Source organism: Oryza glaberrima, chromosome 2, assembly GCF_000147395.1.
Source record: "Oryza glaberrima chromosome 2, OglaRS2, whole genome shotgun sequence".
Taxonomy (NCBI): domain Eukaryota; kingdom Viridiplantae; phylum Streptophyta; class Magnoliopsida; order Poales; family Poaceae; genus Oryza; species Oryza glaberrima.
Genome location: NC_068327.1, coordinates 27246171 through 27387305, shown reverse-complemented (window position 1 = coordinate 27387305; position 141135 = coordinate 27246171). Strand labels below are relative to the sequence as shown.

Below are 141135 nucleotides of genomic sequence, written 5' to 3'. Positions count from 1 at the left end.
CATAGGGAAGTGGAAGGCAAGTAGTAGTAGGTTTTAACTTTAACTGATATTTGGACCCACGTGACAGCACTTGGTCAATAGGGTTGAAATGGATTGAGTGCTTTTACACCACTAATAGACCACAAGAAACATGAGCCTAGAAATTTCAAGACATCAACTATTTCTAATTTATAAGGTCTACTGAACACTTCTACTTTCAAGTTAATATCCTTAAATACTTAAAACCAGCTGTACAAACAATCTATAGTAAACTTCTTTTTTTAGAACTTAATTTGAGCTGCAGCAAATTTTAAAACTTAATTTGAATCAATTTAGGGGGCTTGTTTAGTTGTTTTTTATTTTCCAGACTTGGCTTTTAGAGCTAAGGATATAAGTATAAAGGTCTTACCTAAAAACACCTCTACTGCCTCATGTGTAATTTGGGTGGTTCTTCAATACCTGATTTAGTATCTGAAGTAGATGGAGTGCAATCCTTAATAAAGTGAGGTAGATATTTTTCTTTCCAAATCAAAATTACCAAGAATGGTTGGATGTATTATTAATTGTTAGAAAAAAACGATGAATGACTTGAATCAATTGCCAATATGAAGAAATGATAGATTGGTCCAATCACCAATCAACCATCACTCCATCAGCAAGCAAGCGATATAAGGCCTTGTTTAGTTCCTAATTTTTTTCCCAAAAACGTCACATCAAATTTTTAGACACATGCATGGAGTATTAAATATAGATAAAATAAAAACTAATTGCACGGTTTGCATGGAAATCGCGAGACGAATCTTTTGAGCCTAATTAGTCCATGATTAGCCATAAGTGCTACAGTAACCCACATGTGCTAATGACGGATTAATTAGGCTCAAAAGATTCGTCTCGCGGTTTCCAGACGAGTTATGAAATTAGTTTTTTCATTCATGTCCGAAAACCCCTTCCGACATCCGGTCAAACATCTGATGTGACACCCAAATATTTTCTTTTCGCGAACTAAACATGCCCTAAACAAACAATCCTTGATTGCGCCTACGATAAGGTACCTTTTTTTTTACCTCGAAGAAAAGGAATACTTTCACATATTACTCCCTCGGAAAGAGAAATATATATATAGTTGAATTAAAATGATGGGTTGCAAACAAAGATTGTGAATTAGCATGTCAGCCATATTGAACTATCGATGTTTTTTTTTGACTAACTATCGATGTTAGTGACATTTTTTTCGGAGTGACGATTATGTGGTAATTTTACCTCTGGGTCTCAATTTAATTGGCAAGAGATCTTGTGAAGAAAGTTGTTTTGAAGAAAATTAAGGTGTCAAGTGGGAACCTGCTTTAGTTTGTCCGCTTCCCACCAAAAGGTCCACTCAACTGGGACCATCCATCCGTGAAAAAGGAATCTTGGACTTGATTAGTCTCCCTGCATTAAGATAACCATAGATTAAAGTAGAATAAAACAACATGGGAGTAGGGCTAAAAGTTTGCAACACTAATATATTTCCTCAAGTCCAACACAGGTAAATAGAATAAGGTAAGGGTATGCCAGGTCTATCGCTGGACTGGGGTACCGATGGACTAAAAGATTGAAAATGTTTAGAAATATGGGCCTTTTGGAGAACTACAACATTGTTAAAGAAGGTAAAGAAGTCTCGTACACCTTTTGCAGCATAGAAAAGAAACTATTCACAATTGACCTATTGCTTCAGAACAAAGATTAAAGAAATGTACCATCAAGCTAGCCCTCTTGGGTCTTGAAGGGCAAAAGCCAGCAGATCTATTGTGGTACGATCAGCAAAGCTGCAGGAACCAAGAAATCAAATCCATATTTCCGGGAAATAATTGATTCCCAGAGGTGGCAAAAGGTATAGTTCGAAGGATGAACCCCACCAACAAAAAAGTTCTATAAGAGTTGGACTTACTTCAGTAATACTCCGAGTCTCTGACTTGCAACTTTTGCAGTTTTGTAAAATCTTTTATCAGCAAACTGTGCTCTTATGCAACCTACATGGAGGAAACATAAATTGCATTAATTTATCAATAGTACACCAACTATTTCTTTGCAAATTGTCCTTTGTCTCGAACAATAATATGAAGTGATAGGCCAAAACATCAAATTAATTGTGAAATAGCATAGCAGGGATCTACCCATAATAAGACCGTACAGGTACAACAAGGTATGAGTACTCTGGATGTCCCAGATATAGAATTAGAAAACCATAAGAAGTATTTGGCATTGGAACATCCAAGAAAAGATTTGGATAAAATAACATGGTATAAATACCAAAATAGTATACCATAGAACAATAAACTGTCAGCTAGTCAACTTTCCATTGGAAAAAGATTGGCGGCAAGAGAACTCCACTTAGAAATAGCCACTCAAGAAATGTTATGGATTCATGCCCATAACAACAAAGATAGGACACGAAGGAAACCAAACAGTTTTTTTTAAAAAAACTCAAGCTAGTATCATATTCATTTCTAAGACATTCTAGCTCAGGTGCAGGAATAGCAGATGATATTGGTCCATCCTAAGTCCTAACAGCATGGCAGAATAACAGAAGATAGATAGAGATTAATAAGTGAGTTCTCTATGTATTTTAATCATTCCAGTTGATAAGTGTTACGTCGGGAACTTCATAATCTAGAAGTCCAGATTTAATGCGAACTCCCTCTATCCCAAAATATAGCAACCTAATCCTGGATTAGACACAACCTAGTAGTACGAAAGATGGACAGACCCATAAGTACCATGCAATTTTGTTTACTCACAATAGCTGAACTGACTGAATTGTAATGATTGTTGTTGTTGCTGACTCTCTAGCTATGTCTAGAACTTCAGGAAATTGATGTCTAGCCTGGAAAATTCTTTCATACTGTATGTGATAAGTCAAATTATATGCTATCAAACCATCTGATGGTAAAGGTTAAGAATAAAGCAGCTGAGGAGTTAGCAATTGTTCCTGCACCACAATGCTCTGTTCTTATTTCCTCCCATCAAAATTGTTATATTATGATCATTTACCAGACATTCTTTCAAGGATTTAACCAGGAGGCCTCATAGAGAAACCCCATTAATGCATTTACAACTTCCATGACCACCACTGTTGCACGCAATTGCAGGTTGATGTGTTAACATAGCTTCCATACGAACAATCACGAAGTGCTCGTTCTGCATATAATATAATACGCACTTGTTGGAATTCAACATGATGTACCACGAAAAACCTAAATGCAAACCAGACAAGTATCTTTTTAGCATAAGACACAAGCAATTAGAAAGTTCATTTCTTAAGAACAAATGTAACTCTGGAAGAGTAAAGGACACCTTTCAGTCACTGCCAATACTTGCTTTCTGAGTCTTATCCTACCTGCCCTAAGCCCCAAGTTGCAGGAAAACGATATCACAGAACTGATAATATCAAAAACCAAGGCAACTAATAGAGGAAAAAGGAACATACGCATAATCACCTGTAAGCATCGAAGTTACTTCATGCAGATAACCACTGGATGAAGGAAAGCAAATGCAACATGGCGAGATCAAGGCTCTTCTTTTCCCTAAACAGTGGAAGGCAAATGGATGGGCGAAAATAAGCTATACAGTGATGGAAACAATAATGGTTATGACTTCTTCCAGTATGTCAATTACGGTTGCAAAATATCTTCCAACAAATACTAATGTGTTTTGCATGCAATAATCAGGCAGATGGCTAGAAAATATGACTCTGAAAATATGCACAATAATAATGAATGTAGAACTGAGGTTAAACATAACAAAGAGGTTTTAGAAATTGGAAATACTACCTTGGCCGTGGCCAAGTCTTTGATTTAAGTAATGGAATCAGAACAAAACTTGGTCTGCTACTATGATGTCAAATGCAGGAAAGTTGCAAATTAAAGGACAAGAATATGGAAGCTGTATGCAATATTCATGGTTAGTAACTAAAGATTAACCAGGAGATCAATTAGAGAAGGCATTTGCAGAAATTTGGCCGTAGAAGACATATGTTTGTTTAGTATTTATATGCATCATTCACCTGAAACCATCTAACAACCATCAGAGTAGGATGGGAAAGGATAAATATTTTCTTGGAAATTTATGCCCAAACTTTCCAAAGAAAATGAAACCACATTTCAAATTTAAAAATGGCAAGAGCTACTAGAAGTTTGACAAACAAAAAGTACAAAAAGGACATTGGAAAAACTGCATGCACAATGCAAAACATGGAATCTTATAGCAATAACCAATAGAAAAGCGGGGACAGAGTTTTCTGTGAAATCAAATTGTAGCATTTCTCTGCACAAGAACTCTACATCTAAAGTGATGTCTGCATACATCAAACACAATTAAAATTTTCAGTTAACATTAAATATATTTGGTATGAATAGAATTCACTCACTACAAATTCAAATATATTTGGTGTGTATAGAATTCACTCCATTCTATATCTGCTTGGATGCATATATGAATTCAGAAGTGAAAGTAGATATATGGAATAATTCAACACGGAGTCCAAGCATATATCTTCGTATATACTACTGAGTACAAGCTCTGGCTTGTGAAAAAAAAAACGTGAATATTAGGGAAGTACCTAATATCAAATAATTAGAAGGGATGAGGCTTCAAACCCAGGTCGTCTAGCCCACCACCTTGTGGAGCTAGCCAGAAGACCCCTGGGCATTTCTCTAGCTCGTGAAAACCAAACCTCTTTTAGTTTTTCTTTTCCTTGAGGAAGAAAAACTCCATAATAAACCTACGATTTATCAATTCAGTAACCTCCCAAACATAAAATTCTAAATCAAAGGATAAAGAAAAAACAGAAGAACGAAATCCTAAAGAAGAAAATTGATTTAACAAGTGTATTGTTCATGGGGGTTTTCCCCTTCTTTCACACTTCACACTTTTAGACCGAGCTATGCACTATGCAGCCAATCGCATAGCTACATCGTTATTTTTCAGAGCAATCGCGCAAACTGGGGTAGTTGTCCCAGTACACCTGCGCACTCACGCGCTAACTCTGCCTCAGCATTCAGCAGCCATAAGCGACAGCACTTCGCCCTAATTCCCCTGTAGACTACGAATCCTCTCGGTACAAAAGGACTCAAGGAGACACTCTTCTACTCCAAGTAAGCCACACGGTAGAATCTCCCTTCAAGGAAGACGACGACTCCCGGAGCCAATCGGACCTACAGGCTACAGTTCCCTCAGCACGATCACCGACGGGAAGCCCCCCCCCCCCCCCCCCCCCCCCAATGCGGATGGAACCGAATTCAAATGCAAAAATGCGCGAAAGGAGAGGTGCGGAGAGATGCTACCGATTCCGAGACCGAGGTGGATGGTGGCGACCAGCAGCTGCCCGCGCCGATGCTCGCCTTCGGCTCCGACGAGTCCCCCGCCGCGGCCGCCATCCTCCGCCGATCGGCCGGCCGCCGGTTCACCGTGAGTGGCGTGAATGCATGATCGGTTGGGCCTTGGATCGCCAGGAGGTTGGACTTCACTTCCCCACCGTTTGATGGGCTGGTTGGGCTTCTTATGAGTTGGGCCTTTGAATTAACCGAGCCTTCGCCTCCCTTTTCTTCAGAAAAGTTTACAAATCTCGAAACAAAAATTGTTCAGACGTTCTGTATTTCTGAACAAAGTTGAACTAAATCAGAAAGAATACTAGTAGATGGATAAGGCAAGAGGTTAGTCGTTGTGCTTGATACTCTTCCAATGACCAAGAATGGCGCATGGAAGAGACCAACAAGGTTAGCAATTGGACTGCGTGCCAGTGTTCGTTTCATAGCAGGTCGTTCATAACCGCAAGAGATTTTTATTTTCACTCTGAAAGAGGGCAAAATGTAGCACTTCGAATAACCATACATTATAAGGAAACAACTAAGCTTATGCAACAACAAAATAACATGCAAGGATTAAGCAAGCCTGTTCCTGGTAAATAGTTCTTCGTCACAAAGTCATCTGTACAACTATCTGTTCTTTTTTTTCCCCTGAATGTTTCTTAGGGTTAGAAACATAAGCACCCAAAAGTATTCCATTTCCATCTTTCCAGCTAAAAGTGAGGTATAACACTGATATACTGTGCCACACACGAACGAGTAGGAGCATCGTCACAGTTAAGTGAGGACATTCTTGGGAGGGCACGGCGTCGGTTGGGCATCCGGAGAAAGGTAGGAGATTGAGATCAGCTTTGATCTGTATTTCTCTGCTCCATCTTCATGATCTTCGTTTGCTGCACGTGGGCTCGGTGACTTCACCTCCAGGTTCTGGGCTGAAGGTTTCTCCGGGAGGGACTGAGAGATCTCAATGAGAGACTGACGAGCAGCTTCCTGAGTGAACTCCGTTGCTGTTGGCGCTGCAGGCGATGCCATCGGTCAAAGGCTACATTTGATGTGAAAAAGGAAGGATGTCAGAACTCTTGATCTTTGTCGGGGTCATCCTAACTCTCAAGACTTGAAACATCAACAGTAAGGAAATAGATAATATGTACTGAACATAGTAATGAATGAGATAACCAAGAAACACGAGCAAGTTTTGACTAGTGATTCTCCCAGAGCTCTAGTGCCAAGCTAACACATCAATTGCTGATTTGGCAGATCAAAGAATGAAGATGCACAGTGCACCTTTATCAAACATTTTAAGTCTTTGATGAAATTATCAGTACGCATTTACTTAATACAGCACCAACAACCAAGAGATCAGTCCCAAGGCATCATATTCATACATTGTGTCTTTTTTTGGATAATGGAATTCATACATAGTGACTGATCGCGTAAATAGAACTTAAGAAGACCCACAGGTAGTTGTCAGATTCTCAGTGAGATCATGCATATGACTTGATAGAATTTGACCTTCTGATTTTATTTCATACATATATGACCCAGTTGCTCCAACTTTTGTTGCCATCTATGGTCAATTGAGGTAAATATAGGTTTCGGGAATAACAAAGATTCCTTTAGAAATTTGAGAGAACTGAGCCTGCCACAATAGCCCAAACTGTAGTCATGCATGCATCGCCCAGGCATGGTTCGTTCTTGCGCCGCTTTTTGAAAACACATAAAAGCTTTGCACATTACTGTACTAAGGAGAAAATGCTTTGTTTTTGTACTGTGTTAAGGAGAACATACAGAAACTCTGCATTATGATGCAAGAATACGTAGGCAACACAACAAAGCTTTTTAAACTGCTGTTGAAGAATGAACACATGAAACTTTCTAGCTCTATATTTCATTTCACCTCTACCACTGAAAAGGACTGTAGAAGCGAGAATGGCGAAAACATCTAAATATGCATTAGTTGTGCTGATTATTTTAGCAGTAAGCACAAAATTAAATTAATACGCCTTGACAACTGATATTAGCTTTACTGAGCAAATCTCTGTCTAAGCTATATATTCAGAATCAAATGTTCCTTTATTGAGGATTTGAGGTCCGTCAAACAAACCACCTTCTTAACACTGGACATTAGTAAAAGAACTTACCTGGAAAGCGGTCCAAACTGTAGAAAAGACTGTGATGGAAGGACAAGAATGAACAAAGGATTCTATATTTTACTAGTACCAACCTATCACCTTACAAGAAACAACCTCTAGCCTCATTAGAGTTAGCTCCTTGAAGGAACTCTAACGAAGGTAGGGGCTGGCTCTTCCACCAACCTCCAATGTAAGGAAGTCAGTTTAGCTTTATAGATGCCAGCAAATGATCAAAACTTGGTTTGATAACCTATTCGCAAAAAAAGATTGTACAATTCTGCGTTTCAACGCTAACCATTCGCAGAAACAGCGGTAGGAAAGCCTAAGAATAGTACCCGTTGACCAAACTTAGACCAACAGTAAAGCTATGACTATGAATAGCCTTCTACAGCTAGTCAATACTAGTACATGAGATTCACACCCTGAAAGAATCGAGGTATAAATTGATTCACCAAACAAGAGGCGGACCTAACGTTACAGCATGGGGATTCAGTTCAACCCCTGATGATTCTGATGAATAAACTGCTAGTACTACTCGAGAACTTTAGCATACAAGATCCGCACGAAGATGGATGTTACAGAGTATCGATTATACTACTGCTCAAGAAGACCAGGAAAAGAAAAACTCCGAACAATATATTCAAGCGAGTTATTAGGGTTCGTCACCAGTAGATCAGTCGAGGTTCGGGGGAGATCGCCGGTCGCGCGGATCCTGTAGATGGAGCGGAGGAGGAGCAGGACGATTTTGGGCGTGTTTGGCGGAGAGGCGGAGAGCGTAAGGAAAAATAATGGGGAAGTGAATCGTTTGTTGCCGTCGCGAGAGGAGGAAGAAGAGGAGGAAGGCTACTTGGATTGTGACGGGAAGAAATAATAACGGTAGCTTGTCGGAATGACTTTCTAAACTATTTTTCTCAAGTCCACATGGTATGTACGAGTGTTTGATTGTTTCTTGTTGAGGCCCTCGTTACCCATATTTTCTAATAAAACTAAAATAATTTATTATAAAATAAAAATTAATTTATATCTTTTCTTAGTGATTTAAAAGTCAATATAAAAAAAAACCAAGTTAATATATTTTAAGATCAACTTAAAATTATGTCTGAAAATTCAAATTTTGGTTTTTAGTTTAGCTTATTAAGTATCCAATGGGCCTCTCAGATTTCCATCGAGGTGAATGATTTTTGGCCGGTGTGTTACCAATAGGTATTGATAGGAGTAGATAATATATGTAATGATACTGAGATGATAACAATTATTCGAGGATAAACGGAATACTCTCTCCGTTTCTCATATTATAAGTGACTTTGATTTTTTTTTTCTTGGTTAAACTTTTAAATTTGATTAAATTTTAAAAATGACATTATTTTCAATACAAAACAAACATATTATATAAAGATATTTAATGTTAGATTTAATGAAGCTAATTTAATGTTATAATTATTATTAAGTTTTAATAAATTTGATCAAACCTAAAAAACAAAGTGACTGAGAAAAAAAATTAAAACGGCTTATAATATGATAATATGATATAGAGTGAGTCTAACCTCCACGTCGTCCCGCCGGGCGGGCGGCTCGGGGTGGAAACCCTAGCCACCAAAGTACCTCCCCCAGCCCCCCACCTTCACCTCACTGCCGTCGGAGTGAGCCACCGACCAACCGCACGGCGAGCCATGATGGTAGCGTCGTTTTCTCGCATAGGAGATGCGGTCGGCATAGCAGCAAGCCGCAAGCAGTGGATGGCGTAGAGCAAGGCAAAGTGAGCGAGACTGCTATGGCGGAGCAATGATCGGTCAACGGCCACGACACGAGGTGGTTGGGTGACCGGTAATTGTACAGGCCAGATCCAGTTGTCATGATCGAAATTGTCACCCCTACGTGCGGATCCATTACCCCATGGGTAGATCTGACCCTAGGCACCCCGCCGGTGGCCTCTGATGGGTAGGGGAGGTGGCTTCCAGCAGAGCAAGGGAGGGGGCACTCATAAAAATAGGTCGTGTGTGTATGTGTGTAAGTGTGCATTTAAATTGTACATATGAGCATAAGCATTTTGTATCGTGTTTTTTTCTGTAAAGATAGATTTTATTACTACACGACCATAGCCAAGCTAAAGCACTGTCTAAATCCACCCTGGGCTCAACCAGCCAAAACTCCATTTCCAAGTCAAAATGGTAGATGATTCAGACAAACATTATGACATTAGCCATGTTGCCCTGTTGCCTGTTGCCTGTTGCTTTCACGAAAGGCTCATGTTCCGCTCATACTTATGGTGATGCACACTTTTTATTAAAAAAACTTTAGTTTATAAATGGTTTAACACAGACATGGCTTAGCTCTAAGGTACGGATGTGACTCTTCCACATCTCACTTACAATTTAATTATTTCTTTTCATAAAAGGGATAACCCAAAATATAAATATTTGAAAAGGTGTGCTTTCAATGTAAATCTATTGAAATTACTACGAATTAAGGGGCACAAACCGTGGGGGAACGTATGTGGTCATTTGGGAAAGAAAAAGGAAGAAATGCTTCCAAGAGAGAACCCATTATAGACACATGCGATTTGCTATTGACTTTATACTTTGGACAAAAATTCCAAGATATCATATTATAAACATCCAAAATTTGGTCAAAAACTTAAAATTTGATATTTCAGAATTTGTATCCAAATTTTGTAACTTTTTGTCTTAGGGGTGTTTTGGTAATTTGGATAAAATTGTACATTAGTAATGGAGGCTCACCAGACGACGATGTTAAATTGTCGAAGTTAAACAAAAGCCGATAGCATATTGTAGGATATGACTCAATGATGAATCATAAACATGTGACAAACTTAGTGGCATATCCACTCTTTAATTTATGTGTTGGCTTTAACTTAGGCCCTGATTGATTCAGCTTAGTATTATTATAATCTGGATTATTATGAGTAAACTGAAACAAACAAGTAGATTATTTTGATAGATTATTATAATCTATAAGCCAGATTATTATAATCTAATAATCTCCTTTGGAGGAGCATTTTCCAGATTATTAAGTGACTAAAGACTCATTACCCTTACATGCATGTAATAATCTATAGAAACAAACAACTCACAGCTTATTTTATGTCAGCTTATTATAATTCAGCTTAAAGTAATCTGATTTAATAACTTAGATTACAATAATCTTAAGCTAAAACAAACATGGCCTTAAACGACACTCTTCACATGGGCCACTTCCATTGGGCCAAGATATTCTGTAGATACTGGTGCAGGCTTCCGGGCTCAAACTTTGAAATGTCATAGAAGTTCCTTCTGCAGATTTCAGCGTACAGGGTGAATTTCTCCGTAATTGGCTAACTAGTCACTAGGGAAGACTTTTTCTGTAAGGATCACTAGGGATGACTTAAGAAATAAGTCCAATTTAACTCCCTCAATTGTAGGGCCAATCTGATTTATATCCCTCAAACGCAATATTGCATATGTTGAAACCCCCCCCCCAAAAAAAATAATAAAACCAGTGCAATTTGATTCCCTTGATATTTTTTAGGGTGGTTTCGCTGACGTGGCATGTTGACTTGATCTACCTATGTTGATGTAACAACCTAGTTACAAATTGAGGCCCCCTTTGATTCAAAGGAAATTCATAGGAATTTTAAAGGATTTAATTCCTATAGGAATTTTTCCTATATAGCCCTTTGAATCAAAGGAATGAATCCTATGGAATCCTATAAAATTCCTATGGAATGCCTCTTCCCATGCAAATTTTGAAGGAAATTTAACATGAGGTTCTACCTCATGTTAAGAATCCTTTGAGTCTTTCTCTCTCCTCAAATTCCTGTGTTTTTCCTGCGGCTCAATCAAACGGTCATTCCTATGTTTTTCCTGTGTTTTGCAATCCTCTGTTTTATACTTGTATTCCTATCAGAATCCTATGTTTTTCCTATTCCCCCGTTTTTTCATTCCTGTGATTCAAAGGGGGCCTGAAGTGGGACCACATGTAAATGACTAAGGTTTTAAAAAAAACTGTGGGACCCACTTATCAGCTCCTCCTCTTCTTCCTCCTCTCTTAACCCCACACTTATCTTTCCCAAGCTCGTCAGACCATCCTGCTCGGCGTGCCGTGCCGTTGTGTGGAGGCATGGCTTAGTGTAGCTAGCTCACCTGGACAAAACAGTCGTGGAAGTGGAAGCGGGTGAGGCTGGCGAAGCTAGATGCGGGGGGCGTCTTGGCAGCGCCCTCTTCAATCATTACGCGTCGCATGGCCCGGAGCCCCGGACGTGCGTGTACTTGTTGCACACCTGCGCCAACGCGCTAGCCACGACCACAACCAGGACGGCGCCACGAGTCAATCTCACTTTTTGCTACGTACACGGCTCACTCTGACGCACAAATGACTTGAGTGTGTTGCACTGTAATACAACATATTACAATCAACTATGTTTTTTTAGGGAAGTCATTTAGCGTGCTTTATTAATCTACAAACATAGTTACATCGTTCACTGGAATGTTCCACAAGAAAATTGGGGCCTCATCAACCCAATTACAAGAATTCTTAAACTTAAAAGCATGATTAGCTAGAACATGTGCTAAACAATTGGCTTCCCTATTACAACACTCGACAGAGACTTTAACAAAATCATACATCAAAAATCTGGCATTCATAGAAAATTACCACAACCGTTGTTGCCGAAAAACCCCCATCTTGCATCATCTCCACCACCTACAAACAATCTGATTGGGTAACAATAAGTCGTTGTTACTTCAACTATGTTAGCCTCGTAAGGACTTTTTTTCTTTCTTCCTTATTAATTTAAAAAAAAAAGTTCATTTTACTCCCTGAACTATTTCACTGGAGCACTTAGCCCCTTTAAACTTTTTTTTTTCTCATTTTACACCCCGCACTATTGAAAATGGTTCACTTCACATCCCCCCCAACCAACGCTACCTCTCTTCTTTAGTTCTCACTGTATAAGTCATATTTTGCACTGAAATTTTAGTAGAATATAGATGCATCCACAGCTTACGTCAATATTCTTTTGTGATTTTTTTCCTCACTGTTTACATAGGTTAAAAGCACTTCAAACTGATTTAAACATCAAAATTCTAAAGTTCGAGCAAACACCATGAAAAATTTTAAAATATTTTTGAACTTTGGTAATGGTGTCATCTATGGCTCTAACAATATTAGCTTAAAATACAGCTTGTATAATGAGTAAAAAAATGTTATTAAGGAGTAAAATGAATCATTTTTAATAGTTTAGGGGATATATAAAATGAGCCAAAAAAATAATTGAGAGGATACATGGTCTATTGAATTAGTTTGGGCGAGTAAAATGGACTTTTTTTTCTAATTTACATGCTCATTTTATTCACCTGTTACTTGTAATGTACTACCGTTGCTTTTATGTTTGTGTACTCCGCTGCCATGGAGACATGGAGTGTCTACAGGACAATACCATTTACAGAATCACCGTATGATATTTCTGTATCATTTTCACATCTATTTCCTTACGATAGCTATTCAGCCTATTCTAATACTAGTATATGCTCTGCATAGAAAATGTGAAATGAAAAACATTCGGGATATGGTCCACTAAACAGCATAGGACCATGAACAACATTTTTTTTCTTTATGGGCACGAGAACAAGTGATCAACAGTTGACACTGCACAATCATGACTAATCTGAAGGGGCGAGTTGGCAAGTTGCTTCAGACCACGTTTTGTTGAGGAGTGAACCAGATAATTTTTAGGTCATACACTGTACGACCTATCCAAAAGGTTTTTTGTGGAGCTTGTGCACCCACGATACTGAAAGTCTTCAGATCATGCACTATTTTCTATAGTCCCCACACACTCAAATCAAAAGCCCCATTTTTATTCTAGTAGCATGTTTTGTCAAAAGCAATCATGGTATTTAATCGTTGAAAATTGATTCGAGGTAACAAACTTGGACAGTTCACTGCCCCAGTTTAATTGTAGCTCTGTTTATCTACCCCAATTCGATCATTTTCTGAATTCTGATAATCGAAAAAGGCTATCAGGAAGAGGCAGGGAACACACCTAACCTTAAAATTTGGCCACGATATTACTGGATTCTGTTTCTCTCCCCCCGGGACATTTCAGACCAAGGAATTTGCTTCCAGGTAGTCACCACTGTTGACTTATCTCAAGTTGTTCAATTCTACATGACCCCAAATTAAAGTTGAATTGGTGGCAAGGTACAGTGAATTCGAGACAAGTGGTGGGGGGAAAAAACGAGCCGCTACAGTTGTTTCTCCACGACGCATGAACGCATTTTTAACCGTCAAAATCCTTCAGATGTTCACTGCTCATGCTCAGTATACATAACAACAAACGACCATGTCATTTTCCGGGCACAGGAGGAAGCCATTAATTAGATCAGGGGGAGAAAAATAAAGTAGCAAGCAGACCTACCACAGCACATATACATGAGTCACTCTCAACTCCCTACTTATCTCGAGAAGGCTTATCTCACTCTCTCTGCATCGCATGGAAGCCACTAAAGCCAGGCTTCATCCAAAGATCATGGCCATAGGCCGGGGAGGCAGTGTTAGTTGGCTGTAGCCATCAGAATTTCAGAGGTTTATGCATGCCAGTGTGGCACTTTAGCCCCGTCTGCAACCTGCAAGACGTGCATTTCTCAGCCAGCAAGCAAGCTACCCGCCGGACAGCAGCGGTGGTCAGTTCACGGCCGTGCTGGCTGAAAATTCGGTGGCTTCGTAGCATCGCATCTCTTCTTCGTCGGACTCGCTGCAGCGACAGCTCGGGGAGCTGCCACACAGTCCCCTGCAGTCGTTTCGCCGTCGTCGACTCTTCGTCGTCATCCCCGCGCGAACGCGTGGTGGACAAAGGCGACGGGGATCGAGAGGGTAGCTAGCTGCGCTAGTGGGGGCGCAATCGGAGCGCGACGTCCTGCTAAAGGAGGCCCTCTGCAAATGCAATGATAGGAACGTCACGTTGGTTTTTCAGAGCATATATGAGAATGAGACCGAGAGGTAAACTCTGTAATATAGCCAACCACGTAAAGTGGCGGGAGTATGAGAAGAATTAGGTATGTCGGTGTCATACCGTTTACATCAAGAATCAGGTATGCCTAGCTGAGCTAGCCGTGTAGCTGATCATAATTAGAAGATCGAAGGGGAATTCTATGGTTAGTTTCAGTGACAGACTGGAGTAGGTCTAGAAGATTTTTTTAGCGTTGTTTATTTCATTAATCACGAAAGTATGGTAAAGCGAAAGTCGATTTGAAATAAATCAGTCGTCGTTTCGAATTATAAAGTAGGCTGCAGCCGCTGTCAGGCGATCCATCTAGAATGCACTTAACCAGCGTGAGCTTGGTTACCTGAAAAACGTAGCTGCGTGTCACGCATGCCTTTATGCTAAAATATGGAGGCGTGCAGTGATTGCAGTTCATCAACGAAAGGGAAATCGGAAGGAAAGCAATGATTGGAAAGTCCTAATCCCCATTAGTTAAACCGATCTGTAATCACTGTCGAGCAATTTTATTCACCCACTGCTTGCTACTCATCTGGTCGCAACGCACAGGAAGATTGATTGGATTAGCTTACCTGAAAAATTTGCACGCCTAGAGTCCTGGACGTATGCCTGGTAAGGCTTCTACGTCCAGCCCTCCTAGTGCACGCATCTATATGTCTTTTTAAAAAGACAAAAAAAAAGAGAGAGAGAGATAACATTTCTGCATTTTTCTTAAAAGGAAAAAAGTGCGCAAATGCATTGGAAAGCACAATGCAATTGCTTTCTTTAGCAAATATCATAGTCACTCGTACTACTACGTTTTAATCTGGATACACAGTATATGGACCTGTCGACACACTTTCATGGTAGTCATGCAAAATGCAGCTCATGTAGCGCTGCAGACACGTAGGAGTAAATCACTAGTACAGTGCAGACAAAAGTGATAACGACTCACAATATACACACACCTGACAATATGTCGTCGTATGGATGGCCTATATTCCCCCGATCATCATATCTGGCTTACCGACAAGAACATTTGGGTACATTCAACTGTAACCCCCCCCCCCCCCCCCCCCCCACACACACACACAAGAAAAGCTCGGGCATATGACAGGGAACACACTGTCACACACTAAACTCTGCTAAAAGGTAGCTAGCCTAAAGGGACGACCTGTGCAGAGGAAATGGTAGGTCAGGATCGCTTGAACTATGCGAGCGTCTACCCGTGCAGGACCAGAAAGGGGATGCGCCGATAGATCGATCTCGCTGCTCGCCACCATTGTACACCGCGAGTACAGTACACCCTGCTCCCGAATTGCGGCTCCCTAGTCCCTCCATCGCCCGTTGCCCGCGCGTGCAATGAACACATATGCGCGGAAGTCGAACCAACTAATCGATTCGCCTGCACCAACAGGAACAGGGGAACAGCCAGCTCTGTACGCTCGCCGCGCCGGCGGAGTGTGTGCATGCTGCGTGCGCGCGATCTGGTCACACATGGGGGTCGTGACCAGGAAACCTGAAAACAGTTGGCCCAACTTCTTCGTGTCTCTCGCGGTCTCGCGTGGCCCGCGGCTTTAGCGCGCAGCGTGCGAGCATGGCAGCATCACAGTCGTCGCGGATCCGTCCATGAGCAGAAGCGCGTACCACGTCCCAGGGAGCAGTAGCTATAGCTAGGACCCCTACCAAAGTAGTAGCTGTCGTGCTGCTGCACAAGGGGGTGGATGGATGGATGCGTGACCGCCCCGGTCGTGGGCATTGGATGGTCGACGGCGATGTGCCCCTCGGAACGGTCACGATCGGGTAGGCCCAGCCCTTGCGATAGCCGATCGGGGGGGTTGAGTGGAGCGTGACAGGGCGGATGCATGGCGGCCAAAGCCCACGCGTGCGCGCGAGCGATATGACAACCACAGGAGAGAGAGAGAGGCGTAGTAGTACGGGCGTACACCTACGTGCGCGTTGATATTCTCCTCCGCTTATACGGCCGCGAGAAAAGCGGGGGAAAACCGGAAAAAGGAAGCCCAAAGCCTAGCCTCCCCGCGCGCGCGACCGTCCTGGCCGGGAGATCGCGTGGGATTCGGCTGTCGACGTACGTGGGCCGCGCGCGGGCCAGTGCTCGCGAGCCGCGCGTTGCTGTGCATGTATGCGCGCGTGCCGTTTCGCGCACGGTTTCGGAGAGGGAGGATCGATTGGATCAGGGGTTGTCTCTTTTGGCCTAACCACATGTCACGAAGGGTTAGTTGATGTATTATCATCGGCACGGCAGTGAATATAGTGATTCTGGCATGCATGCAGCATGCATGTGGTTAGTAGCAGTAAGCTAGCGTGCGTGCACTTACGTTGCATTGGTTGATCGTTCATAGTATAGCTATAAGAACAGGCACGTTTTGGTTTTTATATTTTTTTAAGCGCGATAAAGGCAGTGACGGGTAGGATTGTTCAGCTAGTAACCTTTGGTTATCTTGAGCCGTCGACCATGCATGCCCTTTAGGATTCCAAACGGTCGCTGGGTTTAATCGATCTGCCGTACTGCCAATGCGCTGCAAAGCTTGGACCATAGCTATCTCAGCTCAGATGTTAGTAGTATCGATCTATCAGGACGTACGTGGAATTCGTCAGAGGCGTCTGCCTGATTCAGCCTGAAGACATATATATGTAGCTTTCTGGGGGGAAATAATTAGCGGAGGTTTATTTTTCTCGAAATATCATTACAAAGGACGGTTTGTGTAATTGTATTCATTCCAGAACCAGTGAACCAGGACACTAGAAAATACAGAGTCCAAACGTATGGCGCCCATCTGATTGACAGCATGTCCAATGTGATATCTCTCCATGTTTTTGCATTTAGATTAACGGTCAAAGACGGGCAATCTGAATTAAGCAGCATGCAATGATATTTTGAGAGCAGGACTGTCAGGAAAATGTTATTATCAGCATGAAGGTACACGAGTTCATTGCCTCACCCGCACAGCGGCGTGCCGTCAGGTTAATCACCACGCGAACGGCGCCCATCAGCTGCCTGAGAGTCATTATCAGCAGCGATAATTAGTCCCATCTACAATGATCGATCGATTGGTCATCTCACCGAACCCTGCAACCGTGGATGTGATCAATTCTTACTTCTCAGGCACAGACCTAAGTTAGGACTGGCCTTGGACAATGATCGCATGACATTAGTTACCAGTAGTCCGAATCGAGCACCAGCTAGCACATCTTGCATCTACTGTTACGAGTGTACAGTAGAACCGATTAGGCCATGTGCAATGCGAGGGCGGAAGACCTCTTTTCTTTCTCACACTACAGTCTACCCATTGCATGCGTCAAATTTACTCTGTACCAGGTCCAGGTTTGGACCTTGAAACAAATGAAGATCATTACTATTGTTTTCCAAGCGTTGGCTCAAGACTAGTGAGGATGACATGATTTTTTAAGTATATATATTGTTCCACATTCAGTGTTAACCACTGTGTTAGGGATAAACCCCACTCTTAGGGTTAGAGCAAGTTTAATAGGATAGCCAACTACTAGCTACAAATCATCTATAACTAATGTAATAGGCAATTCATACAATAGTTGCTTACTATACTATTAATACCTAGTCCTACAGCTGGCTACAGCTAGCTACAAATCTATAGCCCGCTGCTCTTCTCTCTCTTCCATTATCTCTTTAAAATATGTTTATAGCTGGCTTATAGTCTACTATTGTACCTGCTCTTATCGTGTTAACTAATAACATAACTACACTATTGATGGCCCATGCAGATTGCGCGAAAAGTATCTTTTTTTTCTTATATAATAGTATATATATATATAATTTGTTTGGTGCTCCATGGTGCCTGGGCACCATGATTGAAATTTACTATATACCCAATTCAAATGAGTATGAAACTTTTTCAAATATTTAGGTATTAACGTTAACTACTTTACTAACTAGTTCAAAGCAAGTTTGAACTGAATTCAAACTTGCTTTTGTTAGATTTTGATTCTAGGTATATAGCATCCAAACATATAATTAGTTAGGTATGTAATAATGGATTGTGAAATAAAGTTAAATTTGAGTTGTTTTGTTGCTAGGTATAGGTATGAATCGAATACTTATAACTAGGTATATACTCACAATTTGAAAATTTTGAAAAATTTGGACGAATTTGTGTATTTCATACCATGGTGCCCGGGCACCATGGTGCCCCATATGAGTGTCATATATATATGTATGTATATATATATATATATATATGTATGTATATATATATGTATACATGTATATATATATATATGTACATATATATGTTATATGTATATATATATATATATATATGTATATGTATGTATGTATATATATATATGTACATATATATGTTATATATATGTATACATATATACATATATATATACATATATATTTCACATTTTATTATTAAAATAGCAACATAGTTTTACATTATGTACTAAATTGATCATACGTGATAGTTATTAATTACTTTCAATTTTGATTTTAGTTATTTCTAAATTGTATTACTACATGTACTCTAACCTCTACTTCCACTTGTCGACGTTTGATGTCGCGACTACGGTATTTGGACAGTATGGGGATCGTTGGTGCTAGGATATATGCGAGACTGAGGTAAAAGAGATGGAGACATGGATTTTTATACAGGTTCGGGCCCCTGAGTAGTCAGGTAATAACCCTACATCCTGTTAGCTGAAGCCGGTATTGCTCTTATTCACCATAATCACACCAGTACAATATGTGGGTAGCCTATCTAACTGTTGTCGACATGTCGGTCTGAAGGTCTGACTCGTAGTCGACAACAAGGTAGTCTCCCTCCTCGAATCCGTGCCCGGCGAGATCAGAGATAGCGCTTTCGTATCTCCTGACGGTATCCGGAGACACCGTAGGGGAATAGCCATGCCTATCCCTGAAGTCGATATCCGGCGGCGTGTCTTGGCGTATGTAGGCTTGTATGTTGATTGTGTTGGGTGTTGATGAGGTGGTCGTCCCGATCGTGGTGATCGTGTTGATCGTCTCATGGTGGTTGTCGATCGTGTTGATCATCTCATGGTGAGTGTCTGTCCCCCTGTCCTCCTAGGGGGGCTTGTATTTATACCCATATGTGTCCCCTTGTCCAAGTAGAACTAGGGAAACCAATATGGATACAATCCGAGTAGTCCTTGTCGTTTCCATGTAGAACTCTGGTTGTCTTTCTTTATCCGGAACTCCCTCCATATCTGAAATCGGTTTCCGTATAGGACATGGTATGTGGTGGGTCCTGCCGAGATTTAGTCAACTACTATTAGGTATGTGGTATCCATAACCATGACACCACTATTCTTTATTTTTTTTAATTCCGCATGATCATTATTTATAAATTTTATTTTATATGGATTCTAAACACTAAACACTTGTTTCAATATTTTTTATTTTTAAATTTTGAATTTCAATTATTTCTAAATAGTACTCCTATATATGGACTCTAAATTCCTCTTTCAATATTCCTTATTTATTAATTCTAAACTCCTATTATTTCTAATTGTATTTTTTATGAACCCTGAACTCATATTTTAATACTTTTTTATTTTTAATTCCGAATTTTAGTTATTTCTAAATTATATTCATATATAGACTTTAGGTCCTTCTTCCAATATTTATTTTTTTTATTTTAAATTTTAGTTATTTCTAAATTACATTTCTATAGGGACTTTAAACTCTACAATTTTAGTATTTTTTATTTTAGATCCAAATTTATTTTAAATTCCTATGTAGACTTTAGACACTTCTTATAATATTTCTTATTTTTAAATTCCGAATTTTCATTATTACTAAATTGTATTTTTTATATGGACTCTAAATTCATCTTTCAATATTCCTTATTTTTTTAATTCCTAATTTTAGTTATTTCTAAATTATGGCCGAGTTTAGTTCCAAACTTTTTCTTCAAACTTCCAACTTTTCCATCACATCAAAACTTTCCTACACACACAAACTTCCAACTTTTCCGTCACATTGTTCCAATTTGAATCAAACTTCCAATTTTGGCGTGAGCTAAATACACTCTATATTTCTATATGAACTCTAGACTTGTTTTCCAATATTTTTTAAAATTTTTGAAATTTTGTTATTTCTAAATTGTATTTCTATATGGACTCTAACCTTTACTTTTACTTTTTTTTATTTTTAATTCTAAATTTCACTTGGTTCTAAATTGAATACCAATGTGGACTCTAGTTTCCTTTTCCAATATTACTTATTTTTAATTTCAAATTTCAGCTATTTTTAAATTGTACTTTATTATGGACTCCCTTTTTTTCTTATTCTTGATTAATATGAGAATTTCTTTATCGTGAGAGAAAGTGTGGAGCCTTTTTTTCTATTATTTAATAAGTTAGTAGATAGAGGATAGAACACCCCTAGAGCAATGTCACTCTCATGTAACGAGTCAAGGGCAATGATGTAATTTTCCGTTGTCAATGAATAGAAAGGGCCCTCAAGAGATAAGGGGGATCCCAATCCATCCCATGAATATATGGTTACTCTAACTCTCATCCTCTCCTCTCCTCCTATCTGACTATCTCCTGTATCCAACCTTAGGCTCCCTCCAATTAGGGGTGGGAGCCCTTGCCATGATTGTTCGGCCAATTTGTTTCAACAATTGCATGTTTTATCAGGAAACTCTTTTAACCCATAGAGGGATGTTCCATCGTATCGTTCTTGTCAAATAAATAGTTTTGAAGAATTAAGATAATTATATTTGGCAAGATATATTAATATATCACTCCATAAATATACAAGTTTAAATTTGACTTCTATAAGTTAAAATAAATAGATATGCTTGTGTGTACTAGTTTAAGTTAAATTGGTTATTTTTGTTACAACTTATGGGGATCAAATTTAAACTTACAGATTTATAAAGTGATATATCACATATTAATCTATCATAATTTTACTATTTAGATGACATATAAGAGCGACAGGAGAAAACATCTTCTCAAAGAATTATAATCCATTTCGGCCCTGTTTGACACAGCTCCAGCTCTACCTTTTCTGGAGCTTAGCCAAACAATTTCAACTCCACCTAAAATGGGAGTGGAGCTGGGTAGAGTGCTCTCACAAAATGAACTAGAGATGTGGAGCTAGGTTTTGGCTGCTCTAGAACTCCACTCTGAACACAACTCCTGAAACTAAATTTTAAAGTTAGAGGTTTACCAAACAGAGCCTTCCATTCTTTACCATACTTATTTAATTGGCATCTATGAAACTCTTATATGCCCTGACGTCCTATTGTCTATCCACATTGCTGATGGCCTTAGGTCATGTGAAATGAGAAAAACAATTCTAATATTACATGATGTAAGACCGTATGCAATGTAGGAGTAAACGTCCTGGGGTAGTACTCTCTCCATTTCACAATGTAAGTCATTCTAGTATTTTTCATATTCATATGGATGTTAATGAATCTAGACATATATATCTATCTAGATTCATTAGCATCAATATAAATGTGAAAAATCTATCTAGATTCATTAACATCAATATGAATATGAAAAATATTAGAATGACTTACATTGTGAAAAGGAGGAAATAGTTCACTAGTGTTTTCTTTCTCACTTTGACTATACCGATTGCAATGCATCAGATTTAGAAGTTGTTTTGTAACAATTGCGTGTTTTACCGCAATTTACAGGGTAGACCTAATGGCCGGATGCTTGTGCGCGGTCGTGTGAAGTGTCTGGACACTGAACCAAGTGTATATTTATAGTCCACTGTGAAACATTTTCCTAGGTACTTTTGATATGGTTGTGTTTAGTTCCCAGGGAAAAATTTTATACCATATCACATCGAACGTTTGGACACATATACGTTAGTATTAAACATAGATAAAAAAAATAATTAATTGCACAGTTTACGACTAATTTACGAGACGAATCTTTTAAGCCTAATTACGCCATGATTTGATAATATATTGCTACATTTGCTAATGACAGATTAGTTAGGTTTAATAAATTCGTCTCGTAGTTTACAGATAAAATATATAATTTGTTTCGTTATTAGTCTACGTTTGATATTTTAAATGTATATCCATATATCCGATATGACACGCCAAAACTTTACACCCCGATCTAAACACACCCATAAAAACATTCTACGTAAAACCATTTTAAATAAGGAAGAAAACTATGGCAATTTGCAGATTAGCCCTTTCGCACTTTACCTCGGCACACGGTAGGCTCTCGAAAATGCTTCCTCTCAGACATTCGATAGAAAACAAAATGCCGGACGGCTGCGTATGGTGGGACCCAGTCATTTAACTATTCAACCAATCCATTTACCATTCGCCATTCCCCATCCTTATCTCTTATGTCTTATCTTCTTCTCCCCATTTTCTTCTCGCCATCCCGGTGACCGGAGGGCACCGCAGGGGTTCGTCGCGGCCGCGTGGCTCGGGGGACGGCGTGTACTCCGCCGCGGCGACCACGCTGCCCTACGAGGACGCGGATGGGCTCATCAAGTACTTCGCCGTCGACGACTCCCGCGGCCGCGTGTTCGTGCTCTGTCGCCGTGGACGCGCTGCTCGAGCTGGAGCCTAGGGTGTGCGACGAGCCGCCGATCACTGCCCTGCTCGTGTACCTCTCTCCGCGCCACACCTCTTCTTCCTCTTCACCGGCCATGCCGACGGCTCCATCGCTGCCCACCGCCTCGTCGAGTCGTCTCATTATTTGTTTTCGTTGCACCTTTGTCGTGAAATGATGTTTCATTGTATTTTTATTGGATGTTGCATATATTATTGTCTTTTTGTTGCAATCAGTAGTTTTCAACTGTTGCATTCACCCACCGCCTGATCGAGTCGTCCCATTATTTGCTTTTTGTTGCATCTTGTCGTGGAATGATGTTTCATTGTGTTTTTAATCGATGTTGCACATATTGTTGTCTTTATGTTGCAGGTAGTAGTTTTCAAGTGTTGCATCTAGTTACAACTTTTTAACCCGGTGATAAAATATTTTCTCAAGACTGATGAAACATTTCTCTCCAAAATACAAACAACTGAAACATTTATATTAAAACAATTTTTTATTGTCAATGACACATTTCTCTGCGGCACTGAAACATTCCTCTTGAAACAATTTTTGTTGGTCAGGGAAACATTTCTCCGTATGCGCTGCAACACCGTCCGATATTTTAAAAAATATCATACGTTCCATTTGTAGCACTCTCCGTAAACTCTATAGGTCCCGACCACATCGCACATGACCTTAGGAATGACACCTTGGCATGCATATTGATTCAGTTCAATATATATAGCGACACATACAGTGACCGAGATACGTGGGATCTCTCTTAGCCTCCTCCTCTAGTTGCAAGTTGCAACCACCAGTGGCTAGAGAAAAACAGAAGCAAAGATTTGACAACGCTTGACGACAGTAATACCACAGCGAACTAGGCGCCACCACACGCCCACCCCTCAACCGGCGTGATGACGCCCGTGCGTGCGTGTGATATATGATCCGATCGATGGCAACCGGCCGATGATGTATCGTCACACTACCCTGCATGCCATCAGTGGAAGAGAGCCCACGTTGAGCTGTAAAGCACAGCGGCCACTGTGAAGAACCCTGGACGTCAATCCGCGCACTGTTAACTGTTCCCTGAAACCGGCGAGAGCCAGCCGGCGGCAGGCGGCAGCCCGAAACAACGGCTTTCCGATCGATCGATCGATCGCTGCTGCGCAAACCCGCGAAAATGACAAATACATGCACGAGATAAGGGAGTGTGGCAACTGGTGGCGCATTGGCAGCCACTGGCGCCAGTCCACTGGTGTCGACGCAACCTCCGATACCGAGCGGCGGAGCATGCAGCGACGATAGCTCGCGCTAGCTAGCTCGATCCATTCCGCGCAGCTTAAACTCATGGATGGCAGTAAATATGCTATCCCTATCTCTAAGGGACTAACACAGTAGTAACACTCACCTGCCACTTGTGCAAGCCTATCTAGGCTCGTGCATTGTACTCCCTCCGTTGTAGGTAACGCTGTAACTATTTTATATATATGTTTAACTATTTATCTTATTTGACAATTTTGTGTAAATAGATAAGATACAGATTATGCTTAAAACAACTTACAACAAAATAAATAATACTATATATTATGTAAATCTTTTAATAAGACAAATCGTTAAACATATATATATATCCACAAATCAATGACGTCATCTAGTTTATATTTTTATTCCCGTTCAATCTACGGATATCCAATACATAAGGTCAGTAGGCTGCCGCTGCATGTAACCTAAATCAATACCAGTTCTTACATGTGACTATTTTAGGTTATGACCAGAATATGTGACTATTTTTAAGAGACAGAAGAATTAGCGGAAATCAGAACAAATTTTTTGGCATCACTTTCCCCTCTTTGAGGACATGTTTAACTTATCAATTAAACATCACAAGATAATAGTAGCAAACATCATATAACGTATCAATTCATCGAGATAGCATTAATTATAGCAATTACAACCTTCAACATAAAATTTTGGCTAGTGAAACAACATGACAATAATCTGATCTTAGTTCAGTTCAGTTTTTTTTTTGGGCCTCGGTCTTTTTTGCCATTTCTACCTGACGAAGTGACGATGCACTAGCCAGCTACTAGTAGAGACGAGGCTCGTGTTCCGTACAGCCTCGTAGAATAATCATCATGCGGTTGTGTTCACACAGGCAAGTGGCAACATATTCAGGGGCAAACAATCCAGAGTTCCAGTCTCGGCCTTCATTTACTCAAGCAGATGTGATTATATGAAGGAATGGTTGGTTGACCACGACTAAGCGTAGCAGTCTAATGTAGAATGCCACTCCATTTCTGGATTTCCAAGAGAAAGCGTGAGGGGCATCTTTGGCGTGCACCCATTTCCAGGGTCGACTAGCAGCTTGCAATTACCCTGCATAAATAGACTGGCGAGTGAAAAAGATGCGGCGGGCTATATATGCTGTCATGTAGTATTCCTGTGCAGATAAACCCTGATTAAAACCAGACAAATTGCTGGACTCGGCACTAAGTTTTTCGTCGTTTGCCAATTATCTAACCAGGTAAAGTCACATAAGTTACTGAAACAGAACACGAGCAGCCACACCAACCGACCACAAATAAGAGTAAAAGGCACACTTGAGATTGCCAGGAACGATCTGAATTTTTCTTGGGAAAAGGTTGCTCTTGCGTGCTACGATGGCCGGGCTATGAGAACGGGCTAAAAAAAACAAGAGAGGTGGAAAAACGGCGACAGTCATCGTCGAGCGCGACGTCTCGGTGTGATGCACATACCTAAGAATACCTGTTTGTGACATCATGCGAGCAAGACACGCACGCTCCTCCACCTCCCTTTTGTGATCTGCACATCCTACTCACAGTCGCAGAGCCAGCTAGCCAGCTGCAGCTGAGCTCTATAAATCCCAGACCTCTCTGCTCAGACACAACCACTTCCATAGATCCCCTCCTCTTCTTCCTCCTGCTCGGCTTCCTCACACAGAGCTTCTCGTTGCATTAGCCGACGGAGGCCACCGGTGAGGAGAGCCCGAGGAGGAGCAAGAAATGGTTAGTACGTGCTCATGATTTGATCGTTCTTGGCATATATGTTAGCAAAGCTACACGGTTTCAGCTTGTATCTGTAGCTTGTTGGTCTGTAGCCAAGATTCAGTTTTGTCTCCATGTTCAGTGATGAAACACCATGCGTATACATGGCAGCACATGAAACTGGAAACTAACTGACAGCATGTAACTTGATGGTTGCAGTCTGGCAACGACGGAGACATGAAGATGAGGGTGATCGTCGTGGAAGGCGATGAGACGAGTAACGCCCCGAAGGATGTATGCTGCGAGTACACCCTCGATGGCTCCGTGGATATCAAGGGCTCACCGGCGGTGAAGGGCAAGTCCGGCGGATGGCTCGCCGGCGGCCTTATTCTTCGTAAGTACTTTGTGCTGAACTCTGCTGATTTCACCATCTCCTTCCCGGCTGAGACGGGCCAGCAAAAAAAGGAGACAAAGTCGATGACTGGTCTTTCCAGTGAAGTGTTTTCGCAACAGTGCAAGTCGGTCTGAGGTGACTCGACGTTGAGGCTTAAAGTGGCGGTAGGCGCCGGGTCTTTACGCGGAATGCTGCATGACGAGGTGACATCGGCCATGCAACGCCCACAACTGGAGGGTTCCTCGCCACGGGGGATTCGGGCGCACGCATTACTAGCGCCACATTAGGGTCTCCCTAGGAGACATCGGACATGGTATCCACGATGTAGCAACCATGCATAGCGATCAAATGATCGATCGATCTGTAGGGTATGTGGAGTACGATATCGCCCTACCACAGTTTGGCTTTATTGCTGCTTTCATGGGGGAGTTAAGCGGCGCACTGTTTGCATGTGTGCATCGTTTTATGTTTGTTTAGAATTATTCTTGAAGGCCTTGACACCTTTTTATTTTGTGTGTGTTGTGCAGTGAACCAGGGTCTGGCAACCCTGGCGTTCTTCGGGGTAAACGTGAACCTGGTGTTGTTCCTGACGAGGGTGCTGCAGCAGAGCAACGGCGACGCCGCCAACAACGTGAGCAAATGGACCGGCACGGTTTACATGTTCTCCCTCATCGGCGCCTTCCTCAGCGACTCCTACTGGGGCCGCTACAAGACCTGCGCCATATTCCAGGCCATCTTTGTCCTTGTAAGCACCACCACACGGCACATCCCTCTCTCTTCGCAGTTCGATCTGAAAACCACGCGCCTTTCTCGGTGCGATCGATTGATCTCATGTTTCTAGCTACTTCGGTCTGATCTGTTGGTCGGTCGGGCAATCATCAGTGACCAGTTTTTTCCGTTCTGATTGCCCATTTCACGGGAAATGATGGTCTATAGATGCGTAGGAACGTACGTACAAAGTAACAGCGATTGGTGCGGGAGAATCTGTCCAGAGTGGAGTTAATTCGGCCTGTACTCTGTACTGGGTGGATTGTATCTGCACGTATGCTGGTGTCGAAAGTGGATGGTCCATATAGTAGAGGCATAGAGTAGTACGTGGTGGCGCCGACCGGTCGGTCGATCGGCCCAAGGCACATCGCGGTCGCGTTGCGCGTACGCCCAGGAGATGTGGATCACGCGGCTGACTCGTTCGCGTCACGGTGTTTTGCCTGCAGGGCCTCGCGCTGCTGTCCCTGTCGTCGCGGCTGTACCTGATCAGGCCGGTCGGCTGCGGCACGGAGCACGTGCCCTGCGAGCCGCACTCCGGCGCGGAGCTGGGGATCTTCTACATCGCGCTGTACATGATCGCGTTCGGCAACGGCGGGTACCAGCCCAACGTCGCCACCTTCGGCGCCGACCAGTTCGACGGCGAGGACCCGGCCGAGTCGCACTCCAAGGTCTCCTTCTTCAGCTACTTCTACCTGGCGCTCAACCTCGGCTCGCTCTTCTCCAACACCTTCCTCAGCTTCCTCGAGGACGAGGGCAACTGGGCGCTCGGCTTCTGGGTCTCCACCGCCGCCGCGGCCACCGCGCTGCTGCTGTTCCTCGGCGGCACGCTCCGCTACCGGTACATCCGCCCCAGCGGCAACCCGGTTGGCAGGATCTTCCAGGTCGCGTTCGCCGCGTGCAGGAACTGGAAGGCCGGCGAGTCGCCGGGCGCCGTGACACTCTACGAGAGCGACGAGAAGGCGGATTCCGGTGGGAGGAAGCTCCTGCACACGGAAGGTTTCAGGTAAAGTGTTGTGTGGTTTTGTGAGCTGTGAACTGATCACGCATGCACGCACTGAACTCGCCATGTATTGCAGGTTCTTGGACCGTGCGGCGGTGGTGGGCGCTAACCCGAAGCTTGGCACGTGCACCCAACCGCGTGACCCCTGGAAGCTGTGCACGGTGACGCAGGTGGAGGAGGTGAAGAGCATCCTGCGGCTCCTCCCCATCTGGCTCTGCACCATCCTCTATTCGGTCGTGTTCACGCAGATGGCGTCGCTGTTCGTCGTGCAGGGCGCCGCGATGCGCCGCACCACCCGGTTCCCGGGCTTCTCCGTCCCGCCCTCCAGCATGTCGGCCTTCGACATCCTCACCGTCGCCACCACCATCTTCCTGTACCGCCGGGCCGTCTGCCCGCTCGTGTCGCGGCTTACGGGCCGCCGCACCGGCCCAACCGAGCTGCAGAGGATGGGCCTCGGCCTGGTTCTCGGCGCGATGGCCATGGCCACCGCCGGCACGGTCGAGCACTTCAGGAAGGCCGGCGCCACCACGGCGATGAGCAGCGACCTGCACATCATGTGGCAGGTGCCGCAGTACGCGCTGATCGGCGTGTCGGAGGTGATGATGTACGTCGGCCAGCTCGAGTTCTTCAACGGGGAGATGCCCGACGCGCTCAAGAGCTTCGGGAGCGCGCTCTGCATGATGTCCATGTCGCTCGGCAACTACTTCAGCGACGTCATCGTGAGCGCGGTGACCAAGGCCACCGCCGTGCGCGGCCGCCCCGGCTGGATCCCCGCCGACCTTAACGAGGGCCACCTCGACAAGTTCTTCTTCCTGCTCGCCGTGCTGGCCGTCGCGGACTTCGCCGTGTACCTCGTGTGCGCGAGCCGGTACAGGAGTGGCACGGTGGACGTCGACCGGAGCGACGGGGAGGAGGAGGATGGCGTGGCCGGCAGGCAGATGGCGGCAACGGTGTAAGCGTCAGGATGAATCGGCCGTCTGCTCGCGCTCGATAGATGCATGGCAGGCTGTCGTGGTTCTTGAGACGGAGACTGCAGACTCTTCGAGGGGATGAGTTGCATTGGGACGAGTTGGTTTAGCACGACAAGTCTCCGTTGATGATAGGACATGCACGGGGGGATAGTGACACGATACTAAAGAATAAGAGGTCGCCTACAGATGCAGTATTGTTCTATCATGTACGCCTGTGTTTCATCGTTTCACATTTTTCTGGCCAATGTAACAAGAGAACGCGACTGTTACTGACCACTCATATGTTTTTTCTTCTGCAAGAGTGACTGATCAATGCTTCTGTGCATTGCCGACTGTTGATTGATACGCATACTAGTGCTAATAATACTTCATTTTCCCTGCCTAGTACTGTTTTGTTTCTACTATTTACAATTCACTGTTGTTCCTTCACGGTGGCACTGTTACTTTGGGCCTATTTGGCACAGCTCCAGCTCTAACTCCACCCCTCCTAGAGCTGGAGTTCAGCCAAACAGTTTTAGCTTCACTAAAACTGAGAGTGGAGTTGGGTGGAGCTCTCTCACAAAATGTACTAGAGTTGTGGAGCTGGGTTTAGGCCCCGTTTGGCACAGCTCTAGCTTCCACTCCAACTTATCTGGAGCCGGAGTTGTGCCAAATGATCCAGATCCACCTTTTTTTGGAGTGGAGTTGGCAGAGCTACTCCTAAAAAATGAACTACGGGGTGGAGCTGGGTTTTTGCTGCTCCATAGCTCCACTCTACCCCAAAAAACCCACTACCCTCTAATTTTTTAGAGTATTTGCACGAAAATGCTACTCAACTACCCCTACAATCCTCCTTTCCTCAGGTTCTCTCTCCTCCCCTCCCAATCCCGAGCGGGCGCCGGCGACGGCGGGCGCCGGCGGCGGTGGCGGGCTGCGGCAGTGGCGGGATGACGACAGGCGGCGACAGGCGGCGCGGCATGACGATGACGAGCGGGCGGAGGCCGGCGGCGGCGGGCTGCGGCAGCGTCGGCGGTGGGGGGCCGCGGCGACGGGGCGTGACGACGACGCGCGGGCGGAGGCCGGCGGCAGCGAAGGGCTGCGGCGGCCGGGGGCTGTGGGACGAGGACGGGCGGCGCGGCGGCCGGGACGACGACGGGCGGCGCGCGCGGCCGGGACGACGACGGGCGGCGCGTGGCCGGCGGTGCGGCTGGGGCCGATTGGTTTCGTTTTTTTTTTCATTTTTTCATTTTTTTTCAGATCTAGAACTGAAAGTATAGCCAAACACTTTTAACGAGTTTTCAACTCCAACCGGAGCTAGCTCTCACTGGAGTTGGAGTTTAGAGTTAGGAGTTGGAGTTTGGAGCCCTACCAAACGGGGCCTTAGGCAGCTACACAACTCCACTCTAGACTCAACTCCTGGAGTTATATTTAGGAGTTGGAACTGTACAAAATAGGCCCTTTGTTAGCAGCAAGGCGGTGAACAGCTGAAATAAAGTTAAGTGGTAGAAAAACAAGGTGTGTGCGCCCACTTGGGTTTGTGGGGGTGTAAATGTGGTATGTGGATTCACATCCAACTTGTAGCCGAAAACCATGAATTCGTTATTTTTCAGTAGCAGACGAGTTATCTATTTGGCTGCCTAGCACTCACCATATTTGAATTGCTGGGCCAAATTTGAGTTGGAAGTTTATTATTTCTGTGGAAGAGTACACTTTAAGGGTGTGTTCGGCACCCCTTTTCCCAACCCATCTCCCTCGTATTTTGCGCGCATGCTTTTCAAACTATTAAACGGTGTATTTTTTGCAAAAAGTTTCTATACAAAAGTTGCTTAAAAAGTCATATTAATCCATTTTTGAAAAAAACAAATACTTAATTAATCACGTGCTAATTGACTGCTCAGTTTTCCGTGTTACTGTTCTGGGTTAGAAACCAGCCTATGCAAACACACCCTAAGTATCTCGGCTATGCATTGAGCTTCATTCGTGTCCATTAGCGCAAAACCGGCTATAGAGCGTTCCCGATTATCAAAACTAATGTAAATCAAGTCCCTCGGTAGTTTACACGGCACTTTCATCCTACGGCTACATGACAGATTAACTTAGTCCTTATCCGACATAATGCTTACATGTAATTACAGCCAAGGAAAAAATATATAATAGGACTCGCATCCACATGTAAGTGGTAATTGTATAGATGTTTTTTTTATTTTGAGTAAATTATCACAATACTGCAGGTTTAACATGATATATCATAAAACTATAGATTTAGCACTAAATTTATCACATAACTACATGTTTAAGACTAAGTCTCACAAAACAATAGATTTGATATCAATTTAATAACAGAAGTTGGACTTATTTAACTCAAACATAGCATTAGTGCTGAGGATTTAAACCCCAAAATCTGTAGTTTACGATAATTTCATCAGCAAATCTATATTTTTTTTATACTTAGCCTTAAACCAGTAGTTTTGTCATAAATTTATTGTTAGATCTGTAGTTTTGTGATATATCGCTTTAAATATGTAGTTTTATGATAGTTTAGTCAAAGTATTTATAGCTTTGTGAAATTTACTCTTATATTTTTTTTCCATGTGAAACATATGAGTCCTACATCTTTCATTAGAAAAATTATGGCACAACTGCGACTCACATTGGGTCTCCTTATTTTTTAAATTTTTTTTCTAGTTTTCGTGATTACCACAAGTGCCATGTTAGATTAAGACTATGCCAACGTGCCAAGTAGAGGCTACATAGGTCAAAAACCACTTTCAAATTAGTCAAGGGACTCGATTTGCAGTGATTTTAAAAGTTAGAGGATACTCTTACCTGATTTTATAGTTGAGTGATGCAAACTCAAATTAGGGATGCGAAATGGACCGTTTCCTTCATTAGTTGGGTTTGATGATTGAAGGTCCGATCTAATTTGTATCTCTTAACTACTATATCAGATATCTTGACCCATAACTATTAAAACCAATGCAAGATGACTCCCTTAGTGGTTTTGAGAGTGTTTTTTTGTTGACGTGACTCGTTGACCTACTCTAGCAGGCTGAGTTACTATGCGGACCCCACATGCCAAATCCCTTCTCTCCTTCTCCACCCCCTCTTCTCCACCCTTATCTTCTGGATTCGGCGCGACTCTAGGAGTAGGCAACACGGCGCCCGAGGCGATGGGAGGTTGAGGAGAAGGCAATGGGTGGCAACAGTGTGACGATGGCAAAGGAGCTCAAGGGAGCTGCGGTCCCCATGTCTCTCGACGGGAGGCAAGGCGGTGGGAGGTAAAGGGGAGGGCAGAGGCTGGCGGCAACAGCGCAACGACGATGCAGTAGCTCAAGGGGGTTGGGAGGCAGTGGCCATCACCGACGTCCCTGTGTAAGCACCGGTGGAGAGAAGCATCGTGAAGGCGGACACAATCTTCGTTGCGTGGTGTCGCGCGCATGAGGGGATGAACGTCGTGCCGTGGGAGATGTGACGGGTAGGGGGCGACGGGGTGACAGAGGAGGGATGAGAGAGAGAGAAGAGGGAAGGAGAAAGAGATTGGGGATGAAAAAGCGGGCGGCATTAGAGCCCACCGCCGCGAGCCTTGATGAGAAGGAGATCAAGGATGGGTGGGTCTTCCTCACCGACTAGCGGGTCAAGGGTGAAGAGGCCACCGTCTTCATCCATGGTAAGGACTATGGTGTTCAACGATGACAAGAGGGGGGAAGAAGCAGGCGGCATCAGAGCCCGTTGTCGCGAGCCTCCATGAGGAGGAGACTGAGGTCACCGCCGCGACCTATTGTGGACAACCTCGCTCTGGGTCTTACCCACCATCGAGTCCAATCTCGGGTGGGCGCTTAGGCATACCCTATTCACTAGACCCGAATCCATAAATGCATAACTGATGGCAGCTTCAATAACTGTCATTGGCATACCACATACCTATATGTCCAGTCAGGGTTCAGGATCGAGGGAAAGACACATGTGCATGACATGACAAAACGGGAGGCCAGCGTCGACCTCCTCGAGGCTAGTAGTGACGTGATGTCCTTCTTTTCGGCCACACCGTCGCCATCCTCCTTGGCTCTGTCGTCCAAGCTGCTGACTGCTGTCCTCGATTCCATTGTGCCCGAAGCTAGGAGAGAGAGTGAGGAGAAGAGTGCTCGCCTCTAGCCCCCCGGTCTCGTGCACGCAGCTGTGGAGAAGAAGGCGAGAGGGGCTGTCTAGGAAAGGAAGGCGAGAGGGGCTGTCTAGGAAAGGAAGGGACGGAGAGGAAAGAGGAAGGGGGCAGAGAGAGGGAGAGATAAGGGGGAGGGGGGTGGGGTGGGAGGGAGGGGATGTGACATGTGGGACCCATTTGTTGACTTTGCTGGAACCACGTCAACGAAAACCACCCTCAAAACCACCGAGAGACATTTTACCCCGGTTTTAATACTTGGAGGGTCAAGATCCGGCATTACGGTTGAGATATACGAATTAGATTTGACCTATATTTGAGGGGGTTAAAGTGGAGCTATTCCAATTTGATGGTCTTGGCAAATTTAATTGGGTAGAAGGGTAATTGAGAGCCCATTAGAAAGCCCATCAAAACTACCCATATTGTTCCCTCCAGGCCATTTACAACACAGCCCCCAAAAGATGGCACAACCGCACAACTGATAGAGAGTGATAGTGATAGGTTTCTGCGATCCTGTGTAGGAGTACTCCTAGAAAAACCGACGTACCTCTCTCACTGCAACAGGGCCCCACGGAGACGACCCCAACAACTTGGGTCGATAGCGGCGGACCGATTTCGCATCCTTCCTCCGGCTCAGCGAACTCGTCCCGCAATCAAAAGCGGGGCAAAACGATAAAAGAAACCTCCTCCTCGTCAAAGCCAAGCCTGCGTGACACCCCGCAGCTGCGAAAATAATCCCAAAAGCGCCCGAATCCACTAAAGCCCACGCGAAATCCCCAGACTGCCTCCACGCGCGCCGCCCGCACCTCGCAACCCCCAGGGGCGTTTCCGTCCATTCGCAGCCGCGCGAGTTTTAGCTCCCGAGGCGTCGAGGCGGAGGGGGAGGAGTCCCCCAACCCCCGCAACCCCCGTGCCCTAGACTCCCCCGATCTCGCCGCCGCCCCGCCTCCGGCGCCGCTCGCCGGTGACGACCTGCTCCGCCGGCGCCCGAGGCCCTCGCCCGAGATCCCCTCCGACGGCGGGCCCTGACGGGGCCATTCGCCGCCGCGAGGCCGCACCGCCGGTCGCCGCCGGTGGGGCGCTTGGGGTGGGTGGGCCCCTCTCTGATTTGAACCCCGGGGCCACGCTTGGGTGCCTCTCTGGTTCAGAGGGTTTGTGCCGAGGTGAGGAAACTATCGAGTCGATTCGACTCTATGTCGCTGTAGTTTAGGGCTCCTACTTGTGCTTTGGGTCTGGGCTGCACTTTTGTGGGGTTTAGCATTTCTGCAGGGGTTTGCGTCGATGGCATGGGCGCCTGCCTTTCAGCTTGCGGTATTCAGGTTTTGAAGTTTTGGTGCATAAGATTGGTGATATTTTATTCTTTTATTGGGAGTAAGGTAATGCGGCATAAGTATCAGTTAGGATGGTGATAATGTGGCTAGGCTGAGCGTTTATGTGATGCCTTTGTGCTCATTTCTCCGATCGACCAATCAGTTTGACCAAAGAGTGATGGGACTTAACATGAGTTCAGTGCATTTGACTAGTGTTGCTCTGAGGTGCAATTTGCCTTCTGCTACATATTGTTTTTGCAGGTAACTCCAACATGTACTGTTAGGAATTTCATGTTGTCACATGCTGTATAAGCTCAGATACTGTCAATTAGCTCTGTTGGTTATTAGGGGTTATTAATGTTGCATTGTGACTATGATGATCATGGTTGGTTTTGGGTACTCGTTGAAACGTGTGAATAGATGTTTTGGACAATTCGTAGGGAGTTCAAAACATGTCATACCATTCACGGATGACTTAATGACCTAGTTTCACTGTTTTATTTCTCTTCTTTCTGTAATACTTTTTTTTTTTGGAAAAAAGTTTAGACCTTTTATCTCATGCACTAAATGTATTTTACAGTTTGTATACGATTTTTCTGAATATGCCCCAAGACATGAGATAGTTCTCTACAAAATATCGGAAAGATGGCATCAAAAGGTCCTCGATCAAAGTTAGATCATGAGACAAGAGCCAGACGCCAGAAGGTTAGCTTTTAGCATTGGTATTTATGTTTAGTAGCTGCAAATCATTGTTATACTATTTCTCTTATCTTCACACACATTTTTCTTTCTATTCCACGCTTGCATAATACTGTTTTTGATTTTGTCAGGCCTAGTTAGAGAAGGAAAATTAAGTCATGTTCTTTTGTATATATGTAAATCCATTTTCACTTTCTTTGTATTGCACTGACTGTAAAGTTTTGTCCTATCTTGTGCAGGCTCTTGAAGCCCCAAGGGGGGAGCCTCGAAGGACGAAAACTCACTGGGACCATCTTCTTGGAGAAATGGCTTGGCTGGCAAAGGTTACTTGCTATTAGTACATTTGACAGATCATGATCCTTCTTTCACTGAGTGAATTTGCATGGTTTTATAATGAAGATATACTAATCCTATTCCCTTGGCTTGGTTAATATTAAATGTTGTGTAGGAGTTTGATGCTGAGAGAAAATGGAAGCTGTCCATGGCTAAAAGGATTGCTCAAAGAGCTAATAAGGGTGTAGTTGACCAAGCAACAAAGGACGAGAGAAAACAGAAGGTTTGCTTGTCTTTTTTTTATTAATTAGGCAGATTAACATGACTCCATGAGAGTTGTCTTATTACAATTCTGTCCCATATTGAAGGCTATCAGCAGCTTTATCATTTATATACATAGAATAATAAACTGTAGTAATGGGAAAGGTTGGAGGCTGGGAAGGCGACAAGGAAGCTGGACTGTAATTTATTGCTGGCAATGACCCACATGGCCACATCTGCATGCTTGCCATTTGCTGAACTGAGTGATGTGCATCTTAGTTTATCCTCACTGCAGTACACAGGGACCTTAACTGAGTACCCTTTATTTATTACCATGATCTGACTTTAACCTGCCGAGAATAAAGAATGAAGAACCATAGCTAACTGATTGCTTAACTGCTTGCTAAACCTAAATTTGGTGGAGACTTTGATCAATAAGATCAGGTTAACAAATAAAGCCTAGAATAGGTTAAATTCACAAGTACTGCATGTTTTGGCATAAACTATGGTCAGTCTAGGAAATATATTTCATTAGTACATAAGACATTATTTATAACAGCACATTGAATTGAACTTTGATGAAGATAAGTTGAGAACCAAGCAGTGTTCCTTCCCCTAATTTGTTCTTTCAACTGCAAGTAAATATATAACCAGCACATTGAGCGACATACTCAATAACCGTAGATTATGTGGATAGCAAATCAGTATTCATGGGTTTTATCTTAATGTTGGCTGCGATTTTCATAGGAGGAAGAAGTTCGCCTAAGAAAAGTTGCCCTAAATATTTCTAAGGACGTGAAGAAGTTCTGGACCAAAATAGAGAAGCTGGCAAGTTCATTGTGGCTCAGTGTATCATTTAGAACACCACATTTTCCAATATACTAAACCTTATGCTATTTATATTTGGGTTTGATGCAGGTTTTTTATAAGAACCAACTGGAGCTTGAGGAAAGGAAAAAAAAGGCCCTAGACAAGCAACTTGATTTCCTCTTAGGACAGACTGAAAGGTACTACCATCTATTATCAGTTGGTTTTGTTTTGGAACTATCTTACTTTTTAGTAAGTTCATCGCTGCATGCTCACTCTCTGTTGTTTTGTGCAAACTTTTTCTAGATATTCAACAATGCTGGCAGAAAATCTTGTTGATGTGCGCCTTCAAAATCAAGAAAATGACTCTTTACAGACTAATCAAAGATCCCAGCAGGAACTAGCACAAGAGAACATAAATGCATCAAGTCCTACTGATGTTGGTGTGTAGCTTTATGAAATGTTCTGTATATCTCTGAAATTTTAAATGTCCTTTTTCTTTAGCTTTTAACAGTATGCTTTTACAGATAATGTGGAAATCGATGATGATTACAACAGTTCCTTGGGTGAAGAGCCAGTAAGCTACTATTGTGATTTTTTTGATTCTTTTTTTATTTTTCGTGGGTAGCATTAAAACTTGTTAGATTTCTACAGATACTGGTACTGGCACCAACCATTATTACTTTTTTTGTAAGTTGTGTACCAGGGCAAGGAATACATATTTTCCTGTCCAAAAAAGATAATAAGGACACCTTTCCTTTTCCTTTTTGGTTTGTTTTTCATTTCTCAGGACATTGAATTACTCTTGTGTGTTTGTGCTGCAGGAAGATGATGAACACACAATCGATGAGGATGAAGCTCAAATTACGGAGGCTGAGCGCAACGAGGAATTGGCTGCTTTGCAGGCAGAAGCTGATCTACCACTGGATGATATTCTCAAGTTGTACACTAAAAATAAAGGTGATCTCCGAAAAACAGTTCTCTTTTGCCATGTTTCACATATTTTAGGAATCAATTCTGTGTTCCACTTTGCTCTCAATTGATAATTTGATCAGTTCAAGCTTTCTCAGTTAGCAGGGAAAGCAGTCCAGATGGCAGAGACGTTTTTAGTGACTCAGATTCAAAGGATTTGATTAAAGGTTATATATTCAGAGTTTCAGACACCTTTATGGTATTTGGAATCTGAAATACTTGACACATTGTGGCCTTTCATTTGATTTGTGTTGTGTATGGTTTCTTCCAGATCCTTTGAACCAGGCTAATGGATGCAACGATGAATCTGATCATACTTCAAGTGATGAAGGCATTTCTTCTGAGGAAGCAGATGATTACCAGTCTTACTCTGAGTTTGTGAAAAAGAACACTGTATGCTTGATTTCTTTGTGTCATTTGGCTTATGCTTATGTAGTATATAGTAAAGACAGGGGACTCAGGATTTCGAGCTTTTGAATGTTCTCTGAACGTGCCATCAAACTTTCTTGACTTTTCAGGTGAAATGCAATGGCAATATCTCATCTGTTGATGCAAAGGTACATTTTTGTTATCATTATTTTTGGAGGGGAACATTTTTATTATCATTGTATTTGTTTTGGATTTTGTCTTCTCCGTTCCAATACCATTTGGTCTATTTCACTCATATCTCTTAGAAAGACCAGCTGTTAGGGGTGGGCATTCTGTCTAGACCGAAAATTCGGTCCGGGTAGTTCAGTTTTTCTGAAGATCGTTTTTTACAAATAGAAAACAGAAGTAGCGAACAAGAAATCGTTAATGATGATTTAGTTAACTGAACTATCGGTCCGATCCTTGGTCTCCACCGAAATGACCGAAGGTACATGGACTCTGGGAGAGCTAGGCCCAAGCGGTGGCGCGGAGGTAGGGTGGATGCAGGCCGTAGGTGGTGGTGCGACAATCAGTCGGGACCTGGGTGGTGCGGAGTTTGGGTGCTGGCCATGGTGCAATGAGCAGCAGGGGCCACGGAGAGGCTGCGCGCGGGCGGCGGTGCAACGAGCAGCTGAGCGTCAAGCGGTGCGGAGGCTAGGCGCGGGCGGCGTTGCAACGATCAGCCGGGGGCTCGGAGGCTTAGCATGGGTGGCGTTGCGAATTTAGAAGGCTGGCGCAGATGGGTTAGTTTGCCTTTGCGTGATGGAAGAAAGGGATAAGGTTGTGGCTGATGTGTTCATGCGAATGAGCTTGTGGACTTGTGGGCCTTGTACAGGAGGGATACAGGGAGGTAGTTGGCTGCTTCAGTCCATCGGTTCTTTCGGTTAATCCAAAGTAACGACCGAACTCACCGAATTAAGTTCGGTCTTTCTGGTTGTACACCCGAATTAGCGACCAATGACCGAGCTTTCGGTCTTTTTGGGTTCGTTTTTTTGGGTCCGGTCTTCCGTCCTCGGTTTTTATGCCCACCGCTACCAGCTGTCCACTGCCTAGTAACAAGATAATGAAATCTTTCAAATATTGGAAAGTACGAACAGACAATTGTTGTTGGACCAAGTTTTCTGAATGGTATTGGGGTGGGGAAGAAAGGATTTTATTGGCAACTTACTGCCGATCCCTTAGTTTTGTTGCATACTCCAACTAATGTTTGCAAATAAGTTAATAAATAGGATTGGACCTTGCTACCCCTATTAAATGGAATATTTTAACTTCTCTAGTCTCTCCTGTAGCTTCAAGAGAAAAGGAAAATGCAGAGTGGGGGGACGTTGCATTATGACTTGATTTCTTGTGAGACTACATTACCCAATAAAATGGATGGAAATATAGTTATATGGGGGTGAATTAGCCAAACTGGCAATTTTTGTCAAGTACAAAGCTTTTTAGGGAAATGAAGTTTGTTAAAGTTGACGTGGATTAGAATTTTCAAACAAATTCCTGTGATTCCTGTTATAGTTTTCTTTGGATTCTGACTGCCAAGTAAAAAAGCTTTTCTCCCCTCCTATTTGTTATCTGAGCAACATGTGGTAACACTCTAATGTAGACAACTGTTATGTACCTACCATTTTCAGGACGACGAAGATTATGTTGCTAATGATGAAGGAAAGGTACCATGAACATCTTCATCTGTTTTTCCCACTGCCTTCATATTTCCCATATATTCTGCATCCTATGACTGTGTGGCGGTCCTTCAAAACTAGAAACATCCATTCATGGATTAGTTATCATTTGCATCGATTTAGTCTATCTCACTCTTTTTGCGTTTTTTTCTTATACAGCTATAAACTCATCTTTTTTGACAGGATGATGAAGCTACTTTGTCTGAAGAGGAAGAGTTGGCGAAGAAAGAAGACTGTGATCCTCTAGATGAGGTGAATATAAGCATTGAACAACATTATTATTCAAAATTTCACACTGTGAAGTTTAGCCACTCTAGTTCCTGATTTGTTGCCAGTAGAATAAACTTGTCAATAAAATACAATCGATTTATTATCTGTGCTATCACAACTACTTAAGGTTAATATTTTAATACGAAATATCTTGGTATAACAACTAGATAGTAATTTTGTGGATTCCGATTTAAACTATACCACTTTTTGTGATACAATAAACTTGCTCTAGGATGGCAACACATTCAAAGTATCCAGTTGAATATTCGAGTGTATACAACCTAATTTGGCCTAGATTGATGCAAAACTATTTTCTTGTCTAAACTAGGACTGATACAAAAGACATACTACTATGGTGTACTAGAGGCACCCTTGTGCAATACATATTTCTTGTGACAGTTCTGGATCATTGGTATTATTATTTTTTAATCTGTAGGTTAAGTTACTGCAGAAAGAGAGTGAGATCCCACTTGAAGAACTTCTTGCAAGATACCAAAAGGTATCTGCTGAATTTCTATTTCTTTCTTCAGTTATGCTTTACTGTGGTCCATTTGTAATGCCTTTTTTATGTTTAGGATGGCTATGCAGATGATGACACAACAGAATTGGAAAATTCACCTGCACTATCAGTTGAGGATGTCAATGCCAACATGCCTGTGGATGATGAGTCTGCAGACACCGTGGAGGTAAACAGGGATCTTTCTGCAGATACCATGAAACTGACCAGAGATCAGTCTGCAGAGACCGTAAAAGTGAATAATGACCAGTCTGCAGAGATTGTGGAGGGCAACAATGACACATTTGAAGATCATGAATCTGCAGGCATGCTGGGACCTGAGCATGTCAGTGGTAGTGTTCTACAACTAGAAACATCAGAGCCTATTGTACAGGAAAATACTGTTAAAGAGGGTGATGTAACTGATACTAAAGCGATGGCCAATGGAGATAATAGTGATGTGATTGCTGATGCTGCAGCTGCTGCAAGATCAGCACAACCGACTGGTAACACGTTCTCAACAACAAATGTGCGGACAAAATTCCCTTTCCTTCTTAAGCATTCTCTACGAGAATATCAGCACATTGGACTGGACTGGCTTGTTGCTATGTATGAAAAGAGGCTGAATGGAATTCTAGCAGATGAAATGGGTTTGGGGAAGACGATTATGACCATCTCCTTGCTAGCACACCTTGCATGTGAGAAGGGAATATGGGGTCCACATCTTATTGTAGTGCCAACTAGTGTTATGCTAAATTGGGAGACTGAATTTCTCAAATGGTGTCCTGCGTTTAAAATACTGACATATTTTGGAAGTGCAAAAGAGAGAAAACAGAAACGTCAGGGTTGGATGAAACCAAATTACTTCCATGTATGCATCACTACATACAGGCTTGTTATTCAGGACTCCAAAGTGTTTAAGCGAAAAAAATGGAAGTATCTTATTCTTGATGAGGCTCATTTGATAAAGAACTGGAAATCACAAAGATGGCAGACTTTACTAAATTTTAATTCGAAGCGACGCATTCTTTTAACTGGAACTCCTCTACAAAATGACCTCATGGAACTTTGGTCTCTCATGCACTTTTTGATGCCTCATGTATTTCAGTCACATCAAGAGTTCAAGGACTGGTTCTGCAATCCAATTTCAGGCATGGTAGAGGGCCAAGACAAGGTAAACAAAGAAGTGATAGATCGGTTGCACAACGTCCTTCGTCCGTTTATACTTCGTCGATTGAAACGGGATGTGGAGAAACAGTTGCCACAGAAGCATGAGCATGTCATATATTGCCGACTTTCCAGAAGGCAAAGGAACTTGTATGAAGATTTCATTGCAAGCTCAGAGACACAGGCAACATTGGCAAGTGGAAATTATTTTGGCATGATTAGCATCATTATGCAGCTTAGAAAGGTTTGTAACCATCCAGATCTTTTTGAAGGCCGTCCAATTATCAGCTCTTTTGACATGGCAGGGATCAACATGCAAATCAGCTCTTCTGTTGGCATGGTCCTTGATAAAGGCCCATTTTCTCAGGTTGACCTGTCAGATATGAATTTTGTATTTACTCAAAATGAATATAATATGACTTCTTGGGAGGAAGATGAGGTTGCTGCCATTTTTTCTCCAAGCATAACCCTCAGGGGTTCTGGCATTTCTCGCTCTACTAATGATGGTCAGAGAAGCAATGGGACAAATATTTTTGAAGAGATTCACAATTCTTTGTGGGAGGAGAGAATAAAAGAAGCTAATGAAAGAGCAGCTTCCATTGCATGGTGGAATAGGGTAAGATGCCAGAAGAGGCCTGTTTATGGCACAAATATTCGGGAGGTTTTGACCATAAAGCATCCTGTGTCTGATATTCTCGAGAAGAAGAAGAACCCTTTATGCCACATGGAATTTTCATCAAGCCTAGCAGATCTTGTTCTATCATCGGTGGATCGCTTCAAGACAATGCTTGATTTTATTGAGTCATTTACTTTTGCAATTCCTGCTGCACGAGCGCCTGCACCATTATTCTGGTGCAACAAAGGGAAATCTCCTGTTCTTATTGAACCAGCATACAGAGAGAAATGCATGAATGAGTTTTCTCCTGTTTTCTCTCCTATAAGGCCTGCGATTGTTCGCCGTCAAGTGTACTTTCCTGACAGGCGTTTGATCCAGTTTGACTGTGGAAAGTTGCAGGAACTTGCTATTTTGTTGAGGCGTTTGAAGTCAGAAGGACACAGGGCCTTGATATTTACTCAGATGACTAAGATGCTTGATATACTGGAGGAGTTCATTAATCTATATGGGTATACGTATTTGCGGTTAGATGGATCAACCCAGCCAGAAGAGAGGCAGACACTGATGCAGAGGTTTAATACTAACCCAAAGTTTTTTCTTTTTATCTTATCCACTCGTAGTGGTGGTGTGGGAATCAACCTAGTAGGTGCAGACACTGTCATTTTCTATGATAGTGACTGGAATCCTGCAATGGACCAACAGGCCCAAGACAGATGCCACAGGATAGGTCAAACTCGTGAAGTTCACATCTATAGACTGATCAGTGAGAGCACTATAGAGGAGAATATACTCAAGAAAGCCAATCAGAAGCGAGCTCTTGATGATCTAGTGATACAACGCGGTAGCTACAATACAGAGTTCTTCAAGAAGCTTGATCCTATGGAATTCTTTTCTGGGCACTCATCACTTCATGCAGAGAATCAGCAGAAGGATTGCTCTCTGTCTGCTGGACCCTCAAACGGAACTAATCTGGCGCTGTCAAATGTTGATGTTGAAGCAGCTATTAGACAGGCAGAAGATGAAGCTGACTATATGGCTCTCAAGAGGCTGGAGCAGGAAGAGGCCGTGGACAATCAAGAGTTCAGCGAGGAGGCTGCTGGAAGACTTGAGGAGGATGATCTTGTAAACGAGGATGACACTAAACCTGATGAACACACCAATGAAGAGCATAAATATCAGTGTTCTGATTTGGTCAAGGACAAGCATGTTGCTTTATCTATAAATCAATTAGATGAAGAAAAGGCTATAACTTTGGCTGGAGGAGATGGAGATATTGACATGCTTGCTGATGTTAAGCAGATGGCTGCTGCAGCTGCTGCAGCAGGTCAAGCAAGTTCGTCTTTTGAAAATCAGCTCCGGCCAATTGATAGATATGCCATGCGGTTTTTGGAACTCTGGGATCCAATAATTGATAAAGCTGCTATAAACTATCAGGTCAATGTTGAAGAGGAAGAATGGGAACTTGAACGCATTGAAAAACTCAAAGAAGATTTAGAAGCAGAAATTGATGAAGACCAGGAACCACTTTCTTATGAGTGTAAGTGTTTTTATGTTTATGTTGACCCAACAGCCCATAGCACTTACGAAAAAAGTTTCATCTCATATTTGATTTATGCAACTTAGTTTTAGGTAGTTGTCTCTGCTATACTCACCCTTCCTTGTATTATGCTTTGTTGTGTTGACACATCATCTTAACTGCAGCATGGGATGTTGATTTTGCTACTACAGCATATCGGCAACATGTTGAGGCTCTAGCTCAAAAACAGGTCAGTTCATACTTCTATTCTTGTGTTTTCCTCTTGGGGCTAGTGGCTAATTATGTCACCTGATGTGATACCCACAGTTGTTGGAGGAACAAGAAAGACAAGCCCGTGAAGCAGCAAAAGAGTTGGAGGAAAAGAATGATAATAGGTATAGACTGAGAAATTGTGCTCTCACTTTGGTGTTCATTGTTTTTGGCTCTTAGGCCCTGTTCGATAGTGGGGATAACCTGAGCTTATTAGCTCCACGCAAAATGATGCAGATGATTAGGGTATGATTAATTGAGTATTAACTACCATAAACTTAAAAATAGATTTATTTGTTTTTTAAGAAACTTTGATATAGAAAGTTTTTGCAAAAACACACCGTTTAGCAGTTCGGGAAGCGTGCTCATGATAAACGAGGGAGTAGCTCCCCCTAGAAGCACATTAGAATGGGGCCTTAGTGGGCAGATGTATATACTCCCTCTGCTTTTTTATTATCTAACAGCGGGCACTATTCATTTTCACACTGTGATCACTCATCTTTTTTCAATAATTTTACAAATGAAAAGATGTGATGTTATTAAAGTGTACTGTATCGTAAGCATAAACAAGAAAGTTCAATTCACCATTAATTCTTTAATCCTAAACTTCAACAAGAAACTTTAATCCTAAACTATTAATCATTTTAATAATTTTGACCATTAATAGTTCCTCGCAAAAAAAAAAGGTCAAAGTAGAAACAGTAGTAGTCAATGTTGACAGTCATGAAAACAGAGGGAGCTTTTGTGCTGTTTTGCACTTCACTTTGGTGCTCATCTGTAGGGTTACATGGTATGCCTGCATTTTCTTTCCAATTGGTTTTAGATGTGTCCATATGCTTTCATCTATTTACTGTATCCTAAAAGAATAACTTTTGTCAATCTTTGACAGCACTCAACGAAAAAAGTCAAAAAAGAACAAGAAGAAGGCAGCGAAGTTCAAATCTTTGAAGAAAGGACGTTTATCATCTGAGTCAGAGGTTATGGTTGAGGAAACATCAGTAGATACTATGAGCATTGATGACAATGCACCCTCACCAGAGCTAATGAGCGATGAATCAGCACACCATTATTGTAACAAGCATAAGAGGATAATGTCAACCAATGAGGAAGAGAACAGCAATAGCAGAAGCCTGAAGAAGCTCAAGAAAGCCCCTAAATCGAGTTTCAGTTCCGAGGCCTTATCACCTAAGCATTTTCTTGAAGGCAAGCAGCTTAAGTTGAAAGATGAACTTAATGATTCTGATCCCAAATCGGGGGCAAGAATTAAGAGTGATGGCCGAATTTCTGTCCAATGCATGCCAGTAAAGCGTGTCATGGTAATCAAGCCTGAGAGATTGAAGAAGAAGAGCCTATGGTCTCGCGATTGTGCTTCAGACTCATGGACAACTGAGGAAGATGCTGTTCTTTGTGCAACTGTAAATGAGTACGGCCCTCTTTGGGAACTGGCTAGTGATTCTCTTCATTCTGTACCAGGTGGTGCATTTTATAGAGGAAGATACCGTCACCCTGTGCATTGCTGTGAGAGATTCCGGGAATTAGTCTGCAAGCACATCTTATCAGCAACAGACAATTCAAACAGTGAGAAGGTTCCTTCTGGGACTGGGAAGGCTATCTTGAAAGTATCTGAGGTCAGTTTACTCATGTCATCTACTCCCTCCATCCCTAAATAAGTCTAGTTTTTAGCATAAGAATTCGTCCCTAAAAGAGTGTAGTTTTAGAGTGGTCCACTAGCATTAGACCTTTTTAATACCACCTACATCCTTTTCTTCTCATTTTTAGTCATCGAACCAATAGTACTCCCTCATCCTACTCACTTTCTCTCCATATTAATGAAGGGCTTAGTAGTCTTTTGACCCCTTAATATGTCTTTGACTAGCTAAAACTACACTTATTTAGGGACGAAGGGAGTAGTTAGTGGGCTAGTTCTCAATATGCTGACAACTTTAAATTTTTACAAATTTTACATTTTTACCATGGTTCTCGCTGTTCTCATTTCTCACTCACTAAAATAAGTCTGAAATGACTCAAATTCGAAACATGCCACATGATCAATATGTCTGAAATGACTCAAATTCGGAAAGTCCGACAGACTAGACAACACATAAAAACGCTAAATTAAGGGGATTTTGAGTAAAATACCATATTCTTAATTCCTGGAGGGCCGTTTTTAGAAGCTCAAGTCATTGAATATCTTTGACAGTGATTACAAGTGTTAAATGGTTGTCGTGCTGGGGTTGGTCCTCTATCTGACTAATAAGCAAGTCATACCTCTGCCAATTGCCAAGTTGCAATCTGCAATCTTGTGCTTTAATCCAGTTAAGAGGCCAGGCATGTGAATATATCTGTACTGTGCCCGTTTTTTTTTGTATATGTGTGCTTTAAACAAATCTACTATTTATATTCAACTTATTGTGTGCACAACTTGATTTTCTATGACTTATTTTCCAGGATCAAACTCAGATGTTGCTCAATGTAATCAGCGAGCTTCCTAACAATGAATTGCTTCTCCAGAAACATTTCATGGCTGTTCTTTCATCTGTTTGGAGATCGAAGTCTGCCCGTGAGTCCCACTGTGTTTTGAGTTACTCTAACACACTCCAGAAACCTGGCAGACTCAGCGAGAACTGGTCCATGACAAACTTCAGACCAAACTTTAATCTAGTAAGGACAGCCCTCGCAGATGCTCAGGTTCAATGTCCAAGAATGGTAGTTCCAACAAGCAATCATGAGTCCCGCCGTAACTTTTTGGAATTGGAATTGGATTTCTTGACAGATCGAGATGATTATGAGGCGGACTTTCCATCTGTTGTTAACGTGTCCATACTAGAACCGGAACCATTAAAACATGCTGTGGAGCCAGTGGAGCACTCACTACTGTCCACACTTTCTTATAGACATGCTGAGAACAGATTCAGGTAATTGTTGACACAGATATTGTGTATTTATTGGAGCTAGTGGTTATTAGCACCGGAAAAATCCTCTTCATGATGATACAGTTCTGCTTTGCATTTTTTATTTATTTTTGCTTCTGATCTTCCTAACGTGTCATTGCATTCATTTACACAGGATGGTATCAGAAACTTGTTTTGAAGGGGAAGGTTCTCACTGGGCCTCATCTGCTTTCCACACATACGATGCCGGTCGGCATAAATCTGGTCCTAAGTCCATAGGAAAGCACAAAGCATCATCAGAATCTGGAAGGCCTCCCAAATCCAAAATTCAAAGGACCACTGAACCACAGGAAGTGCCGGTTACAAATAATTTTCATAGGATTCCAGGGCAACTTCTGCATAACTCAGCAGAGTTCCACATTACCCAGTCCCTATCTGACCTTGGCATCAGTGATTCTGAATTCACCTACTTTGATAATCTTCCTCAAGAGGCTGAAACAGAGTTTGTTCCGTACCAGTATGACTCTGATGTCCTTTCTGGCATTGAGGAGTTGGATCCTCTTACAGATTTCACAGACATCGGATGAGAACAAATGAACATATTGCTCTGGATGTCATGCCCTTTCTTTTAAAGAGGACATTAGATTGTCAACGGTAGGAGCCCAAGGATACACAGATTGAGTCGCTCGCCACACAGAATTGATGCAAGCTTGATGGCGATTGGTGGGAGCGAAGCTATTTGCTTGATGTGGTCACATTGACCTTACAAGCTTGGAGGGTTTGGTTAGCACTAATGGAGGCATTGGGTACTTTCTATACATGTATGTATATTGGTAGCGTAGGCTCTTTAGATGTAGAATTGTATTCCCTCATTTATGTTGAGGGAAGACTTTGTAACTTGGAAATTTTGTTTAGCAGATGCCAACAGAGAAGGGAAAAGAGGAAGGCCCTCGGCACCACCCAAATCATTATTTCTCGTGTCTTGCTCATTGGCCCGTTCAATCCAGCCTTTTTGGCTACCAGTTGCCTGTTTGGCACTGAATTTTTTTCAGATGTTTACCTTCGTGGTGGTTGTCCCCACTTGGTCATCAAAATCAGGAGTTTAGAAATGACATTCGCGGTTAAATCCCTCGTGAAATTCGATATTCTAATTTCACTGGAGGAAAAATTATTTTGTTTGTGTAATCCTGAAGTCTTGACTCCATGGTATCCAAGAGAGGTAAGACCACATATAGGTACATCTGTACATGCATGCTACGCGCTGTATAAAATGTTTTGGTGAGTCGTGTTATGGATTTTGTGCATCGGTGTTCTTTTGTATTGTGGGCAACTGGGTGGGGTGAACTGGAGTGTATCAGTAAGAGCGAGTACAATAATGGGCTACAAGTCAGCTGTAAGCACGCACATGTGGAGTAAGAACGAGTACAATAGCAGGCTACAAGTCACCTGTAAGCACATGTGGAGAAAAGAGAGAGGAAGTAAAGCGAGCTATAGATTTCTAGAAGAGAGAAGAAAAGAGAGAAGAAAAGCGAAGAAGAGTGGGCTACAGAGCTATAAATTTATAGCCAACTAAAGGAGAGAAGAACAGCAGATTTATAGCCAGCTGGAGGAGAGAAGAATAGCGGGAGCCAGCTGGAGGAGAGAAGAATAGCGGGAGGAGAGAAGAAAGATTTATAGCCAGATGGAGGAGAGAAGAACAGCGGGAGGAGAGAAGAAAAGAGAGAGAAGGAAAGCGGGGAGGAGAGAAGAAAAGAGAGTGGAGAGAAGAAAAGCGGGAGGAGAGAAGAAAAGAGAGAGAAGGAAAGCGGGCTACAAATTTATAGTCAGCTGCAGCATGGACTTAAATACGTTGTGTATCTCTAGCTGGAGGAGAGAAGAGAAGAGCCAGCTGCAGCACAGACTTCAATATGTTGTGTGTCTAGCTGGAGGAGAGAAGAGAAGAGAAGAGAGAAGGAAAGCGAGCTACAGATTTATAGTCAGCTACAGCACAGACTTCAATACATTGTGTATGTATGAGGGGTGAGACCATATATTGGTGTATTATATGCTTATAGAGAGAAGGAAAGCGCAATACATTGTGTGTATGAGGGGTGAGACCATATATTGGTGTATTATATGCTTATAGGTAACTATTGTATGAATGATAGTAGAGCAAGTTTAATAGTATAGCCCACTACTAGCTCCAAATCATCTATAGCCAATGTAATAGCCAATTCATACAATAGTTGCTTACTATACTATTAATACCTGGTCCCACATGTCATACACATATTACGTCTTAGAGTCTGTGCTGCAGCTGGCTACAGATCTGTAGTCCGCTGCTCTTTTCTCTCTTTCTTTATCTCTTTAAAAATGTTTATAGCTGGCTTATAGCTTGCTATTGTACCTGCTATTAGATTGACTATAAATGATTTAGAGCTAATAGTTCGCTATACTATTAAACTTGTTCTAAGGATGTAAAATACTCCACAATAAAAGCACCCATTACGTCAGTTAATATAAGGGATAATGCTACACATATGGCTCTGCATTTACAATGTACGCTATTATAATCTGCGGCAGGATAATGATAAATTTGGTAAAAGCATTTCATAACATGTACCTTTGATCTATATTTTTTTAATGAAAATTTGTAAAACTGCATGTTGTCACTCTGACACTCTTGACAAATTTGAATATCTCAACTGCCATCGCTTCGCCATAGTTATGATGCTTTTTCTGCAATTAAAAAAAGAGTTAATTGTAATTTGGACATGATTTCTTTACCAAAGTTGTATAATGAACTAGATCTCATCTCATATTTTCACTTTGAACCGGATGGACTTACAATTTATTGCAAATTGAAACTAATTGATACATTAGCCACTTGATGAGCTCCTCTCCATGTCCTCAAACGTACTGAAACTCACTTCTTCCAGATCCACGCTTACGCTTCCACACTCATCACCACTAATGAGCTCGTGAGCAAGCTATGTCCCTCCTAATGCTATTAACCTATAATGAACGAAGGATGGACCTAGGCCTGCTCATCGTCGACCATAAACCGTCGAGATGGCCGCCTCCAATCGACGCAAGCGCAGAGCTGCTCTAGCTTGGGGACTATGTGGTGTAGGAGCAAATTGACGAGATGCGAGCAGTGCGACGGAGGGCGGTACTCCATAGTGCTCTATGTTACTGTCTGTTTGAGCTTTCACACCAACCCAACAAGCTCAAGAAGACAGAGAGCAAGGAAGAGAGGGAAAGATAGGGAAGAAGCAAATTGCCCAAAGTAAAACTTATATGTAATCTTTTTGGGTTCAAATTTAAAGTGTTGGGCTGCTCGGCTGTTCCTACTTCCTAGTCTTTTACTCTTACCACATTGGTAAAAAGAAGTGGCCCTATATGCCATTTACTCTTAAAAGAATTGGTGTAAGTACAGGATAAGGCGACCTCGTCTAAACCCCCACGCTCCCATGGCCGCCGCCGCCGCGTACCCCACCGCCGCCACTCTCCCCCCGCGCCGCGCACCTCCGCCCTCTCTCCGGCCGTCGCCGCCGCTCTCGTGGTCCGCCTCCATCGCCCACCTCGCGCTCTCGCCGCCGCCCGTGCCCAGCAACCGCGCGTCCCTGGTGGTGCGCGCGGCGTGGACGCGGCGGTCGCGGAAGGAGGCGGAGGAGAGGCCCAACCGCAAGTCGTGGAAGCAGCGCACGGACATGTACATGCGGCCGTTCCTGCTCAACGTCTTCTTCTCCAAGCGCTTCGTCCACGCCAAGGTCGTGCACAGGGGCACCAGCAAGGTCATCTCCGTCGCCAGCACCAACGCCAAGGACCTCAGGACCACGCTGCCCTCCCTCGTCGACGACAACGCCTGCAGGACCATCGGCCGCCTCATCGCCGAGAGGTCCATGGACGCCGACGTCTTCGCCATGTCCTACGAGCCCAAGAAGAACGAGAGGATCGAGGGGAAGCTTGGCATCGTCGTCGACACTATTAAGGAGCACGGCATTATATTTGTTTAGGCAAGTTCAGCTTACAACGTTGATTAAAATGTAAGTAGGGTTTTTTTTTGTGCTATTGCCTTCTTAATGTCGGTCTTGTGATGTTATTCTGCTTGTAGAATTGCTTGTTTTTCTTACGATTTTGCTCATGGGTTGGTGGTTTACAGCGAATGCAATTGTTTTATCTATTGCTTCCACTAAAAAGTATAGAAATCAGACATACTTATTTCAAAAATATACTTATGTTTCAAATAAATACAGAAACTCTTCCTTTCAAAAATAATTCATGCCTTTTTTAGTTCTGAAGTTGGAAACACACCAAAATTGTCCTGTCAAATGTGTAAAAAGACTGCTGTGATGTTAATGCTAATGGAATATGTGAGAATGGCAGGGGTAGGGCCTTGGAACCCGTCTGATCATCTCAGTTCAGGTTTACTGAGTTGAATTTTGCCAGCTAGCTGTGATCTTAAAATATACATAAATACGTTGAGATGATAATTCAGGGGATGGATATCATCATTCAACCAAACATCTTAGTAATAAACTGCATTTTGGTGGAATAACTATTACTAAGTTCTATTACATTATTATTATTTATTTATTTGGACAAAGGAAGTATAACTTCCGGGATCTGCACCAACTAAGGATACACACAATCATATTTGTGGATGGAGTCATGTGTTCCACCACCACACAAATGGTGCTTCCCATAACATGATGTTGATCATTGGTATTGTTCACGTAAGAAATGTGTGGGTTTGTAAGGAATGTAGAGCATGAGTCCCTACTGATTGTCGAATTTTCATACATCATGTATCAGTAGGATAGCCTTGATCTCTTGTTGATTATCAAGTATCTGATGAATGACTTCCAGGCGCTGTATTGTTCATGTTCTTCAAATAATAACTGTATGTTTCCACCAGATGTTGCGAGGTTTATTACATGGTAGCTATGTTCATCTGTTGGGTAGCTGAAGTCTGTTGTCCCACCATGTTCATCAAAAATTATGTCTGGAAGAAAGTGGGTGATTAAACAATTGGATAAATCAATTTAGCACAGCTGCATATTAAAAGCAAAGGTAAGACCTCAGATTTTCACTGCCTATGGTGAATGGTCCTTGACTTAAGAAAGAGGATAGTAAAATGAGGCTCACATTCTTTACTGGTTCTCAAACTATGCTCCTTTCCTAAGTTCAATATTATCTTGTCATGCTTGCAGTGCACAGAAACCATCCTGATATGGATCTTCCCTGCATGAATACACAAATGAAAGTGTTTTTTTTTTTCGCATTCATCTTGTATCCCTGGAAAATGAAGTAATCTAATTGAATGTGGCATGTCATTGATGAGTTAATTGGGCATATACCATCAGGTGTTCGAATAGGAAGTCGGACATCTTTCTGGTTACTCATGAGATCCTCAAAGGCATAATTGCTTATTGCCCTGTTCCGCATCTTAAAGGCATTAGCTCCTTTTAAGCCTGCAGCAAAAGAACCAAGTTTCATGCAAGTAACTTAGTATACAATATATAGAGAAATATGAGCTGGTTCTATTCTTGGTCTTACAGGTCGCCGCGCTGGTAGTCAGCATGAGCAAATCCCCTAGCGACCTAGTTTCCATGCCCATGTGAATGACTGTCGAAATCTGTTCTCTGCTAGCTCCAGTTAACTTTGCAGCCTCAGAGCATGAGGCTGCCACCAGTGCTGCGGCAGATGCAATTGCAACATGCATTTTTCTATGTTCATCTTTCCCTATGGCAGTCATGATAGTGTTGTTTGCATTGGTAGACTCAGATTGGCAATTACCAACCATTCGTGCAACTGCTGTAGCTAGTCTTGCAACTGAGAGAGCTGCATGCATCTGAGCTGTTTGGAGTCTTATGTCCTCTCTCTTCCTTCCACATCCCCTCTGTACCATGTTTGCTAATTTACTTTTCAAGAATTCTGCCACGCCCCTCACAGTCATCTACACATAATGACATTTGTTAACCCACATGAAAAACTTGGTTTAATGTTGTAGAGTATTCCATTTTCTTACGCAGGTTTTGTGCCTAGTCTTGATTTTCTGATATGTTGTGTGAGGAACCTTTTCACTGGAGAGCAGAGTCTTGAAATTAAAATCATGCAGTAGGGAAAGAATTTCCAGTTAGATCAATTCTGTATTCATATAATCTACATGTAAGCACTGTATTTGTTTTACCCTGATTCCATCCATGGTTTGTTTGATCTCTTGATTGACATTGTGTACGCTGTTCTCCTCATGTTTCCCTTGGGCATCCTTGCCCTGATCGAATGCACTATTCCCGAAGCATGCAGTTGTACTCTACAGAAACCCACATGGATAGCACACTTTGTGCAACTTTTCCCATGGACAGATCGTATGGATGAAGGATGTACATCACATCTAATGAATTAATTCTATTCCAGTCAGACTCTGTTCGGTCCTTTTTTTTATTATTAGTGTGATAGTGCATTAATAGTGCTATTTTGATATATCTATCTATTATATTATTAAAACAGCTTTAAAAGGAGACACCACGTTCGCTGTGGGGGGCTAGAAATTCCCACATTAATCAGAGAAAAAGAAAAAAAGAAAAGGAGAGTTTAAGTAGAAATACAATCTAAAAATAGCTGAAATTCGGAATTAAAAATAAGCTATATTGAAAGAAATTTCCATATAACAACCCAATACGAGATTAATACAAATTCGAAATAAAAATAAAATAAAATCCGAAATTATAAAATAAAAGGAGAGTCCAAGTAAGAATATAATTTAAAAATAGCTGAAATTCGGAATTAAAAATAAAAAATTATTGAGAGAAGAGTACATATAAGAACCCAATACGAGATTAGTTAATATTCGAAATAAAAATAAAAAAAATTCGAAATTAGCAAAAAGAAAAGAAAAGTTAAAGTAGGAATACAACTTAAAATCAACTGAAATTCGGAATTAAAAATAAGCAATAGTGAAAGAAAAATCCATATAAGAAACCAATATGAGATTAATTAATATTCAGAATAAAAAATAAAAGAGAGTTCAACTGAAATTCAAAAGATAAAAAAATAAAAATATTAAAAAAACACTATACGGTATTAATTAAAAAAAATAAATTAGAAAAAGAAAAAAAGATTTTAATTAGGAATAGTGGTGGCAGTTGATACGATATATAAAAACTGTTAGTAAAACATCAAATAGAATCCTAATGATGATTAAAAGGAGGGACGGGCAAGACGGTTGCCGGGACTTCTAGAAAGTAAAAAAAAAACCCATTGATAAACATATTCGATTTTTAAAATCTCAATAAGAATAAAAAGGAGAAGCAGCGTGCGCGGGGTGTATAGGTGTATAGTTACAGAGCCGCCGACGGTTGGCAGGACTTCTAGAAAATAAAAAATAAATTCCAACGATAGTTATATTCGATTTTAGAATCCCAATGAAAATAAAGAATAGGCGGCGGATGGGCCGTAGAGGTGTATAGTGGCATCATTTGACGGGACTTCTAAAAATTATAAAGAATGAAACCCAACAAGACAATAAACTCTAAAAACTACAAGGTCCAATTTTTAAAGGTTCGGAACTTCTAAAAAGTAAAAATAAAACAATGATAATCATGATACATTTTAAAATCTCAATGACAATAAAGAAGGGAGGCAGCGGGCGAGCCATAAAGGAGTACAATGGCAAAGCCACTGACGGTTTGGCGGGACTTATAGAAAGTAAAAAAATGAACCCGAATGATTATTATGTTCGATTTGTAAAATCTCAATGACAATAAAGAGAAAAGACAATGGACGGGTCATAGATGAGTATAATGGCAGCGTTTGACGGGACTTCTAGAAATTATAAAAATGAAACCCAACGAGATAATAAACTCAAAAAACTATAAGATCCAATTTTTAGATGTTTCAAGGAGAATGAATAGAAATAATGGTAGACCGAGGAAACAAAAGAAGGATATGACAGAAGTAAGGGGTAGCAGCTGGTGTGACTTTTTAAAACTATATAATTAGAAATACAAGGATAGCTATTTAATAAATCTTAAGTAAAATCATACTGAAAAATATATGATTTTGTTTGGGTGCTAGCCGCGCAATTGCGCAGTCCGCCCAGCTAGTTACTTTTGAAATAAATGAAACGCACATGTTTCAGCAATATGTATTTTTAAAGGTATGATACAAACTGAAATGTGTACAGTATAATGCACATCATTAGTACTTTAGTGCATAATGTTCTGTTAATTAAAGTACACTGGTATTATGGAGTGTATATTATATCTAATGGATGAAATATATGTCAAAAATTTATTCAGTTTCTGAATCGGTCTAAATCAGCATGAATGATCCCAAACAAATAGTCAGGATGACTATGGCCTGTACTTTAAGTTAAATGATTCTTGAAAAGTTAAATGCATAGTAGAGTAATTAAGTTGTGTTGGTATACATACATCCACAGATAGCAGCTGAAAAATATCGGGGGAAGACAGGTTCTGGGATCCAGATAGAAGCAGTACTGTTTGTTGATTGTCCTCTGGTTCCTCTAGCTTGTGACAATTTGGAAATTCTGGAATTTTGTTGTATGATTCGATGCTTCTTTGCTCGCTCGATTTTCCTTGCCATCGGTCCTGCTGTGAAGCATGATCAATCATTTACATTAAATTAGTAAATTATCTACCTTACGTGCTTATATTTCTTTAAATCTCTCTTATCATCGACCAAAGAACTAATTAAAAGCAGTAACTATTCCAGGAATTTTGATTATGATGTCTCTGTAATTGTATTTCTGTTTGAATGAGTTTATCGTGACATTGAAAAGAACAAAAAGGCTCACCTTTGGGCGGGACTGTGAATGTGAGAAGCCAACCTTGAAAGGAACTCTTCCAAATTTTACCGTTTGCCCCATTTGCTGACGGCTTGAATTATCTTTTGAGGGTTCAAATCTGTGAGCGGCACAAATTCAAATAATTACTCCCTCCGTCTCATAATATAAGGGATTTTGAGTTTTTGTTTGTAACGTTTGACCACTCGTCTTATTTAAATTTTTTTTGCAAATATAAAAAACGAAAAGTTACACTTAAATTACTGTAGATAATAAAGTAAGTCACAGATAAAATAAATAATAATTTCAAAAAATTTTGAATAAGACGAGTGGTCAAACATTGCAAGTAAAATCTTAAAATCCTTTATATTATGGGATGGAGGGAGTAGCTAGTAAGAATAACTAGTTCCTGAGAGTTATCTGTAGAGTATATTCTATGCATCCAATGCACTACGTATTTAAAGAGATGCTCACAATACAAAGGATGGAGTAATTAAGGCTTTTATCATTTGAGCCTTGAACCTTTTCCCATTTGTATCATATGGTTGAACATAAAATAGTCAGAAAACACATCTATGCTGCTAGATGCCAGTCTGAGCATATTCTTTCAGAAAACAAGTAGTCACACAAACTCCACAAGACGGTGTGTGTTTCATAACATAGAAGAAAAGCATACTTTCCAAGATTAACTGAAATGCATCAAAATTTAAAACAAACTATATCAAGGAAATGAAATGTTTTCAAATGAGCCTGACATATAAATGATAAGCAGGTAGTATGCTTACTCGAAAGGGAAGTCGTGGTTGTGATATGGTGGGTTCTGTTTGCTGCTGATCAGTTCTTATGCCCTTATATACGTTCTAAATGTGGAAGTTGTTATTAAAAGAACCGAGATGAGGTGGTACATACGAATGGTTTTCACTTTGGATTATATTATTGCATGATCTGCTAGTACTGTCACCTGATTATCCAGCAATATAACTTCATCGGACTTAACAACTACTCTATTGACTAAGGAAGCTATTATTGACTTAAATTAGTACTCGTCATACTTTTTTTCTTCCTTAGAAGATGATGTTGAAAGTATACGTCGGCACTGGGACTTGAAATCTTGAATTCCTGAATATTAGAGGGTATACCATATCACTTGCGTAAGAACTAACCAATAACCAATGACTAGTACATACATCCATAACTCTTATCAAAATGTTCTTAGATCAACTACAATGTCCCATTGCCCATTGCACATTTTTAAGACTGAAAAGATAATTTGTATTTATTTGGCTAGTCAGTCAGTTTGTAGCATACTAATGAACAGGGGCCCTCCTTGCTTTCGGGATTGATGGAATGTGCCATTATCATAGGCATATGATCTTGAGCCTCAATTCTTTATCGACGATGGTGATACATATCCGAGGATGTGGGGACCTCATTTTACCATTATTGAAGGGGACCATGGAGTATATAAGCATGTTTCTTCAACCAAGTGCTATTAACGAAGCAGTTTTGGATCCATTTGACCCATGGTTTGAGCACAAGTTGTCACCACTTACGTATCCTTCAGGAATCAGGAGTAGTTGCAACTTTTTTTTGCTCTCAAGGTACGTACTTACAGCATCAGTGTGTAATAATCAAGTTTTGTCTGGCGACCTTTCGGTAACCATCTAGAGCCAAGTCATGGGAAACTGGAGTTGGGACTGATTCAACTGAGCTTCGTGTGGTTCAGAGGCTGGCACGTTACTGGCACTTCCTAGTTGCAATCGAATCAAATATCGACACTCGTCCTATACTCCTAGTTGCTGCAATCAATCAGAGCTTGACACTCGTCCTAGTTGCGATCGAATAAAAAGCTTCACAGTGGCAGGAACTCCAATCGACACGATGGGCACTACAAACTGAGCTGGAAACTTTTCGTTTCATCTAGAGAAGTAGAGAGAGCCACCACTTGTTCCGTCCTCCTGTTGTGCGTGTGCCTGCCGAGCGCCATCAAACTGCAAATTGCTAGTAGTAGTGGGGAAAGGCTGATTCGCGATCGATCGCCAGGACCAACTGGTTGCGATCAGTTTCCCTTCCTTCATCTTCATCTGGTTTTTTTTTTCACCACATTACTTTCCTATTTTAATAAAGTTATGCATATAAAGTTTATACATCTCAAGTTTACACATCTAAAGTTTAGAGAGCAAAAGTTTATAAGTCAAAAGTTTATATATCCGATTCAAATTTGAATTTGAATTCAAATATTTTTTATATATAGTATTTCTATACATCTAAAGTTTATAGACCTAAAGTTTATATACCCGTTTCAAATTTGAATTTGAATTATATCTGATTTAATTTTGAATTTGAATTCAAATGTTTTCTATATATAGTATTTCTATACACGTAAAGTTTATACACCTAAAGTTTATAGATCCAAAGTTTATAAGTCAAAAGTTTACATACCTGATTCAAATTTGAATTTAAATTCAAATATTTATATATAATATTTCTTTACATAAATTTTTCTAACTTTTGTTTTTTCAAAATAATTTTGTGGTGTACTGTAGTAGGGAAGAGAAGAAGGTGTTAGGAAACGATAGGCAAACAAACGATAAAGAATAATAGATCAATCACAGAAGACATGAGATTTTAACGTGGAAAACCCTCCCAAAGTAGGAGAGAAAAAACCACGGGCGCCAGCCAGCAAAATATCTTCACTATATCTGGGGTGAGGTTACAACGCCGCACGGCGGCTTACAAGAGGTATATATATAGCGACGCGCCTCCGCTTCACTACGGCAGAAGCTGGTATTTATTAAGTGTAAATGAATTTGGATAACAGAAGGGGAGGAGGAAGGGGGAGGAGAGAGACGTATAGGGGAGCGGGGTGTGGACCCGCGCATTAGCGGTCCCCGTAGTAGTGGGCTATTGGCCCCTGGCTGTGGCCGGCTTGCAGCACTGGTGTCTCGGCCCATCTTATCGCGAGCCCAAGCCTCTCGAACAATTTCTCGTCCAAAACTAGCTCCCCGTTCAGTTGGGCCACCTGGAACAAGGGACGTAGCCGCCACCCGTTTTTTGCCGATGCGAGAGAGCCCACCGCCCACGGGCCGCTTTGCACCTGCGCGCCCCCACCCTGCCGCACGGCCGTTTCACGAGCAAAGCGCAAGCGCAACGCGGCGAACGGGCGCGAGGCGATGTCCCGTCCGTCCCGCGCGCGGCGCGAGCCCGCGGCGGACGTCGATTTGGCAGGATGGCACGACAAGTCCTCGTATATTCATCGGTTTCACGGCGCCCTTGTGAAGGGGGAAATGGATATATAGGTGCATATGGAAGAGTGGGAGAGAAAAAAGCTAGCACACGGTGGCGGCGCGTACGTGGAGCTTTCAGGCTTGACCCCGCGAAAGGGGCGCGGATCATGATGGTTAATAGTACTAGAAAGCAAAAGTTAATTACTAGCAGAAATAGTGCTACAGATGATCTGGCTGAGTCGTGACGTTTAAGCTAAGAGTATTAAGCAGAAGAAGATAATGTTGCCCTTCCTGTCGCTGCTGGTATTTGATCAGCAAGAAGCTACCTGGTCAATCGTTAATCAGCCCTGTGTGAATTAGATGCGACTGCGACGCGTGGCGTCGGCACGACACGTACGACAGCATTGCCGAAATCTCATATATATATATATATATATATATATATATATATATATATATATATATATATATATATATATATATATATATATATATATATATATATATATATCGATGAGATGAAAACGATGAACCTGACGGTATCTTTCCTTAATTTTCATCGTGAGTGTACAAGTAAACCAGACACGAGTAGTTTAAGTGCAATGATGATGACGCTTCCACTATCTCGTCAGCTTCCTTTGCGACGTGAGTTGGACAAACGCAGCCAAATGCTTTAGATCAGAAAAAATAAAATCAAACATATAGACCCTAATGAAACCACTAGCAATATATCCGAGGCGTGTGATACTTGGTTGCTTGCTGAATGGCAAGTAGGTTAGCTTCTTTTACATTATTATTAAGCAGGATGGACTAATCCCAATCCATCTCGACAATGACCACTTCCATGAACAGGTTAGAAACGGACGTATCCTTACACTTCTCCCTCCAGAAGACGATAGAATTGTCGCCGTTCTGATCTTTCTACCCACTTGCACAGTTCCCCCCCGCGACAAAATCAACCGCGCGTTTTTCACTATATTTTCCCTCGTGACGCCGCAATCCCACCGTGATTCCACGAACCCGCGCGGCGCGAGCACAAGAAACCCGGACAGCGCCATCGCCAGCAGCGCCAGCTTCTCCACGAGCGCGACGTGACGCGTACGCGCGCGCGCGCGGTCGCCGATCGGTGGCTGCATCCGCGCGCGCTTCGCTTGCCTCCTCGCTCGCGCGCCGGCACGGTCTCTCGAGTCGGTCTCCATCGATCGCGCGATCAATCAACCGACCAGTAGCTACGCCCTGTGCTCTTTCTCTAGACGAACGAGCAGTCCATCTCCGTCCCACTCCGTCATGGCGCGGCGAGAGGCCATCTCGGCGTGATCGATCAGCGACCAAATTAAAACCGATCGACACCGGCAAAGTCGCGCTCGTACGTCTTGAGATCTTGCTGTTTTACCGGGTCCTTTCTCGAGTGACTAATGACTAAGCATCAGTGTAAACGGGAAGCTTCTACTGTTCTAATTAAGTGCGGTGAAAGTTGCTCTTTTCCATAACTTTTGGTGCACTGCATCCGTGCCAAAGCTGAGAGTGGATGAATGGATAGTACGGCTCAGGATGAGCGCAAACGTCTTCTGGAACGCGATTATATATTACCCGAGAAAGTGACGAGCTGGTTTATACGTGTGGTGCATGCGGTTCGTGCAAGGCGTTATTAAGTACGTATAGTACGAGTACTTGCTAATTTGCTATCGATTTCACGCCCTCCGAATGGATTTTGGTCGGGCCTTTTTTTTTTACCTGAGAGATCACAGTCAGCAACGTAATCACTTGAGGATAAATTATAGAGTGAATTGCACTTTAAGGCAGGTTTTATTACTCAAGTTGTAAATTGGACCAGCTATCAGCAGATCTTTTTATTTTTGACCGGGTTTTATTACCGAACTTTGCATTTTTAACCAGTGGCCCACACGTCAGTATCAAATAGTGTTCTTCCTCTCCTCTCCTCCCTAATCACGGCCAGCTACTTGTGGTTGACGAGGAAGCAGAGATGAGAGCGGGCTCAACAGAGGAAGGAGATGAGAAGGATATACACACAAAAAATGTTCAAGAACGCAGGCCTCCACTAGTACGTTGCCGTCCATGTATTGCTGCTCGAGCTCGATTTCTGCTGGTGCCGTACGTGGTCTGCTCGACCTACACATTCTGCCATGCACTGCGTATCGTGGAGCATTGGAGCAAGCATAGTTGATGCTTTGGTGAACTGCATCGGGGAATGTCCCCAATTTACGGAGGCTACGACGAGCGCCTACTGCTCATCGCCAAGGAGCATCTCCTCCGGGCCGTGCCCTCTACCTGACGTGAAGCTCAAGGATCTCCCAGGCTCCCAGTTCCCATAATCAACGCAAGAAGCGAGCACCTAGCTAGCAGATCCTTGATTGGTAGTAGTTGAATCATGCTTATGCTGATCTGATGCATTAAGAATTTGAGCCGCGTGCTGCTGCCTTCACGAGCTCACCACGTTTCCTAGATTGTAGAGAAGAAAGTGATGAGAGAGCTGGAGAGGGAAGTGGTACAAAGTGAATCATTTTGCAAACTTATCTAGACTAAAGGGAAAATATTTTCTTCTCCCTAGTTCAAGTTACAACCTTGGTAAACATAAGTGGCCCACTGTGCAATTAACTCTAAATTATATGGTGTATAAATACCGACGTGTCTAGACCTCAGCGACACACTGGAGCGTATGGTTTAACGAGACAATTCTTCGCTTTTGGTTGAACCATAAACCAAATCACCTACACCAGATCATGACAAGGAAAAAAGGGCCGTAAGCAAGGCTGAGAATCGAGAGGTCTGGGAAGTCCACGGCTTGGGTTTATAGGCTTCAGAGAGGAAGAACCTGAAAAGTAGGCCGAATGGCCAAGCAACAATTTGTGGGATGCTAGCTAGTGGAGTGGCAGCATTTGTTCCATAACAGTAGAGCATCTCCCTGGATTAATTAAGATAAGGAATCCCTTTAAGATGACTCGTGTAGATAGGCCAAACCCAAAATACACTTTTCAAAGATTAGCCGATAAAAACGAACATGTATGCCTCGCTCTCAACGGTGTGCATGTGTGCTCAGCCGCCGCACCACCGCAACCAAATCCAAGCATGGTCCCGTGCCAAATCTATCTCAACTTGTACTACTACTATGCATCTGCATCTACTACTATTCTACTCTACTCGCAAGTCTCACAAACACGAATAGAAAAGCAACCGCAATCAAACCAAAATTCGCCCAAAAGCGTAGTCAAGGCCACCATTTACTCCGTCCGCCCTGCACTTGGTAAGCCCTTCGCTTCGCCGAAGCTTATTTAAGCCCGCGGACGCAGCGTCGCGGACCGAAAAAAAAGAGGAAAAAAAAATCCCCTCGCCAAAACGCGCACCAATCTCCGTTTTAAAAAACTCGCCCAAATTTCAAGGGAAGGGAAGGGGAAGAAGGAAGGCAGGTGCGCGTGCGCCGTTGTAGATTGCTCCTTCCTCGTGGCCGGAGCGCGCGGCGGCGGCGGCGGCGACGGCGGCGAGATGAGTCGATGAGATGGGGATGAGGTGCAAGAAGCACCCGTACCAGGCGGGCGGCGGCGTCTGCGCCACGTGCCTCAACGACCGCCTGCTCGCGCTCGCCGCCCCGCAGAACGGGGCGTCGTCGTCGCCTCCTCCTCCGGCTGCGCCACCGGCCGCGGCGGCGCCGGCGTTCCCGAGGTCGGTGTCGCCGTACGTGTCCCGCAGGAAGTCGGATTCCTCGGGCGGCGGCGGCGGCGGCGCGCTTAAGCATCATCCCAGCCTCCTCTTCTTCCGGACGCCGCAGGTCGGCCCCGCCTACGGCAGCAGCGGCGGGCTCGAGGAGGGGGACATCGGGTACGAGAAGCGGCGCGCGGGGAAGTTCTCCGTCATCGCCACGCTCTTCGGCCACCACCACCACCGTCACAGATCGGAGGAGAAGGACAAGGGAGGCGACAACAGGGAGAGCAGAAACCGTTCTTGGCTCGCCGGGTTCATGCCGCGCCGCCGGAAGAAGCAGCCGCCAGCGCCAGCCGCAGCCGCAGCCGCCTCGTCGCCCCCGCCTAGGCGCTCCTGCCGCGTGGTCAGCAACCGTGGGCTCTCGCCGGAGCGGGACTGCGACGGCAGCGACGAGGAGAGCAGCTCGCCGACTGATCCCCCATGGCAGCCATCTCCTTCACCGATGCGGAGGACCCCATGCCGGCGGCGCCAAACCAGCACCATGCCATCGGGCTTCGCCGTCTGCCTCAGCCCTCTCGTGCGGCCCAGCCCCGGGCGCCGCCACCGCCACGCCCATCCGCCCGACCCAGGCACCTTCTCCTGCGAGCTACGGCCATCGCCGCTCCACAACCTCTCCTCCGCCGCCTCCATTACTCGGTGCCGCTCCAGGAAGCTCGCCGACGGCGGACGCTTCCGGTGATCTTTTCACGTTTTCTTTTTCACCTTTTTCATCTTCTCTTCACCGCTTATCACCACCTAATCCCAATTACCATCCTTTTTAGATTTTTCTTCTCCTTTCTTACTCGCATTTTGTCCATCCATGAAAAGTCTCTATAAGATTTTATACTCCCAACTCCAAACCACTTCGTTGACATATAGGTTACTACTGCTCGTCAGCCGACCATTACTGTAAGAGCTGCTTGTTTGTTTGTACAGCTAGTTGTCTAATCTTGATTTGCAAAATTGCTAATTAACCTTAGTTTCTTTTTTTTCTTTGATGCTTGGGTTTAAGAATGAGTGGACTTGTTGATGTGCATGGACTGCACGGTACAGGTCGTTTGTACACAGGATTAAATGCTGGATTTATGAGTGAGAGGGATCTGAGTAGAGGGGGATAGGAGTGTATGTGGCTTTGTGCACAGGGATTAAAAGAAGGTTCTTGATTGTTTTGTGTCTGAAATGAATTCTGAATCTGATCCAATGGTCTATGAATACTCCATGAAATAGCATCAATTCAATTCATTTGGTCAGAGCTTTCACATGGAGGCAGGCAGCGTATTTATGGGCGATGGCTGCCTCTGCCTCCATTACTCCCTTTTCTGGTGCACCAAACCATACTAATTAAATGGTCTCAACCTCTTTGTGCATACCAAGTTAATAGTATCTGCTCATTCCATTTTTTGCACAGCTACCACGTACAGATGGGGAAAAAAACAACATATTTGAAGCGCTCTGTGCAACACGGTGCGCACAGGCCAAAAATACGCTGCTAAATCTTAGAAAAACTTGATGGGGGGAAAGAACATGCATTCCTCTACTAGCATGACACGATGCAACCACTTTAATTCATCCCTTTCAAATCAATTAATCAGTGTTAGAGAGTGGAATCGTTGCGATAACTACATTCTGATTTGAGGCCTTGACTACCGTGACAATAGACAAACATCATGAGATTGTAGTATTCGTTTTCTTGATGGCACGGTGGAAGATGTACACAAACAAACATAGTATTCGTTATGAGTACGTCCTGTTATTAGCGAGCATAATTTCCTTCGATTATACGAAAGTTGATATCGATTTAGATGATTTGGTATGATTCTTTGTATTCATTTCAGGTCATTTCAGGTCTTGCTGGCGACTTGTGGGCTGCCCACGATGTGCATATGTGATGATGATGATGTTGTATTCGTGTGGGCAGTGTTGTGACTGGTGGTTGATTATGACGTGTTAACTGTTAACATGCACTGTTTAGTGTTTGGATTCTCCTAGCTAGCTTAATACTGCAACATTTTGTGTTTTGATAGATTCCTCTTAAGGTTTCGGTACAAATTATAACATGCAACTGCAAAGTTGTAAATAGAAATTCACTCCGATGCTACATTTTGTGCTTTACATGCTGTCCCACTCTCTCCAGCTCTTTAGTTGCATGCATTATTTTCTTACTTTCTCCTGGTGCAACAAGTTATTTGTTTGTTTAACTTTATATACTCCAATCTTCCAGCTCTTTGGTTGGATTCATCCTTTTGTTTTTGCTCATGGTACCATCAACATACCAAAGTACAGGAGTTGCTGCTAATAAACAACATCAAACCAGTAGCTAGTACTCCTACTTCACTAAGCAAATATATTATTTGGGAGATGTGGCTCACTCTTGTTAAGATCACCCGTTACACTTTCTGTTAATTAAAATAGAAGGTTGGACTTTTCAATTGCTGTGCTAATATTTTTCTCTCTCTGTTTGAATTAGCCCTGGATCATATAGTAGTATTATCCAGTGGAGCCGGTAGAAAAATATATAATTTTTTGAATGTTACTCCTGCTAATCTAACGTGAGCTTTGCATCATCACTGGAATTGTAGCGGCAGTGCAGGCAGAGTTTTGATTCGCCTTCGGCTCCTTGTTTTCAACGTATTTCGCCTTTTCTATCGGACTCTACTCCCTCCATAAAAAAAAAAACCTAGATTTCCGTATCCAACATTTGACCGTCTGTCTTATTTAAAAAAATTAAAAAAATAAAAAGATAAGTCACGCATAAAGTATTAATCAAAACCTGGGTTTCCGTATACAACGTTTGACCGTATGTCTTATTTAAAAAAAACTATAAAAAAAATTAAAAAGATAAGTCACGTATAAAGTATTAATTATGTTTTATCATATAACAACAATGAAAATACTAATTATAAAAAAATTTCATATAAGACAGACAGTCAAATGTTGGACACGAAAACCAAAGATTTGTCTTTTTTTTAGAACGGAGAGAGTATGTTCTATGAATACTACTAGTACTAATAATCATGATGTCAACAGAGCAAAAGAGCCATGCCACTGGGCAGTTGCCAAGTCAACCCTCTTCGTGCAAGCAATATGTAAAAAGTCAACCTGCATATGTTCTCTCCACAACCGTACTTGCAAAGTACTCCCCCCATCAAAAGGGTTAGACATATTATTTTTATACTGAGGATTAAGGAAAAAATAATCTATCTTTCATATAACAAAAATTAAATAGCGTATATACGCATGCAACCAATGAATATTAAGATGATTTCTCATGTTTTGATTAAACATTTAATTTATCTTTTCATTTAAATCTTAAGTACATGGAAACTACAAATATGGTCAACTTATTTGAAAAAACCAAAATATGAAATAAGCCTATTCTCATAGTAATTTATTTGGAAGGAGGGAGCGCAATTTGATTATGTAAAATGCTAGCAGTAAGTCCTTTTAATGACGCCTCCCATGGAAATCTGCTTGTCGTATTATCAGTTGCAGCAAAAGTTAGACTTTTACCCCGTATAACTTAAATTTAAGTTGATTTCTTTCATTTATTTTTTCTGCATTGGCTTTCTTTGCTTAAAATATAATTTTTTATATAAATTATCATTATTGCGTAGGTTAGCTTTTTCACAGCTCATAAAACCACGATCAAACAATCAAGGCTTTTCTTCTTCTTCTCCCAACTGTTTTGGAGGATGAGAATGGAAGAGACTCGGTTCTCCCAGAGAATTTGGAGGATGATAGCGATGTGGGCGCTAGTAAACCTAAGAATAGATCAACGGGACATACTCCCTCTGTCATAATATTATAAGTCGTTTGATTTTTTTTCATATTCAAACTTTATTAAGTTTAACTAAGTTAGTAGAAAAAATCAATAAAATTTAAAATATCAAATTAGCTTCATTAAATCTAGCATTAAATATATTTTGATAATATTTTTGCTTTGTTTTGAAAATATTACTATATTTTTCTATAAACTTGATCAAATTAAAGAAAAAATTAACTAGAAAAAAGTTAAACATCTTATAATATGAAACACAGAGAGTAATGAGCATGGTGGATAAGAGGAGAGTGTTCCTTGCAAAGACACTTGAGCTTCAAAGAGCCCGCTTCACTCGTTGATCCAAATGGTGAGCTAGTAAATTTGAAAAGAGCGAAATGCCCGAGTCTTTTAACTTATAAATCCTATTGTGATAGTAGCAAAGATAAAACGAAGATCACAGATTTTGGTGCCTGGTCAGAAGTCCAGAACACGGAAGCTTATAGATCACCTATTGCCGAGGGAATATGCTTAAGTCCCCTTTTGTTCTAGAAATAAACTCTCTTCCTTTATCGATAAAAAGGAGGCAGCCTAGCATTGGCAACGAAAAATAAAAATCAGCATGCATACATTTCCAGCACACACCAGAAAGCAATAGAAACCCGCAAGAAGTGTGCAATCATGGCTTGCATTTCGGCACCACTGGCCCGCCCAGGACGCTGCCGTCCGCTACCTGCCTGTCGCTTCGGGAACAAGCCTGCCTAATGCGCATAATCCTCACCCCGAGAGGCGTTAAGCTCAGGTCAGCCGCGGCCCTCGCGGTGCGGTGGATGTGAACGGCAGACGGCGCGCCCGATCGATGGGTGGCACACGCATTCACCGGCGGTGTGGTGGGTGGTGGCTGGTGGGGGCGCGTGTGATGATGAGCCGAGCACTCGCTAGCTAGTGCGGCGTCACGTACGGTTGACCCGCGCTCCAGGACGCAGCCGCGCGTACTAGTGCGTAACCCTCTCGTTTCGCCATCCGCTCCGCCTTTTCTGCGCGCCTCGATCGGGCGGTGGTTGGATCGCGTTTCTGCGTGCGTTTTGGCTGACTGCGCCGGTGGCGGCCCGTGCCCCCGGGCTTGCGTTTGCCGAGCGGTGAACCGAGCCAGAGCCTCTTGTCGGCCGGGGCACACCACGCCTGACCTGGTCGATCGATCGGTCGATCTCTCCGGTCCCGGTGTCTGTTGGCTGGCTGGCTGGCTGGCTGCTGCTGCTCCCCTTTTGCTCTGCTTTGCGGCGAAGGATGGACATGGACTTGCCCCTGTGGGCTGTGGCCTGCTGCTGGTCAAGTGCCTCGTCGCCAACGCGCAACAAACTTCAGGTCCCGAGCGAGCGTGATTACGCAATTGATGGAATGACGGATCAAGCGTTTGTTGGGAGCCAGGGAAAAATCGTAGGACGTCACGCAACTCTCTTTTTATTTGGGACATTGTCTACACCGTGGCTCGATCGATCGTTGCTCTCCTGGAGAATGAAAAACACGTTTTGCTCTTCTGTTTTTGTTTTTGTACTTCCAGGACAACATGAAACCGCCTACTCAGAATGATTTTTTCTTGCGACCTGGTAATTGAGATCCTAAGCATGGCAGCATCGTGGGCTAATTTTGCGTGCTCAATTGCTCATGGAACCATGAAAGCTAGCCTGGTTGCATGCACGGCAAGGCTACTGATCCAGCACTGTGTGAGGCCGATTGAAGCTTCCGTGGAGGAGTAGAAGAATCTTCTAGCGTTTGATGTACGGAGTACTTCATCTCCAGGGACAGGTACGGTGATGGTCGCCATGTCGCCATTCCACCAACCTCGAGGATAAATGCGTCTGGTTACAGTTGTTAAGTTGATGATGTACGTATGAACGCAATAGATGAGCAAAGTATTTCAAGCACATGCGTCGCTAATTGATGCGTTCACAACAAAACAAGCCCTTAAATGGAGAACTGTATTAGGACCATCCATGATAAGTACCACAAATGGAGTTGCACTTAACCTTCTTGCTGACGCGCCAGCGCATGGCGATGACCCAAGCACGATCTACGAAACTGGCTGTTGAGAGTATTTATGTCATAGATTCTCCATTTTCGGTGGCAGCGGTCCAGTTGGTTTCTCTGTTTCTGCAAACTATGTAGTCTTGTACTGCAAAATGGACGAACAGTTCGGTGAGACAGAATCCTTACGCTGTGCTTGGTGATTTCTGCAGTACTGCAACATTTCTTCTTCTTCTTCTTCTTCTTATTCTTAACGGAAAGACTGCAATATTTCTTGGACGGGCCGGAAAAGCTTGTGAGTTGTGATCGATATCTGTTCTTGACGGGTCGTGCAAACTCATCAGGGAATACCAACTTCATGGTTAACTGCTCTACACGCACATATATTCGTCAGAAATTCAGAATTTTCTCTAGTTTTGTACAAGGGCCTAATTATTGCGTAGAACACACGAGCCACTTAAGCCTTCTGCCAAATGGGCCGTTCAGCCGCACAGTAAAGCTCAAGAGTGGCTTTTCCTAGGAAAAAGTACACCGAAGGTCCCTCAACTTAGTCATCGGATAACAAAATCATCCCTTAACCGCAAAACCAGATATATAACATACCTTAACTTTCAAAACCGGGTAACTCTGAATCCTTAAGCGGTTTTGACCCTGGTTTCGTCCGACGTGGTATCTGAATCAGCGTGGGACCCACATGAGCCCCTCTTGTTAGACTATCCACGTCATCACCTCTCTCTTTCCCCTCTTTTCTCACCTCCTCCTCTCTCTCTCACTATTCTTCTCGTTTGGGCAGGGGGGCCGCCTGGTGGGGAGGAGGCCGGCGGGGCGAGGCAGGAGAGGAGGTGCGACAGCCGGCGGTGGCGACGACGGGAGCATGGGGGAAGAGAAGGGGGAGCATAGGGAGGGCCAGCTGCCCGTCTACTCCAACGCCACCGTCGTGGCGCGCCTGTCCCGGACAAACCGCGGCGGCGCTGTCGTGGTTGACGATGAGCAGCGTCTTCCCGATGCCGTGGATGCAGGAGAGGCTGTCGATGACGAGGAACGGCGCGGCGCGGGGCCAGAGGCGAGCGCGGTGGTGGGAGGAGGAGGCGGATCTCGAGCCGGTCGTCAAGGTAGGCGGCGTAACTGTGGACAAACGCAGAGAGTCCCAGGTCCGTCGCCACGCGCTCCTCCTCAAGATCGACGGGAGAGAAGGGACGGGGGCACTATGGGAGGAGGTGGAGGAGGGGTGCACATGGAGCTCGTCAGCCGCCGCTCGCCCCATCGTCAGGGTCCATGGCGGCGGGGAGGTTGCCGCCGCTGCTCCTCCTCAAGATCGTTGGGAGAGAAGGGAAGGGGCCGAGGACGCTGAGGAAGAGGGAGCTAGAGGAGGGGAGCGAGGAATGGAGCTTGTCGCCGCCGCCCATCGTCCACGCTGTCGTCGGGGTCTGTGGGTTAGCGGCCGCTCGCCGCTGCCCGTTGCGCCACTCTGGAGTGCGGACGCGAGGATGGGGAAGAGACGGGAGAGGGGGAAAGGGAAAGAAGAAGGGATGTTTCATTGACATATGGGGCCTACGTGGGTCCCACGCTGACTTAATTGCCACGTCAGACGAAACTGGTGTCAAAACTGCCTAAAGACCCCGAGTGACCCGGTTTTGTAAGTTGAGGGATACTATATATCTAGTTTTGCGGTTAATGGACAATTTTGTAATCTGATGACAAGATGAGGGACATTCAATATACTTTTTTCCAATTTTCCTGCTAGTCCTCTTTCAGAGTAGCCGCGTGGGAATTCTGGTTTCTGGGAGCAGTCTGGCTGAGGAATAAGTTCACCGGAGGTCCCTTAACTTAACAGCGAGATTTTTTTTGAGGTCCCTTAACCACAAAACCAGAAATCTCCACCTCTAAACTATACAAAACCGTTCACTCAAGGTCCCTAGGCAGTATATATGGGTGGTTTTGTTGACGTGGCATCCTAGTCAGCAAAAACAATTAAAAAATTACGTGGGGTCCACATGTCAGCCGTACATATTTTTTTTCTTCTCTGTTCTTCCTCTTCTCTTCTCTTTTCTCTCTTCTCTCTTCTCTTCTTCGGTGAGGGAGGCCGGCGGCGGGCAGCGGTCGGCAGCGGTCGGCGGGTGGTGGGTGGAGCGGTGGGTGGTTTCGCCGGCGTCATCTCTTGCTGGCTCCTAATACGTGCCGCGACCTGGAGCCCTGCGCGCGTGGCGGCGGTGCTCGAGCAGGCCACCGCGGGTGACCTGCTGACCATCGCGCTAGACGGCGCCGGTGAGCGCGTCCAGAACATCGACAACGTGCGCCGCATCATCTTCAGGCGGCGTGAACGGCCGGAGCCGGAAGCCGGAAGCCGAGATTACATGACTTTTATAGCTAAGAAAACAAACTTCGGCCTTCGGCCATATCGTACGCGCACGCAGCACGCGATCCACTTAATTTGGCAGCCACTAGCTAGCTGCATACACGAAGCTAACTGCCACACAACTCATGCAACACATGCATGTATTGACTAACTCTAACTAATCAGCTAACTAAGCTATGCATGCACACCACTAACGGTTTTGTGGTTAGGAGGTGCTGAGCGCGCTCTACTACGACCAGCTCAAGCTCCAGCGGCGGCAATGGTTGAGGAGACGAGGGCGGCGGGTGGGACGCGTATGTGAATGGCGTGATGAAGTCGTCGGCAGCGGGGTCGGCGCGGAAGCAGGCGAAGGAGGAGAGCTTAAGCATGCAGGATGCTCAAAGCCGCCTCCTCCGGCGAGCTCACCTTCGCCGAATCCTGCACGCCGCACGTCGTCTCTTCCTGGAAAGAACGAACCAGCGGTGTGGACGTCGTCTTGTCCACGGTGGTGGCGTGCTGCTCCTTGACGACGGACAGGAGGAACTCCACGGCGCCGGGCGCACCCTGGACGCACCGCCGGACGGGAGCAAGGTCGGAAGAACTCCACGCACGCGAACGGGAGCAAGGTCGCCGCCCGCCTCACTCGCCTTCTCCGCCATTCTCCTCGCCGCCCCGGCGCGCTCGTCCACCGCCGGCCCGCTGCCGCTCCGCCCACCGGCCGCCGGCCTAGATCCCTCACTGAAGAAGAAGAGAAGAGAGAAGAGAGAAAAGAGGAGAAGGAGAAGAGAAGGGAAGGAATGTGCAGCTGACATGTGGGCCTCACGTATATTTTTTTTTCTGACTAGTATGCCACGTCAGTGAAACCACCCATATATACTGCCTAGGGACCTTGAGTGAATGGTTTTGTATAGTTTAGGGGTAGAGATTTCTGGTTTTGTGGTTAAGGGATCTCAGAAAATCTCGTTGTTAAGTTGAGGGATCTCCGGTGAACTTATTCCTCTGGCTGACTGGCTCAATGGGCCGAATGTGATCGCTCGTGCAAAAGCAACGAAGAAGATTCGACCCGTATATGGCCCACTCTACCTCAGCAGTCATCATAGGTTGGCCGTTTGGGCGTCCGTCACCGTCGTGGCCGTCCCGTTCCGGGTTTTGTTCACAAATTAGACGCGAGAAAAAAAATCAAGGAGATGCGGTGAAGCTGTTGGTTGGCGAGCTAACTCCTGGTGGCGTTACAGTATGGCGGCGTCTTTGGCTGATTCTTGTCCCATTGCTTTCGCCTGCTCAATTACAATTCTCCTAATATTTTTATGAGCCGGCCGGAGCTATCAGCAGATCGAGCGTCGTCGCCCTCTTATGATTGGATTTCATCACCAAGTAAGTCATTGTGATAACCATCCAATCTGGATGTTTGACATACACATAGACACTGATAACATATATTTGAACCTGCATTCGACTGTATACACTTGAATCAAACCCAATAATGGCACAGTATCAACTTGCCAAGCGTGCCAAAAACCACAACCACAATATCGACTTGACTACTCCACAGGACAAGGAAAATTGGGGGTGACATAAAATTTATTCTCTTGCTTGATACATCCTTACATCAGAGTAATCAAGACAATATGTATAGTTATATACCAAATGGTGCAAAAATGGAATTTCTTTGATGAAGTTCCTAATAACTACAGTACCTTACTCAGAACCAACAACTTAAATTGGTAAGAGCGGCATTCTAGGCAACATTGTGATGATTAGGAAGTTTCCTCTACACTGACTGTAGTCTTTCTACCTTTCTTGCCATCAACATATAATTGGTGGCCATATGACATAAATCCCCAAATGGCCATCAGCATAGCTATAATCTTTACTCCATCCATCTTGTCATGAAAGAAAATCACAGCAAAAACAGGAATGATGGGTAGAGCTAGGGTGCTTATCACATTTGAAAACAGCGATGACACCACAAAGATCAATCCCACCACTCCAACTGATGCTACCTGCCAAGATATAGCCGTCCACAGCAGTGTCATTACATATGACAGCTTCCCAGACTGGAATGCATGCATCTCTCCTTGTAAAGTCATCCATTCACCACTTGCAAATAACCCAACAAGAGAAGCCAATGTTGCCACGAGAGCTGTATATATCTGCATGTTCAACACGACTGAGAAGGTCTCCCTCTTAATAACCTTCTCAAATGTGACTTGCATCAGGGAGAGAATGAGCGAGTATGTAGCTGATGCCCCTAGTGTCAACAGGAAACCCAAAATGTACTTCCCATGTGATATACTAGTAGTTCCCTGAGAATTTTCATCAACTCCAAGGAGTGAAGCAGAAAACGTAAGGAGGACTACGGAATTGAAAATCAGAGGGGTGAATTTTTGAGCATTGAGGAAATATGAGAAGACAGCATTGAAGGCAAGCTGACTAGCACAGATGAGCGAATATGTTGAGACCGGAAGATATAGTAGGCCATAGGAATACATCAAGTCGTCTGCAGCAATGATGAGGCCCAGGACAACATATATCAGAGTAATTTTGGGGATAGAAATTGTAGGGGCAGGACTACTAGTGACTGTTTGTGTAGAAGATGTCTTTGAACGGAAAAGAAATAGGGCAATGAACAAAACCGGAAAGCCAGCAGTTTGGACGAATGTGGACATCCACTTGCTATTGCCGCCTTGATTGTAGTAGAACCTCCCAAGAAGTGTAGATGCGGTCTGACCGGCAATGAGGAAGAACATGTTAACTCCCACCATCAGCCACCATTGCCAACTCTTGACAGGAGAGTTCTGTATAGGTACTTCATGAGTTGACGAAGTTGCAGCTTTGGATGAATCTGCAAGTTACAGAAGGTAGGCAGTATCAATAGGTTAGCCCAAACTTCATGTGTTAAGCATAGCACGGCCAACTGAAACTTTCTTTTCCTATTCAAAATAGACTACCAAAGTTCCCATAGTGAAGTGAAACCCTCCTCTCCTTTTTTTCCCCCCAACAATTGGCCATATAAACCCCAAAAGCTCTAAATTTATTGAGAGAAAGTCGAGCAACACAAGACTATAGCTCCATCCTTACAGTTCAGTATTGTCCATTGGTGAAACTATCAAATGAAAGCGAGTTACTTGGAATCTCAGGGAAATCCTGCACTAATATAAAAAAACTAATATAAAGATTGTACTTTTGTTAAATGCAGTGCATTACTATAGCTGGTGCTATCATCAACCACTTATCCAGCTCATGTACGCGAACAACAGGGGTTTGCCAACTAAACTCACATGCCTACTCTGCCACTCGATGATGTCACGATAGTCTGAAAAGTTAATATGGTCTATAACAAAAAACAAATCCCATATGGGCATATGGCCATATCCAACACGCCACGCACGAGCAGGCAATTCATCGAACACCTCGCGGGCTTACTTCCCCACACCATCGAACACCAAATAAGCCCGAGAGAACGAACGAGTTCATTTCATCTGCGTTTACCGCCGCCCATCGCAAGACGACTCTAACCTCCTCACCCCCACTCCCTCAACGAAGAAAATCGGACATAGCTAAACAGTGAGGCTTTCGACAGAGGAAGGGGGGGAAAGATTTGATTGACCTGCGATCTGTATCTGGACCTCCTCATCCCGGTTGCTACCGCCGTCGCTGTTGCCGTTGTTGTTGTTGCCGCTGTCACCGGCCATGCCCGTCGTTGGGGGCGCTGCTCCGCGCGAGCGCGAGCGCGATCCGAGGCAAGCGGAGCGGTGGAGAGAGAGGGAGTTGATAGGAGAAGATGAGAAGAGGAGGTGTGGCGCCGCACGGGGGAAGACAAGTGGGGAAATAAAAAGAGTAGGAAAGGGTGGGGCGCTGCAGTCGTGTGAAAACTGAAAACTGCCTCCTCCTTCTTTCGCTTCGCGAGCCGCCGACCGATCCCTTGTTTTACTATCGTCAGGGGCTAAAACGAGCCGATCTCGACCAAGCCCACATAGGGGTGGATATCGAGCCGGCTCGGCTCGGTCTGGCTTGCTAGGATAACAAGCCAAGCCAGCTCGTTATTCTAACGAGCTAGAAGACTGGCTCGGCTCGGCTAGCTTGAGCTAGCTCGTTCAGCTCGCGAGCCAATACAACAAAACCAAAAAGTTTGCAATAAAAATTCAGATTATCAAACCAGCGTTCAAATCCAAGTATGCAACTGTATCTAAGTATCAAAGTAATGAGGCAACGAATCACAGAGTCAAGTGTTCAACAAATGAATCATCAGTTGAACAAATCACAGGAGGATGTTAGTACGTTACACCTACACGGCTGCACCTCGTCTTCCTCCTCCGTGATGCACAGGGACACTCGGCCTGGGTTGCTCATCGAGAGGCCGACAGCGACCAGTGAGCATCACGGCGTGGGCAGCTCCGCAGTTGGGGACCGGCCATCTGGTTCCTGGGCATGAACCGGCAAGCAGCGAGCGTCGGCCACTGGACGCTGGACGGGCGACGGCGAAGCAGGATGGAGGGAGTGCGCAGGCGGCTCAGGATGGAGGGAGCGGCGTGGGATGTGCGGAGGCGGCGCAGACGGCTCAGGCGGCGCACGGGCGGCTGTTGCCGATGCCGAATCTGGATCTATCGAGAATGAGGGGAAGGGGACTGATTGACCAAGTCTACTAGGGTTTTGGACATTTCTATTGCACATTTTCTTTGGGCCTAGCACGGGATGGACTGATTTTTCTCTTTCTGTGCCAGCAAGTTGAGTTATACTTATGGGCCATGTTTTGTTAATGTCTCTCCTATCTAGCTCATTAAGCTCGTGAGCAGCTCGCGAGCTCGATCGAGCTAGCTCGTTATACGTGGCTTGGCTCTTTTAAAAAATACAGCGAGCATAGTCGAGCCGAGCCGAGCTAACCACGAGCCGAGCGAGCTAACGAGTCACGAGCTTTTTTCCAGCCCTAAGACCACATGCCTGAGCTCGAGCTTGACACAGCATCGAGCCGAGCCTAGACATTTCTTTTCCTTTTCGGGCATGAATTGGATTTACCCTAATCGATCAGCACCGTGAAGCGTGAAGCACCAAAGCTCAAAAGTAGAATGAAATTTTAGGGCCTGTTCACTTTGCTGCCATTTTTAACCTTACCAAATTTTAGTAAAGTTGTCAAAAAAGTGGCTACATTTAGTTTGCTACCAAATTTTGGTAACTATATAAGAAATCATGTCAAAATTTTGGCAAGTTTGTAAAATTTTGGCAACTATACCAAAATTTGGTTTTTGACATCAAAGTGAACAGGCCCTTAAAATATACCCTAATCGATTTTCTTCAAAGACCATACATTTATTCGAACCGTTTTGAGCCGGATGAAGTGGCCTTACGAATGAGCCATAAATGTGCTACTAAAGGTCTATTTTGTTAACAACTAGTGTAACTAGTGTTTTTTTTTCTTTTTACAAAAATAACAAGAAATGGTGTACCGAGTGGGTTGGAGGAGCCAGTCCTAGCTATCAGACCATCCAACAACATGTGAACATGAGGAAAGTGGAGTGTACCATGGACCACTCAGATCACATTGGGTATTTTCTATTGTAGAATTAACCGGATTCATAACTTTAGACAGCCTAAAATACTAATTTGATAGGTGACAATTATTTTCATCTTTTAAGTTATATTTCATCATTATCAATTATTGATATGGGACTAAACCTAACACGAAGAATCAAAGCCAACAGACAATACAAGAGCCTAGATGAGAGGGGCTATTGGCGAACAGCTCGAGCTTGGCTGGTCAGAGCTCGCAAGCTTCAGAGCAGGCTCGAGCGAATCAAAGCATGTAACGACCAAGCTCGAGTAGCTAACGAGCCTCAAACGTCTTTTTTCCAACTTGCAGCCAAGATTCGTTCTGGGTGGACCAATGATTTTCAGGTAGAGTGAGGATCAGCCCAACTGATGTATAGTTGGCACTCCAAATTTGACCACAGAAAGCACGCAAAAAAAGGGGGAAAAAGCTAAACGATTTTTGAGAATTTCGCAAAACTTATTTTGTTCGTAAACGCTCCAAAATTCTGATTATTTGCCATCGATTATGGCACACGTTGTTATATTATTTCCTGCTATTTTGGACACAGAAACATTATCAAATGACCTCAGTACCACTCGGTTCATCTATAGTTCAGAGTATGGATGGCGTCATGACCCTGAGGCCCTGTTTCTTTCAGCTTGGAATTATTATAATCCAGATTATTAGGAGTAAGCTGAAAGAAACAGACAACTTATTGAAGTAGCTTATTATAATCTGGAGTCCAGTTTATTATAATCCGATAAGCTCATTTAGGTGAGCTTTTTCCAGATTATTGGGTAAAAAATTACCCACTATGCCACCCCACTCCCTTTTTAGACTTGCAAACCCAATAATCTAGGCTCTAATAATCTAGGAAAGAAACAACTAACCGCTTATTCTACTACAGATTATAACAATCTAGCTTATAGTAATATGACTCAATAATCTAGATTATAATAATCTTAAGCTGAAAGAAACAGGGCCTGAATCCCTGACTGAGCTTACGATGATGATGGGATACAAAACAACGCTGGGCAGCACGGGCTGCAAGGGGATGCTAGCCCGCTTGAGTCAGCATAGCGGACGAATCCAATAGCTTGCAAAACTTCCGGCGCTGCAGCAGGGGTAACTAAGGGCCTGTTTGTCACAGCTCCAGCTCCACCCCTTCTGGAGCTAGAGCTCAGCCAAACAGTTTCAGCTCCATCAAAACTAGGAGTGGAGCTGGGTGGAGCTCTCTCACAAAAATGAAAGTTGTGGAGCTGGGTTTAGACAGCTCCACAACTCCACTCCAGACCTAACTCCTAGAGTTAAATTTAAGAGTTGGAGTTGTACCAAACATGCCCTAAAGAACACAGCCTTAAGAGGGGATCGCAGCAAAGACGTAATGTGGGCATCCCAGGTAATATATCGTCCAGTGTGTCCAACGTGACCAACACACATAGATCCAAATACATGTGTTAGTCACGATAAGCACTGGACAATATATTACGTGTGGTGCCCACAGCAGTTGGTATCAGAGCAATGCTAATTGTAAGCTAAAGCTTGGCTTGACGATTTGAAAATAGTTTGAAAAAAAAATCAACTTAAGCTATTTGTGAAAACCCTTAGAATGTATGATCCTTTTTACTTCTCACATCTTTCTAATAATTTTCTCACCTTACTCCCAATTTAATTTGCTCCCATTGACACGTGCTAATGGTAATGCATGACAAAAATACTCGGGCTGCCCACGCATAAGCTTTTATTGGTGAGGCTCACTGGTCGCCACCTCAAATTTACCCTGTTAGGATGATAGCAGTGTAGATACCGCACTTGCCGAGTATTGGTTGTCGGTTAGTCCTAAGCCCCTGAAAGGATACATGCTCCACGGTGTAGTTCTCCTCTCACTTTTCATCTCCCCTCTCTCTTTTCTCTACCTTTCCCCACTGGCGGATGAAGTTGAGACACTGAGCGGAGCAAAAGCAGTGCCGCCCAAGTGAAGCAGCAATGGCACCGAGTGGAGTGGGAGAAGACATGGGCGATGGCGCTGTCGAGCTTGCAAGATTCTGCCTTGGGCGGTGGCGGCGGCAGTTAGTCGAGCCGTGGTGCGAGGACGGCAGCTGCTCGATGATTTGTTCACATGGGGTGACAGATGACATGTTGAACTATGTGGCTTAGACGAAGTGATAGACGTAGCGAACATGGATAAGTTTTGAACTACTCCCTTCGTCCCTAAATATAAGGGATTTTGGACTTTTGGTTGGATGTAACATATCATAATATAACTAATCTGGAAAAAAAATCCCTTATATTTAGAGACGGAGGAAGTATATAGTAAAAAGAACGAGCCAAAGTTTTTTTTTGCTTTAACGGTGTCCCCTAGCCAACACCAAAATTTTTGAAAGTATCTATGAACAAATTTTGCTAAGAAAGTACTTCATACATGTACAATCATTAGTTGTGCCGCACAATAGTACGTAATGGAACATAGATCGTATGCTATCCACCCGGGAAGTGCTCCGACACGAGTGGACTACTCTAGTGTAGTTCCATCGTGTACGAAGCATCAGCGTCATCCTAGGGCCTTTTTAGGATTGTGTTGCTGTAGCAAAGAGATTACGATCGAGTTAGGACACACATCGAATGGAATGGGATGCTGAGAACCGGACACCGATCCGCCGGAAACGACGCCCGTCCATGGTCGAGATTTTCGTCGATCTGCCTAGCTGGCTGCATTGGGTTCTCCGGTGTCCCGACCACGTAACACGTTCCTTGCTGCGCTACGCACTCTCGATTTGGGCTTCTCTCCCTGAACAAAACAATCCAGTAATATAAGCCCATTTGGACTTGTGTTCATAATTGGAATAAGTTCATCTGAGATCCCTTAACTTGTCGATGAATCCGATTTTCGTCCTTCAACCGTAAAACAACATACAACGCATCCCTCAACTGTCAAAACCAGTGCAGATGAGATCCCTCGGCGGTTTGGACGGCGGTTTTGGCTGACGTGGTGCCTACGTGGCTAATTTGACTCGGTCTCCATCTGATGTGGCATTGACGTGGCGCTTACGCGGCAATAAACCTCGTGGGACCCACCTGTCAGTTTAACACACATTAGTTTAATAAATGTGGGGCCCACGCGGGATGTCATTCTTACCCCTCCTCTCTCCCCCTCTCCTCTGCGCCACGCCGCCATGCTCCTCCTCGGCGGCTCCGCCGTCGTCAACGGCCTCACCGGAGTAGACATCTAAGCCGCCAGCTTCCTCATCCCGCTCGGCGTCGTCGTCTACACACTCGCCGGCGGGCTCAAGGCCACCTTCCTCGCCAGCTACATCCACTCCATCGTCGTGCACGCGGTGCTCGTCGTCTTCGTCTTCCTCGTCCACACCTCCAGCCCCAAACTCGGCAGCCCGCGTGTGGTGTATGACCGCCTCATGGCCGTCGCCAGCTAGCGCCGCTAGCGACTGCTCCGCCGACCTCTCGCGCAACGGCCAGGCGTGTGGCCCCGTCGCCGGCAACTTCAAGGGCTCCTACCTCGCCATGCTCAGCTCGGGGGGACTCGTCTTCGGCATCATCAACATCGTCGGCAACTTCGGAACGGTCTTCGTCGACAACGTACGTACCTAGCTAGGAGTATTAATTATCTTCGTCTGCTGATTAATTAATTTGCTGTTGATTTAATTAATTTGCAGGGCTACTAGATGCCTCCGGCAAGCAGTCAAGCAGATACTCCGCGTGTCGAGGTCCGCCGTGCTCAGCTTCGGCTTCTTCATGGGGGTCCTCGTCGTGGACTCGTGGTGCTCTCGACACGCGGACTTCCTGCTCATGCTCATCCCTCCTCTTCTTCCTCCTCCCCTCTCCCCTCTCTTCATCTCTCTCCCCTCTCCTCTCCCCATCTCCCCTCTCTTCACCTCCCGCCGGCGGAGCTTGCATGAGCAGCAGCAGCAGTCGTAGGAGCAAGACGGGATCCTCAAGTACATGCTCAAGATGATGGAGGTGTGCAACGCGCAGGGGTTCGTGTACGGCATCATCCCGGAGAAGGGCAAGCCGGTGAGCAGCGCCTCCGACAACCTCCGCTCCTGGTGGAAGGAGAAGGTCCGCTTCGACCGCAACGGCTCGGCCGCCATCGCCAAGTACCAGGCTGACAATTTGTTGGCGACAATGCCGTGCCGGGGTGCGACGGCAACGTCGGCGGCGCCGCGCCGGCAGGGCCGCACTTCCTGCACGAGCTGCAGGACACCACGCTGGGTTCGTTGCTCTCGGCGCTCATGCAGCACTGCGACCCGCCGCAGCGCCGCTTTCTGCTTGAGAAGGGCGTGCCGCCGCCGTGGTGGCCGGAGGGGACAGGCGTGGTGGCCCGAATCCGTCGTGCCCTCACCATCGCGGCCCCCGCCCCCGTTTCCACCGTCCTCCACACCGCCCTCCGACCTCGACGGCATCCTCGCTATGGGCGGCGACGGCATCCTCTCCCGTCGGCGCCGCCGCGCGCCGCTCCCTCTCCGTCACGCCTGAGAGAGAGAGGAGAGACAGGAAGAGAGGGGAGATAGGGAAAGAGGAGGAAGAAGAGGATGGGTGAGAATGACACCTGGGCCCACATGGCCCCACCATTTTTATTAATTTGTGTGTGAAACTGATATGTGGGTCCCACGAGGTTTATTGTTTTTCTAGATAAATTGCCACGTAAACTCCACGTCAGTGCCACATCAGATGGAGACCGAGTCAAATTAGCCACGTAGGCGCCACGTCAGCCAAAACCGCCGAGGGACCTCATCTGCACTGGTTTTGACAGTTAAGGGACTTGTTGTATCTGGTTTTTTGGTTGGAAGACGAAAATCGGATTCGTTGACAAGTTAAAAACCTCAGATGAACTTATTCCTTCGTAATTCCACGTCTCTCGGAAGAAGAATGTTAGGCCTGCTTCATTCGTGCAAACGGCAGACACCGATCGCAAACGGCAGAACGTGTACGTCCTGAGGACGGGCCGGCCCAGATGTAGGAAAAGATTTTTTTTGAAAAAAAAAAGGAGAAAAGATTAGAGCGCACACAGACACACTGAGACGAGTATCCTCAGGTTCATCAGAATTTTCAGATTAGTTGGAATTGCCTTTCATTTGGGGGTTTGCGTTTTCATAAAACTGCTAATTACGGGCTCTCTTTGCACTCTACAATGCTGCAAGCCTGTCGATCCCTCACCTTCTCTGAGCCCCTTCTAAGCTTATGGTCCCCTGCCCCAAATCTTTTTTTTTTTGAGGGGACAGGCAGGGAGCTCCTACAATTCACTATAGAAGAAGAGAATTGATCCAGTTTATAAGGGAAATCGAACCCAAAAAACTTTACAACAGCACGGTTAATTAAAGGAAAACCGACAAAAACCCCGACATTGATAAACTGAACCTAAGTACAGCCGTCCAACAAGAGATAAACTCCTAAAACGAAGCCTTCAAGAAGGTTACGCCGACAACAGCGACATCGTCCGATCCTAACGAATCTAGGTTTTCACCCGAAGAAAACTCTTGAAGTGGAGTTGAACGAGGGCTCCAGTAGCAACGCCTTCAAGAAGGTGAACGGCGCCCAAGGGTGTCGCCGTTACTAGCACTGAGAGCGGAGCAAGACTTTTGCCTTGGAGCACCCATCAACCATAGCATCCACGACAGGAGCCACCAAATGTCACCTGCACACCGAGGATACCTGCGATATTCACACCACCTGCACGACGACCGGACTCTAACCATCCCGTTCCCACACGAGGACGCGCCGGATCTGGGCAAGGAGCCAGATCCAGCCGTCTTCCTCTCCACCAACGCCGGCCGACGCCTAGAGGGGCGCCGGAGGACGCCAGTGGCAGCCGCGGGGTGCCTGCATGCTCTGGCCACCGCCGGCCGCCGCGCCGCCGCCGGATCTGGGTGCGCCACCGCCGGATCCGCGGCCTCCACCATCGCCACCCCAACGCCGTCGCCATCACCCACAACACCACCCGGCGCAACTCACCTCGACTGCCACCGTCGTCGTCCCCGCCGCCAGCCCATCCCGCCAGATCCGGGCGGAACGGCGCGGATCTAGCAGACACCGCCGTCGCCACTCCGGGCAACTCCCCAGGCCGCCCGAGCGCGAGGAGCGCCCCGCCGTCCTTGCGGCCGCGCGGCTTCGCCGGCGGCCGCTCAGGCGACGGCGAGGTGGAGAAGGGGATGGGGGTGGGGGAGAGGGGCGGCCGGGTCGTTGCCTCCCGAGCCACCCCTGGGGAGAGCGACATGAGAGGGTTTTTCTCTGATTATCTCCCCCTGCCCCAAATCTAACCAATGAGCTAGGCTCTAATCTGGGTATTATATAGTGCTGCCACCTCAGTTACGTTCGACGCACCCAAACAATAAGACGATAGACGATGCCATCAAGAGCATGAATCGTGCAAGATGCGGTAAGAAAGCTGGCTTAGATCTTTCAGTTTCTGGCTACCGGTGAACGTCAAGACATGAATCCATGATCAATGGCACTATTACTCTCATTGGCTTCTGATGCATATATCTTTCTTGAGATCAACATCTAGCGCTGCTCTGCTCAATTACCGAATGGCCTTTACGTGGTACTACTTAAAACTCCAAATAATCCAGAACGATACACAAATCATAATTTCGCAGCAGATCAATATATATCTGTATATTTACCAGTACAATTTTGTAGCAATATATGCCAACAAGCCACATAGAAAAGAAGGGAGCGAAGGCGAAAGGCAAAAGTGCTGTTCAGAAGGCAGCACGCCTTGCTTCCACTCAACGCTCCCACTTCCAGAAAACAGCTAGCACCCACGTTCAAAGACATACCACGTACGGAGTATAAAAAAAGCGCGAGATGAGATTCCAAGCTGGCTACTCGCCCACTAAACCACGTTGCATGCGTAACATGCAAGGCACTGGACAAAATCCTTCCAAGTAAAGCATAAAAAGTTTAACATATCATCGAAAAATCTTTTATTATAGTTGAATGTAGTCCACGATGCTAAATTTCTAATTATGCGCGAATCACGATGATTAATAGACAGTATCAATCCATGGTTGCCGGTGTCGATGGCGGCGGCGAGAGGGACGCAGCGACGGCGAGGGCGATGGTCGCCAGCTTCGCGAACTCGGCGTCCTCCGGGGCCAGCGGCGACGCGTCGTCGGCCTCGCCGAACGCGTCCTCGCACGTCCCTGGCGCGTCCAGCGCCCCGCTGAGCTGCGTCACCGCGTCCTGGGTGGCCTCGTCCCCGCCCCTGGCGATGTCCTCGGCGGCCTCCCCGAGCTGGTCCACGGCGTCCGAGTACACCTCCGCGCACACGCCGAGGCGGTCCTGCCTCCTCGCGTCCTTCTCCGCGGCTCTCAGCGCGGCGATGCGCGCGGACGTGGCGTTGGCGGCCTTCTCCGCGATCCTGGCCGCGATGGCGGCGAGGCCGCGCGCGTCGGCCGCGGTGGCGCTGGCGCTGTCGGCCTGGAAGGCCTTGATGCAGTCGTTGTAGGTGACGTACTTGTGGCCGGCGGCGACGGACTTGCATGTGTCCTGCAACACGGAGGACTCGCAGGTAGACAATCCGAGCATGAGGAGGAGCACCGGGACGAGCAGACGCCTCATGGTCGCTGGGATTGGGTCGACGGCCGGCGATGGTGAGCTTGCGTAGGTTGGGATCTTGGGATTGTGTTGTGGCGGCGGCGTACGTTCTCGCGGCTTGTCGCGTAGACGTCGACTGCGTGTAGACGGTTTCGATCAGAAGCTAGCGTGCGAGACCTGGGCATTTTAATACGCGGGCAAGATTTGATAATACCATAATAGTTGTCTTAATAATTTATAAGTTTGCTAAAATAAAATAATGTTGTACCAGACCCTACTTGTCATCGTCAAGACATTATGGTATTTTGAGAAGTTTGATTCGATCTTGTCTACCTTTTTATGATCTGTGCTTCCTTTTTTTGGACACAAATGTTATCTTAAAAAAAAGTATCTGTTTACATATATGGGTTATTATTGAAGTAGAAGATTTTAGCAAACCGGATTAGACGTACTATGGATATGGATAATAAACTTATATCTAGACCCGTAATACTAGTCTACTATAATATGTGTTGTCTGTCTAAATCCATAGTACTAGCCAATTAGGATATGTGCTTTTTATCCATATTCTACATGTAAACATTATAGTATTATATTATATCTAATCCGATTTTAGATTACTAGTATATATTTTATGAGAATGTAGTAATACAATATGGAACTACACGTGTACTTTGCTTGGAAGTTGGAACTTGGGATCACAGTTTCAACCTGGGAAAATATATAGTACAAACCACATATTTAGTGGAAACTTGGAAACTATTGTTGGATCAAGAAATGAATGTTCGAGATTCGTCCACGTCACCATGAGTTAAATTTTAACTCCCAGTGAAATTTTAACTCATGAGTGAATCTGCGAGTTAAATTTTAACTCATGGTGACGTGGACGAAACTCTAACATCGTTTCTCGATCCAACAGTAGTTTCCAAGTTTCCACTATATATGGTTTGCACCACATATTTTCCCGTTTCAACCTTTGTGCCTGTTGGTGAAAACCACTCTAAAACACTGTGCTGGTATTTTTCCAGGTCGGGCTTCCAAAGTTTTCTAATGTGGGCCTTAACACTAAAGAATTGCAGATGATTTGGGCCATCCAACCGGTGCTGGCTGCTGAAGCCCAACTCAATTACTCAAAGGCGACATCCATGACGACTTGGCGTAGAAGGCCCAATCGCCAGGCCGCGGCTCCGGTTACAGCCGTGACGACGAAGCGGTGGCTGTGCTCAGATCGGAGTTGCGGCAGCGGCGGCGGCGATGGCGATCCGGAACTTCTGGTCGATGGCCGCGGCGGCCGTCGGGTTCCGGCTCGTTCTCGTGCTCTTCGGCGGGGACCTCCACCTCGCCTCCCGCCCCGAGGTCTCCACCCCCCTCACCTCCATCCGCCGCCGTAAGCGCTCCCTTGCTCCCCTGCCTCCTCGTCCCAGACTTGAGCTGTGCTGTGTTGTCGCCGTAATTGGACTAATAGCTTGTTTTCCTGTGTGTTTTGCAGTGGCGGAAGGGTACTGGCTGAAGCAGGCTTCCATGTCGCCCTACTCCGGTTCGTTCCACACATCTTAATCTTGCTTGATTACTTTTTTTTGGGGGGGACAACTGAAGTCGTGAATTGTTGAGCTCAGTATAGGGATGGAATTACTAGCTACATGAGAGCACTTTTAAAAGTAAAGTAAATTGATTGGGTGCTACTTCTTCTAGTAAGCTCCATTAAGCATGAACTGCTGCAAGCCCGCACTAATGGGGTGTGTTAAAAAAAATAAGCGCAAAATTGCCATACCTTTTACTTAGCAAATAATTGTGCAGGTATTTGTCATTGTTATAGGTTTATCCATGATGTTTTAGTAGGGTCTCTTTGCAATGTGTTTTTCTTGTAGCATGAACTGGAAGTGATTATTCAGCACGGTGAATGTTTTGTCTTTCAGGTTCAATGTATCATGGTTCCCCTTTGCTTCTATTGGTTCTTGGTCCATTGACTAACAAAAGGTGATCAATTCCTTGTCTATGATGCTTCTCTGATCGCAATTGGTTGCACTACTGCAGCTATATGCTTTGACAGGATTGGTTTATTTTATCACAATATCAGATCAATGTTTGAAATACTCACATCCTTGTATTTCATGGTATTACAGGTCTGTTGGACATCATGATCATATATATTGCAGGTAAATAAGTTGTTATGTAATTTTTTCCATTACACCTAGGATCTGTGTCTCTATTCTCTAACAGTATTAGCCACTTGATTTCCATGGATGAAAAGGATTTTCTATGATGATTTTTTAAATTATGTTCTTATTATTTTTATGTTACCATGTAATGATTCAGACCAAATAAAAAAAATGAAGCCTCCAATGTACTCCATTATCTTTTTGAACTATGTTGGAGATCTTGTAATTTATATTACACTCATGAATGCAAGACAGTTTGATTTTTGTGGCCGTAGATTTTATAGCTGCCATGCTTATCCGAGCAACTGGTCGTAGACTCCAAATAGCACGCAACAGAAACTTGAAGTCACTTGAGCTCACAGAGGCAGTGAGTAATTCAGGTGAGCACTATAGTTGAGGACCTACAGTTTTGTGTCCCTCCTTGCAGAATATGCTTTATTGGATACTGACCTAGTTGTTCTTAGTTTGTTGACACTAGTTATCTACTTGTTTTTACCAATGGAGTAGCATACAGAGCTTCTTGCAGAATTATATTATCAAAGCTTCAAATATTTCATTGACTCATTGAATTGTCATTCTTTATTGTAGAGCCAATCTAGTCTTTCATAATAGAGATGCACGGAATTGCTATGAAACAACTTATTTTCAGATTAATACATCATTTCGGAATGATTTTTTTTTTTAAAAAAAAGATGACTGTGATTCTAGCAACTTATAAGGTGTAAAATTGAAACGTTATACTTGAATCAAAATTAGTGATTCTTCATTTACTAATGATAGTCTGATGCTTTCATCTTGTGATTACTTAATGTTTGTTATAAAGCTACTTATTGTTCTTATTGATACTGTTCCTGCAGTTAACGTAAGTGCAGGAGATATTGCTTCCCTCATATATTTGTGGAACCCCTGGGCAATAGTTACTTGTGTGGGTTCATGTACTTCACCTATCGAGAATTTAATGGTTGTGATAATGATATATGGAGCCTGTTCACGTAAGTGCAACTCAAATTCGTGTTTCTCTTCAACATGTTCTGCTATTTTTAAATTTTCAGTAGAATCATTTTTGTTATGTAAAAAGGGCCTTCATTTGGCAAAGCATCAGTAGCAACAATTTCATGAAGACAGTATCTATCTTTTGAGTGACATAGAAGTCTAACAAGTTCTCGTGCTGTTTAAAACTTGGAATGTCTCTAATTTTTAGGTCTTGCTCCTCTTGCTGCCTTTGGATATGTTATGGCTACACATCTCTCTCTTTATCCTGCAATTCTCATTGTACCGGTTTGTGCCACAAGCTTTGTTTGTACTCTTATATTCATCTATTTGATAATGCCTTCCATTACCTGTATAGTCAGCTATTGAGAACAAAGTTCTTTTTCCAGATCATTCTTTTATTGGGATATGGTCCAGATGCTCCTCCAACAAAAGTATTTCGTATAAAAAGCTCAAGTGCCAGTAAAACTGACGTATCAGACAATGATAAAAGTTCTAGCTCAAGAGATGTTCAACAATTCTTGTGGAAACCAGTTTTCCACTTCATATTGTGGATGCTTTTCTGGACATTTTATGTGTTGCTATTGAGCAGCATAGTTCTAAATAAAGTGGGTGGTCTTCAGGAGATGTTTGAAAAGTAAGATACTCAACTCTTTGTTAGTAGAATATATATGCTTCTTTGGTACTCATGAAAATTTGTGTTTGAGTGAGATGGGGGGACTGTGCTAGTTTATGTTACTTTCCCTCACTAAAGATAAGTTTTGAAAGGAGGAACGAGGACAGATTTTCTTAAGGAGTACTGTTTCTGGTATTAGCATGTTTGATCTTATGCTAGTAACACCATGTTGCTCTATCCACTCCAACATGTCAACTTTGTTGTGCCTTAGTTCATACTTAGTTCTTTTCATTTGAAATCAATTGGTTTTATTTGCCATTACCTATTGACTTGTGCTGTGTTTCTGCAGGACATATGGTTTTATCCTTACTGTTAAGGACCTATCGCCAAATATTGGTGTATTATGGTGAGTTTTGATCAAATTATGTAACTAACTCAATGATATTCCATTTGTCTCATTAAAGGGGTTGTGCAGGTACTTCTTTGCTGAAGTCTTTGACTTTTTCAGAAGCTTCTTCCTTATAGTCTTCAATATGAACATTGTTTTTATGGTATTACCATTGGCAATCCGTCTGAAGCATCGTCCATGCTTCCTTGCCTTCATTTACACAGCAATTGTCGCAATATTGAAATCGTATCCATCGGTAAGTACACATTACATGATAATACCTATAAATTTAGTCCCTCGGTTGTGTAAAATTTCATCAAGCTGTTTTTGTTTGTGTTGTCCTGATTTTTTTCCCACAAGTTCATTGATACCATATTATGATTTATCTTGAAGGTCGGAGATTCAGCTCTTTATCTTGGTCTTTTGGGCCTCTTTGCTAATGAATTAGCAGGTGCTTAACATTTCTTTTAACATATTTTGAATGACTCCTAGTCCTCTAGAAAACTAATGGTTTAGTTTTACACTACAACACTAATGGTTTCTCTTTACATTTTGTAGAGATGCAATTCACTTTCTTCTTGTTTTTTGGATATATCGGAGTCTCTCTCCTTAGCCCTGTCATGCACAACCTGTGGATCTGGAGGGTATCTCCCTCTCCCATCCTTCCCCTCTCTTAGTATTGTGTGCCACTGATACTAACATGACAATAATTTCAGGGGACTGGCAATGCAAATTTCTACTTTGCCACTGGTTTGGCTTACACTTGCCTTCAGGTAACCAATATGTTCCGCATTATTTGTTGTGCTATGCTTGCCATGGCCAGTACTTAGCTAAGCACTCTTGCGTTTTACAACTTCTCTAGAATGATTAGTGCTGAATGTTATCGTAAGATGATAAAACGTTTATCCTAAGTCCTACTATGCATTTTCCTTTCTAAACTTGAATATAAATTGTTTTTGCCACTTTTTTGCAGACCGTGTTGGTTGTAGAGAGTGTAAGTTCAATGATAAAGCATGACAGGAAGCTAAGATTACTTGTTACAGCTTGATTTCATTCTCTCTAAGTTCAACAACTCTGACGCTTTAGTGTTTTTGCTTGTCCTCCCGGATACAAGCGTGTTTTTTTGGGCAGAGTTTGGAGTATATGTAGTTTATTATTTTTGTAGTATATGTATTGTTACGATTGTTATTTGTACCGCCCGTGTTTGTAAAATATGGACCACAAATCATGTAACCCAGTAGACTACTAGAAAGACACCAGGTTTCCCCCTCGAACTGTGCCCTTTTGATCTGGCGTGGTGAGATTGGTGATTGGTACATTACATTTGTACCATCAGTTTGTCAGGTCAAGATAAATTAACATGGCATGGACTGGTACCTTTGTTTTCGGTTGCTAAATGAAATAGTACAAGTACTTTGGTTCGTTCTTTTTTCCCATCCTGGTAAATCCAAGGTCTCAGTTATTCAGATGTTGCAGTTTATATATTTATTACTAACATTTGTCTGCTCTGCAGGGCTTTTTACCCTTTAATTCCTTTACAGAGATATATTCATTATTGGGGCCTCGGGGGTCCCAGGTCCATCGATACCACTACCGTGCTAATAATAAGTGTACTGAGCTTCATTCATGGTCACACCAACAAAATCTGTGTAGTTGCTGCAGGTACTGTTTTAGTCAGCATAAGCGATATCGCTAACCACCAACGTTTCACTTATATACGGAATTGGGCTAGCTGCTAGCAAGCTTGTTGGCTGCCCAAGTGCCATCCTCTCCAAGCAGTTTCTGTTAGTTGCGAAAAGCCATGCTTGTGTTATGTCAGTCCTTGCGTTGTCACACGGCTCGTATTTTACTTACGTCCGTTTGAGATGCTAGGACGCTTATTAAAGTGTAAAAGATTGCTCTAGCGAGACGAGAGAAGTAGGTGGCCAAACTAACTCGGCTGCTAATGGCCGTCGTCCATGGTGTCAGTGTCACTCACGCTTCCGCTTCCAGTGATCCACTTTCATCTGCAAGTGGAAGAAGACTGGTGCATATGGTCATCGTCTTCGTCGTCGTTTCGGCGTTTATCGACTTTAATACCAAGTTAGCAACTGTTTTGTCACAGTTAGGGATGAAAACGGAGCGGATACGGACGGATAATGCTTATACCATATTCGTTTTCATATTTTTTACCGGATACGAAAACGAATACGGATAGCTCGAATACGGAAACAAATACGGATTATCTCGAATACGAATAAGAATTGAATATGATCGGACACGAATACGGAAACAATTTTTTCTCGGAACACGAAAACCAACTCAACTTCTAATAGAAACAAATATCAACATATATAATTAGCTCATTTTATATAAAATGAGGTATAATTTATAAATATTTTTTAAAATTTAAATAATATTAATAGTATGGACTAGTGTTAAGAGATAAACTACTATTAAAATCTATAAAGGTATATTGAAGGTTATAGAGTTAGAAAGATATGGGGTATGTCTCATAGGTCCTGCGGATATCCGAATAGCACTGTTCACCGGATATCCGAATTATTATCCGTATCCGACGGAAACCCTGGTACCATATTCGTATTCATATCTGGGAGAAAATATCCGTATTCGTATCCGTATCCGAACTATCCGAGAAATATCCGATCCGAAAGGTATCCGTATCCGTTTTTATCCAGAGCGGACGGAAACTATCCGCTCCGTTTTCATCCCTAGTCACAGTAGCTTGATTCAGAATCCCAGTCCCTTCGTAAGTTCCGGGCGAGGAACAATCATGCGCTGGACAAAACGATCCCATTCAAGCAGTTTTTCTCATATCTCCCCCCCCAAAAAGAGAAGCAGCGCCAATCAGATTCCCCTACAACCCCACGCGTTTCCTCATAATCGCTACAGCTGATGCACAGGGACAGGGTGAAGCTTTCACAAATTTGGATCGAACGGGGCCTTGGTTTTCCTTCCAAGCTGGTCATGGATGATTCAATGCCTCTGCACGTTTGGTCCCGCTCAGCCGTAGCGTCCGAGTCCGACCTCGCTGCTGTTGCTGCAACTACGTGTCTCAGTGGCTGCAGGGAGGCAGGCGGTCCGTGGACGTGGAGAGAAAGCCCTGCTTCCCGTGCAATGCAAAAGTGTCCAGCGTGCAAGCGTACACACACCGGTGATGGGCGTACGGTCAAACCGGCTCACTTCAACGTGCCATAAATACTCGGCGCCACCGATACGCAGGCGCTACCACAACTCAACATGGCAACGAGAGACGACACATTGGTACGCACGCGGCACGCACCATCTGCCGATCGATCCGCCAGGCCCATCGTTTTGGCTGATCTGAGAAAAAAAAACGATATATCTACAAATAAAAAATAATTTATGAATAAAACTTTTATACATTTGTAAAAGTAAGTTGAAAAATAAACTATGATGAAAAACATTTTAAAATCAACTTTAAATTTAAGATCGAAAATTTAAATTTTAGTTGATATAAATATAAATATAAGTATAAGTGAAAAGGTGAGAGGGTTTTTTTTTTTTTTCACTGCACGGCACGGCACCACGCGAGGGGAGGCGACTCTTCCCTACGAACCGAAGGGCACGAGACGAGCGGCGAGCGGACGATTTCGGTAGGAAGGCGGAGTAAATGAGAGCATTCAAGGTGAAGTGCGCGGTTGGGTGCAGCTGGTCGCCGCCCCTGCCTGCGTGGTTAAAACCGACGACGGCACAGCAACGCTGCGATCACTGCTCAAACCCGTCAATCCAATTCAATGCTACGCGACGGTGCCTCTTCCTTGGGTGGCAGTCACCACCAGTCGGTTGTGTTTGGTGGTAGCAGCAGCAGTAGCAGCAGATTAGCAGTGGTAGTAGCAGATTTAGCATTAGTAGTAGCAGGCTAGAAAATGATGGTGGTGGGCTGGTGGCGACGAGCTAACACGATCAGTCTGGCTGTGCGAGAAGAAGCCGAGAGCATGGCGAGACGATCGAATTGGTTTTGGCATTTGTTCAGGTATCGCGATGCAAGTACTTAATCCGATGATTGGTCACCAGGTCCACATCCGAGGAGCCACCAACGCTAACGAGATCGGAGATCTCAGAGACTCACATACTCCCTTAATTCCTAAGTATAAGCACTTTTTACACTGTATAGCAGAGATTAAAGATAGGAGGGAAGATTTCTTTTCAGTCATTTTATTGATCGAATTTCGAATTTTAAATCGCTTGATTCTCGTCACTTGTTTGGCTGAAAATGTTTTGATTCCCGTGCACTGAAATCCGCGTACCAAAAAATAGTTGTATTTAGGAAGTGAGGGAGTATACATGATAAAACCTGAATTCATATTCCCCGGGAAAGAAAAAAAATCTGAATTCAGTATATGCTACTAGGAGGGATTGGCAATTTGGCACCATTGCACCAAGCCTCCAGCCCACCAACCATATCCAATGATAACAAGGACCACCTGGCAGGCTACCCAACTTAGCAAGATCCTCGACTCCATGACAGAGACAAGCCAGGAGCATGCTACGGTAGCAACAAACAAAGGGAAAAAAAAAACTAAAACTGTCTACATACTAGATCCAACTAGGATCACTAATCCATTCTCTCAGTAATGTCCTAAACTTTTTTTTTGTTACACTCTTCAACTGGGCACAAGAAAGGATCACCACAACGAACAAACCTGAAGTGGTGTGTCCTCAGTTCGCAGGGGATTGGACACGTTTTTGACTGCAAGCCTGCGACGCACTAGGGCACTAAGCCACGGCCATGGATCCATTCCACCCAACACAAGTGATTCAGAATCCACACATCTGCACAGGCTGCAGGCGCACCACCAGGCTTCAGAGTAGCCGCGACCAGATCAGCTATAAACCACAAGGAAAAAGGAGCAAACAGCACGGCGTGGCATCCTGCCGTGTGCGATTCGCCCGGTTTCCCCCTCCAGAAAATTGCCTCTCCAGAAAACGAACGAATGACCAGTCTCCAGTGGTTACAATCTGAGCTTGAATACCGCCAAAATTTGCGAGGATTGATGCGAGGACAGGAGGAGAATGGAAGAAGGCGACGGCGAATAGGAAGAGAGAATGGCGACGATGTTGTCCAAATCGATGGAAGGTTCAGAGTTCAGAGACGTTAAGCTCATCTGGAGCTGGAATTTTTTTTCTCTTTACAAAATAGTCCTAGTAAAAAAAATGTGGAAGGAAATTGACAAAAAAAACCTCGTGAGGTCCTGTAATTACAGGGGGCTAGTTCTATACGCCTACGATCCAACGGTACAGCGTGACGAAGCCCGGCTCGTCGTCGTCCACCCCGCGCGGCGCCGACATCACCGCCGCCTCCGGGTCCCACCGCCACGAGTCCTCCTGCCGGTTGCTGTGGTGGCTCTGGCTCCACCGCGCGCTCCACCGCCCGCTCCACCGGCCGGAGAGGGACGAGGCGGAGGAGGCGAGGCGGTCCACGTACTCGCGCAGCCATCCCCGCGACCCCGCCGCCTCCGCCAGCGCCTCGCCGGGGGCCGGCGTCACGGAACCGGTCGTTGACTTGGCCGCCGCGGGGCGCGCGATGCGGGACACGACGGCCTCCACCTCCTCGTCCACGCGGTAGTCGAAGGAGCCGAGCGAGTAGGTGCGCCGGTCGTCGGCCGCGGCGGAGGAGCGGCGGTTGCTGATGCTGCCGATCTCGACGCGGAAGCTCCTCGAGTTGTTGCTGCTCCGCGAGTCGAGGGGATCCTGTTGCGCCGCGTTGGAGGCGGCGGCGGCGGCGGCGGTGGGGAGTGGCGGGTGCGGGAGCGAGACGGTGGCGCGGCAGAGCGGGCAGGACGGGGTGGTGCGGAGCCAGGCGTCGACGCAGGAGGCGTGGAACGCGTGGCGGCACGCCGGGAGCAGCCGCAGCTCGGCCTCGGGCGCGAACGGCGAGAGGCAGACGGCGCAGTCGGGGGAGCTCTTGGGCAGCGCCGCCAGCGCCGACGCCATGGTGAACAGCGGCAGCGACGCGATCAGCCGCTCCTTCTCGTCGTCGACCTCCTCCCCACCCCCCGCCGCCGCCTCCCCCTCATGGCTCCTTCCCACCGCCGACGCGGCGGTAGCCTCCCCAGCCTCGACGGCGGACGCCGTCGTCGCGCGTTGGGCCGCCGCCGACGCCCTGGGCAGCGGGCTCGGAGCCGGGTGCGACGGCCGCGCGAGGCAGCGGAGGAGGAAGTGGATCGACACGGAGGCGAAGAAGACGAAGGCGAGGAGCGCGGTGATGATGAGAAGCGACGGGGAGAGGTTGAGCGAAGACGACGACGGCGCCGGCGACGGCAATGAGGGCGGAATGGTGGCGGCGAGCGGGTCGCCGCCGATGGCCGGCGGCGCGGGCGGCGGCAGGGAGGCCATGGGGGGGAAGGAGACGGTGTGTTTAAGGCTCGGCCCTGCGTGTGGTCTCGCGCCTTTATTTATGGGTTTTGGGGTGCGTGGCGTTGGCACGGAGAGCGAGCGAAATCGGAGCGCAAATACCAGGTGATTAGCCGTGAGACGAGTAGGAGTAGAGCACACACATCACTAGAGACCAGGTCGGAGATTACTTTCCGGTGAGTGAACATGTCCAGTTTTTTCTCTCTACTTTCCTTGTTCATCTGTGATTTGTGTCTCTGACTTTGGTTGCTTTTTCTGACCTTGATTGTTCTCAGTGTCATTTCTCTGTGTCGAGATGTGGTTTTTGGAGGTGTAGGACATGAGTTGTATCCGTCTCGTTCTTCTCTGATTAATAACATACAAATTGGAGTACATCTCAATTTTTGTTAGCACTCTTTTTAACTGCTAAACGATACTCTTTTCAAAAATATTTTATATAATGGCCGTTCTAAAATATTAATTTAAATATATTTTTATTGTTTATAATAAATAAAACTTTATTAATCAGGTGCTGATGATTTTTTTGTTTAGCATATTTTTACTTAATCTTTATCTTCATCAAACTCAAACGGCACCATATTGTTCCCTTCATTACATTTTAATCGTTGGTAGTTTATCTTATTTTTGCCTCGTAGACAAAGCACATCATGGTAGTACAAGTAACTTTGAGAAAGATGATGCACTACCGTGAAATGGGCACAGATTTACTTCAGATTAAAGTGGTACTCCAAAAGATCAGCTGATGCTCTACTTCATGTCCTTTGATCATATCACTATATATTTTAGCCCAGAGTAATCCCGGTTACAGGTTTATCAGCCTACGTGCAGCACGAACGACAAAACTAAATATTGGCGCTGGCGGGTGTCGCCGTGCAATGTAGCCGTCAGGTTACCATCTGTCACAACGAGAACAAGGATAAAAAACAGAAGAGAGAAAGAAATGGTTTCAGCTAGCTATGGCTTCCTGCATTTCTGAAACGAGGCCCGAGTACATAGATCAAAAGCCGTTTGCTTTGACGCTTTGTTGCCTGTATATATCTAGAATGTTTGTTGGTCGAACAATCTGTGGGGCTTGCTCAAGTAGTAGCTTTCAACTCTAAAAGAGAGCCAGCCTCATAGTTCTTCCGGATGAAGCTCAAGCTAACATGAGAGTCACATCAACAAAAAAAAAATCATGAGGTTGATTTAATTTACTGCAGAGCTTTCTGAAAACATATCGAATGATCGAACTGTACAGTAACCGCACCGACAGAGAATTCGTTGAGAGCCCATTCAATTCAGCTAGACATGAATACATGGACACACATTAAAAATCATTGGTACATATATACATGTACGTGTATGTACCTCTGTTTCTACACGCATGCATGCCAAGGCCATAGTGTCCATGGAAATTTATACAGATCATTGAAAGTTGCTTTCATTTTAATCCATGCATTGGGTATTCTTACCAACTGGATAAAACGGCGTGGATCGTTGTCAGAGAGAGCAAAGGTACCGTGGCCAGCGTAATGGGCTTCCTGTACGCATGCTGTACGCGCCTTCAATATCTCATCTCCGAGAATTTATGAACTTCATCAGACACGCATCAACCATGTCGGCCCCTTGATCCACTACACTTTATGGTGTATCCAATGGGAGAAAAAAAAACTCCAAAACTACACTCCACTTAAAATGTCTCATGTCGGATTTTTTTTAAGAACTGTTGGATTTAATTTGTTGAACGGTTGATTAGCCACAGCTTTGGATGGTGCATGAATCCGAGTTCAGAGCCTCCTTTCGTAACACAAGAATTTCGGGGGAATTTAGGCCTTGTTTAGTTCCCATAACATAAACTTTTCACCCATCACATCGAATGTTTGACACACGCATAGAGTATTAAATGTGGAAAAAAATCAACTAAATAGTTTGTATATAAATTGCAAAATGAATTTTTTAAACCTAATTGTGCCATGATTTGACAACGTGGTGCTACAGTAAACATTTGCTAATGATGAATTAATTAGGCTTAATAAATTTGTCTCGCGGTTTTCTGGCGGAATCTATAATTTGTTTTGTTATTAGATTACGTTTAATACTTCAAATGTGTGTCCGTATATCCGATGTGACAACCAAATCTAAAATTTTTCCCCAACTAGACAAGGCCTTAATCTAATACGGGAATTTTTTCTTTCGTCTCATTATACACGAAATGATCGGATTGCGTTGTTAATTAAGGAATGATGATTTGGAGACATGAGGAATTTTGACTTTGGATTAGTAAACTCACTCGCAAATTCCCCTTGCACATGCATAGAGAGGTCGTTGGCGTTGGGGGTAGGAGTATCGTGCAGCTGACAATAATTACAGGTACCACGCTGACCATTAATAATAAATTTATTATAGCATATACGAGCAAGCAAGCCTCACGTACGTCTATCACTATACTTTGCCCTTCAGGAGCAAATGTGGATTCGAGCTTCGTCACACCAGCAGGTTGATTAACTGGCTCACATGCACGACGATGCCATGATTCCGGGAACGAGCAAGCATGGATGCATGAATAATCTTTCAAAAAACAAAAAAGAAGAAGACGATGCAAACATGGATGAATGCAACGCAGATGTGTTGTTGATCGACCATATCGAGCTCGGATCGAGCGGAGCGTGTCGGCGGATTTCACTGTGTTCTGTATTGATGATTTGTGATTGGAACAGTGGATTTAATTTGCATGTCTGGTTGAGCAATCACATGTGTCACTCGAATTAACAACCAACCGATCTATACAAAATGTTTTAGCGCGCGAGATTAGTTGCCCATGATGTCTCTCGTACATGCACTCCACTAGTTCCACCGCTATGTACAGTGCGTGCTTCATGTAGAAGTTGATGATGGAATTTAATTTGTCAACGAATTCTCGCAGAAAACCTTTACTACAGTACTCTCTACTACTCCTTAGCTAGTAGTAACAGTGGAAGTTGGTGCAACGGCTGCATGTACTCGCACGGTCACACTGCACGCACGGGGCCACGAGGATTTAACGGCGCCCTGGCATTAACCGGCTCGCCGCCTGCACGGACGTCGTTCGACCCAATCTCCCGACAGCTAGCTTTTACAGCAAAACGAAGCACAATATTACGCCACAATGTCAAGAACGGCAAATCCGATCGGGTTGGGTCCTCATGGCGTTGTGCGAATCAAGGAGCACCGGACGCGCGCGCATGCAGAGCTAGCTCCTCTCTCTCCGTCCTAAAATAAGTGCAGTTTTAGCACTGTTCACATCCAATGTTTAACCGTTTGTCTTATTTGAAAAAATAATATGATTAGTATTTTTATTATTATTACATGATAAAACATGAATAGTACTTTATGTGTGATTATTTTTTTTAAATTTTTTCAAATGAGACGGATGGTCAAAACGCTAAACACGAATATCTATAGCTGTATTTATTTTAGGACGGAGGTAGTACAAGCGAGACGACCATCGCATTCAGGGCCGAGGAGGTCACGAGGAGTCATCAGGAGAATAGTGTGGTGTGGTGTGGTGGTAGCGGTATGGAGGAGGCAGGCTGCTTGCACGTACTGAACACTCGTGCGATGAGTGGTAAGTGGTGGGGTGGAGCACACTGCACATCCACAAATATAAGGAGGAAGTACAATATAATAGGTCTTAACCCGCCTCTTTTATATAACAACTGTCTTAAATATATGGTGCAAACCACAACCTAGATAAAAACTTATGTGACCCCAAGTGAAAAGACGTTTAATTTTTTTAGAAAAATCACACATATAGATAATAAGGTGATGTTACAATGACGTAAATAATTTGTCTAAACTTGACTTTATTTGTGAGATATAAAAGTAGTAATATATCTCAGACACAAAGTTAAGTTCGGACACGAATTTTACATAATTGTGTTACATCATCTCATCCATTTATGTGATTATTTTGAATGGATTTAGACTACTTTTTTTATTAGTGTTTACACAAATTTTCACCTAAATTGAGTTTCCACCACATATTTACCCCTTTATCACCGATATTTCTTGCTTGATCTGCATCAGAGGCAATAGCTAGTCTTCTATCCACATAAGTAGAGACAACTATCGATCTAATGTGCTCATGTCTTTAGCTATACCCTCTTAACGAGTGAGCATAAATTCCGCGTGACCAACGACAGCTAGAGCTATACCAGCTCACCAGCTATGAACGGTGGTGACGATCTGCCTAAGTAGAAACTAGGAAGAAGGATCACATACTGATGCAACGATTCAATTCTCCTTACTAAGCGGAAAAAGGTGTAATCTTTAATGATTGAAATACACGTTCACATCGTTGTTATAAGATTTAATTTATTTGAGGTGGTTATAATTATCTTTGAACAATTACTGGAGGCTAGAAAAAACAAGTCCATTCTAGCTAAATAAGTTAATTAAGGAGAAGCAGAGAAACATAATTTTAAAACATGGAAAAACCCATTGGCTTTAACTAAATCATAAAATTTAGGGCTTGTCTAGACTAAAGTCAATTTTTAACCTACCAAAAGTTTGGCAACTTCAATAGTATTGTATGTATGTTTGGTTGATGTCAAATTTTATCTTAGTACAATGCCGAAATTTACCAAGTTTTTGGCACAAGCAATATTTTGGTAAGAAAAACATTTGCTTCAAGCCAACTAACCCTTAGAGCATCTTCAACATCCTCTCCAAATCTGACTCTTCAAATATCCATTTGGCCAGCTTGTCAAAAAATTAGAGAGCCAAATCTATCTTTCACTCCAACAATATGCCTATTACACTCTCCAATATGATATTGGGTCCTACATGTCACTCTCTATTTACTTCTTTCTCCCTCATCTTTCCGCTCCCCTCGACACAACAGCATGTGGCGTGGCCGACGGCAACGAGGTGGCCGAGGCGAGATGAAGCGCCGTGGTGTTGTGGGTGGCGGGAATCAATGAGGGGCGGGCAAGCAGACAATAGATCGGACCGAGTGCACTATTGCTAGTGGCCGGTGGAAAGGGCTGGTGACACACCTCAATGTGGGCAACCACGCTCCGCCTCCCAAACTTCCCTGACTCCTCCCATCAACCCCAACGTTGTGTGCTCCCCTACAGTGCCACTGACGAGATCATGCATCTCCTCTTTCTCTCCCCCTTTTTGGGTAGCACTGGTGGCGGAAATCGGCGTCGAGAACAGGAGACGACCCTCCAGACAACGGCGATGGCGTGCAACAATGGATGGCTGTCACAGCGGAGGGACTCGAGACGATAACGGAGACGTCCACAGTGAATGGCGGAACTCTAGACGATGAAGGTGACGATGGTGTGGCCAGAGCGAATGGTGACCCTAACGACGACAATGATGATCGCAACATGTACTCAATCTGGGTGCAGTGACGGAGAGTGTGTGGGGACAAAGAGACAAGGAGGGAATTGAAACAAAATTGGCGGGCATGGGGTCCACGATTGGTAAATCAGTTTTGACTAGCCGCCCACAGGGAGGAGGAATGAGGCGGCTTGGCCATGGGTTGGCTAGGCCGGCTCGGCTCGGTTGGGACGTGTGCCTAGCTGGGCCTTTAGCTCGGCTGGAGGAGAGAAGTGGTGTAAGTTTAGCCAAGCCATTCGGTTGACAAGGCTGTTAGAGTTCATTTTTTTTCATAATTGTTAAATTTTAGCTTGGGAATGAGATAGCCATATTGTTTGCGATGCTCTTAACTAAGACTTTTTTAAGGGTAGTGTCTCTCCTAATATATATACACTTAAAGACATGCATGCGATGATCTCACCAAAATTTTATTAAACTGTAATATGCATAATTATTCATAATTACTCAACATGATTTAAATTCTAGGTAGAGTCATGCACCAGAACTCTCACCCCACACCACCAGCCGCTTTCCCAGTTTGCATCGGTCTGGTCCATGCTGATGCTTATGCATGCATGGCTGCTTCCATATCTCCGGCCCGCTGTTTCATCGTTGCTTGCACGAGTCGTGGCGGCACTACCAACCCGCTTGTTCCGCGGTCTAAATATGTGTTTTTGAAGGACGTACGGTGACCTAATGATGCAACATAATTAAAGAAACACTACACATGTAACTAGCTCTCTCTGATGTTACACGCACATTATTATTTGGTTTTTAGAGTAGTACGTTGGGTCAGCTTAGGTCTACTGAAAGTAAATTTATACGCATGTGATGTGTGTCCCAGGGACCGTGTTTCGTCTCTATCACTTTTGTACCACCAACCTTGCCATTTGTGCAGAAAAATCAAGTCTACTTTGTCTCAGATCCCTGGGGTTTAGGGTGGATCTATATGCAGGTTAATTACATAAGTTACGGTTCTTGAGAAGCTGAGATGCCTTGAGACACACTACAGCCTTGTTCTTTCTCCTACCAATCCCGTGGAGACCGGCCGTCCAAAGTAAGCAATGACTAGTAGCAGCCATCAAATCACAGCTATTTGTCTCAAGCACAAGAACAAACAAGAATAGATTAATTGTGACTTGGTCTAGTTTAATCCATCAATGCCATGGGGCAATGGAACCGGGAGGAGTTCAGGAATATTGTAGCTGCAGGTTCTTCTCCTATATAGGTACTTAAAAATATATACATGGGCTAGGAGACTTGGTGTTTCTTTAATTTCTTCTCATGTTGCTTGCAAAGTGTCCTAGGGATTGAGGATAGAGGTGATACGAAACACCTTCGTTTGTTGCATGATCGAGAGTAGCCAATTGTTTTATAGGAGCTATTAACGGTCAAAAATTGTTGCTATCGATGGCAGCAAAACTAGCCGCTCGCTGGTAGTAGTAATAAATAGTCAGAGATAATGAGATATACTCCATGGAGACAGGCTTTGAAAAAAGCAAGCAGAGATCATGCACCCTGGCTGCCTGTTGGCCTAAAATATCAATGGAAAAAACACAAATTTGGAACTGAACATGTCACTTGATTACTAGCTATACTATATTGTATTTTCTAGCCTAATCCAGAAACTCCTGAAGTGTCATTTGATTTGATTATCAGTTGGCTGCCTGTTATTCAGGGGGTAAATTTTTTGTTAGTTCTGGACCAAGTACTTCAGTTTAAAGTTTGTTCTCTTGTGTGATTTCTTATGTGCAACCATCTGAGGTGGGACTAGGGAAGGTGTTAGCAAGTAGCATCACCTGATTACCCCACTGCAAAAGTGTTCTTTTCCAATATTTACACGGGACCTGGCTGAACCACTGTCATTCAACAGTTCAGTTCTACCCTTTACACTTGGATAGCAAAACTGCAAGAAGATGGAACTGTTTACCACTTTTGATATGGAGCCAATGCAAGTAAAGCACAATCCCTGCATGCAAGTTGCAACAGATGCCATGTGGATTCCTGGTGCATGCCCAATCTTAAGGCTGCAGTTCTTGTGCAGGCATTCAGATTCAGGCAAGCAGGCAGTGATTTGGTGCTGAAACTGATGAGCTCTTCTTGTTCGGCTGCACCTACCATGCCTAGTCATGACTCATGAGATCGCCTTGTCCCTCTTCTCATTTGCTCATCCCTGATGCCATATTGCCATGATGAGCGTGAGGAGCAAGCTGCCTTGCCGCCTTCTTTGCTCTGTCGCCTTTTGATTCCTCTATCTCATCAAGACTATGATGTCATGATGAGAATTGACAAGAAGAATCAACGATCCATATGATACTCGAACAAAAATATCACTGCTCTGGTTATCGCCTTTCTCCTTTCTCCTATCCAATGAGGGAAGAAGACTATAAAAGTGTCTGAAACCGAATCCAATAGTAGTAGTCTTTCATTCTGCAGAATGATCCACCCTGCTTCGTCGTGGTTATTCTAACTCAATCAACCTGAAACGTTGACAGACAGGAACGTCAGAACGTGTTTACATGGCATTCCGATAATCAAATCCGGGTTAGGTTCAGTGTAAACCCAGAAGTCTTTCCATTAGATTATCCGATTCTTGACCCATAAGCACAGAATTTTATCCTAAGCTGACATGGTAACAGCTTCATGGATGGTGATTAATTTGCTGAGGTGCACCCGGCCAACGCGGCTTAGGCAATAACCTGACACATAAGTACATAACCAAAATTACACTCATTAACAAACACATAATCACACGTGATATTACCTTTTTCAAATTGAAAATAAATACAGTCGTAATCAGAAATCTCCATCTGTATTGAGCTAGTACAGGTTCCGTAGAAGGGGTAGATACAAATCCGGGTGATGTCTCATGTGACCTACCTCCCTTCCATTCCATGACATCACAGCTAGCTCATACAAGAGCTTTCATACGTTTGGATCGACATGGAAAATTAAGGGACCATGGTTGACTATACCTTGCGTTGTTACATGTGGCTGGTCCATGCAAGTTATGCAGGTGAAAACCATCGCTAACTAAAGGCAAAAAAGGAGTCAAACTTGTCTGCAACTTGCTGTTCACCAAGAACATGCATAGTATATCGTAATCCGATCGAAAGCAGAAAGAGGAAATTTGAGTTCTTTATAAGTTTTTTTTCTTCTGAGTTCTGACAACTGGAAAGTAAAAATATTAGCAGCAAGTGACACAGGTGATCGACGTTACGCAAGGTTTGGGGCCAAAAGGAGCCGACGTTTCGTTTCGCTTTGCCTTTTCCTTCTCGTTTTTTCTTTTGTGCCGTGGACACCAAGCTTGATCGAGGCTTGTACGAGAATGCTGTTTGATGCTGCAACCAAGAGATTAACTTGTAGACTGTCAGAGTGTATCGTGTTAAGTCTTACTGAATACTGAGAATTATTTGTCGTTGTTATTCTACCTGCGTGGCTGTATGAGTAGTTTCTTAGTTTTTGGGCCGTCCTGGTCAAGGCCCATTAATATTTTCTACATCTAATAAGTTTGTGAAAGAATCTTACCAACAACATCAGAGTGGCGCAGCGGAAGCGTGGTGGGCCCATAACCCACAGGTCCCAGGATCGAAACCTGGCTCTGATAATTTAGTTGAGCTATTTTTCTTTTTTAAACTTTCTCGGTTTTTGTTTTGCATCTACTGTTTTAAACTTTTGTTTTTCTTTAAACTTTTTCGGTTTTTATTTTTGCATCTATTTGGTTTTTATTTTGCATCTACTGTTTTAAACTTTATCCTTTTTGGTTTTGCTTCCGTTTTTATTTAGACTTTTTCGGTTTTTATTTTTGCATCTATTTGGTTTTTATTTTGCATCTACAGTTTCAAACTTTCTGCTTTTTGGTTTTTATCTTGCATCTACTGTTTTAATCTTGCATCTACTATTTTAAGCTTTCTCGGTTTTTACTTTGCATCTACTGTTTTAAACTTTCTACTTTTTGGTTTTTATTTGCATCTACTGTTTTAAACTTTCTCGGTTTTTATTTTGCATCTAATCCAGTGCTCTCTCTCTTTTTTAATCCAGTTGCTTACGTGTCCGGTTCAATTGCAACGGGACTCTGCAACTCGGGCTGTAGCCTCTTAAGAGAACAAAAGAATATCTTCTTTTATCACACCGAATGCACTTATGGTATGGTAGATAACTCCGACCACAGGGTCCATCAAACAGCAAGCAACAAATTTCGGTGATACATCGTGATTGGAATGTGTTTTCAACAAGTGATGTTCAAGTATGATGCAACACCAGTAGTAAAATCAGGGAGGCCAATGGATACCTTATTGCATTCCAGAAAAATGGAAAAGAAAGACAGTAATCATCTCCATGGTCATCGTACAATCAGCAGAGCACGTTCCAGAATTATCAGAAGAAGAAAAAGACCAACCCATGAAGAATGGATTGGTACAAGCAGCTCCATACAAAAGAATACATTACATCACGAAAAGGTTACTCCAAAAATTGCCAACACACTGTAGAACTGAATGTGTCAACATATGAATGATGTTCCCAGTAGTAATTTGGGGAGAGAACGATGGCATAATGCAATGGTCAAGAGGGGTGAGTTATCACAAGAGGTTTACATCTCCGAAAATTGCCATCACGCTGTACAACTGAATGTGTTAACATGTTCCCACCCCAGTAGCAACTTGGGGTGGGAAAGATGGCCTAATGCAATGGTCAAGAGGGGTGAGTTATCACAAATTAGTGCGAGGCTGGGTTCCCAGCAAGGCAAAGCAGCATGCTCGTGTTGCTAACCAGAGACCATATTAGTGCCTGACAATCCATGCGAGTTGCCACATCCATGAGTACATCATTCCGACACCACAGTAGAGTGACACCATTATGAGAGGTAGGAAAGGAAATCTGCTGCCAAATACATAGTGGTGGAATACTTGAGACCATAATTCTATAGCAACAATTCCTAAAAGATAGCTAAAACTGATCCACCCAATGAAGCTATTTTTCCTGACCACGCTGCTTGATTCATTTACTTTCTTCCCTTCTTGAGGAGATTTTGCAGCAAAATGGGAAGAAAATCCTACCCACATGAGGGTAGCATAGGTCAACAGAAGCATAACCTTTATAGGATATTCTTGGTTCTCAAACAACAATGGGAACAATGAATAACATGAAACTGCAAAACGAAAAAATGTATGTCAAAGCAAAACAAACAATATATAATCAGCACTTCATAAGTCATTGTTAAACTGATAGTTCAGGTTGTCTTGAGGCAAAATTACACGAAATTTTGCTCCAGTTGCTACCATAGCATGACACAATGAGTTATTAAAATATAGTTATGAAATGGTGTTCAACTCCAACTGTCCAACAAGTTAGCAAACTAAGAAATGGCAGGATATTACAGCAATAGCTCATTATACATGTTAAGCAGTATGTGACTATGTGTCTCCATAGTGAACAGATTTTACGTAAGTGAAAGTGCAGAACAGATGAACGCCACTGGTTCATCAAAATACAATTTCAGTTATAAAAATAAGAAAAACTGCACGCCATTTTCATTATTAAAGCTAGAAGTACTATGGTTTGCAGCAGTGGACTATACCACTATAAATACTACCTCCGTCCAAAATATAATAATTTTTGGCTATGAATCTGGACACACAATTGTCTAGATTCATAGCTAAAAATGCTTACATGTTGGGACGGAGGGAGTACAAAACAATGTTGTATCACATGGTTGGCTTTTCCCTTTTTCCCCATTTTCTTGGTCAGTGTGCAAAAGATGGTGTCTGTTCCGAATAGTTTAATTAGGTATTTTCTATTGGCTTAGGTCTTGAACCATCACCTGATATGAGTTATTCACATGGTAACCAGTACCCCAATGCTTTCTAACTCTTTTTTTGTGAATATAGTACTCCCTCCATTTCAGAATGTAAGATATTTGGTTTTGTCCTAAGTCAAACTTTTCCAAGTTTATAGAAAAATGTAATAATATTTAGAACACTAAATTAATTTCATTAAATCCTCCATTGAATATATTTTTAATAATATATTTGTTTGGTGTTTAAAAATGTTGCTACGCTTTTTTTTATAAAAAAAACTTGGTCAAACTTGAAGAAGTTTGACTTACGACAAAACCAAAACATCTTACAGTCTGAAACAAAGGGAGTATGTATTATGGTGAAAGCAGTGTATCAATCAGAAAGAGATGTTTTTCTAAGAAAATTGTGAAACAGTAGGTATTACAGTAAAAGCAAGTAGGAGTTTAAGCAAGAGTTAACGGTGACTCAACTGACTCAAAGTCTCAAACATACCTATTGACAACACAAAATAATGCTTCGCGTCCTCCAAGCTATCCATGGCAATTAGGGCAAGCGGAATAGTGAAATGGAGTGATGCCTTCTCATGTACATGCCATCCAAACATAAACCCACATGTAGTTGCATATGACACCCATCTAATAATGTGCCTTGGCTGGGGTTTAGAGAATGCTTTCATAAGGCAAGGAGACATAGCAAGTATGACCAATAAAAATGTAGTTATTGGAGTGACCTGCAATCCGTAAGTTCACTAAAACAAATTATTAAACCATTGAGATAGCCATTCTCCCTTGGAAATATATAAGAATTCATAGTGGTAGAGAGAACCTTGGGAAGAACAGCAAAAGGAGACGAATTACCAACAAGCCCCCCGGTAAATGAAGCTTCAGGTATCTGGATGTTGAAGCCTAGTCTTCTAAGAAGAAACGCGAGGATCTTGTCAAGTAAAATGTAGAATACCCAAAAATTTGGCGCCCAATAAGCATGGCACAGGCCTCGACCAAAGGGAAACAACCGGTTAAAGAGCTGTTGCATCTGCAAGATTATTTGTTGCAATGAGTATGACAATATTGTGCCAATTATGCAACCTACGTGCACAAACTGATAGGGAACTACTTAATTATAAACTTCACCGATCTTCTAATTCTGAACACTTGATGAATTACAGGAAAAATCCTGAAATCCTCTCAAGAAATAATTTCCTACTTTTAAGTGAACTGATGATTACAGATGGATTACAGTATCTAAACAAAAAAAAAACATACCAATTCGTCCATTCCAAAGGTAAATTAACCGAGCAAAACTCACCTGCCCATAGTACAGGAAGGGCACAAATGCAGCAGCAAACACAGCAGCCACACCAGCCCCCATCAGCACCAGCCTTCCCAATCCCCTCACCACACCCCGGCCACAGCAATAATGCCGGAAAATATACACGAAGTAGACCGGCGCCGCCACTAGGAACAGGTGCTTCGAGCACAGCAGAGCAGCAAAAACGACTCCGCCGGCGAGATCCCTCCCCTGCTCAAGGAAGTGCAGCGACAGCAGCAGCAGCCCCATCAGGAACCCGTTGTACTGGAAGTGTACGTGGTCCACGGCGAGCAGCGCCGGCGACCAGAGGACGAGCGCGAGGGAGAGGAACGGCCGCCGCCGCCGCCGCGTGAGCGCGTCCGTGGCCAGCAGGAGGACGGAGGCGAGGAGGAGGAGGAGGTCGGAGAAGGCGACGGTGAGGCGGAGGTAGAGGAGGTAGGCGAAGGAGGGCGGCGCGTCGGGGACGGGGAGGAAGACGAGGGAGGCGTCGACGAGGGGCGCCGGGAGGGCGAGGAGGCGGGAGAAGTAGGCGAAGAAGGGCGGGTAGTCGAGCGTCCACTGCGACGAGGCGTCGGTGTACCACCGCCGCGCGGGGAGGGCGTGGGTGAGGGCGAGCCAGTAGCGGTGCACGTCGAAGTCGGTGGAGTGGTAGGTGGGGACGAGCAGGAGCTTGACGCATGTGGCGGCGGCGAAGGCCCAGGCCGCCGCCCGCGCCGGGGAGGTGGCGGCGGCGGCCGCCATTGGGGACGAGTAGATCTGGTGATCTTCAGAGAGGGGTTGCGTTTCGGGTGGTTGCGGTGATGAGACTTTCAGAAAATTCGTAACTTTAGGGCTGTTTGGTTTCCATAACTTATTCTAAATCCTGTCATATCAGATGTTTGGACACTAATTTAGAGTATTAAATATACACTAATTATAAAATTCATTCCATGAGCTTGGACTAACTCGCGATACGAATCTTTTGAGTCTAATTACGCCATGATTTTGACAATGTGATGCTACAGTAAACTTTTAATAATTATGAATTAATTAGGCTTAAAAAATTCGTCTCACGGATTAGCTCTTATTTATGAAATTAGTTTTTTTATTAGTCCATGTTTAATACTCTAAATTAGCGTCCAAACATCCGATGTGATATGGGCTAAAAAGTTTTAGCCCCATCTAAACACCCCATTTGTGGTAGTACACAGGATCGTTACTGGTTACTCATTTTCATTTATCGCCAAATTGTGAGTAAATAAGTAATCCCTCTTTCGAAATGTTTACACCGTTGACTTTTTAAGTACGTGTTTAACCATTCATCTTATTTAAAAAATTTAAATAATTATTTATTTTTTTCATATCATTTGATTCATTGTTAAATATACTTTCATGTATTTTATATATTTCACAAATTTTTTTTAATAAGACGAACGGTTAAACATGTGCTAAAAAGTTAACGGTGTCAAATATTTTGAAGCAGAGGGAGTACTCTGGATACCAGATATATACATATTAGTAGTACTAAACAACCGTGTTAAGTACAAAGAATTGCACACCCGCCATTATTTACATGGTATTGTACTCAATTAACTATAAGAGAATCGTTGAACGGTTTTAACCAGCCATCCGCGTCCACGTAGGAAGCGTCCAGGTATATCTGCGCCTGCTGCTCCGTCAGCGGTTTGGCATACGGTACTCTACCGGTCATGTTGGCGCCCACACCCGTACACATGTATTCACCGTAGAACACCGTGCTGTTAAAACAAATAATACAGTAGTATACATGTTTAGAAACATACAGCTAATATAAAATGAAACGGAAGTAGTAGTAGAAAGAATACGTACGCATCTCGCTGCGGGTCGTCCCAGTCGCTCCAACCCTCCGGCACAATGATACCGGGCATGTCCGTGTGCGCGAAGACCACGCGGGAGTAGGGCCTCCATGCACGGCCCAATAAAATCAGCCCACTGCCGGTGATGCGACAATTGACAAAGGCAAAGCCCGTGTCATCGGCCGCGTATTCACGGCCTTGTGCACATATTGCACCGTTGATCCCATCGCCTGTAGCTACCGAGTTCAAAATACACTTCTGAAAAACGCATAGAAACTTGGTTAGATGCATGGCAGGTTTGTTACTCACTCAATGAAAATAAAACGTAACTAGAACCATCGAAGATTTGTGTGGTACGTACCTCATAAAATGATCTGCCGTTGCCAAAGATAAAATCAATCGAACCTTCAATAAAACAATCACTAAAGTAATGACGGCCTAAATCATCAAATAATGTATCTTGGTAGCTATACATGCCGCAACCCCAAAACGCTGCTTGATCACCTGAAACTCTAATTGCTACAGCCTGTCCGTCACGATCACCCGGCTTTGGAGCCGGGGATGCATTCTACACAGAATGAATCAGTAGATAAACTAAACCCTTCTGCCGTATACATAATTAAGCAAATTAAGTTTTGTGAGCACAAGAACATACCTTAAAACTGATGTTGTTCGTTACAAATCCTGTAGCAAAAACATCAACGGTGGCGCTGTAAAATGTGCCTGTATTTTTTGCGCTATTGTTCCAAACGATGATCGTCGACTCAAAACCTTGTCCTTGGAGTGTTACATTAGGCTTTGAAAAGTTCACTGTCACCTTTTCACTGTGCAAAAGAAAGTGTACAGCCCTTAAACAATGCATGAATGTATCCAGCAGAATTAGCAGTCCAATAAATTAATGCAAAACACTTACATGTATGTGCCGGAGTTGATCCAAACGACACTTCTTGTCAAGCTATTTTCGGGAATCGCATCGACGGCTGATTGCACACAGCTGAAGTTGCAGCATCCATTTGAATCAACGCAATAAATAGATAAAGCAGCTGCATCACTAGGAGGCTGGAAATTAGCACATGGGTTATTCCTAACCGAAGAATCAGTGAAAACAGGTAAGCAGAGTATAGCAACTATAACAACTATGCAACACACTCTAGCAGAACGTATTGACCCATCGGATATAAATAAAGATCATATCGGCTGAATCTCTAGTGTATACTTGTATGAACCCTTTTGCCTCACGATATCGATTAAGCTCAAGGCTAGATATGTGCCATCCTCTAATAGCTCAATCATTCACTCGAACCTGTTGATAGATTATATAACTTGTGATTGACTCCTCAATCACCTTTGGCATGGTTCATGCACTTCCATAATCTACAACATCGAGGGGGCCCAGAGATATCTCTCCATAGGAGGGGCAAATCCCATCTTGATTATTCATATCCCACTACATGTTTCATAGCATACCTGAAAACTACTTTTATAACTACCAATTACGGAGTAGCGTTTAGCAGTCCCTAAGTAAGCTACTACGCATGTTGAGAACCATGATAATATTAGGTCTAAGGATTCAACACCAACACTCAATGAGATCACTGATGACACAACACATATGGCTCTTGCAGTGTCTCATGTTGGGTCTACCCAACAACATGTTCACCAACATGTGTCCACATTATTAATTTGGTATTTCTATACCATGATCCATGAGACATAATCATCAATTAATACATGTGTTGATCATATAAACATATTTGTTCCACATATGATATTTGATCAGGGATCCTTTAGAAATAGTAACAAACAACATAAAGAGTCTCATGAAAGAATCACATATTCATTAACCAATAAGGAGTTATCTATTTCAAGGAACAATGTCGGATAAATATGTAAACATAGTATGTGATACAATCATCTCTATGATTGCCTCTAGGGCATATCACTAACATAAAGTAGAGACAGAAAGTGTGTTACACGCCATAGAGAACAAGTGGTATGGTCTTGGTGTCTTTTTTCTTAGAGAACAGATGGTGTTGGTGTTGGTGTTATGCGTGGAAGGTTTTTATAAGTGAAACATTGGATGAAAAAAAAAACAACGTTAACTTGCAGGCATGCTAAACAGCCATTGCTTCATTTTTGTTCGATCCCGTAGCCCGATATGAGAAATCAAGCCGTGAAAGTAAGATAGTATTGCATATACTTAAGAAGTAAGATCACATTAGGTTGTTCACCGGCCAATTCCCTCGAAAATAAAAATTGTTCACCGCCCATGACCATATATATATATATAGCATGTTCAGGTCTGCATCTTCTTCCCAATTACTTGATGATGCATATCTTCAGCCTGTGGCGTCAAATCTTACTAAATTAACTGAAGAAGTAGGAGAAGCCGGTGGCGTATACTAAAATATAACCTATACGTGGAACTTGCTTGATCATGTCCATCAGCCGTCCAGCATCTCGTCTTACTAAATCAGCACGAAGAAGCATAACAGGAGAAGGCGAGTGGGCGAGTGGCAATCCCACATAATCCATAATCGCATCGCAAGGGCTCGTGCGCGCCCATGGCACGTGTTGTCTTGGTTCACTACAACGTACACTCTTTGTCATCACGTTGGTGTGATCCATACCACCCATAGCCTCATCTCTCCTGCCGTGTTTTCAGAACAAAGTGTTTGTTAGTAGTAGACGGCAATGGGAGTCCGATTCCAATCTGAAAGACCACGGATCAATCCATGGTGCACTTCTTCCTCCCGAGCGCGCGCCCTTTGCTAGCACTTCTTCAAAAATTGACGGTGCAGGTTGGGCCTTCCGGGCCTTGAGGAGAGAATTGGTTTTCCGTTCGGTCCCTTCCTCATTTACACGTGCGCCAGAATTTCAAGGGGCAGCCCAGCTTTGGATTTCCTTGTCTCGTCCACAGCTGCTGAACAGTCGTGCATCTTTCTTTCTATCTTTCTTTGAAAAACCATGTATTTATTTATTTAAAGAAGTTCAGAAGAACAATATACTCCTTCCGTCCCATCCAGTTTTGCAAAGGAGCCCCTTAACAATGGGCAGATTACACTTTAGCTCAACATTTTGTAGTAAATGACTTAAGAAGAAAAGAAAAAAAAACAATCAAGTCCTGCTCGAACTGCCTGTCTTCAACGTCGACGACGAAACTTTGAATCCTAACATCGGCGGAGGTTGGATCCAAGTGAGCTCCACAAGATGACGCCACCGCACAATCCTTAACGGGGCCTCTCATAGATGATAGATGGAGGTTGAGGAGATGGCAAACAAATAACAACTTCAGCTACGCCGAAGGGCGACGCGGGTGGCGAAACCTCGCCGTCGCCTCCTCACTCTCCTCCTCTCCCCCACCTCGCCGCCGCCCGAGCAGCCGCCGGCAAAGCCAGGCGACTGCGAAGACAACGGCGGCGGGGCTCTCTTCTCCCTCACTCCCAGTCAGCCGGTTGGGGCGCCGACGACACCAGAGAGCGAGAGTGCGGCCCCGACGACGACGGCTAAATCTGGCCGTTCAGTTTGGATCCGGCCCCTTGGCCAGATCTGGGCTGGGACGCGCGGGTCGGCGGCGGTGTGGCGCGTGGGCCGCGCGGAGGCGGCGGCCGCGGTAGCACCGCGGGAGGCGCCCGTGCGAAGGTGATGGGGTAGAGGTCCGCGGCTCCAGCGACGGGCAGGCGCCAGATCCGGTCGCCCCGCTTGGCCGGGGTGACCGGCGACGGGCTCGGTCGACGCCGGCGCTGCTCCACGGACCTGGCAGGGGGATGGCTGGCGGCGGCGATGGTGGCGGATGTGGCGGCGACGAAGTTGGCAACGAAGGCGGCGGACTGCGGCGCGTGCCGCGACGCTGGCTCTCGTCAAGAACCTCGCCGCCACGAGGGAGGCGCGGCGCCCGTCAATTGTACGCCGTGCCCGTGACGCCTTCCTCCATGGCGCCAGCGACCCGCACTGCGCGCTGCACCTTCAGGTCCGCGCCACCCCGGCCGGTCTGGACGGTTGGCGGCTGGCGACGGTGGAGGCTGACGGTGGCGACTGGACGGTGGTGGCTGACGGTGGCGGCTGGACGTGGCTGACGGTGGCGGCTGGACGGGGGTGGCGGTGGCGGTGGCGGTGGCGATGGTGGCTAGCGGTGGCGGTGGCGGTGGCGATGGTGGCTGGCGGTGGCAGCTGGCGACGGTGGTGGCTGTGGCGCTGGCGGTGGCGGCTGTCGACGGTGGTGCAAGGCCATCATCCGGGGCTGACGGTGCGTCATCGTCGGCAGCGGCATGTGGAGGCGGGGAAGGAGGAGTCCGGGTGCGGGCGCGCCGTCAAGAACTGTGGGCGGTGGCCTTGGCCGAATTTCTGAAGGGATAATGTTGTTGACCGACGAAGATCCTTCTTGTGCGGATTGGTGGTGTGGGTTTAGACAGGGAATCGCGGGCGAAAGCCTTGCCGAGCCGTTTGGCTGGCTGACGACGGCGACGCCGTTTGGCATCATTCCCGTCCTTGGAGGCGTCGTTTTAGATTACCCCTCTCCTTTCCTAACCATATTCTCCGGGTGAAAACCTTGCTTCCTTCCGAACGAGCGGTGGCGGCGATCCACATCGCGTCCTCCTTGGGGGCACCGCTTTGGAGAAACCTCTTCGTGCAAGGATTGTCAAGGGTCTATGCATTGGCTTCGAACTTCAGTCCTAGGCTTTGACGAGGCCTTCTAGCTCCACCTTTTGTTTTGCTTTTCTTAGTTTGGGTCCTCTCTTTTTCTGTTTGGTGTGTTCAACTTGTCTTGAACTACACTCTCTTCTGGAGTGGAACTTTGTAATAATTGGCTGTAGCTCTTTTTGAGCAAAGGCCAGGATATTATATTCCATTATCTAAAAAGCTAGTCGAATAAGAAACCCACCAGAAGTTTTGATAGGGGTTGACGCCAAAGCAAATCATCCAAAGAAGCTAGCCCCATCCATACCACTGGCAAGGATAGCAAGAGTAACACCACTAACTGCAAAAGAAACTGAGGGGCATCCCCGATTAGGGCCTCCACGCATGGGAGGTTGAGACCATCTCAGCAAAACTTGAAACCTTCAGCCGTGTAATTGATCTTCGCTGGAGGTCAAGAAGAAGACCACCTCCTTTGTATAGAACTCGTCGGAGAAATCAAGAAAGGTTGGCGCAACCTTTTTTTCCCAGATCTAAAAGTATCTCATCCAACGGCTGGGAGAAGAAACCCGGCAAAGAGGTGACCAATCACTGGCTAAAAAACCGGTGATGCTCACCACACCACCAGGATGAGGAGCGTCGAAGCCGACAGACACCTTGAGCAGTAAAAGATGGGTGATAACGAGAAGAACTCGAACTAACACGACGACCTGACCAAACGAGAAAGCAAGACTACTACTTACACTACTAGATGAGAAGAGACATCCGACCCCCCCTTTCATCCATCGCTGGCGGTGATCCACCGGAGAGGAGGAAGAGGGGTCGAAGAAAGAACGAGGCGACTGTAGCGGAGATTCGCAAAAGCTGGAGTGGCCGAGATCTCTCAAATTCTCAGCAGTATCTTTTTGGGGCTCCGAACAGTCGCGCATCAGAACCCACCCACCCCCAAATATGGACTATGGGCATTTCACATTTTGTTAAGCACAACAATAGCAACAGAATTCATAGAAACAATCAGACGCAGCCTTGCCAGCAAACTGTATTAGCTGATGCCTGGAAATGGCATGATGCTACCCACAGCCTCCCAATACAATACATGGGTAGAGTAAGATTAAGGAGGAGGAGGGGGAGGTGGACCTATCCATGCAACTTAGGCTAATTGTATTAATGTACCAACTGGTACACGATGTCGCTGGTTAACTTTGAAATGGCCTCGTTGTACATGTTCTCCGAGCTCACCGGGTTCTTGTGGGCGCTTCCCTCAAACAACATTATATCACAGTTGCCGGGCTCGTCCGAGGCCCGGTGCAGTTTGTAGAACGAGGTAACGGCGGGGCGCCCGACACACAGGTCGTCGATGGCGCTGGCCACGAGATCGTCCATGTCCTGGTAGTACTTGATGCAGAGCTTGAGCTCCTCTACCAGCTCGGTGAGGACGCGTACCGTGGACGTCACGTTGCGCATCGTGATGTTGGCCTCGGCGATGGCGAGGCCACGCTTGTCCATGGCGGAGGCGCCTGCCGGATCAGCCGAGAGCACGCCTAAGCAGTAGCCATAGTTGGAAGTTGCGGTGCATGTCTCGTTGATGAGAGATGGGGAACCCACCGTGAGACCGGGGGCTATTGCGGCGGCGAGGAGGAGTGTAGCGATGATGGGATGCATCGGGAATTCTCAGGCCGGGGAGAAGCTAATGATGCTTTTTTGTGGTTTGGCTCCTCCAGGTACACTGAGATTTATAGAAGAGAAAGGACATTCAAAAGGAAACTGATCAATGTAATAAATTCTAAATTCAATGCGATTGATCATGAAAATCGACTCTTTAATGTACTTCCGGCTATATTCCAATTCTTTCCTCAATAAATTGCCACCTCCTTTAAATGGGTGTACATTGTGAATAATCACAAATGTGTTTGTGCCGCGTGCAAACGTCCGCACGTGAAACAGAACATCCCCTCGTGCGACCCTTCGCTCTAGTACGTGCCTACGTGCTCTCCTGCCTACTCCCCACGCATCGTGCAAGAGTGACATTTATAAGTTCATGGGGGAGAAAACCCATATAGCATTATTGGAAAATCAGACTTAGTACTCATTTACAGCAAACATGAAATTATAGATTTGAATCATATTTAACGCAGGAGTATAGTATTTTACTAATTTCCTTGTGAAGCAGATTTCATACCAAAAAAAAAATCATGGAGGCCACTTGAACCGGGGGAGGCTAATGGGCGATCGATCGCCAGGGCGATTGCCTAGCGATCGGTTTCCCCCCTCCCCCTATACTCCTCCCTCTTGTCCCCTTCCTCCTCCCCTTCTTCTCTTTCTACTGTATTACACCACACAATTTTTTTAAAAAAACAAAAGTTAGAAAAATTTATGTATAGAAATACTATATAAAAAAAATTTGAATTCAAATTCAAATTTGAATCAGGTATGTAAACTTTTAACTTATAAACTTTGGGTCTATAAACTTTAGGTGTATAAACTTTAGATGTATAGAAATACTATATATAGAAAATATTTGAATTCAAATTCAAATTTGAATCGGATATAATTCAAATTCAAATTTGAACCGGGTATGTAAACTTTTGACTTATAAACTTTGGATCTATAAACTTTAGGTGTATAAATTTACTAAAATAGGAAAGTAATGCGGTGGAAAAAAAGGAAACCAGGTGGAGGGGTGGAGGGAGGGAGGGGGGAGGGGATCGATCGCTGCCCCATCCCCAGGGTGATCGATCGCCGAACAGCATTCTCGCTTGAACCGTGGCTACTTGACGGCCCACATGCATAGTAGAGTAAGGAAATAAGTTCACTTTGATTCCCTTACCTAGTGGCATAATCTGATTCGTATCCTTAAACCACAATATCAGATATGTTGACCCTCCTAAGTCCTAACTATTAAAACCGGTGCAATTTGACTCCCTCGGCGGTTGGAGGGTGGTTTCCTTGACGTGGTGACTACGTAGCGGCATTGACTTGGTCTTCATCTTACGTGACGTTGACGTGACGCTTATGTGATACTACCTCCGTCCTCAAATATAAGAAGTTTTAGGCTTGGGCACGAGCATTAAAAAAGTAGGTTTGATTAAATGGAAGAGGGTTGTGATTGGTTGAGAAGAGGAAGTATGTGAAGAATTTGAATGGTGAAAGGTTATGATTGGTTGAGAATGGATGTAGGTGAAAAAGTTATATACTTTTGGACAAACTTTGAATGCTAAAAATTGTTATATTTTTGAACGAATGGAGTATTGGAATTAAAAAAAAATATGTGAGACCCATTTGTCATTCACAAAAGAAATATTGTGGGACCCACACGTCATCCTCTCTTTCTCCTTCCCTTCTTCCTCCTCCCTCTCTCTCCCTTCTCTCTCTTTCTATTTCTCTCCCCTTTCGCCTTTTGCAGGGAGAGCTGGAGCAGCGGCGAAGCTCCGACATCTTGACCGACCGGACGGCGATGGTGACATGCCATTGCTCCCCGCTGCCTTCATGTCCCGGAGCTCGGGGTATGAGAAGTGCGACGAGTGGAAGTAGCACGAGGAATGGAACAAAATCGACGGCTTGGTGCCATTGTCGGACATAGCAACTCCGTTGTCTTATCCTCCCACCTGGGCTCTTTCCTCGGCCCGACCAACTCTGGCGACGTCTTTACAACACCGCTTGTCGTCGCCATGGTCGGCCTCGACGTACGGCTTAACGACGTCCAGGTAGAACAGGTCCGGGCCAGGATCGAAGCTAACCTTGTGTTGTGCCGCTTTGGTAAGCACCCGGCATGGCCCTCCTCTGGAACCTCCCTCACGCCAGGAACACCATGAGGACAATGAAGGACACCAACACCGCGTCGGACAGCGCGACGCCTGTGGCGACGACGACAAGTGGCATGCTCTTACTCCCTTCCTGGTTGCTGCCTCCTGCACTGCACCGTCTGTGCGCCATGGTGGTGTTCCCCCTTCTGTGGTCGACTCTACCGGCGACCGGGTCCGAGAACCATGCGTTCTTGTGCGGTGGCGGCAGGTGGGCACGAGCCGGCGCCGAAGAGACACCACCTCTATGGCGATGCCGATGCTGCTGCCGCCTATCCAAGCAACAACCTCATAGAGGAGACGATGAAAGAGAAGGGAAGAGAGAGAGAGAGTGAGGAAGAAGGTAAGGAGAAAGGGAGGATGATGTGTGGGTCTCACATGTTAGTGTCTCCCGGCTCCCGCAATATTCCTTGTTGTGAGCGACAAATGGGTCCCATATATTTTTTTCATTCTAATACCATATAAGCACCACGTCAATGCCACGTAGGACAAAGACAATGTCTACACCACCACGTAGTTGCCACGCTAGCGAAACGGCCTTCCAAAACCATCGAGGGAGTCAAATTACATTGGTTTTAATAGTTGGGGTCGACACAGTGACTAGTTAAGGTAATCAAAGTGAACTTATTCTTAGAGTAAGCACATCAGGCCTCATCGCACTCGTATAAGCATAGTAGAGCCCAATGGCTGCATACATAGACAAATCCAAAAGCCCAGAGCCACTTCCCACTTGGAAAAAGTACACCGAAGGTCCCCCCAACTTGTCATGGAGTTACAAAATCGTCCTCCAACCATAAAACCAGATATCTACCGTCCCTTAACTAATAAAAACCGACCACAATAGGTTCTTCGGTGGTTTTGACACCGGTTTTATCCTACGTGGCGGCTGATTCAGCGTGGGACCCACGTGGGTCCCACATGTCAGGCTGAGTCATCTATCTTCCCCTTCTTCTCTTCCTCGGTTCCTCCTCTCTCTCTCTCTCTCTCTGTGCCTGTAGGTCGGTCGGCGGAGCGAGGGGGAAAAGGAGGAGCGCGGCGCCGCGATGGCGGCCGCCGGCGGCGGCCACAGTGGGGATGCCCGACGGCAGCCCGGCGGAGCTCCACGACACGGGCGTGCAGCGACCTTGCGCGGGCGTGTGCAGGCGTCGCGGGCGGCTGGAAGGCACGAACGACGCGGGCATCGACGGGGCGAGGCGGGAGAGGAGGAGGTCGGCGGCGCGACGACGGCCGGCGGTGGGCGGTGGGCATGAAGGTCAAGCTCCCAGCCCTCAACCGAGCTCGAGCAGAAGGGAGGTGGTGCTCACCGACGCTAGTTCATGGTGCTGCTCGTTTTCTCAGCTCGATACTCTCCCGCTCGTCAAGCTCCACTACTTGACCGAACAAATCGCGGCCACGCTGACTCAAAACAGAGCGAACAAAAAACCATGGGAGGAGGGAAAATAGCTAACAAACTAACAGAAAGTAAATAAGGGTATAAGATCAAGGCAAGATCAAATCCCAACTGACATAAGTTCATTTATTTAACACATACCACCTTCTCCGGCACCACGGCAGCATCATGATGGGCCAGATCACCCCACGGCGATGGCGGCAGCGCCGCTTTCCGCCGCTGACATTCCAATGGACGGTGCACCCCATCGAGTTGTGGAGCTGGTTCGGCGTCTCCGGCGGTGAGCAGCTGAGCTTGGCGTCCGCTACACCAAGGTCAAGTTGGTCGGTGAGTTCCTCCAGCGAAGCGGTTCAACTACGGCACTGTCAATGCCAATTCGCTGCTGAGCTACCCGAGGAAATCCGGTGACGCCGTCAACGAGATGACGAGCCTGTCCAACCTCACCGAGGAGCTCACGCTCTACGTTCCCACCGTTCTGGAGCCATTCCCACGTGGACGGTTCGGGTGGCCATTCCTTCAGCTCAAGATGTTCTCGCTTGGATCGATTGTCGGTCGAGCCTCGCCAGCGTCGTTTCTAGGGACGCCAGTTGCAGAAGGACGCAGTGGCTGATGAACCCGCAGCGGCACTACCTACCGTCTTCATGGGCGCCTGGGCGGCGACATCGTCACCGGCCACTCGTCGGTGGATGCGGCGTCAGAGCTGGAGCTGCTCCCGTCGACGGAGTCCGTGGACACCGTCTCGCTCGGGGCCTCCCTCACATTTCGTCCTGCTGCCGTCACGTCTCCAAAAAGCCATCGCCGCCCTGTCGAGCGAGCGTGCAGCGGGCGAAGCAGGCAGGGGCGGCGGGCGAGCGCGGTGGTGGCAGGCGAGCGCGGTGGCGGCAGGTGAGCGTGGCGGCGGCTGCTGCTGGCGCCCCGTCGCCGCCCAACTCCAGCGGTGCCCGCCCCTTGCTCCGCTTCGGCCGCGCATCTCTGCCTGCTTCGCCCGCGCGCCCATCTTGGCCCCGTCGCTTACGCGCTAAAGAAGACAAGAGAAGTGAAGAAAATAAAAGAGAAAAGAGAAGAAAAGGGAAAAAAAAAAAAGAGATGACCACGTGGGTCCACACTGACTCAGCTGCCACGTAGGACAAAACCGGGGTCAAAACCACCGAAGGAGCTATTGTGACCGGTTTTGAATAGTTAAGGGACACCGGATATCCGGTTTTGCGGTTAGGGGATGATTTTGTAACTCGATGACAAGTTGAGGAACCTTTGGTGTACTTTTTCCCTTCCCACTTTCATGCGGCCTGCAGATTGCAGATCCAACTCTTCGGCCTTCTATTCCTTCAACCGCGGCAGCCCATATATTCTTGCCACAACTATATATAGGCTTGAATGCTTGATTACATTTATGACCCATGAATGAAGCCATGTGCCTGCATGCAACTAACCGCCATCAAATGTGTTAGGTTTCTCTTCTTAGCGTCTAAATTAGGCTGAAACAACTGATCTGATCCTTCTTTCCCCGACGCTAGTCGCTAGATGCTGGTTCGGTTAGGTTGTTGTATCTTGTGCTAAAGAGGCCAGTACATGAAAGGTATGCATGTCAAGTTGTCAACGCGATAAGTTGCAAATTATTGTCTAGCTAACTCCTAATGGAGCTTTTTAATAGGTGGATAGCACTAACAAAAAAAATCATCCTTTCTGCAAGGGACAAATGTGATTATGGTGTTAACATTTGACCGACTAATAGTGAATTTGATTTAAGATGCATTTTGTTTTACCTAGAACTCATTCTCTAATATATCTAGCGAAGAATAAACACGTGATATCGTTATTGTGATTTTGATTTAAGATGCATTTTGTTTTACCTATAACTCAATCTCTAATCTAGCGAAGAATAAACACGTGACATCGTTATTGTGCCACCTCGATTAATGATTATTAAGTAAATTACAGTTTAGGCCTAATTTTTCCCTAGTGCAACATGTGACCTTTTATCAGTTTTGGACCACCCTTTATCCTGACTTTTCACTTTTGACTTGTTAATTTTACTACGTGGCACTTTGGTTCATAAAACTTTCTTTCTTATCTATTAACATCTAGCTCATCCTATGCTAAACTAACCGTGGGAGTTGTTTCTTCTTTGTATGATTAAAGTACAATTCTTTGTATGCTTGCTGCAGCCCGTGCCTCGCAAGATCCAAGCAAATTTATATATAAAGTAAGATTTAAGATAAACTTGGCATGTTAATTAAGAGACACGGAGTACCGTACGCGTGTAGAATTAGAATCAATCTCTAGCTAGAACCTTTACATGCAAACAGACTCAAAAGAGTTTTGTTCGATTTCCTAAACCAATTAACCAGAGTTAGAGATGAATTAGGCTATAATACACATATATAAATAAAGCAGCGGGCAACGAACCACTGTATAACCGTAATTTGGATGCGTTTTTGTTGATATGAAGATAGATGCTAGCGGCGAGCGACGGAAATCCGAAGCAGCGGGTCAAGCCGTGCGGCTGCACAGTGAGCCGTATTTGGGTGATGCACACGTCAGCAACCAGAAAAGCATGATGGCATGTGCACGGATTTTTATTTGATTTTGAAATAATAACACAATAAAAAATGAAAGAAGAGTTCATGTAGAACACAATTAAAGATTAATTGAAATCCGTAATAAAAAATAAAATAGATTTAGAAACTAGAAAAATCAAATATAAGAGTTCAAGTAAAAATACATTTTACGAACAACTGAAATTAGGAATAAAAAATAAGAAATATTAGAAGAATAATTCATATAGACACAGTATGAGATTAATAAAAAAAATATGAGATTAATAAGGAATATTAAAAGGAGAGTGCATATAAGAACTCAATATGAGATTAATAAAAATTTGGAATAAAAATAAATAAATCCGAAATTAGCAAAAGAAAATAAAAGAAGAGTTCAAGTAGGAATACAATTTAACATTAGCTGAAATTCGGAATTAAAAATAAGCAATATTGAAAGAAGAATCCATATAAGAACCCAATACGAGATTAATTAAAATTTAGAATAAAAAATAAAATAATATCCAAAATTAGAAAATTTAAAAGAGAGTTCAAGTAGGAATACAATTTTGAAACAACTGAGATTGAAAATAAAAAATAAAAACATTAAAAGAACACAATACGGTAATAACTAATTTCTTTTAAAAAAATCTAAAATTAGAAAAAGATAAAAATAAGATTTCAATTAGTAATACAATTTATAAATAACTAAAATTTTTGATAAAAATAAAGATTATTGAAATAAAAAACCATCTAAAACACATAACGAGATAAATTAAATAACATGCCTATAAAAGAGTAGAGTGATGGTGGTTGATACGACATATAAAAATTGTTAATAAAACACCAAATAGAATCCTAATGACGATTAAAAGGAGGGACGTCAAGCAGGCCGTGAAGCAAACGAGTAAGGCGGTTGCCGGGATGTCTAGAAAGTAAAAAAAAAAAAACAAACCCCATTGATAATCATATTCGATTTTTAAATCTCAATGACAATAAAAAGGAGAAGCAGCGGGCGGGGTGCATAAGAGTATACTTGCAGAGCCGCCGACAACTGACGAGACTTCTAGAAAATAAAAAATGAATTCCAACGATATTTATGTTCGATTTTTAGAATCATAATGACAATAAAGAATAGACGGCGGACGGGCTGTAGAGGGGCATAGTGGCATCGATTGATGGGACTTCTAAAAAATATAAAAAATGGAACTACAAGTCCAATTTTTAAAGGTTTGAAACTTCTAAAAAGTAAAAAAAAACCACTAATAATCATGTTCGATTTTAAAATCTCAATGACAATAAAGAAGGAAGGCAGCGGGCGAGCTATACAGGAGTACAATGGCAAAGCCATAGACGGTTTGGCGGGACTTCTAGAAAGTAAAATTGAACCCAGACAATAATTATGTTCGATTTTTAAAATCTCAATGACAATAAAGAGAAGAGACATTAGACGGGCCGTAGAGGAGTATAATGACAACGTTTGACGAGACATCTAGAAATTATAAAAATGAAACCCAACATGACAATAAACTCTAGAAACTATAAAATCCAATATTTAAAGGTTTCAAGAAGAATAAAAAGAAATAGTGGTAGATTGAGCAAGCAAATAAAGAAGAAGATGACATAAGGGGTAGCAACTGGTGTGACTTTTAAAAACTATATAATTAGAAACACGAGATGATAAGGGTTGGTCTTTCAAAGTCTTAAGACAATAAGATAGCTATCTAATAAATTTTAAGTAAAATCATATAAAAAATATATGATTTTGTTTAGATGCTAGCCGCGCAATTTGCGCGGGCCATCCAGCTAGTTATATTGATTTACTCAATATAATGAGCACATTACATATGTTGATGATGGTCGGAATCTGAATTCAGAGATGCCGTATTGTGCGCGACGGCACATCAGAGGGGTCCACCAGCCAGCCACCGTTTTGCCATAATGAAGGATTCCTTAGGCCGATTTTCGGGAGGAATATGGCAACCACCCTACATCCATAGGAAAACAACCAAATAGTCTTGTGTTAGGCATGAATACCAGTGACATCTAATTCTCCATTTAATGTATGAACAAAAATGGTGAATGGACCCAACGAAGGGGTAGAGAACGAGACAAACCTTTATTGTCGCAAAGGTCAGGTTGTTAGCATACTTGATTGTGAATCTGGTGTAAGAAAACAACATTCACCTCTAATCAGGTCAAGAAGAAATTTTAGCAAACTAAGCTACCAATTGTAAGAAGTACTATTTTTTTCCCATTCTCTTTTTTCATCTTCATATTTTGTTAAACATAGTGTCAATTTTATGTCTAATTTCGTTCATATTAAAAATGAAAGTGACTAATAAATGATGATGCAATCGATTGTTTTCAGAGATAAGACCAGATGGGGATGCAAGACGATAGGAAAATCACTTAACCCTGCAGCCTGGCCATCAAGGTGCCATGCTCTCCAATCATCAACAATGGAAAAGTTTAATGATCTTATCCATGCCTGCGTGCCTGAGAATGGCACAATAGGGTCGTGGTCTCCGCTGCACCCACATAAGTTTTTTTTTTTTTTACAGAGCATTAAGCGTAAGCGATCAGGAAGATTCAAAACAATATGTAAATAAGAAATGAGCCTGCTGAAAATATTGATTATGCTAATTGAACCTGTACACAAGAGCACGGTAACCCCTGGTGGTGACGTTGAAATGGCATTCTATGCTGCTTGGAAGATCACGTGTGTAAGGAAGACCCGTAGCGCACCTTATCCATTCCGTCACCGTTCCCTATTTAGAAGGTGATTTATTATTGACTTGTAGATTAATTAGCCCCTCCGTTTTAAATTATTTATCGCTTTAATTTTGTTCTAAGTTAAACATTTCTAATTTTAACTATCAATTTATAAAAAATCAATAATAGTTTAGCAACATATGAACTATATATTTTGAAAACATTTCTCATGGTGAATCTGGAAACATAGTATTATGTTGTTAAAATATATAAATTTTTAAAAATTGCTAGTCAAAGTTAGTAATTTTTGACAAAGAGAGAATAGTAAAAGGCTCACGACCAAGAGATAAGGAAGTTTACCTCCTTTATCCCGAGAGCAGCTCTGGTGGCATTGTCATTTGCCCAGAAGTAAGACAGGTAGTATCGGTATGCCTAAAAGCAAAATTTGGCAATCGTTTGTAAAGAAAACTCAATGGAAATGTAGGTGCTTTCGCCTCATTCGAATTACATTTGCATGAAATTAAAAATCCAAAACACAATAAATAGTGACTTACAGCAAAACAACTGAAAGGAGGTTCAACAGGTGGGTCACCTAACCAATAGTGCTCCTCGGTTAGAGACTTCCTATTGGAAGCATCTCTTCCTGGCATTGGCCATGGCCAGTCAAAGGGACATGCTGGTTCCAATACTTCTGACATGAGCTGTGGAGAAGGTATATATATAGATGACAAAGCTAGCTAGACGGTAAGTTCAGACAATAAGGGCAATATATATATATAGATGTCAAAGCTTACATTGTTAATGGTCTGCATTACGTCAGTGCATGGTTTGTTCGTTGGGTTTTCATAATCCCCTTTACAATTTGCCAGGGCAGCCTTTTGATAAATAGAAGGGGAAAAGAATAAGTATCTTCACTGACATTACATCGTTAGGATTTTAGTGGGCTACACTTCAGTAAAAAAATATAAGATTACCTCATACAATTGGTCAGATATCACTCCAAATGAATGAGAGTATGGAACCCTAGAGTTCACATCAATCTTATCTCCTGCACTAGGATTGCCGACTAGATAACCCTGAATAAAAGCAACAAGAGTTAACAAGCTAGATACATATATAATTTCTATTTTGTCATCTAAGTGATTATCTGCACACTAGAAAATACAACCTTTAAATTAATGATTGGATGATGCATTTCTTCAATTCCTGAAGCACAATACAATTGTCATTAATGAATCACATACAAAACTATAATTAAGAGCTCAAGAACATAAATCTTTATGCTCTTATAAAATAATAATTAAGCCGTGATTGTAAGCCCTGCAACTATCTTTTAACTTACATATCAATTTATCAACGTAACTCACTACAAATGGTTTTTTTAAACCACGTAAATGGTCAAAATTACTCATTCTCTATTGATATATGTATTTTCTCTAATTTCATCTGATAGTCTAGTCAATCGTGCTCCTAGCCACTCACCTTCAGAAAGTCACTTATCCACACTTACTTCGGTGACAGGCACTCTCATCTTCTCATTTTAACCGTTAGCCTCCTTAATTAACCGCCTCCATCCTAAACTTGTAAACCCTCCCCGACCAGTCTATGTGGACATCCTCTGCATGGCCTCCAACACGATTTCTAGGGCAACCCATGGGCCATGGAATGAAACTATTTCCACCGGATAGAAAAAGTTCAAAAAGCATTAAAATTTATTTATTTTTGTGAAATTCAAAAAGCATTAAAATTTATTTATTTTTGTGAACTTAGCAAATTTATTCAAATTTGGAATTTGATCAAATGTCGAATCATTCCATTCCGAAATTCCTGATCCCCCCAATAGAAATTTACGAACCAAAATAGTAACCCTACTTAGTGTTAGCTGTGAAAGATCCAGGGGGTCTCTATTGCATCCCTATCTATGTACATGTAGGTTCCCGACTGTTGGACTATAAAATCCAATATGTAGGGCAAGGGCTCCCGCCTCCATTGGAAGGAGCCCAAGCTTGAATACATGGAACGGGGGAGAGAGCAACGACAAGTTACGTTATTGCCCTTGGTTCGTTATATGTAAGTGACATTTCCTCAAGGGTATTTTAGTCATCTAAATTACATTAGTTAAGATAACAACCTAATAATAGGATTATTCCCCAACACCGACTAGCCCACCCCAATGAGAGGTTTCCCTGTAAACAGCCCTGATCCACTACATCTTCAACTCTTCATCCCACGTCATCTCATGTGTACTCCTAGCAAAGGGGGCCATGTGGTGAGACACGGATCTGCGGCGCTGTCTCACGGAAGGTCAGAAGTTGAAGACGTATAAATCCTTTTTGCATTTATGAATGATTTAAGATTTTGATGTTTGTCTATGTGCATTCTGGCATCATATATTTATATTTGAGAATGGAGATACTAATTTTAAAATATGTCGCTTGCTAGCATCACGAAGAGAAAACACATGGATTTACCTTCAGAGAGATACTGCGTGATAAGAGGAACCACCTTTCCGGCGTATGAATCCCCTCCAATATAGAACGGATTGGAAAGGTACTTTGGATGATCATCCAGCCACTGCATAAAGAGACAAAATCTCAACATTTTTTATTAATGGAAGTTTACGGTAGACGCTAGCTTGCTTTGTCTCAACCTTTCGTAGAAATTTCACAATTTGCATAGAAGATGATATGTCTCCAACATCATAACCTTTGGGATCGTGCGCATATGAAAAACCGGAACCAACGGGCGAGTCCACGAAGAGAATGCTTGCCAACTAGAAATGTCCAATCAACCACAAACCAAATGGAGCAGCATCAAAGACAGTTAAATAAATTTCTCATAAACATAATTATGTATATGTAGCTCTCCCACATATATATTCAGCAGAAAAATTGATGACTGAGTGTAAGTGGGTTAATATATGAACCCATCTATAGACTTAATTGGGTAAAATAAAATGTATTGATATACACAGACCTACTTATAGACTAATTCGCTTCTATATCAGTGCTGATATACAAATATTTTGCGCTCACCTTCGTCCAGGAATACGGATTATACTCCAACCGCGGAACCGTGCCGCCGCTGTAACGTTCCGCGACAAACATTACAGGGCCTGAGAAAAAAAAAACATGGCACTGCTCATCATGAACCCCATTATCCCAGTCGCCTCTCCCAATTGCAACCTGCGAATACATCGATGATGTCCGAGTTGCGAATGCACGGGCTACGAACCTATTTCGTACACGAAGCCGCTGAAGACCGAGCACCGCGGCCCGCCCGACAGCCACAGCAGCACGACGTCGCTGCGAGGGCTCCGCTCCGACTCCACGAAGTAGTAGAAGAGCTCCGTCCCGGTCTCCTCCTCCACGCCCACGTACCTGCAGTTTCATGTGATCTCTTGAATCGATCAGAGATTCAGGCTCAGAGTACGCCTCTGCAAAGAAGCAGAGCAATGAGCATTCTTTGGTGTGTGAGGGTGTTCAGTTCACTTACCCGGTCTCAAGGTAGAAGGGTAGAGGACCATCGAATCCCGGCAGGTGGGTGACCACCGTCGCCGCTTGGGCAGGCGGCGGCGGCAGCAGCAGCACAAGGGCGAGGCAAGCGACGAGGCGCAGCAGCAGAGAGAGGTGGCACTGGCAGTGTCCGTCGGCATGCAGCCAGAGAAGCTTCAAGGCCATGCTTCCTTGGTCCGTTGATGATTCAGTCTGTTCTAAAATAAATATGCATCGCGCGCGTATCACGTGGTTAAACTATTGGAGCAGCGACTATTAGTTGGTACTAATAGCTGTCGACGTGTGACGTACTCCCTGCGTTAAAAAAATGTTAATCCTTGTTAGAGCAATGTCGGGTCCCAAAACTAATGATTCGGTAACCGATATGTTTAGACTGTATCAAGCCCTGAATCAGTAGATTGATACAGATTCAACAATCTGGATCTTCATTGCATACGTTTGATCAAGACTCCAGAGGAGATGTTATTACAAAATATATGAGTATTTACAAACTTGTGGCTAACTAATACAGCAGAAGCTATATGATGACTCAACTCTGCCATTTTGCTATAGAATTAAACCATCTAACAATACTAGACTTCAAGACTAGGTTTAAAGGGAACTAACTTATGTGATTGAACTCCCGGCTTCGATAAGAACTCCAAATGGACTCTGAAAAAGGTGGGGGTTGAAGCATGGGTGAGTACAACGTACTCAGCAAGCTATTATATTCAATATGAATGTATGAATTAGTAGTATTTGAGTAGGGCTATGATTACTTGCAGAAAGCAGAGAATATAGAAGGAGAAATCCTGCAATGCGTTTGATGCAACAGTATTTAATAAAATCTGGAATTAAGTTTCTAACCAAATACCATATGAGTCTCGGTACTCAATTCCATGAGCACGGCTATTCAAATAGTTTCATGAATATTCTACTGCAGTAGATGTACGCTTTACCCGTAGTCCACGACTTGCCAATATTTATTAGCTTAGTCATGGCTCAGTATTAGGTTATTAACAATAGTGGCACCTGTTCCATGAACTCTAGTCCCCATGCGCTCTGAACGTAACGTTATCAGCAGCGAGAGGAGTTCTGGCGTTCCCGGGGTTTTTAGAGAGAACTGGATGAGAGACCCCACGTCATCTCAACCAGGTTTCCATAAAATCACACACACAGCTCATGAGCGAAAATCAATATATTTACCTGCGCCTCGGTAAATATCATAAGATGCCCTGCTCGGCATAAGATTGCCTCCTGCGCGAGGACTTACAAAAGGAACCACTGTACAGAGGTACCACATTGTTAATTAACATAATATCTAGGTCTGTCCCCATTCTAGAAGCTGCGGTCGTACTCGTTCGTTTGACATAAGTATTTGGTGGCAATTATATCGACCGGGACAGTACTAGCCACCCGGAAATCAACTAAATCTTACGTACTGTCCCAATCTAAGTTCATTAAATTTTATGCATATTCTAACTAAGCATGGCTAAGCAAAAGCTAGCATATAACTGGTTCGCTATATGTTCAGATTATGCATTCAAAATCATGTATGGCTAGTGCATAGAATAGAATATAGAATGTAGGGCATTTATGCTCAAAGGGAAGGAATAATAACTTGCCTTGCTCCAACGCAAATAAATCCGAGATAGGCAACCTGATTATCCGATCCTCGAAATACCACAGGTTACCATCCAAAATAAAATAGACTCTACTAAGAAAGATGAAGAACCAATTTCAATAAAATCCATAAAATAGCAAGAAAGAGATAAACGGTTATGTGGGCTAAGGTTTAGGGTATAGTCTATCTCTTTTATAGGGTATATGGATTATTGTGCTGATATTTTATGCGGAGGTTCTAGAGGGTTGGAGGCTAGAGGGGATTAAGCAACTACTGTTGCTTATATTTCATGTGTGGGTTTGATTAGTAGGAGGATGGGAAGTATACTGGATGATTGAACTGGTTGAACAGATATATAGCTAGTATCGGCTGATGGTAGGTTTTGGTAGGATCATACCTAGGGTTTAGTATTTTTGGGTAGCATCTCGGCTAGACTCTATATTTTATGTGTAGGTTCTGGTAGACAGAAAGTAGGTGGCTAAGAGTATGGTGGATAGATAGTATTGTAGAGGGTATGGAATTTGGATGACAACTGGGATTTGACTAGCAAGGTATCGGTTAGGGTTTGGTTGTTTGCTAGTCGTTGCTAGAGTTGGCAGCATAACGACTAGATTTAGTGTCTTCTCTAGCCGGTGTCGACCGACAATATATCGGCTAGAGGAATATGAGGTTGGTGTAGGTTTGGTGGGGCGGAAGTGTTACTCCGACAACCGTGAGTGGCGGCGGAGCGGCTAAGATCACACAGAGCCCGAGAGCTAACTGTGCGGCGTGCTGTGGAGGTCGAGGGAATAGTGAAGCTCCGACCGCTATACGCATCAAGGCGTGGGGTGCTAGGAGCAGCACTTCGACCTTAGGTTTGGTTTTTGCCGGGCTTTACAACCAACGGTCCAACGTCGGGGATAGTAAACCGCGAACATCCCCATGGAAGGCGTAAAGTTCCAACCGGCGGCTTTTTAGTGGCTAAAGGGGTAATTTGGAATAAAATAAAATATTTGAAAAGCAAATATAAATTTAAGTTGTAAATTCAATTGTAAGATTTAATCAAATATTTATTCAAATAGTATTTGAATAAATTAAGGAAATTCAAACAAAATCTTAAAATAGCAAATTTGGTATCAAAATATAGATTTTGAATTTATATGAATTTAGGTTCAAGTTTGAATGGAATCGGATCTACGGTTTAGGAGATATGGGCTTCTAAAGATTAGGATTTGAATTAAATAGAGAAAATACGAAGAGTTACTGTGCAGGGGCCCACCTGTCAGTGTCTGCCTTTTCTTTTTCCTTTTCTTCTTCCTCCCGTCGTCTTCCTCCTTCTCTTCCTTCTACTGCCGAGCAAACTGACAGGAGGGAGAGGAGGGGCGCCAGAGCTCCAGTGGCCGGAAGGCAACGACGCCGGCGGCCGGTGGTGTTCCCGAGTGCAGCGCACCTAGGGAGGGCATTGTCCTGCAAAGGAAGTGAGGGAAATGGCCGGAACGGCGGATGCAAGGTCGTGAACTGGGAGGAGAGAGAGAGCTTCGGTGAGGTTTGATTCAGAGGTGGAGGAAGAGGGGAAGGGGAAAAATGGAATCCTCTCATCGAGGCAAGCTCGATGGCGCGAGTTATTGGCCGGTATTGCTCCGGTGAGGGAGATCAGCCAATGATGGTGGTGGCCGGTAATGGCCAGGAGAGAGAAGGAGCTCGGAGAGCTCGATGGTGTGGAGGGGAAAAGGGGCAGCCTCGCCGAATACTTATAGGCGGCAAAAGGCGGTGGCGCAAGGCGGTTCCAGAGGGGAAGATCAAGGAAAACTTCGTGACGGCGCCGTGGAAAAGAAAAAGACGGCGTCGGCTCTGTGCTCCGATTGGATGTCGACGGCGGCGCGCACACACGTCGGCTGCCAGGGAGTTGGGCGGCGGGGAAGGAGGAACACGGCACGGCATCGACGCGACTTGGCGGCGACGGTAGGGCAGCGGCGACGGTTTCTTAGAGAAGGAGAAAACGGCGGAGGAGGAGGGTAAGGCACAGCAGCGGCGGAGGAGGACGAACACGGCACGGTGCAAGTTGGCGGCTCGGCTGGGTGTTGGGCCGGCTTGGGCCGAAGGAGAAAAAGAATTTCGGCCCAATTTAAGTAGAATTGGTTTCTCAATTTTGAAAGGGATTTGAATAGAAGATTTTGAAAGGAAAATATATTTGGAGATAATTTGAATAGGGAAGGTTGAAAGGAAATTATATTTGGATCTAATTTCAAAAAGAGATATTTTCTAATTTGAGTGCAATATTTTTGGAAGTGGAATATGGTGGAATTTAATGCACTCAAATGAGAGGGGAATTAACAATATAATTCCTCAATGTATATATATGTTTGGAGGAGAATGGTTGGAGGTAAAATAAATAGGATTTGAATCCTAAATTTGATAGTAGAAGTATTTGAAGAATTATTTGTGGCTAATAGGGAAAGTTGAGTGAAGAATATAAATTGCTATTTTCTTAGCACAAGAGCAATTATTCACAATATTTACAATAATACTATTCTTGTGCCAAAGAGGAAATCAAGCCACAGGATTTAAATTGGTGGCTAGATCAAAAGGAGGAATTTGGACATTTGGATCGAGAATCAAAGGATGGGTTTAAGATCAAAGAATGGGCTAACAATTAATTCTAATAAAATTGGAATTACTTTGTTTTAGGTTCTAGGACAGTATGGGAAGGTTTCTTTGACCATAATTCATAAAAAAATAGAAAGAGTTTTCAAACTAAATTTGAATAAAAGAATCTTAGTCTAAAGAAGGTTTTTAAATTAAAACCAAATCAAGAAACACCTTAATTTAACCAACTATATTTTTAAATGAAAAACACAAAAGAAGTTAAATACCAGAAAGAGATTTTATGCAAGTTAGTTTTAGAAGGTCCCTCTAATTGTATTTTCCTAGGTTTAGAAAGTTATTAAGAACATAAAAAGCGGCATGATGCAGGATTAGAAAATAGTTAGTTTTCGGTATGTTACAAGCAAGTACTAATAGAAGATTGTGAGAAGGCTAAATGATAGATGGATGAGAGAGGAGAGGAGATGAGAGAGAGGCACGGATGGCCATATATTTATAGCCGGCATATGTACAGAAACCAAGAAAATATATGAGAGAGACATATAGACTATATATTTATAGTTAAGATATGAGAGAGACATATAGACTATATATTTATAGTTAAGAGCTAACCACTATACGAGTTGGCTGAGCGGTAAACTGTAATGATCTATAAAACTAGCAGTTGGCTATATTATTAGCCATGCTCTTCAGGATGGATGGAGTAGCGGTGTAGCACAACTAACCCACTATTTAAAAATTAAATATATTAAGTTAGATTGATGACATCAGTCGCAGTCTACAGTCTTTTCAGGAATTCAGTCATGTAAAAATAGAGACTGAATTACCACGAAGACCAATGCAAGTAATTCGCTCTCAATCTTGATTATGACCGAAATTTTAGGAGATCGAAACAAATCACCAAAGAAATCAGCGGATCCAAAAAAAAATCACACACACAAACAAATCTCAGAGATGGGGAACCATTGCTCGGTAAGTTGCCATCGCCCATTGGGGAGGATGCAACATCGTGCTTGCGTGTCAGGGAGAAGGGGACGATGCGCTGGCATAAGTGCGCCAGTTCGAGCTAAGAGAAGGGAAGGAGGTGAGGAGGTGAGGACTGGTGGTGGCGGTGGGTGGCCGAGAGGCTAGCACAGCTATAGACGGCCATGTGGGCCGCCTGGCACGCCGGCTGTGCCTGGGCCGAGGCTTGTCGGGCCGGCACGGCCCGACCGACGCACCGGGCCGTGCCGTGGCAGCCCACGTGCCGCACTCACGGCCCAGGCATGGCCCAACACGACTCGGGCCGTGTCGGGCCAACACGAAGGCACGATGGCCCATTGTGCTTTTTCTCAGAATAAGTCTAATCTTCCTCCCTCCTATTGGGCTGTGACATATATATACCTAAAAAAGTCTATTTTACATCCCTATTCTTTGGGCTGTGATATAAATAGCTAAAATAAGTTTATTTAAGGTCTCTATTGTTTGGACAGTGACATTTATTGTCTATTTTTAGTCCCTATACTTTGTGTGCCGGGCCTGGCCTGTCGGCCCATTGTGTCGGGCCGGCCCGACCGCGCCGGGCCAGCCCAGCGTGCCGATGGAGAGGCCCAGGCACGGCCCGGAGGTCGGGCCAGGCCGGCACGGGCCTGACCCAAGTCGGGCCGGGCCTTCGGGCCTCGGGCCTTATGGCCATCTATAAGCACAGCATCGACGACCGTAGCACACGGGCGAACAGAGGTGGAGGCGGCAACCGCTGATTAGTTGTTGGTCGTGTCGTGTGGGGGGCTCGTCCATGCGGGTTAGTTCCCCTCCCTCAAAGTATATATATAGGCATATATACAACTTATATATAGCATTTATAAAGGTATATACAGAATATTTACGTATAAATTTTATATACAAACTTTATACACATGGTTGAATAGGAGTGGCTTGCTAAAAAAGAAAAAAAAAAGTCTGATCAGTCTGGTTGAACGAATTGAACTGGCCTGCTAAATAATGAAGCCCATGAGAAAAATCAAAAAAGAAAAAGGAAAAGCAGAAAACCGCTTGAGCCAAAAATGGAATGAGTGGAACTGGTCGCACGGCCCGGGCCACAGGCGACTAGTCGCCCATTAGCATTCTCGGCTGATGGCAGCGCCGGATATGGTGGATGGGAGGATAGTCGTGATCAGCCGGCTTGTGCGGTGGAGAATGCTAATGATAGTTTTTTGAGATTGTTGGCCTTAAGTCTACTATTGGACCGAATTTTAGCCTATTTGATTAACTGAGGGTTGTGGTGGATTAACCAAATAACTACATTTCAACTATCCAACGCCTCAGATGGAATTATTAACCAAAATTCTCGATCTTTTCAGTTCACTCTAATTTTACCATTCCGTTAGAAGGAAGGAGAGGAAAGAAGGGGACTATAGAGGAACAATTATAGTGGAGTACTACCTAAAAGACTGCTTCAGCGTTCCTGTTTCCTACTAATATTCAAAAGTATGGGCCGATTCATTTTGAAGGAAAACCAAATGATTTAGATTGCTAAGGATTAATTCCTATTAGCATCATCCGGTTCATAGGAACGTAGGTATAGGAAAACCAAATACAAAAATACAAATTTTCTCTTGTAAGAGAGGAAACATAGGAAATTTTCATCCACTCGGACCTGTTGGAAATTCCTATGGGTTAAAATGTGCATGCATTTCTATTTTTTTCACTTTTCATATTCCTATATGTTAGAATAAAGAAATAATTTATCCAAAATGAATAGACCCTAAATGGATATTTTTTATATAGGAAAATATAAGCTGAGATGCACCGGAAATTTCTCTCGAGGGAACAATACATCTACACTCTAGCGCTCTTGGCTGCTTGATGCTAAGCGGCCCGGGGAGGGGGGGGGGGCAGCGAGCCATCCGAAATTGAATGCCACACCATTTGTCAACTTATAGGAATTATTAAAAACACGAGAATGAGTTGAATGGGTCATTTTAATATTCCCTCCATCCGGAAAGAGAGAATGGGTTTTTTCCATATGGCTATATCATATTTTCATAGGCGGATGTGGCAACCGTCTCCACCTCATGTGTCTATAAAAATAGCAATTTTCGCAGGTAAGCTGCACAACTGCACACAAAAAGGGTATTTCCGCATGCGGGATGTTATGCCATCCGCCGGCAAAAAGAAAAATCGGTAAAAAAAAAACTGAAACCCTAGCAGCTCCCATGTCAAGCAACCATCGCCCGTCGCCATTGCTCCCGTGCCCAAGGTTCGTCGCCAGAGCAATGCGTGAGGGAGAGGTGGTAGGATCTGCATGGGAGAGGAAGAGCCGCCAGATCCACACCTCCCGTCCCTCCCGAAGGCGACGCCACCATCATCATTGTTGCCGCCGAAATCGCCGCCACCGCTCCTACCGTCCCTGGCCGAATGGGGGTGGATATGCCACTCTTGTGGGTGCAAGTGGTGGATCCGCCCAGTCCAAGGCCGCTACCGTGCCCGAGAGGCCGAGACTGCCACCTCCGCTCCCACCATCCTCCATGTCGGATCCATCATCATCAAGCTCCCCGCCACTCCAGCTCGGCGCCAGCCGCTTCTGCCTACCGCCAGTCACCGACCCACCCGCCGCTGTTGCCTCGGTTGCATTGCCAGCCGCACAAACGAGAGGGAGTGTGTGCGTGCATGTGTGTGTGTGTGAGAGAGAGAGAGAGTGGAGGATGAGAGGATAAGAGGGGAGGTGGAGGAGTGGAGAGGATTTGGTATTTTATATTTAGTTCACATTGATTTTTGTAAGCGGACCTCTTATAGAGCGCCTATGAAAATCTGATTTTCACATGCAGCCACCTAAGAAGCCCGCTCAATAAAATAAGTCTAGTTTTGTAGGTGGGTCTCTTATGAGGACGCATGAGAAAAATGCATTTTTGCACATAGGAACATCTTAGGGGCCCCTTTTGTAACATAAAGAATGTCTCGTCCAGAAAAATCAAAGTAGACTTATTTCCCCTTTCATTTGTTCCACAAAGATTTTATTTTGGAACAGTCAGTGCATTCGATTTTGTTAAAGTGGAAAACAAATACATTGGGATTTATTAAAATGGGACAAACACATTAATGTTTGCTAGAATGGATGGGAAATATATTGGTGTTTGTTAAAGTGAGATATTATAGTGTTTTTAATTTTGTATTGATACGTGCAATATGGACTAAAAAAGAAGTTACGGGACAGAAATAGTACTTGACTTATGAAAATCATATGATTTTAATGAGAAAATATTGTTTGAATAGAATTAAGAGGAGAGATGATAAGACATGGTTCCTTCGACTTCTCAAAGGAAATCAATACAATTTGGTTTACTCTATCCAGATTTTATATACAAATTGATTTATTTTGAGATTGAGAAAGTAAGTTCATATTCGACGAACTCCAAAAAGTGACGAACATATTTTCTTTTTGAATTTTTCAAACAAAATTCTATAAACTAAAGAGCTACTTCCTCCATTCTAAAATATTTAAATTTGAAGTAAAAGGATAGTTATATTTGGAACGGAGGGAATATATTGGGAAAAAAAATCATAAAAGGGTTTTTAATCCTATAAAATCCCTATACCAAAGTTCCTAATTAATGACCCCCTTGCTTTCAAATGCAAATTTCTTTAGTTACGTGCGAGTCGCACGTTTCGTCGTAACTAGACCCCACACAGCATACTGCATAAGTGAAGTGCAGAACTACTTTGGTACAGTATAGAATAAAGTACATTTGGTACCGTAGATGGTGGTATCGTCGTTGCTCGTGATCGTGAGCGCTCGCACCGTACGGTTGCCCATAGGTCAGTCGCAAGCTAATATCGTTACGTACTCGCTAGATCATCTGGCTATCATTGTCACTTAAAATCTGTCGTGAAGCGTATTGGTAAATTTTCGAAACGAAAAATTATTCTTTAAATATTTTTAATAAAAAATGTAAAAATAGAAAAACTCGTACCTAACGGTCCACATGCATAGTAGCCCATCGGGCCTCAACGTAGAGCCCAATAGATGCATACGTAAACAAATCCAAAAGCCCAGAGCCACTTCCCACTTTTCATGCGGCCTGCAGATTGCAGATCCAACTCCTCGGCCTTCTATTCCTTCAACCACGCAAGCCCATAGTCCGGATACAGGCCGCCGGTGCGGAGATGCAGGAGCGAAGGGGCGTCGACGGCGGCGCTGTCCTCCCCGATCTCGACGGCGGCGCTGTTCTCCCCGATCTCGGCGTGCCAGTTTCGGGTCGCCGCGTGCGCCTCGCTTCCCCTCGCCGCCGTGATCAGCACCCCAGCGGTTAGTACTCGTCTGCTGCTTATGGAGTTCTAGACACCGACATGGGCGATTTTGATTATCGAATGGGAATTGGGAAAAAGCCCTAATCCTACCGTTTCTTCTAGTTCCGCTGTCTCGTGCAAAATTATGGAATTAATCTTGCCAAGCTAGGTTGAAACGGGATGTGCAGTTTGCCAATTTCGGAATTAGTGCGGTTCCTTTGCGATTAGCATGTTACTCCCATGATAGCCTATGTTAATTTCCCCCTCTGCAATGCCAGTGATAACTTGACTGTAAGAATTTGTCGCCGCCGGTTAGTTCTTTGTCCGTGCACCACGATTTTCACTCCAGAGTCCATATACTTGCGTGCAAATTAAGCTGCGTCTCCATCTTGGTATAGTAGTACTTTTCAAATGGGAGTATTTTACGGCTAATGTTTCTCCTCTTAATTGTTTGTGGGTTGTCTATCTTTTGCTTGTTCTATCCTCCAAATTTGTTTGGATTTGGTTGGCCAAGGTCCTCCTCCGTCTGGCTATCTTTCTCGTTTGCCAAACTTTTAGATTTGGAAAGATTGACGGGTGGTGGCATGGTAGGGGACGGCAGATTGACATATATTGGAGCAAGCGGCAAGTGGTGCTCCGGATATGATTTTTCTGGACATCATATCTGCAGCAAGCGTTTTGCGAGGAAGTGCTTTGTCTTTTTAAAATGTGTCACGGGTTAACGTAGGATGCTATTACTCGCACTAGCTAATTATTTTGTTTATCTGAAAACGAACGCCACCGTTGAAATACGAGTAGATGCAGTACATCTCCAAAAAAAATAAAAAATCTTGAGGTCAGGGTTAGTGACATCTTGCAACAGGTGTTATGAATATTTTTAAGTGCAGAATATGCTACCGTGGTGGTCTTGAGCACTAGCAAGAGGTAAAGCTATATGCCACAGCATTGCCATGTAAGTGCTTTCATCATATATTTTCCAGTTCTGTGAAAAGCTAGCTTGTGTATGTAGTGTGGACATGCTTAGAAACAAATGCCCAACCCAGTAACTTCATTAACTTTGGATATACTAATATACTTTGAAATGCATACCGAGGTAGAAAGTATAGGTGGACTTTAAATAGCTTAGCAGCGGCCAATTCGGTGCTAGGCTTCTCCTGGTTCCGTGTGTTGGAGCTGTCGACGTGTGGGTGGTGGTATACTTTTTTTTCTTTTCCTGGTTACGATCTTACGGGGTTGTAATCTTGTAATTTTTCTTCTGCTCTATCAATAGAACTTCGCACCATCTTGTGCGAGTTGTTCAAAAAAAAAACTTTAAATAGCTGGTATTTGTTGTGTTGTCTTTGTAGAAAACTTGTCCAAACTTGGCCATTAGCACATCGTCTTGTAATTGACAGGTGGAGAGGATGACTCATTATGCACATCTCTATCTTGCATTTCTCATGTGTCGGTTTACAACCAAAATGCTTTGCTCTTGCAGTATCCAACCTTATTTTTTTTCTAATGGGGGCAACAGAGGGTGGTTTGGAAAATGCTTTGGTCACAGCTGAACTTGAGATCTTGAAAGAAGAGAAACTTCAGTTGCTATCTGGCACTCGGTACTGAGCACCATCCATCGCCATCTGCTTTGCTTTCAGCATCTTCTTACTCACCCAACTTAAGGATGTAACAAACCCACCATGGATGCCTGTGGAGCAATTCTCTCCCTTCTTTTTACCTGCCAAAGCTTCCTTCCATGATGCCTCCTTTTTCCTTCATTTTTCCTCTTTCCATTTAGCCTCTCTTGGTGGCATCATGCTCACCAAAGGAATGGACTTGGCATCCATTTGGTGCTAATCTCTAAGCTGCTGGCTGTATTGCATAAGTATTCTTTAAGGATCCTAGATAGTATTTGTGGGTGTCCTGACTATAATGGAGGAGGTACCATCCCCACTTTCCTACTGGTTGTGTATAACCCCTGAAACCAATGAGCTTTGCTTGCGGCTTTCCTCGTCTGTACTCCAGCTTTATTCCCATTCTCTTATCGTGCACCTGTTCCTCTCTTCATGTTTCTCGGTGGCATCTAACAATGCTGATGGATATATCTGCAGGCGTCTTGATGCATCCTATGCTTCTTCCTTAAGATAAGAAGAGCAATGGTGTTTATTACATTACCATATTAGCATGACGAAGGTTGCTCATTAGTATATCAATATATGAATCTCTGAATTTGTTTATGACCCATTTCTTTGAGCTGCGTATACGTATACTTAATACATGTTCTTTTGAAATATCTACTTAATACATGTAAAGAAAATGGAAGGAAAAGTAGAAGAGATCCATAAAGTGGATATCTATCATAAGGTTGCAGAGTTGGATTAAGCGTGTACGGACATTAGTGGGCCTTGCGGCATGACTTTTTTAGTACTTCTGCATACCTGTGGTAGTACCATAATGCAGCATTAGATTCATCTTAAACATATATATTTATCTCTTTGTCCATGCTTACCTGCAAAGTCTACAAGGCCATTAGTCCTTGTGATTGAGCAAAGCATCCCCTTCGCGGCAGTCTTATAATGGGCTTCTAGCCTTGTGCCTTATATATTCTTGCCATTCAACTAGGCTTCATTACTTTTAGGACCCATGAAGCCATGTGCCTTCATTCAACTAACTGCCATCAAATGTGTTAGGTTTCTCTTCTTAGCGTCTAAACTAGGCTGAAGCAAACTGATCTGATCCTTCTTTCCCTGACGCAAGATGCTGGTTCGATTAGGTTGTATCTTGTGCTAAGGGGGCAAGTACATGAAAGATGCAGTCAACACGATAAGCTGCAAAATAATTGTCTAGCTGGCTCCTTATGGAGCTTTCTAATGGGTGGACAGCACTAACAAAAATAAAATCATCCTTTCTGCAATGGACGAAATGTGATTATGGTGCTAACATTTGACCAACTAGAAGCTACGGTATCGGATCATCCAAACTTTCTTTCATCCTATTTCAAACTATCTGCTGTATCGGAGTTCATCGGTGTGCGGGATTTCAGCGGTATGTAGGAGCTGTTGTACTCAAAGTCATCGATGCGCTTGAGAAGAGAGTCGAGGTGGTCCAAAGTGTAATTCTTTGTATGCCTGGTGAAAATAAAAACAGAAAACATTTGTTTCAAAAGATAAGAAAAGAATTGAAAAACATAATTTATATTTAAAAAATAGCATGTGACTGTCATCAAGAAGTGGGGTGGAGAGGACTGAAGAGGTTGGCCTTGCTGCAGCCCGTGCCTCGCAAAATCCAAACAAATTAAACTCCTGCCTACAATGGCGACCCGTTCATGCAATCCTTTTTCTCTCTTTTTTCCTCTCCAGAGTCCAGTCCAGGCTAGAACCTGCAGCAGTGTGGCCAGCAGCGTCCCTATTGCTGCATGTTTTTGCATCAGCCGGTGACTGATGAGTGAGTGAGGTTGCTGGGCTGGCCGGCCTCGGTATCCTGGCTCCCATTAGGGTGGGCATCAAAAGACAGTGCAACGCTGCCGTGGACTAGATGGGCAAAGCAGCAAGCACAGGGCCGACCCTTTGGAAGGGCATGCCAGCCAGGGGGGCACACGTTAGTTGACAATAATATCAGTCCATCACAATTTTAGGTATCTGACTCGTCTCTTTCCCTCTCACTTCACACAGATGGGGAGTAATGGTGTGGGAGCTGCCGCTGCACTGCGTGGTAGAAACAAATCTGGGGTCAGAGCTGGCCTAGAGAGAGAGAGAGAGAGAGACCCAATGCATGATGGGGGAAGGAACCTTGTGATATGGAGATGCAGCATAGCATAGGGAAGGGCCGATGCACATGCCAATGCCACTGCCGATCAGGTACAGATGCTCTCTCTACAGATCCCTCTAGCTTGGTTGGTTAATGCTATTAGGCATGGAGGTTTGTTGCTTGCTTTACTTTGCTCAATGGCTATAGTAAAAGTGGTGATCAAGATAAGATAGCAATGCTGCCTGGAACAGTGAAAATCTGAATTATTATCAGGGTTTATGGAGCAAAGAAGTAAAGCAATCAAGGCATGCATGCCTCGCAGGATAAATATATACACATCTCTGTCGGAACCTTTTCAGGGTCATGTCTATAATGCCACTTTGCTAAGCCACGGGTTTGCATTTAGCTTAGTTGAGGCAACATGAGCTTGGGACCCGCAGTGAGTGTAGCTGTGAATCTCTGATTCATCAGCTTTGTTGCAGTGTGCAGTCACTCACTTATGATGTTTTCACCCACACATACAGAGAGATACACTCCTATTTCTTAAAGATTGCACACATACAAGAGGAGTCAGTCTCAGTCACTGCGTCCTGCAGCGTGAAGAGGGAATAGGAAGCAAATATTGGAGAGACAAGTGCAGCTGTTGAGACCAGAGAAGGGAGGAGTGGTGGCCTTTGCACTGCTCACATGAGAAGGATCAGAAGAGTGTAATAATATAAAGGCAGTGCATGTGATGGCGATTGGTGTGGTTTGGTGCTCCTCCAGGAAACACT

General features: G+C 44.0%; 12 protein-coding genes, 1 long non-coding RNA gene, 1 other non-coding gene and 1 pseudogene across 29 annotated transcripts in view; 7 read left to right on the top strand and 8 right to left on the bottom strand.

Moving 5' to 3' along the window:
- Nucleotides 1–5433, bottom strand: part of LOC127761375 (uncharacterized) — an 8321-nt gene extending 2888 nt beyond the window's left edge. For 3 of the 8 annotated variants that reach the window (XR_008015241.1, XR_008015239.1, XR_008015245.1), the window contains exons 1-5: nt 3456–5193; nt 3313–3355; nt 1907–3212; nt 1716–1784; nt 1318–1407 (exon numbers count right to left, since the gene is read on the bottom strand). This is a non-coding gene — a long non-coding RNA (uncharacterized LOC127761375). Of the gene's footprint in view, nt 1408–1715; nt 1785–1906; nt 3213–3312; nt 3356–3455; nt 5194–5300 lie in introns of those variants that run through there. The other 5 variants (XR_008015242.1, XR_008015243.1, XR_008015244.1 and 2 more) reach the window with 5 other exon arrangements.
- A 20392-nt stretch (nt 5434–25825) lies between these two features.
- Nucleotides 25826–29507, top strand: LOC127764193 (protein NRT1/ PTR FAMILY 7.2-like). The gene is made up of 5 exons (XM_052289032.1): nt 25826–26011; nt 26210–26384; nt 26912–27129; nt 27599–28155; nt 28229–29507. Exons 1-5 carry the CDS (start codon nt 26009–26011, stop codon nt 29106–29108), a joined length of 1833 nt encoding a protein of 610 aa, XP_052144992.1. The 5' UTR covers nt 25826–26008; the 3' UTR covers nt 29109–29507.
- A 4625-nt stretch (nt 29508–34132) lies between these two features.
- On the top strand, nt 34133–47866 carry LOC127764087 (protein PHOTOPERIOD-INDEPENDENT EARLY FLOWERING 1). 2 transcript variants are annotated; one of them, XR_008015801.1, is made up of 22 exons: nt 34133–34421; nt 35149–35273; nt 35507–35590; nt 35716–35823; nt 36549–36629; nt 36720–36808; nt 36915–37051; nt 37136–37185; nt 37433–37568; nt 37679–37747; nt 37852–37973; nt 38099–38137; nt 39617–39652; nt 39848–39916; nt 40371–40433; nt 40510–43750; nt 43915–43979; nt 44057–44124; nt 44889–45627; nt 46448–46914; nt 47066–47711; nt 47809–47866. XR_008015801.1 is itself a non-coding variant. In XM_052288912.1 (21 exons), the coding sequence occupies exons 2-21, from the start codon at nt 35214–35216 to the stop codon at nt 47475–47477; spliced, it is 6135 nt and encodes a 2044-aa protein (XP_052144872.1). In that variant the 5' UTR covers nt 34133–34421; nt 35149–35213; the 3' UTR covers nt 47478–47866. The 2 variants fall into 2 exon arrangements, 1 of the variants encoding a protein (XP_052144872.1); XM_052288912.1 differs by having other exon boundaries at nt 47066–47866.
- A 2273-nt stretch (nt 47867–50139) lies between these two features.
- Nucleotides 50140–54897, top strand: LOC127761267 (uncharacterized). 5 transcript variants are annotated; one of them, XR_008015225.1, is made up of 3 exons: nt 50143–50918; nt 51791–51945; nt 52086–54894. XR_008015225.1 is itself a non-coding variant. In XM_052285538.1 (2 exons), the coding sequence occupies exon 1, from the start codon at nt 50343–50345 to the stop codon at nt 50886–50888; it is 546 nt and encodes a 181-aa protein (XP_052141498.1). In that variant the 5' UTR covers nt 50140–50342; the 3' UTR covers nt 51791–54897. The 5 variants fall into 5 exon arrangements, 2 of the variants coding, with proteins under 2 accessions (XP_052141498.1, XP_052141497.1); XR_008015226.1 differs by having other exon boundaries at nt 52434–54891; XR_008015227.1 differs by having other exon boundaries at nt 52908–54886.
- A 7217-nt stretch (nt 54898–62114) lies between these two features.
- On the top strand, nt 62115–63784 carry LOC127761226 (uncharacterized). Its single transcript, XM_052285486.1, has one exon. It carries the CDS (start codon nt 62423–62425, stop codon nt 63302–63304), a length of 882 nt encoding a protein of 293 aa, XP_052141446.1. The 5' UTR covers nt 62115–62422; the 3' UTR covers nt 63305–63784.
- Nucleotides 63785–72284: 8500 nt separating this feature from the next.
- Nucleotides 72285–75392, bottom strand: LOC127764777 (probable purine permease 11). 2 transcript variants are annotated; one of them, XM_052289690.1, is made up of 2 exons: nt 75014–75392; nt 72285–73566 (listed from the first exon to the last, which is right to left on the bottom strand). In XM_052289690.1, the coding sequence occupies exons 1-2, from the start codon at nt 75072–75074 to the stop codon at nt 72479–72481; spliced, it is 1149 nt and encodes a 382-aa protein (XP_052145650.1). In that variant the 5' UTR covers nt 75075–75392; the 3' UTR covers nt 72285–72478. The 2 variants fall into 2 exon arrangements, with proteins under 2 accessions (XP_052145650.1, XP_052145651.1); XM_052289691.1 differs by lacking the exon at nt 75014–75392 and adding an exon at nt 74332–74655.
- Nucleotides 75393–79650: 4258 nt separating this feature from the next.
- On the top strand, nt 79651–81208 carry LOC127762633 (protein ETHYLENE-INSENSITIVE 3-like 2; annotated as a pseudogene).
- A 1653-nt stretch (nt 81209–82861) lies between these two features.
- On the bottom strand, nt 82862–83954 carry LOC127761842 (putative invertase inhibitor). The gene has a single exon (XM_052286173.1). The coding sequence runs from the start codon at nt 83824–83826 to the stop codon at nt 83263–83265; it is 564 nt and encodes a 187-aa protein (XP_052142133.1). The 5' UTR covers nt 83827–83954; the 3' UTR covers nt 82862–83262.
- A 1019-nt stretch (nt 83955–84973) lies between these two features.
- On the top strand, nt 84974–89421 carry LOC127761036 (uncharacterized). Its single transcript, XM_052285242.1, has 14 exons — nt 84974–85189; nt 85292–85339; nt 85719–85779; nt 85926–85958; nt 86217–86341; nt 86819–86953; nt 87163–87239; nt 87341–87588; nt 87917–87973; nt 88043–88211; nt 88349–88406; nt 88514–88599; nt 88672–88728; nt 88929–89421. The coding sequence occupies exons 1-14, from the start codon at nt 85057–85059 to the stop codon at nt 89001–89003; spliced, it is 1362 nt and encodes a 453-aa protein (XP_052141202.1). The 5' UTR covers nt 84974–85056; the 3' UTR covers nt 89004–89421.
- A 3625-nt stretch (nt 89422–93046) lies between these two features.
- On the bottom strand, nt 93047–94539 carry LOC127761839 (E3 ubiquitin-protein ligase ATL4-like). Its single transcript, XM_052286171.1, has one exon. The coding sequence runs from the start codon at nt 94313–94315 to the stop codon at nt 93194–93196; it is 1122 nt and encodes a 373-aa protein (XP_052142131.1). The 5' UTR covers nt 94316–94539; the 3' UTR covers nt 93047–93193.
- Nucleotides 94540–103214: 8675 nt separating this feature from the next.
- TRNAM-CAU (transfer RNA methionine (anticodon CAU)) lies at nt 103215–103286 on the top strand. The gene has a single exon. It is a non-coding gene; the product is annotated as a tRNA-Met (tRNA).
- A 312-nt stretch (nt 103287–103598) lies between these two features.
- Nucleotides 103599–107580, bottom strand: LOC127764674 (probable dolichyl pyrophosphate Glc1Man9GlcNAc2 alpha-1,3-glucosyltransferase). The gene is made up of 4 exons (XM_052289583.1): nt 106783–107580; nt 106303–106509; nt 105970–106207; nt 103599–104828 (listed from the first exon to the last, which is right to left on the bottom strand). The coding sequence occupies exons 1-4, from the start codon at nt 107524–107526 to the stop codon at nt 104461–104463; spliced, it is 1557 nt and encodes a 518-aa protein (XP_052145543.1). The 5' UTR covers nt 107527–107580; the 3' UTR covers nt 103599–104460.
- A 769-nt stretch (nt 107581–108349) lies between these two features.
- Nucleotides 108350–111236, bottom strand: LOC127762632 (probable pectinesterase 8). Its single transcript, XM_052287111.1, has 6 exons — nt 111198–111236; nt 109513–109658; nt 109255–109423; nt 108961–109167; nt 108613–108857; nt 108350–108521 (listed from the first exon to the last, which is right to left on the bottom strand). Exons 1-6 carry the CDS (start codon nt 111234–111236, stop codon nt 108350–108352), a joined length of 978 nt encoding a protein of 325 aa, XP_052143071.1.
- Nucleotides 111237–114303: 3067 nt separating this feature from the next.
- On the bottom strand, nt 114304–114896 carry LOC127761502 (putative invertase inhibitor). The gene has a single exon (XM_052285805.1). The coding sequence runs from the start codon at nt 114894–114896 to the stop codon at nt 114399–114401; it is 498 nt and encodes a 165-aa protein (XP_052141765.1). The 3' UTR covers nt 114304–114398.
- Nucleotides 114897–122472: 7576 nt separating this feature from the next.
- On the bottom strand, nt 122473–130471 carry LOC127761724 (serine carboxypeptidase-like 17). 3 transcript variants are annotated; one of them, XM_052286054.1, is made up of 16 exons: nt 130050–130471; nt 127795–127839; nt 127169–127482; nt 126908–127053; nt 126709–126788; nt 126324–126446; nt 126145–126247; nt 124842–124879; nt 124648–124749; nt 124468–124548; nt 124228–124374; nt 124034–124105; nt 123611–123729; nt 123376–123489; nt 123076–123121; nt 122477–122946 (listed from the first exon to the last, which is right to left on the bottom strand). In XM_052286054.1, exons 3-16 carry the CDS (start codon nt 127351–127353, stop codon nt 122863–122865), a joined length of 1440 nt encoding a protein of 479 aa, XP_052142014.1. In that variant the 5' UTR covers nt 127354–127482; nt 127795–127839; nt 130050–130471; the 3' UTR covers nt 122477–122862. The 3 variants fall into 3 exon arrangements, with proteins under 3 accessions (XP_052142015.1, XP_052142014.1, XP_052142013.1); XM_052286055.1 differs by lacking the exon at nt 127795–127839 and having other exon boundaries at nt 122473–122946; nt 123371–123489; XM_052286053.1 differs by lacking the exon at nt 127795–127839.
- Nucleotides 130472–141135: the final 10664 nt, after the last annotated feature.

Coding starts and splice junctions, on each gene's coding strand:
- LOC127764087 (XM_052288912.1), top strand. CDS start 35,214: ATGGCATCAAAAGGTCCTCGATCAAAGTTAGATCATGAGACAAGAGCC. Junction 35,591..35,715: donor AAATGGCTTGGCTGGCAAAG/GTTACTTGCTAT, acceptor AATGTTGTGTAG/GAGTTTGATGCTGAGAGAAA. Junction 39,917..40,370: donor ACTGTGATCCTCTAGATGAG/GTGAATATAAGC, acceptor TTTAATCTGTAG/GTTAAGTTACTGCAGAAAGA.
- LOC127762632 (XM_052287111.1), bottom strand. CDS start 111,236: ATGGGTGGTATGGATCACACCAACGTGATGACAAAGAGT. Junction 109,659..111,197: donor CCAACGTGATGACAAAGAGT/GTACGTTGTAGT, acceptor GCTAATTTCCAG/CCTCCTAGTGATGCAGCTGC. Junction 109,168..109,254: donor CGAACAACATCAGTTTTAAG/GTATGTTCTTGT, acceptor CATTCTGTGTAG/AATGCATCCCCGGCTCCAAA.
- LOC127761502 (XM_052285805.1), bottom strand. CDS start 114,896: ATGCATCCCATCATCGCTACACTCCTCCTCGCCGCCGCAATAGCCCCC.
- LOC127764674 (XM_052289583.1), bottom strand. CDS start 107,526: ATGGCGGCCGCCGCCGCCACCTCCCCGGCGCGGGCGGCGGCCTGGGCC. Junction 106,510..106,782: donor CCTTCCTGTACTATGGGCAG/GTGAGTTTTGCT, acceptor ATAATCTTGCAG/ATGCAACAGCTCTTTAACCG. Junction 104,829..105,969: donor TTATTTTGTGTTGTCAATAG/GTATGTTTGAGA, acceptor TTCGTTTTGCAG/TTTCATGTTATTCATTGTTC.
- LOC127761267 (XM_052285538.1), top strand. CDS start 50,343: ATGGCCGCCGCCGCCGCGTACCCCACCGCCGCCACTCTCCCCCCGCGC.
- LOC127761839 (XM_052286171.1), bottom strand. CDS start 94,315: ATGGCCTCCCTGCCGCCGCCCGCGCCGCCGGCCATCGGCGGCGACCCG.
- LOC127761842 (XM_052286173.1), bottom strand. CDS start 83,826: ATGAGGCGTCTGCTCGTCCCGGTGCTCCTCCTCATGCTCGGATTGTCT.
- LOC127761036 (XM_052285242.1), top strand. CDS start 85,057: ATGGCGATCCGGAACTTCTGGTCGATGGCCGCGGCGGCCGTCGGGTTC. Junction 85,780..85,925: donor GGTCCATTGACTAACAAAAG/GTGATCAATTCC, acceptor ATGGTATTACAG/GTCTGTTGGACATCATGATC. Junction 87,589..87,916: donor CTTCAGGAGATGTTTGAAAA/GTAAGATACTCA, acceptor GTGTTTCTGCAG/GACATATGGTTTTATCCTTA.
- LOC127761724 (XM_052286054.1), bottom strand. CDS start 127,353: ATGGCCTTGAAGCTTCTCTGGCTGCATGCCGACGGACACTGCCAGTGC. Junction 126,248..126,323: donor TTGTGAAATTTCTACGAAAG/GTTGAGACAAAG, acceptor CTCTTTATGCAG/TGGCTGGATGATCATCCAAA. Junction 122,947..123,075: donor TGACCTTTGCGACAATAAAG/GTTTGTCTCGTT, acceptor CTATGGATGTAG/GGTGGTTGCCATATTCCTCC.
- LOC127761226 (XM_052285486.1), top strand. CDS start 62,423: ATGGGGATGAGGTGCAAGAAGCACCCGTACCAGGCGGGCGGCGGCGTC.
- LOC127764777 (XM_052289691.1), bottom strand. CDS start 74,416: ATGGCCGGTGACAGCGGCAACAACAACAACGGCAACAGCGACGGCGGT. Junction 73,567..74,331: donor GGTCCAGATACAGATCGCAG/GTCAATCAAATC, acceptor TGTAACTTGCAG/ATTCATCCAAAGCTGCAACT.
- LOC127764193 (XM_052289032.1), top strand. Junction 27,130..27,598: donor TCCAGGCCATCTTTGTCCTT/GTAAGCACCACC, acceptor TTTTGCCTGCAG/GGCCTCGCGCTGCTGTCCCT. Junction 28,156..28,228: donor CTGCACACGGAAGGTTTCAG/GTAAAGTGTTGT, acceptor CATGTATTGCAG/GTTCTTGGACCGTGCGGCGG.